General features: G+C 41.3%; 1 non-coding gene across 1 annotated transcript; it reads right to left on the bottom strand.

Annotated features, from left to right (window-relative positions):
* Window positions 1-114,397: 114,397 nt before the first annotated feature.
* Trnas-gga (transfer RNA serine (anticodon GGA)) lies at window positions 114,398-114,470 on the bottom strand. Its single transcript has one exon. It is a non-coding gene; the product is annotated as a tRNA-Ser (tRNA).
* Between the last annotated feature and the right edge of the window lie 29,709 nt (window positions 114,471-144,179).

The raw sequence follows: 144,179 nt of genomic DNA, 5'->3' as shown, positions 1-144,179 counted from the left end.
TAGTTCTGTGGCCCATTGGAAGACTGACCTGCAGCTACTTAATATTGTATTAGTATTTTCTTTATCCGATCTGTTATGAGGAATACTACTTTATCCAGTTAATAAGGTCGATATCCCTGGCCATCTGAAATCAGCACATATCTTACACGGCCTGTGGAGCGATTTCTCTGTCCTAGAAAACCCACAAGGTACACGCCGTACGTACTTCACTGGTATAGTAGTAGCAACTTCCTGAGTGTAGACCGCTTTTCCATCTCCAAACCTTCCCTCACACCTCTCCCCCCTTAGTCCTAAGCTTTTCCACCCGATAGCTGAGTAAGAGAAATCTGCATCTGATATCGTCACATAATCGCCTGAGTCTCTGTTTAAGCCCTCCGCTTGGCTCCGACCATAGGATCACGATCGGTTGTGGTTTCATACCCCCAAATGCAAATTGCCGTCATCTGTTCAGGCGGCAGCCTGTGTGAACCGAGCACAATATATTAAACGGGGAGCACTTGGTCTTATTACAGAAATCAGATTAGCTGAAAGCTTTTAATTGTATCAAAAAGACTTTATAATTGCTTAAGATTGTTGTGATGTGTTGGGAATGACTAGGAATTATTTCTGATAATCTGGAAATGACATGTTTGATTTCTATTGTTTCAACAGACACACAGAAAACAGTAAGTAGCAGTTCTTCGTGTTGCAGAATACATTTTATGTAGCTTGTTTACTCAGTTTAATCAAAGTAAAACTTTCCTCTATGATCCCATAAACTATGTGGGAGGTGAGTTTCATAAATCCCGCAGCCTTGAACTTCGAAAACAGTTGTTCTATACGAAACAGTAACTTGAAAACACACTTTACTCAAAACATGTTATGGTTTCGGCTTTTGACGAAATTATTCATTACTGTACCTTCTAACAACCCTACCACAACAATGGTCAAAAATTAATTGATTGTAGTGTTGCTCACGCTGCTAAATATTGCATTTTCGAGCAACAACAAAGTTATATTATGTGGCAGGTGTCAGAGCACGGTTAATAAAGTCATTTCTTGAAATAATGGATAAACTAGACATTCATCTTTTCGTGTTTCCCACGCTGGTCTCGTTGTGAACTCATGGCTCAATCGTCGAAAATCTAAGTAGTGATGATTCCAAGCTCGGATGCAAAGAGGCCTAGGTGTTATTCTGCGATATTGAAATGTTTTATAGATGTGTTTCATAAACCATTCTTGAAGATTAAACTTTTGCAAGTTAAGACAATGGTGATGTAAAAAAGTAATCAGCACTCCGAATCTAAGTTACACTTCTTTTTTATTACTTTTGTTGCAACATTACTTCATAATATAAAACATACTTGAAAATATCTTCCTCACTGTTAAAGTTCACATTTCATAAACTGACTACTATTTGTGTCTTTTCAACATGACGACCAAGACTTGACTCTCTAATAACCGCTTACGCCCTAAACATCAGAGTTAGAAGTACGTCAAAGATCATAGTGACAAAAGAAAGAATACACATAAGAATAATATCATTGCAATATAAACATATCAACGTATCAAAGTACCTCTACATTAATGAAACCAGATCTGAATGTTGTCACAGAAATATGTTAACTATTTTACAGAAACACAGTAGAATATTACTGGTATCAAGAGGTTGAGGTGAAGTGCCACATGGCCAAGCGGTTCTAGGCGCTACAGTCTGGAACCGCGCGACCGCTACGGTCGCAGGTTCGAATCCTGCCTCGTGATGACTGGGTGTTGTGTGATGTCCTTAGGTTAGTTAGGTTTAAGTAGTTCTAAGTTCTAGGGGACTGATGACCTCAGAAGTTAAGTCCCATAGTGCTCAGAGCCATTTGAGCCATTTTGAACCGGCAGTGGAAGGGGACGTCAGCGGGGTACATTGAAGCGCCGTTTAGAGGGCAGCGCGGTACGCCACGAGATGCGCTGCAGAACGGGCAGCCCAGCGAACGCCTTGCGCTTCAGCGAGCAGTGTGCACGGATCGACCGATTACCTAGTCTGGGTTGATTGTTAATAGGCACACGATAAAGCCGTGGAGTAACTGTCAAAAAAGTATTTCATCTGCAACTTAACTGGTGTCAGTTAATCCCGAACCGTTATGGCAGACAGACCTGACACTATGAGACTCATTTATAGTTTTCAGCTAGTGCCACTCTTGATGTCTTTGAAAACAAATTGTAGGTAGCATTATCAAGCTATCCAAAAGATTTCAATACTGACTGGAGAATTTATCTGGGCAGCTGAGAGAGATGAACTGAGGAAGCTGCTTTAATCTCCTTCTTCTAGTTGCTCCTAACTGGCTTTGAAGCTGGGCGATGGATTAAGCCTGTAAATAGATCTTCTAGAAAGCGTAAAACGTCTTCGGAAGACGACACTCACTAATGAAGTTCGTTTAAGAAATAATTTTAAGTGAGAAGAGACAGGTCTAGATGCCAATGAAATTGGGACAACTTATCAATGGGTTACTAGACGAAGATCTGATGAATCATTATACAGAAGGACCGAAAAATATTCTTTTCGTTTGAACAATTTATGCACTATAATTGGAATCAATGCATGTAAAACTTGAAATTAAAGTTATTGGTTCAAATGGCTCTGAGCACTATGGGATTTAACATCTTAGGTCATCAGTCCCCTAGAACTTAGTACTACTGAAACCTAACTAACCTAAGAACATCACACATATCCAAGCCCGAGGCAGGATTCGAACCTGCAACCGTAGCAGTCGCGCGGTTCCGGACTGACGCGCCTAGAACCGTTCGGCCACCGCGGCCGGAGTTACAGTTATTAATAAATGAACAAACTTCCCATATGGGTCGGCGATCATTATGAATTCAGGCAAATAAAGTCCTCCGAAAAACTACGTGAGGTTGTCCGTGGAAGTTTTCTGAGTATTGTGGTGTTAGCGAGCCATAGTGTCCGGTGGATCGTTACAGAGTGTATTTCGTTTGATTTCTTATTCCCAACAGTGAAAACGTCTGCGGTATGGGATGTGTGCACTGTTTGGAGACAAACATCCTCCATTCACACATGGAACTTGCTGTGTACAACATAAATGACTACTTTACGCTTCATCCTCAATCAGGAATTCAGTACCATTCGGTCCTGCCTCGAGTTTGCTTTCCCAGCAGTGTCAGTTGCACGTTAACAGTGCCACACAACTGTACGGGTAGGTTTACTAATGAAGATGTAGCACCTCCTGCATAGGTTCCCTGAATGTAATGGAAGACTGGTCCCACGAGGCTTAACCGAGCTGTTCTCTCAGCGACGACAACTACATCACCGTAAGTTTCTATCTGAGTATTGGTGCATTATTGTGCGTTCTGTGTTGTACTTTTTATGATTGCATATTGAGAGCTTATTTCCAGCTTGCTTAGCTAGGGTAAATTATACGGTCTGCACAGATTTGTTCTCAAACTGCAACATTTTCTAAACTTTTCACTCTAATTAAATCCACAGAAGTATGGTCTTTTCCGGATGAACTTCTGACCAAAAAGCGATTATGGTAGCTGGAGATGGAGGTCTTTGTTTATATCTTTAGAAGTCAAACTACAATTTTTCATATATTTAAATCTAAAAAAAATATTTTAAAAGAAATATTTTAATAATAATTTTCATCCTATATATACTCCCAATCCCCAAGTGTCAAATCTCCAAAAAATACTGAAACAAATATTTATTTATTTCTAAGCAAGAAGCTAAATACAAATTTTTAGAGATTTAGTTTCAAAAATGTTTTCGTAATGAAGTATTTTCATGAAAACTTTCATCCCCTAAGGGTTGCGGTTGAATTTGCAGAAATACTGAAACCTGTATTCTTTTATTTTGATATGAGAAGTGAAATACCATAGAGAAATTATGAGAAGTGAAATACCACATTTCATAGATTTGGTTTTAAAAATTCTTTAGCAATATTTTGATAATGATTTGTTTTTTAAAAAAGTTGACCCACTTCCTTACCTCCTTAGTGGATGAATTCCCAAAAATTCTGAAGCACTTTTTTTTTATTTCTGACCGAGACATCAAATACCTATTTTCGCAGTTCTAGCTTCAAAATTGTCTTAATAGCAACATATTTTCATGAAATCTTTCATTCCATTCTTCATCCCCTTGGAGTTGAAATTTCCAGCAATACCTTACTAAATATGCCTACGGTATAAAACAAACAACCTTTCAAAATTTCAAGTTTCTATCCTTAGTAGTTTCGGCTGGACGATGATAAGTCAATGAATTAGTCAGGCACTTTTTCATCCGCTTAGGGGTTCGGTTGAATTTTCAAAAATACTGAAACACAAATAGCGAAATAAAAATCTTAGATCTGGCTTTAAAAATGCTTTCATAATGTAATACTTTCAAAACGTCTTTCATCCCTATTTAATTTCAGCCTCAGCGCCCCCACTTCCCCGCCCCTCATCCCTTAGTGGAATTTCGTGAAAACCATTATTTTAGATGCCTGCAGTATAAGATCAAGACCCTCATGTTTCTATCCTTAGCTGTTTGAACTGGATGATATGATGAGGGAGCCAGTTAGTCCTTTCGTTTATACAGACTGTAGGGATTCGGGTAATAAACCAAATTATTGACAATTACATAACTAGGCACTGAAAACTACGCGACTCTCATATCACAATATTCAAAAGATATCGGAATTTTTTCGGTGGCGTAAGTGTTTATCCAATATCCGCTTACTGTGATGTACGGGCCTAAGCGGAATGTATATTTTATTGCGACTGATACACTGACACTTCGTTCTATGACTTTTATACCAAGTACAAGCCGGCCAGTGTGGCCGAGAGGTTCTAGGCGCTTCATTCTGGAACCGCGAGATCGCTACGATCGCAGATTCGAATCCTGCCTCGGGCATGGAAGTGTGTGATGTCCTTAGGTTAGTTAGGTTTAAGTAGTTCTAAGTTCTAGGGGACTGATGACCTCAGATGTTGAGTCCCATAGTGCTCATAGCCATTTGAACCATTTGAACCAAGTGGAAAGAAAGTCATGGAAGTAATAATACGATCTATCTCAAACGCATAAGCATGTGAGATTTTATATACAGTGAACACATACTGGCGTCCTATGGATGTGCATTACGTATAAATATTGCATACATCTAGGCAAAATCAAGTGAACACCAGATTCCGACAGACACCAGCTACCGTTTCAGAAGCTTACTTTCAAAATTAAGAGTACAGGCATTAAGTGAGGTATGTACGAATATAGGCCTACTACACACCGAGACTGACTGCAGCGCGCACGTAGGCGTTTAAGTTGACCTGGACGTCATGAGGGCCAAAAAAGTGGAGTTTTTTTATTCAATAAAATTCTGCGACTCTTCCTGATTCTAAAAATACGTACTGTATACATCATATCCCACCACTTTGGTGTTTAAATGCCTTTCTAAAGCAGCTGCGGTTCGTAAATGCCTAGCCGTGACATTACCGTCAAACACAAAACCTTGCCTACAAATCTCGTTATTTTATTTTGGCTTCTCTGTTTCCGTAGCAACTCGTTTGTGCAACATCCTTGAAGAACATGTCGACTGTACTATGAGCATGTATTTATAAAAATCGATCTTCCTGTCGATTCAAGTAGATTAATTGGGTTCACTTAAGTTTTTTGCATGCGTTCGTGTTGCAGACTTGTTTTTGTGGCTACTTCTTTCAACCATTATACATCGTAAACTGCCAGAAACGAATAGCTTTAATTGCAGACGTCAATTTTACGGTAATCAAGAAAAGTGTGCTACTGAAAATAGCAAAAATATAGAAATTACTGCGCCACAGCGAAGTGAGGTACAGACTAAAAATTCGCCAGGCACTGCTTCAAAACGCATGTTGAACCGCCTTAACGAATATAAAAAAGATGGTGTTGTAGTGAAAATAACGGTTACATTTGAATTAGTAGGTGCAAAGTTTCAGAATTGCTTTTGACTGTTGCTAAATGTAATAGTAAAAGATCCCCTGCGTTTATTGAGGACATTAGTAAGAGAAGAAGCCTATCCAGCACAATTGCAGTGCAATATCAAGTGAATAAAGTAACGAATTTTATGATGAGATTTGGTGTAACACACACATAGTACAGTAAAGTGAATAACCGCCTTGGTCTTGCCGTGAGTTGTATTGGGAAGGAAGAAAAACAGTTCATATGTTCTGTGGTATGATGGATCTCCCACCGCCAATTTTGAGAAGTATTACCATTGTTTGCATAATGGCCCAATACGTGTCAGAGCAGCATCTGCCCACAGGGCAGCGAAATAAACTGTAGATACTTAACAATCAACTTACATTACGGCTGCATTGGACAGTTCATGGCAGAAGAGAGGCCATACATTGCTGAATGGTGTCACAATCACCTTTGTAGATACAGGCAAGCTGCTGCACTATGAATGTTTGGCCAAAGACTACAAAGATTGTGCTAGTAAGGCAAATGAACATAAGTGATATACGTCAACTGCTAGATGTGATACACATTACCTCGATGGTCGCGACTTTAAGGGCTTCAAGAGTGTCGTCGCTATCAAACCATACGGTGGAACTATTGTAAAAAGTGGAAAGAGCACGTCATGTGCAGATGAGAATGGGGACGAGACTTAGGAAACCCAGCAAGGGCATGGCAGGGAAAAACTCTCAGTTGCAAAGCAACTGGTGCACATGGCAGACTCACCAATTTAACAACATAAAACCTCATAGAATATTATGGTCTAGCCGTTAGGACAAACAGCGAAGCTGTTAGTGAAATGACAAATGCATTTTGGGCAACTCTGATTCACAGAAAATCCACTGATGAACATTCACAGTATGGCCTCTGTCGTAAAGGAAACACTTCATGGTGGAAGCATAACAGGTGTAAAGGAAATGGACAAAACACACACATACACATCTCATGCTAGAAACTGTCATGACAGAACTGAAGTCAGTGTATAGAGATGTTTCAGATTCCAAACACCTGGTCAAACTCTTATATGGAAAAACACAGAACCCAAATTAAAGATTCAATAGATGCATTTGGGAACGCTTGCCAAAAATTAATTTCGTTAACATGTCAGCTTTCTACATTGGAGTGATGGAGGCAGTAACATGCTTTAAAGATAAAATAAGAAGCAATTTAAAAACCGTGAGAAAACTAGACATCACAGCTGAGGGCAGCATGAAAAATGGGCTGCTACATCTGGACAGGTAACATGTCGCTGAAGCTGTAAAGCTGCTGAAATCAAGACGGAGGAGGCCAGAATAACAAAGAAAAGAAATAAAACTAAAGCAGTTGGAAAGGACGGTGAGAATCTATAAGATTATACAGCTAGGATATTTTCACATGTTATCAGTGAGAAAAGAATGACGTGCAAGTTTTTTGTTTCAGTTTCCCGTATTCAGCGTTCTGCATACTTATGTATCATTATCTCACCCAGTATTAAAGCTAATAAAACAAAGTTTTGAATGATTAATGGTATAGTGCTTGCCTACACAGTGAAAACATAGTGTAACATATAATTTTTTTTAACTAGAGCGAGTCACATGTTCTTAAATTATTAGGAGAAAAAATTGACCTCTAAAAAACAGTGTTATTAAATACACACAACAACAGATTGGTAAATTTTCCTAGTCTACTGTTACAACAAGTTAGTAATTAAAAGAATAAAATCTGTTTCTACCTTCTATTTTGAATAGTGTGGATGTACAGTGTACCTAAAATAAAAATTACATGTAATTCCGTACATAAAATGAAAATCAGAATCCACTCCACCATGTGCTCCACAGTTTTCAAATTTTTGTCAAATAGGGGTCACAACACACTATTTGGTTGAAGTTTCATTCAAAAACGTATTAAAGTTTTTGGGGTATTAAATTTCAAAACATTAGTATAATCTGGTCGCCATAACGACAAGGTCCCCTTAAGCAAACACCCTTCTTGCGCATCGATACACCTATGAAACGTGAAGAAGCCCTTATACCTCGTAAGTAGTACATTGGGAAGTTCCATCTGCCATGCAAGTGGTTTACAGAGTAAACATCTAAATGCAGAAGCAGACATTTCAACTTTCCTTGCTGAATCTACGGGAGTCAAGGTTCATTATAAGTTAACTAATCTTAAACATTCTATTGTCAAGTACATACGAGAGCTGTTTTTGTATCGTCCTCATTTGTGGAAGGCAAATCTTTCAGATTTTTTAAAAATATTTGTTTCAGTTATAGTATTACATTTCTGATATATCTACGAACTTTCTAAGGTATGAAACTAGTTAACGTTGGCTGGCACTACATGAGAGAGTCAAATAATGAGTCCACAAAACACAGTGACGTGATTTTGCATGAGAGTGTTAGCTAAACCAACATGGATTCACAAGTAACTTCGTTTGTGTAATATCCGTTACTGTTAGAGATTTTAAGTCCTGAGCTACCGATCCTAAATGAAAGGAACTGTTAACAAAGGTCCAAGCAAACGGATTAGGATCCCAGTTATGTATATAGCTAGAAGATGTATTACGTAACAGAATACAGTCGTCGGTGGATGATGCTCAGACAAATGGGAATCATCAGGAGTGCTGCTGGGAAGCGTGATAGGACCGCTCTTATTCTTTATACAGGGTGATTCACGAAGATATGCAAGTATTTTAATATGTTATTCTACAAATAAAATTAAAGAAAGAAGTTCATATAAACATAGGTCCGCAAATGTTCACTTACGGAGTTACGGCTAATAAAAGATTTTGCCTGAAATTTAGCAACTTCACTAATATGAAGCAGAACTGTACGAGGTTAAAGTAAAGTACGATTTTTATTTATTTTGTTGTTATTGATCTGGTAAATCTAATAAAACATGTCGCAGACTTGTATCTGTAGTAGTTTTCCAGAACATACAGAGAAACAAAGAAGTAATTTCGTAAAATTTTCAATTATTAATTACTTCGATCAATTTGTTTTTCAAATTACAGACAACTGCACAAAGTTTTCAACAGAAGGTGTAGATAATTTAATTTTGGAAAAATGGTGGTAATAATTTTAACTGAAAATGTATGAATGTGTCAGATAAACTGCTTTTATTAATACCATAGCACACGTGGGTTCATGTTAAACCGGAAAAAGCAAAATTCGGTGTTAAGGAAGTTGTACAGTGCACATACAGTTTCACAATAGAATCACAATAAATTTTCAAAAATGTCTCCACCGATTTCACAACTGACTAACGGTTACCAACACTGACATAAACGTTTCTACATTCTTAATGTAATGTAAGGAAATTTACTTGTGTAATAATCTTTGATTCTCTGGATGTTCTGCAAAACTAAGGCAGATACACGTCTGGGACGCGTTTTGTTAGATTCACCAGACCAATAACAACAAAATAAAGAGAAAACGTGCTTTAGTTTAACCTCGCATTGTTTTAAAATGGCTTCATATCAGCGAAGTTACTAAATTTCAGGCAAAATCTTTTATTAGCCGTAACTCCGTACCTAAAAATTTACGGACCTAAGTTTATATCAACTTTCGTCCTTACTTTTACGTGTAGACTAACATGTTAAAATATCTGCATATCTCCGTGAATTACCCTGTATACATACGTGATTTGATGGACCGTGTGCGCAGCAAACCGCGACTGTTTGCTGATGATACTGTGCTGTGAGAAAAAGGTGTCATCGTTGAGTTTCTGTAGGAGGATACAAGATAACCTAGACAAAATTTATAGTTGGTGTGATGAATAGCAGCCAGCACAGATGATGCAGATGAGTAGGTAATCTGCCGCTAGACATAGTCATGTAATACAATGGAAAGCAATTTGAAATGGAAGAGCACGTAAGGGTGGTTGTAGGGAAGGCGAAAGTTCGACTCCAGTTTATTTGGTGAATTTTAAGAACGTGTAGCTCATCTGTGAAGTAGACCGCTTACAGAACACTACTGAGCAGTGCTCGAGCGTTTGGCAATACCACCACGTCGGGTTAAGGGAAGACATTCGAGGAATTCAGAGGCGAGCCGCTAGTTTTGATATCGGAAGGTTCGATCACCACCCTAGTATTACGGAGGTGCTTCGTGAAATCGAATGGGAATCCCTCGAGAAAAGATGACTTTGTTTCCGTGAAACACTTTTTAGAACATTTAGAGAACCGCCCATTTGTTTGCAGAAAGATTCTACTGCTGCCGAAGTAAGGGACACGAAGGTAAGCTAAAGAGAAATTAGAGCTCCTACGGAGGCATATAGACAGTTGTTTTGTTTCTCCCTCGCTCTGTTGCGACTAGAGCTGGAAAAGAAATGATTAGTAATGGTACAAGGTGTCCTCCGACATTCAACGTACAGTGGCTTCCGGAGTATCTATGTACCTGTAAACGTACCTTTAGATGTGGACGTATACCACTGATTTCCCACGTCATCTGTTGAGCTATCAGTGAGTCTGACTGCGATTCCTGGAGCTGCTAAGGATTTTTCCTTAGAATCCTTACCGGGCTCGACGCGCTCTTGTGAAGTTAACGAAGAAGCTACTTGAAGATCAGTTTCCTCTTCAGTTGATAAGTTTATCTTAACGATTAGAAGAGGGGTCAGATTTCCATGCGTCTGCAGTACCTACTACCAGCTAGGCCCCATGTAACTGCTAGAGTACCTTGCACAGAAACGATACTGCCACTGAATTTCAGATTTTATAGAGAAGGATGACATGGGTCGGCAAAGATGAGTAATTATACATCAATGAGTATTCTATTGCATATATTTATTGCGAACTTTTTTGATGATTTTTAGAAAACGGAAACAAAAACGACACTGACATTCGATTTAACAGCTGCAATATTGTAATTCTTCGTATGAAGGCGTACTGAAATGTAATGCTTTGGGATTTTCTATGTGAAAACTATTAAAGCTTTGAAATCAAACAAACGCTATTAACATTCTTCATATTTGTACTTAATGTGTACTTATTTATTTCTCAACATATTCACCCTGGCAACGAACACATTTATTCCAACTAGAGATCAGTTTGTTTATACCGTCAGTGTATAATGTTTGGCTGTTGATGGAGCCACAACCACACCTCTGCCGGCACCGCTTCGTCACTATCAAAGTAAAGTACTCGAAGGACTTCTCGAAACAGAAGAAAATCGGATGAGGCAAAGTAAGGACAGTATGGAGTTGATGGACGACAGTGAACCGAAGGCATCATTGTCATGCCGAACAAGACTGTGCTCCATATGTGGACGAACTCTACGAATTCGAAACTCGAATACAGCACGCTGTTTCTTACGTACCGACATAGTTACGTAATACAACGCCATGTTACACGCTACAACTCTGAGACCTCTAGTGGCAAAGGGTTGGAAATGCGTAGACGCGAAGAATAAATTTGTACAGTGTTAATAACTGTTTGTTTTATTTCCTAAAAAAGATCTTTAATAGTTTTCACTTAAAAAATTCGGAGGCATAGCTTTTCAGCAGATCCTCGCATATTACTCTGTTCTAGCCTCTACAAATTGGTCAGTGCCATACAGCTCCCAAATCTGGGACTTATTTTGCGTTTCGGTAGAACAATGGAATAGTACCTCCTTCCTCACTTGCTTTAATCTACCATTTTGACCTCTTTTTGCGGGTTTATCATCTTGTTTCCATTTTTGTGATTTTCATTTTGCTTATGACAAGTTTCATGTACATGAGCTGTGTGGAATTTCGGTCTAGACGGATGGATAAATGCAGCTGTAGCGGCGATACGCAATACCGAATCAATTCAATGAAAAGCGAAATGAAGCATCCAACCGTGATCAGTTCGTAAAGCCGCCAATTAATGTGTAATTTTGAATAACGGAGCTCAGCTTAGCAAAAATGTTGAAACTAAAATCCTCTGCTTCATTTTTTGTGACGCAATGATGCACTGTACCATGGGGTGAGGGAGTACACAACTTGTAGTTTTCGATACATGAAAGTCCTGGCGGGACATAAGACTGAGTATACTGTTACTGCAGATAGTTCTAATAATATTTGAACAAGTCTGTACAGAAGTAGAATAGGCATACTATATGACGTATATGGAAATATATTTTTAAAATGCTTTCACAGTAAAACAGTTTTCTGATATGTAACGCGGAAATCTTTTTCCCAGTGATTATTTGCTCTGAGCTTTCAACTAAGTTGTACAGACAAAAAGTCTTCATTTTTCAAAGGCCGTAGCCGTCCGTAAGCTGAAGCATGAAATCCTTGTGAAGGAAACATCCTCGTCTACTAATGTTCTTCGTTACAAATCTATATGCATATGCAGCGTCAGTTTTGAAGTGTTTTCATCAGACTGTGCACACAAAACTTGCATTGCGTTTTATACTGCGTCACTAGTTCCAATATGAATACACCACGGTTTCAGTCATGCCACTTCTCGGACGTACGCTTCTGCTGAGGTTTCAGCGTGTTCACGAAGTTTACCATGAATAAAGATGTAAGCTACGAAAGATGCGATACGACTATTTCGACTACAACATATAAACTCCACGTGAACGCTATTCATATTTCGCCTCAAATCTCATTGTGCAGTTAATACTTGAAACTGATAAACAACGTCTTCAGCGGTGACACTGATTTTCTTTTTCTAGCTAGACTGTCTTTTTATGTCTTCACACCTGCATGAAACATAGATTTTAAAGTTTATGAACCAATTTTTATAGATCCACAGCCACAATGAATGACAGAAAAAAGCGATTTCCCTTGTGAGACTTTCTTATTTGAATAAACACGTTTTTATTTCATTGATAATCAGATAATTTCTCCCTTAGGCATTTAAAAACAATTGTTACATTCTCATTAGAAACGTCATTACAAGTATAACTTCTGCACTAACGCGTGGATCATGATATGATCACAAATGGAAGCCTACAACGAAATTTTGGTAATTTAAGTAGATATGGCACTTATTTTATAAGTAGCTCCTTGGTTGGAGTTGAGAATAACTTTAATTCTTATTTAAAACCAGATTGCTTGATGTAACAAAGTAGTTGAAATTAGTAAATCTGTAGTGAAAAAAATGTTAATTTCAACAGAAAACAATTGCATAGATGAAAATAGCTTATTTTAAGAAAACCCCCCGTGGGTTTTATAATTTTACAATCCAACAGTATTTTAGTTGCGGTTTGATTAGTTTAGTTATTATAGGTTACCTTAGGAAATTCTTCCGTAATAGTTTTTTTAATAGTCAAATTCGATGCCTTGACAAATAGCTGTGTGACCTGCAAGGCGCCCCAAATAGAAAGTTAATGATCGGAATAATTTGTCGAAACTAGTACTATAAGCAATCGTCATCGAAGTTAGATTCTGGAGCCTCACATAAAGTGCTGGTATACCGTGCCAAAACTTGTTAACAGAAGTTGAAACCCAGATTATTCTCAGCTATAAATTAGAACACGTAAATGTCAACTTTAAGTTTCACCATGCATGTCAAGTGAGACATTTATTCCTCTCTAATCATTAAAACTGACAAGATGGCATAGTGAAGTCAATCGTTTTCACGCCTGTATGCTACGATGATTTATTCAAATCTCGCAATCAATCTCCTCACTCTACATGATTAGCTTTACGCCCGTAGTTCACAGCAGATGTTAAAGAATGACCTTGGCATACCATCTCCTTCCGTACATCCTAGCCAGTTAAATTCAGTGTTAGTTTGTATTCGGAAAGAATGCGGCGTTTAATCCTGTCACAGACGTAAACTCCAGAAAAACACCTGTCACTGAAGTAGAAAGTTAACAGTTGGTTGTTTGGTAAACTATGAAACTGACAGCTCCTTCTGATGGTTTTTCGGTATACTACTCGGCGATGATCGTGTCACAAAGGTAGACATCCGAACTACCACGCAGAGCAGACTCCAAAACGATATATTGCGATATATTTTCCGTGCCCCGATTTTGATTAAATGAGTCCCAAGCCACGCTCACGTTACCAGTGAAAATCTAATGAAAATTCGTCTATTCGTTTTTCAGATTAGCTTGTTCAAACATACAAATAGACAAACATGACGAATTTAGATAAAACTTTGTCACGATTTTTTTCTTATTTTTCGTGGTCCTACTTTGATTCAATAAGCCCTATGCCTTCTATCAAGCAACGCTCAAGTTGCCTAGGAAAATCTCATGAATGTTCGTCTGGTGGTTTCGGAAATCAGAGTGTTCAAACAAACTGAACGGCTTTACCTTTTTTTTATAACTAGTAGAGATAAAGCAGTACGAATCAAAGATGGTAGCCCCATCAGCTCTTCCACAGAGCCCTAAAGAAAACACGATGTACTACAACCGCATATTGAAAGATGGGACAGAGTAAATCGGTATCAGTCTGCTTTGAGTAATTTAGTAAGTAGTTACAGTTAGGACTCTCACTTTGTTGTCTTTGAATAGTTTTATACACTCTGATTGCTGGAGAACCAATTGCTTTTCGAATACAGTACAAGGTCATACTTACTATGGAAAATGTCACAGTAGAAGGTGGTGATTTCGATTGTTCTTACTTTAAAATGCTGTTATAAGATTATAGTTAAAGAGAGAAAATGCTGTACGCAGCCTTAAGCTTTACTCTGAGTAGATGACAACAGGGACCAGTGATATACTAGCTGCATGCTCTATATACGCAAAGAGACCTGTGATTGAAATCGCTTCTTTCTTTGCTTCCTCTTACAGTTAGTTTGTATAGAAACTACTCACTTCCCTGCTACTACCGCGAAAACAGCCACGGTACTAGATAGCCGATAGAGACCTCTGTGATATGTATGCCACAAGACTTTAGACTAGCCATCAGTTTTTGCCATAACAACCCATAAAGTGATCTTAATTGTGTACCTAGCACACCTATGTTTGCCGAATTTTTCCATGCGATTACAGAGTCTTTCAATGTGGTTCGAATCGTTGTACCTTGTGGGACGTTCAAGATAGGGACTGCTCTCAGACGTTTCTTCAGGTCATTCTGTCACTTCTGTAGCTAAGGAAACATGATACTGTCATTCTGATTGACACATAAAGATAGACTCATAAAACATACCACTCCGTCATTTCAGTAGAAAGATGGTACAGTTATAGCACACTTTCTAGAGGAAATGGATCTCAATCGTTTCTCTGTGATCCAGACTTAGCTTTATCATTTTCTCCGCAAATCAAATTAGTTCCTTTCACAAGATGCGAACGATTCCCTTGCATACCCTCGTAGCCGATATTTTGCTTCGTCGCTCATGCCCATCTCCTCGAGGGGACTGGCCGGAGTGGCCGAGAGGTTCTAGGCGCTTCAGTCTGGAACCGCGAGACCGCTACGGTCGCAGGTCCGAATCCTGGATAGGGCATCGATGTGTGTGATGTCCTTAGGTTAGTTAGGTTTAAGTGGTTCTACGTTCCAGGGGACTGATGGCCTCAGAAGTTAAGTCCCATAGTGCTCAGAGCCATCTGAACCATCCTCGAAGGGTTATGCAATGCTTAATTTTCGCCCTTTGCTTCTGTCTTTCAGTGCGGCCCTTCTAAGACGCTTTCCGAAGTTCGAGATGAGTATGACGACACACAACATTCTTTAAAGTATTAGCAGACCTCTGATTCACCTGACCATATAACTCGATTCCTGTCCTGCACGGCCCACTGACGACATCTGTTCCTCCACTGCAGTTGCACAGCTCTGTAGCCAGGATTGAGAAACGGTTCCTTGCGTACAGTTTTGCTCCAAATGTATACTGAAACGGTTCCGTCCACGTTGTTTATAGAGTAGAGTCTCAGGAAAGATCAGTGCCAACACCTTGCAGCAATTTTTCGTCGCAATTAAAGATTTATTGGCCATCACATCACCGGCCCCGGACCGTCACGACCGCTTGTCGGTTCTGTTTCTGACTGGGACTGCGTGTATATTCGGATGATCAACATAGTTTACAAATCCGAAGGATATTACTGCGAGTACACCTGCAAATTGTGACGCATACTTGACCAGATTATCTCTGATACAATTTCAGTCTACTTAAGTAGCTTTGTCAGACCTGCATTTCGTCCCGCCTCACGCCCTCCCAAAAAGATAAACATTGCGATGAACTATCCTTGTTATCATTCTGGACACTAATCCACACAGTACGAGCAGCTACCACCCACTGCCACCCACTCTCACGTCGTTTACAGGTACTGGAATTTCCTATTGTCTTAGTTCTTTTGCAAAGTATTCGCACCAAGTAGCTATTTTTGTACCTTTTTGTGAAATGGGGATGATATGAATTACAAATACCGCAAAATTTTCTTTATTGCTTAACATAAGAGATTAGAACACGCAGTACGCATATGTGAAGTTATGCAGTGTTTTAGTCACGCAGTAAACTAAAGACCACATGTTGCGCTCTCACTTTGGTTAATATTGTTGTCAGATGAAGTGAAACCTGGCACAGCCCAGTAAACACTATTGAAGAGCCTTTTATTTGGCTGGTACTGGAACATATTAATATTCTAAATACAGGAAAAGAGTGGAAGGGAGCTCAGACTTCGTTACAACGGTGTGAGTTGCCTCATTGGTTAATATAGTCATGTGTGTTCTCGGTGGCTCAGATCGGTTGAGCGTCTGCCATGTAAGGAGGAGATCCCGGGTTCGAGTCCCAGTCGGGTCACATTTTCAGCTGCCCCCATCGAGGTATATCAACAACACCTATCGGTAGCTGAGGGTTTCAATTAATTATCATTTAATACATTTTTCTCTAGTTATCTCGGAGAGCGTTTGCGTCCATGATCATAATGTATTTCTGGCTCAAATCAGTTGAACTGCGTTGAATCTAAAGAATACCCTCATCCCATGAGTGACGTATGCGTAAATAGGTTCGAAGGGCTGAAACTTGTCAATTCAATGCGTGAGATTATGGTTCTCAAGAAGTTTGCTTTCCGCCACTTTTTACGAATATGTGTCAGTGTAGTAAGCAATCTTTCTAACGGTCTGAAAATTTCAAACCGAGATATTCTTGGGCAGAGTACAAAAGTAATGATTTATTAATGTTTTTGTCAAGACTGAGCTACAGACAGGGTAATTTGTCTCCAAATTTTCCGTTAATTCTGTATTCAAGAGTCACAGTGTCTTACTATAAGAGTCTTCAAAAACAAAAGGAACTCAGATTATGTTTGACAATTGTTCAGTCGCACATCTTTCATTCGTAAATAAATTAGCTTCAATACATTTTGAGCCTGAAATAATTTTTGTATGTGTATTGATTGAGGGTGTTGGTGGACGTGCTGGAAAGCAGGATGCCGATAACTTAATTGCTATTACTATTCTTGCGCCTCCAAGGCAGTCAGTATTTACTCTATTAAAATCTGTGGTTGAAAATATGTCATATCAGAATTTTTTAATCGCAGATAGCCTTTACTTTGGCATGTGTGTATGTTTTTGCAATGTGGGTCGTTATATTTCATAGGATTGTTTAACCTCACATTTACTTGTATAACACGAGTACACATAAAACATGCTACGCTTACAGAGAAAGCAAATATTTGGCAGGAGGATAATTAATTGGAATGGTTGCAAATATGTTTTGCCGCTAGTGTTAACATCCACATTAAATTTTTTTCGTTCCTGTTTGAAATTATCCCAGCTGGTTGTACTGCGTCAGTCCTCTAACATTTCCCGTTAGAACACATGGGATTCCGCAGATTTATGAAATACTGGAGATACCGGAGAAGTCGGCTGAGTTTCAGGGAACGAAAGACAGTCGCTTTGATTGGCTGTGGTTAAAGACCGCTGAATAATCTGAGCACATAGCTAATTTTTAACAGAAATTCACTCCTGTTTACACTATAATTGCATGATACGCTCATAGTTACAGCTTGCTAGACACCATTGCAAATTTATAGATCACACCAAAGTCTGCAAATATGAGCCTCCTACTGCTTTGCTACTGGGCAGAGAGCTGCTCTGTATATATGGCTATTTGCTCCAGACTATTTCCGATACATCGAGCTATATTATCGTGCAAAGTCTTTCACTTTTTCTTGATATTCAGCATCACAATCAGTAAGCATAAGAAAGTGTGTAATTATTATGCAACCCCCTTGGAGTCCAACTTACAGTTAAGTTTTGTAATCAGAAAGTACATATGCGCACGCACTGGCAAAGTGATGCAACATACGGATTTTGTAGAAGTGCTGTGCATTACAGTTTTTGGTACACGGTATACCCACTTACAGTAAAAATCATCGTTCTGAGCCAGAATAAATACGACGATACCAGAAGCGTAAGGAAAAAAATATGTTTTACATTTACTACGAGTTTTCATTTGATAATTGTTAACAGTCAGTTGAGAAAAGCTAAGAGAAAGTAGCTGTGCTTTCTGAATACAACGGATATCCTTGTGAACGAACCTTATTGTCAACAATAGTGGACTGCATGGCCAGAGAAAATGTTAACGTAATGGTTCTGATCTAATTCATTTTCAGTATAATCTTTGCAAATTTCTGAGAAGACGAGTTTTCGATGTAACTATCAACAAAGTTTGTTAGTGATAAACAAAATTACATGCGAGAGAAGAAAGAGAAGAATAAACTAATTCTTAAAACAGGGAATAGAATGTATTGAAAGAGGTTCCCTGATAGTTTACAGTGCTGTAGACAGAAAGAGAGAGAATGATGGCTTGGGGGGGGGGGGGGGGGAGGACGTTGTCTCACTAGCGCCTGCTTTCCAAAATGAGCCGCGCTATCACGTCAGGCAACTTATCATGAATACGTTAAAGGGGTATCCAGGAAATTGCTACCCTCGTTTCACGGCTGTGCTGAATGCGAATTTCTCATTGAATGAGTGACACACCGTTAAGGACACATACGACTGAAATGAACTTAATACAACACATTACATAAGAAGACACACGTAATTACGATAACACAGCTTAACATGATCTTTGACTTTCAGGGTAATGTTTGGTGTGAACTTCTCGCAAAGGAATTAAAGGGGGTCTGAATTTGTTACCTCCACGTGCTTTGTAAACGAGTACACAGAGCTTCATACGGGTTTGCTTGGACATCGTGACGAATAATTTTCCGATCAGCTGTCATGCTTGTCAGACGGATGATCTTCCAGAGAATTATTGACAGCCATTGACTTTCTCCCACGCCTCGTGCATAGCTCGCCAGCTGTGGCCGGAATATGGCATACGGAGTTGTGTAGTGAACCATCAGTACTTTGACTTGTATGATTACTTCGTGTAACGATGTTCACTAGGACTTAATATCTAGAAATTCAGACTACATATTGCACGAAATGGCATCCAAACCCATGACAGTTTGTATCTGCCTGGGATGCCACTGAACAATACAGGCTGCCTGTCTGAAATCATCACATTTAGAGTCTTAAATGGGTACACCCAGTGTTGTAGGGCAGGTTGAAGTATCAGTTGTGGCAAAGCATCATATTTTGGCATATTTTGCCATTAGGACGCCAGCGACGTAGTTCACGTGTCCATTGTTGAGTGAACGTTAATGGAGTGGAGAATGAAATAAGATAGAATAACGTGCGCCCAACACACCATCTTGTGGCAGACGCGTCGAACTGTCAACACAGACAGGTGCACGATCGTTACAGTATTCAGCATCGAACTAACAATATAAAAGAATGGACAGATTAGGAGTTAGTGTCCCTCAGACGACGATTCAGATGGAGTACAAGCTTCAGTTGGGAAAGGATGGGGAAGGAATCGGTCATATCCTTTTCGAAGAACGATCCCGACATCTGCCTACAGTGATTCCAGAAACGACAGAAAAAGTAACCATGGGTGGCCGAAGAGGGATTTGGAGTCCAGTGTATTTCCACTGGGCCACCTCACTCATGCGAACGGATCAGAGTGATCCATTATAGTCATGCGCACGATAGAACAGTTATCCCCACAACTGACACACTGCGTAGTCGATTAGCCACTCGCCGCCGCTTATAGACTTGGTTTCAGATGTCGCCGACGCAGCAGCGTTCCCTCTACGAGACAAGTTGTTCTACTGGATCAGGTTGAATTCACGGCAAGCGATCTTTTCGCCACATTCCAACCCACATAGTCATGGCTTCCTGCAATGGCTCGTCGCAATTTTTCTCAAGGTTACACTATGGCGACTCTTAACTGTGCACTGTTGCTAAACAGACATTTCTGGATACACAAAAGGCGGCAAAGTTGAGCCTATGTGTCGGCTTTCCGTAAAGCTAGCCTTTAGTTGCTGGTTGCTTTCCGGGTAAGCCAGGTTTCTCGTGCAGGCATTACATTCCGCATCTCTTATTTTCAAGATATTCTGTGTGAATTAAGTAAGATACGCTTCACAAGAATGGTTTCTCATGAATCACTTCAGATTACGTAAGAAAAGATTTTTCCTCGCATTAACATCATAATGTTTGATCTTAGAATGTGGTCTAGGATCCTGCAGCAAACGGGCGTTTGCGGTACTAGTCTGAAATTTGTTTTTACCCTTCTCGGAAACAGGCCTAACCAGGGGTTCATTAATGACGCAGGACATTTCAGTGGAATGGCAATTCAGCTTTGAAAGGGTCTAATAACGCAGTGTAAAATCTAACACTAGCTCTGTCAGGGCCCAGCTCCTTGTACGCAATCAGCAGTCTTAACTGTATTTTAACAGCGCGGGGGGTACTTAGTTCAATATCGGTAAACACGCAACCGCATGCTTAGCAATATGTTCCAAACCGCCAAGCATAAAAATGGGATTTTTCCGGAGTGCATACTTCGTGCTCTGTTGGTGATAGAAAGATAAGGTCAAGTGTTTATGATATCCCTTGAGCTATGGGCCATTTGTATAGCCAACAGAAGGTTCGTCTCAGTGTACAAATACAAAGAATGAAAATTACCCATTTCCTCCAGCTTAGGTCAACGGAGCAAATCGTAAGGCTCTTTTTGTATTTGATGCGGTCTACAGTGGTCCTTAGGGGGTCTATAGCGGCACTTATAGTTCATGGACGATTACTTGCAAAACCTGAAAACAGGGTTGTTTTACCAGTTATTTGGATTCGAAGATGTCTGTGCACAAGTAAGTAGCTGATTTTTTTACTATACATTTATAAGATCCCGATCTCGAACAACCTCAAAAATTTTCATGATATCTTTATCCATTTCCGAGATACAGAGGTTCAAAACTGCCTTACTTGTACACGTAAAAAACGCACGTAAAATCCGGTATGAGGGGAAATCTAAATAATAAATAACCGCAGCAGATTGAAACAAAATTTTAACGGTACGTTCTCTAGACATTTATCTAGGAGCGGCATCTTCCCATTTCCAAAAATCTGTATCCGTTATAGAGACACACCCGAAAAACTTGATTTTTGGTTACCAAAACTGAGCTTCTGATCCCAAAACTGCTATGCAAAACAGAGGACTGTAATTTCTAGCCGGCCGGCATGACTGAGCGGTTCTAGGCGCTTCAGTCTGGAACCGCGCGACCGCTAGGGTGGCAGGTTCGAATCCTGCCTTTGGCATGGATGTGTGTGTGATGTCCTTAGGTCAGTTAGGTTTAAGTAGTTCTAAGTTCTAGGGGACTGATGACCTCAGAAGGTAAGTCCCATAGTGCTCATACCCATTTGAACAATTTCTTTCTTTCCTTTTTTTGTAATTTCTACTATGTACTCCAAAATCCCGATATGGTGCAATAGCAAAAATTTGCCTGGTAGCTTTATCCGTTCCCAAGATAAAGACGTTGAATATTACCCTACTTACACAGGGAAAATACGGAAGTAAAATCCCGTGTATGGCGAAAACATACTTTATAAAGTAACGTAACAGGGAGAAATACGGTGTAAAGTGTCAAAATGTCTCCGTTGTCATTACAAAGCTTCCGGGAACCCCATGTCGTAGTACTGAGACTCTCGCAATTTTTTTTTTTTTTTTTTTTTTTGCATGCACATCTGGCCTGAGCTGTAAAATTAGTTTTACGTTTTTTAATTTCACAAAAGTAAACTATCACAATATTATTGATCAATTTTTTAACCTCAGAGGGAAGGAGACAATGGCAATTAGAAAAAGACGGAAATGAAATAAATACAGGAAAATATTAGTCGGCCGTTTTGGGATAGAAAGACCGAAGGAGACAATGATAATGTTAGATAAAGAGAGGGGCACAAAGGCAGTGGAACATAGCTGACACTGAAAGAATAATGCTAGGAAAAGAGTAAAGGAGACAGTGGCATTGGGAGAGGAATAAAGAGAAGGAGAAATTGGATTTGTTTTAGATCCGGTAGTAATGAGAGACAGAGTTTATGACAATGACAACGAGGAAGAGAGGGACAGTGACAGTGAGAAGAGACATCAGCAGCAAAGGGAACAAATGAATGAGATAGTTGAAGTAAGAGAAAACAGGGAGACAGCGACTGGGAGGAGACAGTAATCGTAGAACAGAACGAGACTGTGGCTATGACACAGGATACAGTGACAGTTAAAGAGACAGAAAGAGATAATGTCAATGAGCTGGGCTTAATGAGTGAGTGAGAATGGACATGCGGGAGCGGATGTGTATGAGCGACTTACAGAGATGAAAAGGAATCTTGTGGAAATTAGAGGTGAGTTGCATGTTAGGAAAAGAGCGAATATCTTCGCATCACAAAGTTTTTACGAAAATTTTACAGGTGCTGAAGAATGTAGAATGAAGCAACAGGTACCCCACTTTTCAGTCAGCCCTTTAAATAAAGAGGAACATATTGGAATTTTTTTGTGGTTGTAGAAGCATTTTTCCGATCGTCTCCTATTTGTAAGTGCGGCTGTAGGTATTATAATGTCCTCTTCGTGGAAAGCACGCATTCGTTCCTTGATCTCGCATACGACCCGAAACTGCATTCTTGTTTTCGATTGTTACTCAACTGTTACGTAGTATCGTTTGGTTGATTGACGATGTCTGTGTTTTAACTGCAGTTATTGTATATTTGTCGGATTTCCATGTTCTCAATTTCTCTTTCAGGTACGTTGTTGGTGACTGTTTGTCAGCTCGACCAAACAGAAGTAGTGGTCTAGCGTTTTTGATGACCTTGCCTTTGGTGAGCGTCGTCCGGGTGATGGCATCATGATCACTCTCGAAATGATCGAGTCTATTTGCAGGTAGGTGCTCTAAAATATTTCTTTCGCGTTTTGGTTGTCTGACTAGTCATTCCATATGGCTGTCTGACAATGTTTACAGCTTCATTTCACAAGATTGCGTAAGCCCCCTCCCCTCCACCCCCACCCCTTTTCCCCGGATAACACCTGAACACGTGTGTGCTTTTGCCCCTCGATAGGCAAATAAAAGTCCCCATCTACAGTTACGATATTCTGGGGACACATGTGTGCTATCAAGATCAGGTTATCTCGAATTGGCTCTGCGACCGCTATGTCTTGAGTCTGGCTGCCTGTCTGCACTTCGACTAACATCAGTCCTGGCCCCAGGCATTATGGCTCACTGTTGGATTCAGAAGTAGTGATCTAGCTTCTTTGATGACCTCCATGCCTTTTGTAAGCGTCGTCCGTGTGACAGCGTCATGATCACTCTCTTGCTGATATAAACATTCCACCACCTTCGGAGTGATATCTACCTTGTTGATCTACCTTTCATCTACTGTTGAAAGTGCAAGAAATGTATTCGCAGTTACGAAAATGGATAAGCATCAGCTGTCTAATGGAATGACGACAATGAGAATTTGTGCCTCACCGGGACTCGAACCAGCATTTGCCCCTTATCGCGAGCGGCCACCTTAATTTTAGGTAATGCGAACACGACTCATGGCCACACCCAAACTACCAGATGTCGTCAATAACGTGTCCACAATTTGCACCCGTGTATCCATTATATATGTTCCTGTACAGGGGAGACATTTTACTTGAAGGTGGCTTGCCCGATGTTGACGGATAAACACGATATACGATGTATTTCACTGCAATGTAGTATTTATGATGGCTGTCCATATTCGAAAATGCGGATAAATTTCTTGTATTTCATGATGTAGGTAGTCACCGCAGTGCTTTTTACTTCGTACATGCATGCACGTGAAATTTAATATTTTGGATTTATTCCTATTTAAAACCAGATTGATCCACTTAGTAATTGAATGGAAAATACCGAGTCGTTCATTGCCTTCACATACGAGCATCCGCTAACGAATGTTGCATCATAGTTCGGAATAACACATGCACTGCAGTATCGTATGTCGAAAGTTTCCTTACTCTCGGGTTAGGGCTTAACACACAGTTGCCAGTATGACGTAGAAATGACTGATTTCTTTGATAGTCGATAGTTCTCGGACATTTCTACGAATTATACAGTGCTTAAACACAAATATTTTAAAATTCTCACCCTCCTCATTTACTATCTGGTATGTTCTAGTAATTGCCTTTTTTATTTTAAAAAATGTCGTACCCGAAGTCTGCTTCCTTAGCAGCGGAAGGCAATGCGACAAACCTATACTTTAGAAGCGTGGAGCAGACATTTGAGCTATTTGACACAAAAAATCTTCAGCGATGTCCGACCGGGCTTTTCCGCTACCATGCTAAAGGATGTGGGAATGTAGTCCTACGTGAAAGTTGCTTGTTATGACACACTCCAACACTAATTTTTTACATTAGTTTTAGAAACACCCTGTATACTATAGCCACAAGGTAAGTAACATATACTATGGAACCCCAACTAAGGGCATGTACGCTACAGGCTACACAAACTGGTTTAATTGATACCATGTGTAGGTATATGTATAGATACATGCCTATCTGTGAATACGATTCTATGTCTGCTAACGTAATCGTAAAATTTGCAACGAAGGATGATTTGAATCATCTTATCAACAGTTAATTGTGTGCAATATTTCCTTGAATTATTAACGTTTTTCCGCAGATGACGAGTTTCTCGTTATGACCCTGGCAGACGATTCATGACAGACCGATTGCCGTGCCATCCTCTGGCACTGGCGCATTTAGAAACGGTATGGAGAGATCAGTAATCAGCACACTGCTTTCCTTGCTCTTGTCAGACTCCCCAAAGATTGGACTCGCTACTTCTCACACAAGTAGCTCCATAATTGGCATCACGAGGCTGACTGCAGCCCATCCTAGTGCTGACAACGTTAAAACAGCCCTTTTAGATTTGGGAATTGAGCCCACGTCCTCCATATGGAGATAAGACATGTTTACACCTCAGCTGCAGAAGCACAATCGAATTATTAAATCTGTATACTAAAAATGGTTGAACGTACAGATGTATCTGTGTTCCACACTTCCTCTTAAAACACTGGATCCATTTCTGGAAAAATGGATATACGTACCACTTATTGCCAGAAAAGTTGTACGGTGAGAATAAGTACCACCAAGCCCCCTTGGAGGAAGGGGGTGGTGGAAGCGATTGTAGCCCCTGACATGTAGGCTGATCTCCAATGACTGGCCTGTTGTGTGAGCAGTGTCAGAATACAATCCAAGGCACATACACTATGTGATCAAAGGTATCTGGACACGTGGCTGAAAATTACTTACAAATTCGTGGAACCACACATCAGTAATGCTGGAATTCAATATTGTGTTGGCCCACCCATATCCTTGGAGACAGCTTCCATTTTCGCAGGCATGCAGGCATGCGTTCAAACATGTTCTGGAAGGTTTCTTCGGGAATGGCAGCCAATTCTTCACGGAGTGATGAATTGAGAACAGGTATCGATGTCGGTCGGTAAGGCCTAGCGCGATTTCGGCTAGAGGTTTTCTATAGGTTTCAGGTCACGACTCTGTGCAGGCCAGTTCAGTACAGGGATGTTATTGCCGTGTAACCACTCTGCCACAGGCCGTGCATTATGAACAGTTGCTGGATCGTGTTGAAAGATGCAGTCGCCAACCCCGAATTGCTCTTCAACAGTGGGAAGCAAGGAGGTCTATAAAACATCAATGTAGGGCTGTGCTGTGATAGTGCCACGCAAAACAATAAGGGGTGGAAGCCCCCTCTATGAAAATCACGACCACACTATAACACCACCGCCTCCGAATTTTACTGTTGGCACTACACAAGCTGGCAGATGACGTTCACCATGCATTCGCCATATCCACACCCTGCCATCGGATCGCCACATTGTGTACAGTGATTCATCACTCCACACAACGTTTTTCCACTGTTCAATCGTCCAATGTTTACGCTCCTTACACCAAGCAAGGCGTCGTTTGTCATTTACCGACGTGATGTGTGGCTTAAGAGCAGCCGCTCGACAATGAAATCCAAGTTTTCTCACAACTCGCCTAACTGTCATAGTACTTACAGTGGATCCTGATTCAGTCTGGAATTCCTATGTCATGGTCTGGATAGATGTCTGCCTACTACCCATTACGACCCTCTTCAAATGTCGGCGGTCTCTGCCAGTCAACAGATGAGGTAAGCCTGTACGCTTTTGTGCTATGTGTGTCCCTTCACGTTTGTACTTCACTATCACATCGAAAACAGTGGACCTTGGGATGCCTAGGAATATGGAAGTCTCGCGTACAGACCTATGACACAAGTGACACCCAACACCTGACCACGTTCGCAGTTCCTGAGCTCCGCGGAGCGCCCCATTCTTCTCTCTGACGATGATTACTGATGTCGCTGATATGGAGTTCCTGGCAGTAGGTGGCAGCACAATGCATCTACTATGATACACGTATGTTTTTGGGGATGTCCGGATACTTTTGATCACACAGTGTAAGTGCAGATGGTGTGACTGAGCAGGGACGGGCGGAGGAGTAAAATAATAGAGACATGAGCGTGGTGGGATGAAGAAGGGAGGAGGAGATGAACATAGAGAGGGAGGAGGAGGTAGACAAGGAGAGGATAGTGGAGGATTTGGACACAGAGAGGGAGGAGGAGACAAAACTACAGGTAAAAAGCCATATTCGTTGTAAAAGTGTATATCAGAATGTTCTTGTGAATCAATAAATATTGTCAAATCCAGTATGAGGAGGTACGTACTTTGCATTGAACAGGCCCCATTGCAAGGATACCTGAAATTTATCAGTGCACATGGGAATCCTAGAGCGAACTGTGCAGCGGCCCACGCCGTGGAGAAGCTACAGTGTTCTACATTCCATGAACATATCCCCTAGGAACAAACCGAATATAAATGCTTAATGTAAGATGAGTTACCGGCGTCCTCACTTAGTTAAGAACATGAACATCATAATACTCCTTATTTACTTAGCAACTGCACAGATTTTTATCAGCTGGAAAGAAGAAGTCAGATATCAGTAGTAATTGAATCAAGACAATACTTCATCACAACCTCTGTTTGAGCAAGATCATGGACTTCATATCGGGAATGAACAAGAGCTGCAGTGAAACTTCCTGGCGCATTAAAACTGAGAGCCGGACCGAGACTCGAACTCGGGACCTTTGCCTTTTGCGGGCAAGTGCTCTACCAACTAAGCTACCCAAGCACGACTCACGCCCCGTCATGACAGCTTTACTTCCGCCAGTACCTCGTCTCCTACCTTCCAAATTTTACAGAAGCTTTCCTGCGAAGCTGTGAGGACAGGATATGAGTCGTGCTTGGAAAGCTCAGTTGGTAGAGCACTTTCCCGCGAAATTCAAAGGTCCCGAGTTCGACTCTCAGCCCGGCACATAGTTTTAATTTGCCAGGAAGTTCCATATCAGCGCACACTCCGCTGCAGAGTGAAAATCTCATTGTAAGAGGTGCAGTTTTGTGAACCCAGTCTTCCGTAAATACACCAAGAGACGTTAGCATTTGCGACATTAGACATGTGATGTATTTCGAGAGTGATGAGAATGAACAGTACGAGGCGACATGAGGAGAAGTTGGACGTCACTTGCCGAACACGCCTGACACTCGGGCGCCGCGCCACCTGGTGGCTACGGCCCGCCCCTGAGCAGCTGGCAGCCCGCGTGTCACTCCCACCGCGGCCGTCACAGCCCCCCGGAGGCGTCGTCTGTCGTCTGGGCCGATCGATTCCCGGCGGGGGCGGCTGGGCCGCAGGTGCGCGTTATTACGGAGGCAGTTCATCCGCCGCCGCCGCCGCCGCCGCCCCGGCGGCTGTGCATACAGTCGGAGTCTGCGGGTGGAGGGGCGGGCAGCTCCGCTCTGGGCCCGCCTCCATCAGGAAACACTGCAATGCCCAACCACGACCTACCCGACCTCTTCTACCGATATTACTTTCTCGCACATCAGAAGCACTCTTTTTGCGTTTATAAATAATATAGGATAAAGGGTTGTTAATTTGAGTGCAGGCTACGGAGCACATAGCAATTGATCCCTTAAGGAATTACAGTGGTCATCCTGAAATTAAGTATCCCTATCTTCCTTATTTAGCTGGAAATAAAGTACTTTCACGACAGAGCTGTGACATAAGTATGTGATGGGCGGACAAGTTTCGATTGTTACAATAGCACTAGGGGTTATTGATAAGTAAGTGTCGATTAATTAACATTTTCTATTTTCTAAATGAATCGATTAATTATGTCAATTAATTGTATCCTAATAACCGAGAATCGGATTAATTATTATATTTGTCAGTATCTTTTAAGTCTACAAAGCATTCCCCTACAGTTAATTTTGTATGATAAACGCTTTGTTCTAAAATGAATAAAGTAATATCGCACTTACATTTCCCATTTTGTAACTAACGAAGTATCTTACTTTCATGAAATATGTAAGTACCAATTATTATTTTTCATATAACTACACATTACTTAACTTTTACTTGTGAAGCTATGCAATATCGTTGTTTTAACACAGATATTATAGTAAATATGCTCACAAGCACTAAAATTTTTCAGGAAATAAATTGAGGAATGGCAAACAGTTAATGTGTTCCCTGCCTTAGTAAACGACCTTTCAAAAGGAACACAGGAAACCATTATTTCCAGATATTTACGAGCCATATTATGCACAACAGGACATAGCGACTCATTGTTATTTATTTCTGAAGTGACACACGCAACAGTACTCTAAGAACCAGAACTGTTAGACCTCTGACGTTGGCAGCAATATTAATTCGTTAATTGTACATAGCCGATACGAGATGTTTCTCGTTGTGTCGACGATATACTATGAGTGCTAGGGGACAATCTGGTTTATTTCCGTAATCAAGCTACAGATAGAAATCAACATCCAGCCGCCTTAAAAAAAGGAAAAATTGAAACAATAATATTAAAGACAATGGATAATGGATAATCTGCAACCATAATAATTACGATTAATCGAATAATTGCAATTAATTGCCTATTCCTAGTAGTGCTGCAACAATGACTGAAAATAACAGCTCTTATTCTTTCTTCTGTCGACTGCAAGGTTCGATCTCTGATATTCTTAATGTAATAAACAGCACCAGAGTTGACTGTCAACTGTACCTGGTGTACGGGTCGGAGGACATTAGCAAACAAATGATGAACCGTTGCAGAAGAAAAATTCCCGAAGGTCGTGCAAATGTCCATATTGAAGTGTGGGCTACCACACCTCACGAATAACGACTGTTTTGTAGCTGGTACAACAGCACTTTAAGCAGATCCGTCACTCCATTGCTATGAATCTCACCTGCTATTTTCAGAAGACATCACGATCCGTGTATCATGAAACACCCCAACCCAAACGACTCTCTTAGGAGGGTTCCCGGGTTCGATTCCCGGCGGGGTCAGGGATTTTCTCTGTCTCGTGATGACTGGGTGTTGTGTGCTGTCCTTAGGTTAGTTAGGTTTAAGTAGTTCTAAGCTCTAGGGGACTGATGACCATAGATGCTCAGAGCCATTGAACCATTTTTTACTCTCTTAGGAATGACATTGGTATTTCGGCAGCGGTACTATTATGACGGCAAAGATTTCTCGACAGGAACGTCACGGGCTATTGAAGTGGCTGTTCTTCGAGAGGGGAGTATACTTATTTATTTGGTGTCTATAACACACGAGAATGTAACCGTGTGCTCCAATATGAAAAATTTTATAACTAATTTTTACTTCCAAGAATATGATGTGAGAATGAAAATATAACAGTATGATAATTAAACTCGGCGTATTCGTACTTTAAAGAGCATGGACTCAAACATTGAAGTTATTGTCGATCCACACAACAAAAAAAGAATACTCCTCTTACCATCATATTCGGACTGTGGTAGTCGAATTGTGGCACTCGGCGTAAGCTGAAAAGTAAAATCTTAAAACCAATGTCGCCCCTCATGTGTCTCATCGCTGTGAAAAAATGTTTGTTAAATGTTAAAGAAGGCGGTTTCTGCGCTACCGCTATGACTTCGCTGTTTAGATCGACGCATAACGGTGTCCGTTACAACAGCGGCCGCTAAAACTGTGGAGCTGTAGATGTCTTAAGAAAATTTAAACCAATGCAAGCAACATGACATAGGGCTCACTGTACATCGAAATGACTCACATATAAACTTTAACGTACTATATTAATAAGATTAACAGCATAAATGCTTACATTACTTTTGGGCTACAAGATGTTAGCTTCTTAACCCCAGAAACAAGCGAAGAAAGAGGAAGAGAAGAGTAATCTAGGAGCGTTTTTCTCCCTTATTAATACTGTAGAAGTTATTACATAAATAGTGTTCTCCTTGATACAACGATTAAATTTAATATTTCCTATAAAACATGGATATTTTACGCCGCCTTGCGATCACTGAAACACGGTTCGTGTACATTTATTCCGTCGTGATACATCTCCCGTTTCTAGTTTTTTTTAATGTCTTCACGAAACAATTGTCGCTGGGACGGCACACGATGAGCATGGTTTTCACCCGAAACCAAATAGCAGTCGATGCGCTGGCGTCAGTGGGGTGTCCTATCAAGACGAAGTTCAGACAGATTGTGTTCAGGCGGAAAGTGATGTGTACGGTGCTCCGGAATAATTAGCGAGGACATTCTGGTCTTCGGCTTCCTGCCCAGAGGTGGAACAGTGAACACTGACCGTTCTGTGATGCACTGGGTGAATTTAGAACAAGAGGCGTAGAACGCTCAGTGCAGGTCTTGCGCTGATCTAAGGCCGTGCTCGCCCACATATGGCTTATCGCACAACAGGTGTTCTAAAGGAGTCCTACGGGGTGCCGTTCCATCGTCGACCAACAGTCCTCATCTGCTCCTGGAGATTTCCATCTTTCCCTGCACATCAAGAAATTCCCTTCCAAGATGCTACTCCAGGCGGATGTAAGATGCGTGTGCGCAACGGAAAATATTGATCGCTAATGATGATTTGACCTTGTCTGACCTCCCCCTGAAGCAGATCTTAGGATCTCTTCATGCTCTTTAACATATAAATTACAACCTCAACATAAATGAATGAACGATTAAGGCAACTAATAATACGAAATGATGAACGTTGTTCCTTGTTATACATTTATTGTAGGTTAAAAACAATCCTTTATATTACAACTGTCTATATTTCCTGACTAAAAAATTGCTGATCAATTGCCCAACTCTGCCCCTATTTATGGCCACGCGATCTAACATAAATAACGCGAAATGACTGACATCATCTACGTACCAAACACTAGAAGACATTACTTTCAAAGATGATGTACGGTGCTGTGGAACCTCAGTGGGAATAAACTAGCGTGATCACAGCTGTTTAGCTTTATAGCCTTAATAAGCCGAAGCAATTAGCGATATCACCGCATTTATTGCGTCCGGTTCGTCTGTGCGATGGTTCTCGTACACGTCTGCAACGATGGAAGAACATCAGCCACTGAAAAAAAAACCTCTTTCAAACAGTAGGACGGCAGGAGGCGGTCCTCTGACTAGTATACTCTAATACTGTCTTCTCCTCCTCTCTGTGTTCTAGAGACGAGAAATGTGTGCTTCCAGCCACAAGGACAGAGTTCAAATAACGTCCCAGCTTAAGAATTGGCAGAATTACTCCCAATCATTGAACGCTGCGTACTCAACGACGACTTCCAGCCTGGAGGCGCAGTCCAGAATCGTTTAGGTTGGCAACAGTACAGTGCCTACCGTTCGTGCTGTAAGCTCCACTGAGTGCAAAGACAGCTAGTCCGCCTGTACTAACAAAGCTGATACTGAGCGACAGTCACACAACGGCGCTCAAAAACGGAAGACCTCTTCCTCTCCACCGCTGGCTTCCCCGCAAGGCTCGGCTCCCCCTGCCTCGTAACTCAGAAAGCTAATTATTTTCTCGAAACCACGGAATATTCCCTCTCTCTACAGATTATTCCGAGCGATGGCCAACGATATTTTAGTCTTTTGTCGTCCGGCGCGGAAACTTTCCGAGGAAATACCTATACTCGTACAGTGGTACACTTCTGAGTAAAAATCCTTGGAAATAACCCAGCATGCGTGATTTCCGAGGTGACGCTTCTTCGTTCCGCTCAGCTGCGTCCAAGATTTGCAGAGTTCCCGGTTATCCTTCCAGTCCCGCTACAATACGGGCCGGCCGTGACTGTTGTACTCCAGAGCTCAGGTGCCCCAACGTCCGTCTTGCTACTTCCTGTGTTTAAGCAAGACCAACATACCTGTGCGGGCCTTCCACCTAGGGTTTCAGTTTCGCCTGCCGTTTCGTATCCACTAGCGTTTCAACCTCTACTAGTGTAGAGTAATTTTATTGAAATGAAATTTAACATCACTATTCAGAGTACATTTGTTTGTAATTAGGTAATATTTTGTTGTAACTATTAAATTTTAGGAGGAAGTTTATGACACAGCATGCAGATGAATAGGTCGTGAAGCAGGCGAAGAAAATGTAGAGAAATAATGTCAAAATTTAAGCGGTTAACTAATCAACGTTGAAACTTTGGAACATCTGTAAAGCATTACGTGCTGCATTAAATCGTTATGGTTGGTGGGAATTAGCGGAAGCATTCGGTCCAGACAGAAGCCGAGCCCTGAAATTTCGTGTTATCCAAAGGTACGCACGAAGATCAGAGTACTGGTAAACGACCGACACCGTAATGTATTTGCAGTGGCGTAGTAGGCAGAATTGTCACATGCTGGTTTAGTAAAGTGACAAAATAAGCTCCTGTAATCAAGCCATCATGCAATACATGCTTTATCAGTTTTGGACCCTATAACGTCGCATCTCATCGGTACAAGAAATACTACGGGTCACCACTGAATATTATCAAGTCTGCTAAAGTGTGGTCATTTGTAGTCCTAAACTGTCACGATTAACTCACAAAGAGCTAAAAACTTTCCCTTTCTCTTTTACTATGGTGCTTGATGAATGTAACATACTACCATCTATTTTTGCTGCAGCACTATGATCTGACCCCGTCTGTTATGCTATCGAGAGTGGCGCTTAACGTAATCGTACTTGTACACCACCGTACAAGCTGATAATTAGTACAAGAGGGGATACAATAAGTAATGCAACAGGTCTTCTTCTTGGCCAATTTCGGTTGAAGACTTGCAGAATTTGTTGTGGGACGTCGTGGAACAATGCTGCTTCAGTCTCTGAAGTTCCGATTGCTGGCGGCGCTAAACGTAGCATTCATAAGGCGTCTGCAACAAAGGTGCGTTCCAAGCAGAGATCTACCATTGAGTTTCTTTTAGTAGAAAACCACAGCATCGCAGATATCCGTGGGTGCGTGCAGAATGTCTATGGAGGCCTGGCTATGAACAAAAGCATTGTTAGTAATTGGACGAGGCTTCTGCCACACGAGTCTACGTACCATAGAGGAGGTCACGATACTTCATTGAACTGTTCTTCCTCATCCACCCTTTATTTGGGATATCGCAGCTTTCGAATTCCATCTGTTTGGCCCAATGAAGGATGCAATCCATGGGTAGCAGCAGGTGGGTGATACAGAGGTTATTGGTGCAACAAGAACCTGGCTCTGAAGTCGACCGGTACAGTGGCACCACTCTGGTACACAGGCCCAAGAAGGTGGATTAAGGTTGACGCACTGAACTAAGATGCTGAAAAATAGAGTTTTGCGGCCAGGAAAATGGGAAATTGTATAGTGTACTGGAATCCGGAATAAAATCAACCTGCTTTCAGAAAAAGATGTGTTCCATTACTTACTGAACGCTTCTCCTATATTATCATCTATTAGTTACTTTTGATTGATTATATATATAGCTACTATAGGCCATGGCTCACATTTATTAGTGGTACCATCCATAACACGTTCAAAATCAGTTTTTAGTAACTTCCTGGCCGATTAAAACTTATTGCCGATCCGACACTTAAGCTATTATGTCAATGACGAACACTGTAAAACACAGACGAGAACAACTTCAACTTTCAATACGCATGTTAATAAAAAATACCTACTGTGTTATTCGGTTCATATACTCATTCTAAAGATCGGAACTGGAGATTGGGACAACAAAGGGAGATATTCTCTTTTCCAATTTGATTCTGACGATGCCGGTATCACTTTTTATGAATCATCCGATGCCACTTTTGGTCGATATTTTCGGAATTCTTGGCTTTCCTGGGGCGTTTTTTTTTTATCTTATGTTTCCAATATTTCCATTTCCTTATCCAGCTGGATGGTTGTGAAAACATTCGATGTGTGAATACAAAAAGTTGTACGCTCCAGACAGAAGTCTAGTCATCCAGATATTTTTATGTTTAAGGTAAAAAGAATCGGAAAATTATTAACGTTAACACAAATTATATTTCACAATAATTCACAAATATACACTCTTCTAATGTGCAAAAACTGTTACAATGCAGATCAATGTACGTTCCTGTGTATTTGGTCTTAGTCGTAAGTTGATGCCATGCGAAGTAGTCTGTATTAAGTTGTTGTTGCGGCTATGATTCCGCTTGCTTAAGTCTTGCTTCGAGTCTGTTCTGTGAAGTTACGAATCATGTATATTGTCTGTTGTAACTGATAAAGCTATGAACCTAATTTGAAGAGCTATGTGAATCAGAGAATTACTATACTACGTGATCAGAAGTATCTGGACATCCCCCAAAACATACGTTTTTCATATTATGTGCATTGTGCTGCCACCTCGTCTGTTGACTGACAGAGACTGCCGACAGTTGAAGAGGGTCGTAATGTGTAATAGGCAGACATCTATCCAGACCATCGTACTGGAATTCCGAAATGCATCAGGATCCACTGAAAGTACTATGACAGTTAGGCGGGAGGTGAGGAAACTTGAATTTCATGGTCGAGCGGTAGCTCATAAGCCACACATCACGCCGGTAAATGTCAAACGACTCCTCGCTTGGTGTGAGGAGCGTAAACATTAGAAGATTGAACAGTGGAAAAACATTGTGTGGAGTGACGAATCACGGTACACAATGTGGCGATCCGATGACAGGATTGCGTGTACGGCGAATGCCCGGCAAACGTCATCTGCCAACGTGTGAAGTGCCAAAAGTAAAATTCGGAGGCGGTGGTGTTATTGTGTGGTCGTGTTTTTCATGAAAGGGGCTTTTACCCCTTGTTGCTTTCGTGCCATTATCACAGCACAGGCCTGCATTGATGTATTAAACAATTTCTTGCTTCTCACTTCAATTCGGATAAGGCGATTGCATCTTTCAAAACGATCGAGCACCTGTTCATAATGCACTTCCTATGGCTGAGTGGTTACACGACAGTAATATCCCTGTAATGGACTGGCCTGCACGGAGTCCTGACCCGAAACCTATAGAACACCTCTGGGATGATTTGGAACGCTAACTTCCTGCCAGGCCTCACAGTCCGACATCGATACCTCTCCTCAGTGCAGCACTCCGTGCAGATTGGGCTGCCATTCCCCAACAAACATTCCAGCACCTGAATGAACGTATGCCTACGAGAGTGGAAGCTTTCATCAATGCTGTGGGTGGGCCAACACCATATTGAATTGCAGCGTTACAGATGGAGGGCGCCACGAGCTTGTAAGTCAGCTTCAGCCAGGTGTCGGGATACTTTTGATCGCACAGTGTATGTGACAGAAATTGTACTTTGGAATACCTCTGTAGTCAACTTAAATGGTGAAATAAATCAATAACAGCAAGCAATAATGTTCAGTCATTTACAAAGAAAAAACAAGGCCCCAATATTGCAAAGTTTTGATAAAATGAATTGCCGTCCTTGTACCACTGAAGCTATCAAAAGATATGTAGATATGTTTTATAGAAGTCCCACTCAACGGACTATTTTTATTTTACAAGAATGTGATGGTTCGCTAAAGCTACTGGTGTTTATTTAGCTACGAATTACATCGTAAATGTGCTGAGCAACAGCAGTCCGAATGTGAAATATCTGGCACAGTACTTCATTTTCGCAAAATAACAAAGTGTTACCACAGATTGCGAAATGAGATTAAAAACTGAAACTTATTACTTCTAATTAAGGTATAAGTTTTCCGAGATATTTAATTTCGTGCCCTGTCACACATTGGCGATATTCATCACAAGTGTGATGGGAAAGCTATAACTGTTTATCGAGAGAGCTGTAAAAAAGAAAAGAGAGAGAGAGAGAGAGAGAGAGAGAGAGAGAGAGAGAGAGAGAAATAGCGTTCACTGCACTCTCGGAAATTCATTATCAAATTGTACGAAAATATGAAAAACCTGAGTAATTATGAGAAGACATGTTCGTCTACAGTTGTGTGAGTGTGAGTGTGTTTGTGTGTGTGTGTGTGTGTGTGTGTGTGTGTGTGTGTGTGTTTTTGGGTGTGTGTATGCGCGTGCGCGAGAGCGCGATTTCAAGTTGCGTTCCTCTAACCAGTTACAAGTTTTTGATATTACTATCGCTGCGCCGGCCGAGGTGGCCGGCTGGTTCTAGGCGCTACAGTCTGGAACCGCGCAACCGCTACGGTCGCAGGTTCGAATCCTGCCTCGGGCATGGATGTGTGTGATGTCCTTAGGTTAGTTAGGTTTAAGTAGTTCTAAGTTCTAGGGGCTGATGACCTTAGAAGTTAAGTCCCATAGTGCACAGAGCCATGTTTGACTATCGTTCCGAAAAGCTGTATGAGTAATTTAGAAACTATGAAGCAACTCTGGCGCTGCTTATCTACCCGCGTTGCCTATGGTCAAACAGCGAGACGAACGCGTGATTGGACGTCTGTAATGCAACCATGACTGCGCCACAACGCCCTGTGTCCGCCCATTTCAGAAGATTAATAGCGGCTGCTGCATTCGTAATCAACTCACGGGCCATTACAACGGCATGGGCCGCGCCTGGCGAGTTGCGATTACGTCACCACCGCGAACGCGCTGCGGAAATACCTCGCCTTGCACCTCAATCAAGTACCCTGCACTCCTTTCCCGTACAGGTAGATTCCGTTCATTAAGGAAAATAAGTTATTGGATTTCTTGTTTCATTAGTTAACGTTACGTACGAAATACGTCGCACTGAAGCCAATCGTGTGAGAATAATGCAACGCACACAGTGTGTGTACAGATCCTGATTAGCAGACGAAGTATTCGCAGCCGAATCAACACCTCATTGGAAACTACGTTTAACAAAGGAACAAAATATTGGATGAAAGTTTTACTAATAGCGGTCAGGAAAACGATAATATTTGTTTTCAACGATTTGCGAGAACTTGTTGATATATTGGGAAATAATGTTGTAGAATGCATTGGTAATGAAATTGTTGAAGCCAAGTATTTCTCAATAATTGCCACCACAATTTCAAATTTTTTTAAACCAATGTAACATTGATGTCAAACACTTGTGAGGCCCAACTTAGGATAATGCATCTTATATGACTGGTTGCTGTAACGGTCTGCTGGCTGTATTAAGAAAAGTAAATCACCTCGCACACTACGTTACATGTGCAGTGCACTCAGTTTGATTGGAGCACTTGCTGCGAAGAGCTGCGATGGAGCAATATCACTCTTCGGACTTGTTCGTGCACTGTACAGCTTGTTTTCGGCGTCAGTTCATGTGCTGAAACATTATGAAAAAGGTAATGAACTTAAGCAATACTCTTCACTACTTGTGAAGAAAGTACCCAACACAAGATTGTAAGCAAGTGGTGCGAGTAAGCCTTTGTGTAAAGGTTACAACAGTTTCCAGAAATCTGTGCCGTCACATTATTTACGATGTGACTCAGACGTCACAATTGTTTCACAAAGGCCGGATGTCTATTACGGGACTTGGAAATAAAGAAAATATCATAATGGCAGTATTCTGGGCTGCCATACTAGATCGAAATAATCTCTAAAAAACACAACTTCTGAACTTCAAACAGCAGTCGATTTTTTAAAATCACTTTTAGATTTTTTACCTTCACAGCGCAAATTATTTTATGATTACGAGATGAAAGCAGATTGATACCCACTGCATTGATGAAAATCAGAATGCGCGAAGAAGGTAAAGGCATCCCGACGACGGATCTGCAGAAGACGCTATACACAGAGGAAAAGAGAAGTTAAAAATTGAAACTTATTGGCCTGTACTAGGCGTGCTGTGTAGAGAACTGTTGCGACGACTAGAAGCTCACCGGTGAGAGAGTTCTCTAATTGGTTTTCTAACAGATTTCTCGACAATGTGCAACGATCAAATTAGAGAGGCTTGTGCAAAGTTTACGGAATATAATTTCGAGGATATTGGGCTTGAGTTTATAGACGAGATGGTGCAGCTCAAGCTCTTCATCTTACAATTAGAGGATGCCGGAAAAGTTAAATTACACCCGATGAGGAATCGTATAAAGTAATTTTTGGTAATATGGCACAACCAACTTTTCTTTTATGTAATGACAGCAGCGCAAAAGGCACTGAAGCGAAAAAGAAACTGGTACAGGCATGCGTATTCAAATACAGAGATACGTTAACAGGCAGAATACGGCGCTGCGAGCGGCAACGCACATTTAAGACATGTATATATGGCGCAGTTGTTAGATCAGTTACAGCTGCTACAGTGGCAGGTTGTCAAGATGTGAGTTAGTTTGTTCGTGGTGTTACAGTCGGCATGCGAGCGATGGGACACAGCATCTCCGAGATAGCGATAAAGTGAGGATTTTCCCGTACGATCATTTCACGAGTGTACCGTGAATATCAGGAATCCGGTAAAACATCAAATCTCCTACATCGCTGCAGCCAGAAAAAATCGTGCAAGAACTGGTCCATCGATGACTGAAGAGAATCGCTCAATGTGACAGATGTGCAACCCTTCCTCAAATTCCTGGAAATTTCAATGTTGTACCATCGACAAGTGTCTGTGTGACAATCATTCAACGAAACATCACCAACATCGGCATTCGTAGCCGAAGGACCGCTAGTATACGCTTGATGACTGCACGACACAAAGCCTTACGCCTCCTCTGGACCCGTCAACACCGACATTTGATGTTGATGACTACAAACATGTTGCCTGATCGGATGAGTCTCGTTTCAAATTATATCGAGCTGATTGATGTGTACGCGTATGGAGACAACCTCATGAATCCATGGACCCTGCATGTCAGCAGGGGACTGTTCAAGATACTGGAGGCTATGTAATGGTGTAGGGCGTGTGCAGTTGGAGTGATATAGGTCCCTTGATACGTCTAGATACGACCCTGACAGGTGACACGTACTTAAGTATCCTATCTGATTACCTACATCCATCCATGTCCATTGTGCATTTCGACTGACGTGGGCAGCTCCAGCAGGTCAATAAGACACCCCACAGGTCCAGAATTGCTGCAGAGTGACATTATTGAGCATATCTGGGATGCCTTGCAACGTGCTATTCAGAAGAGACCTCCGTCCCCTCGTACTCTTACGAAATTATGGACAGCCTTGCAGGATTCATGGTGTCAGTTCCCTCCAGCACTACTTCAGACATTAGTCGAGTCCATTGCTCGCGGTGCCCCTACACAATATCAGGCAGGTGTACCACTTTCGTTGGCTCTTCAGTGTGTACAGATGTCTCATGATTATGAACACCTAAGATGAACTAATGTTTCGAAAATAAAACTAATTAAAAACTGTCTTCGTTCGTCAATGTTGTAGAATCGTTTAAATTCATTGGCGAAAATGGCGATTGAAAAAAGACGTATTGGGAGAGATCGGCTTTCAAAATGTTTTAAATGATTTTGTATATAAAAATTTACAAGAGTTAATATTTAAACATATTTAACTAGAGAATTAATAAAAAATAGGCATATTTTCCTTTCATCTGTTTCAGTTTTTTATTGAATAGGGTGATGGCATATCTTCGCAATTTAATAAAAAAGAAACAGCGTAATTATTAATAAAATTGCGTTGTGGCAGAAAAAAATGTGTTTTAGGAAGTTAGAGAAGGGTAAAGGGACGTCGAATATGTATTGCATAGGGGCCCCGACATGGTTAGTCCGGCCGTAGAGCCGGTCGCTGTGGCCGAGCGGTTCTGGGCTCTTCAGTCTGGAACCGCGCTGCTGCTACGGTCGCAGGTTCGAATCCTGCCACGAGATGCGCTGCAGAACGGGCAGCCCAGCGAAAGCCTTGCGCTTGAGTGAGCAGTGTGCACGGATCGACCGATTACCTAGTCTGGGTTGATTGCTAATACGCACACGATAAAGCCGTGGAGTAACTGTCAAAAAAAGTATTTCTTCTGCAACTTAACTGCTGTCAGTTAATCCCGAAATATCAAAGATAGTGTCCTAATTATTCAGTAGTGTACTTATTAAATGGCGCTCGTTTCTGCTATTGGAGGTAAATGGTTATTGATGGGTGAACGGATTTCTCGAAAGTGATTTGAAAACAGAAATTGGGGGAAATTAGCCTTTGTGGAACTCTGCAGCCTACTGTAGGTTTCGTGTGCCACAAAATTTTTCTGCATCGCTACCCAATTTAATTAAAATTGGGAAAATTTAATATAAGAACAGAACTAATCACTGAATTGGTAAGCATAACTAACGTGTTAATAGCAATAAAAAGATGCAAGTGGATATATTGAATGAGCATATGCTGCCTTTTGCGCTTCAGAAACGCCAGGTGTGATGTATTAAAATTAATCTCACGAAAGGGGCGGCGTTTGTCTGAGAAAGAGTCATCACAGTTTAACATAGTTTATTAAAATAAAACATCACACTAGATATTCACAAAATAATTCTAAACCATGCTCTGTTGTTGCCTGTTATTTCATTAATTAACTCACATTATTATTATTGTACTGTGTGGTGAGGTACATTGCGATGGTAAATGAAAAGAAAATCTTAGGCGCGCATGGGAAAAGTTCACACAAACATACACGATTCATACATACAAGAGCAGAGACAAAAAGAACTTTGCCCAGGATCAGAGGCTCATCCCAGTCGCTATGACTGAATTACTGTCAATACTAATACTATGGAATACTTTCTGACAAAGAAATGCATTTGCATCACCTTACACATGAAACGTAGGTAGCTTGGCGAGAAACACCCGCAAATGTCGTGAATATTAATGAACAAATCAAAATTACGAAGACTCGTGAAAACTTCAAGAACAGAAATGCAAACTAAATAGATACAAATTTTAATAAAATATCATGCGAAACTAAGTATAAAACTTGTTCAAAATGGTACTGAAATTACATATGGTGAAATCACCAGCATTTGGCATGAAAAAAGTTACACGATCTAAAAACGGAAGTGAAATGAAAAGGAGAAAACATGAAACATACACACATAGGAGAAAATATCACACATACATTCCAATTAACAGAAGTCAGGCATCTGAATTTTAAACTGGAGTAACGAATTTCCTACACCATCTGTCAGTTGGAATAGCTACACTACATCACACATCAACACACTCTACAACGCCAAGTCTCTCCTAAGAGTATCGTCTTCACCCAGGCTTAGTCCCTAGTGTAGAGAGGACGTCACGCTCTCCCTGCAGCGAACTTGGCTGGGCAGCCGGAAGAGACCAGAGGGGTCCTTTCCGCCCTCAGCTTAACTATTGTCGAATGAGTACCGAAAGGTTACAAATCTGCCTCGAGTTAGAAAGCCACGTTAGATATACTGTTGCTACCATAGCAGACAGCCAGATGCTGTACTGCTACCATATATAAGACAAATTCAACTCACTCACTTATTTACACTGATGATAAAGAGAGAAAGGAAATGTAGATAACGTACATAGGATTAGGTGCTTACTGCAAAAATTGATACTTTAATGTAATCGTGTACCACTGAACGAGGAAAAACACGAAGTACAAAACCAAATGGAGCTTGACTGTGTGAAATACAACATAAGTAGTATGAAACGAATGTAAAAAGAGACGTTTCAGAGGTTACTCACAAGATTTCTGCAGCTCGCCGAAATGAGTCTTCCGCTTTCCGACTTCTCGTTGCTAAGTTCGTCGTCGTTACAACTCGGGAAGAAATTAGACTTCTCGCAATATACCGTTCTGAAATTGAGGTTTACTGAAGAACAGAACACAGCGCTTCGGCTATGACTAATGACGTCAGAAGTTGCCAGAGATGATGCCTCAGGCAGATTTAACAGCAAAGACGAATGCTGAAAAACAAAGGAATGAAGGTCAGTGAAAACAGATGGTAGACATATCACGGACATTCAGATTTCGAACATAATCTTAAATATATCGCTTCTTTGAGTCGTAGTATCCTATTCTTCTGTTGACCTATGCAATTCAAATGAAAAATCGGATACTGGAAGAAAAAAATTAAAGGAAAAAAGAACAGAAGTAACTTTACGATGCAACACCTCAGCTGACATGTACGCGTATGAGTTGTATCCCTAACTTCAAATGATCTCTATAAGACGATCTGTACAGTTTAACTGCCTTACCGGATACAAATTTACCATATGTTGCCTTTTTTTCTTCGCTAGCACTAGTATCCTATTCCTCAGTTGATCTATGTCGGTCAACTGAGGTGCGGGATACAATTATTACATGTGTTCCTTTGTATGCTTCCGCTACTATTAGTATCCTGTTCCTCAGTTGATACTACTACTACTCAAGGCGAAAAGAACGACGTATGTAAAATTTGTATCCCATATTTATGCTGACTTATATAGGTCCGCTGAAGAATAGGATACTAAGGTCAGTGAAGAAGAAAGAAATCGACGTACCTAAAATTGGCATCCTGTACATAAAAAAGGCGACATAGATAAAATTTCTATCTCATACTTCAGTTATAGGCCAAATGAAGTATGAGATAGATTTTTTTTTCGTCTTGAATATAAACAATATCTGAGCCGGCCCCTGTGACCGAACTGTTCTAGGTGCTTCAGTTCGGAACCGCGCTGCTGCTACGGTCTCAGGTTCGAATCCTGCCACGGGCATGGACGGGTGTGATGTCCTTAGGTTAGGTATCTTTAAGTAGTCCTGAGTTCAAGGGGACTGATGGCCTCAGAAGTCAAGTCCCATAGTGCTCAGAGCCATTTGAACAATACTTCAGTTGACCTATATAGGTGAACTGTAGTACGGGACACAAATTTTTCATACGTCGGTCTTTTCGCCTTCGATAGTGCTATTATCGACTGAAAAAATATCGCAGCAATGCAAGTACTAGCAAAGGTGAGAAACAGCGATAACTGTAAAATTTGTATTCCGTACTTCAGTTGACGATTCTTGCTTCAAGTCTTCCATATTCATAGGAACAGATGAATCCATACCTTCAAACGAAAACCAAAAAGTAAAATTGTGGAGAATGAAAAACAATTCTTCCAAAATATCTGAGACTCACTGAGAGTGAGGGTAAGTATCGAATGAATTGGAATGAACAAATACAGGTGACAAAAAATACAAGCGACGAAAATCGTATACAATGTCTAGCCCCATCTTTTAGAAACATATTCATTTATTTCAATTTACTATGATGACAATTCGCCACAGAAGGTAACCAATTTATTATCTATGGCTCGAAAACGAATATCCATAGGTAATCTATGTCGTCGTTGGTCAAAGACGACTAGTTATGTCCCATTCTTCAATTGACCCGAAAATTGTCCACACAATGACAAGGTTCTAGACTGGATTCTTATCAACATTATTCCTCCTATCAAAATCTTTCAAAACAGGAGGAAAACACTTTGTGGTGAATAAAATTCTCGCAGAAAAGTTCTGACCATGCGCAGTCTCTTGGATTGCTACCAAAGCCCATCCGTCCGATGTTCTAGTCGGATGAGCAACACGTCTTGATTCAAATATTCTATATCACTTAAATTCGTAGTTACCTTTTCGCGTTGAGAAATGTGGTGTTTTCCTATATTGTTCTTATATAACAACTAGTCTCGTTTGTATCTATGTTATTACCACTTTAACTAATCATTAAACTTACTGAATTCTAAAGTTAACAAGATGGCTCACTTTAAACAGTGCATCAAATTAGATTCAGACAAGAAAGCATTACACACCTACCCAAACGGCTAACCAGGACTAGAGTGTCCTTTCATAATTCTTTAATCGGTTATTAGCAAAGTCCAGAGAGAAGTGCTGCGCGCCAAAGAGCGTGTAGATTCTCTCTCGCAGTCATCAGCGATTGTCCCTTATCTAGAAATTTTACTTAACTATAGCATCGTCTCATTGGTATTTCAGTCTTTAATGTAAAAACGCTCGTATTTTAAAAAGGGTAAGGATTTCAACTGGGATGTTACAGAAGCGAAAAAAATGGTTAAAATGGCGCTAAGCACTATGGGACTTCACTTCTGAGGTCATCAGTCCCCTAGAACTTTCAACTACTTAAACCTAACTAACTTAAGGACATCACACACACCCATGCCAGATGCAGGAATCGAACCTGCGACCGTAGCAGTCTCTCGGTTCCAGACTGTAGCGCCTAGAACCAGTCGACCATTCCGGCCGGCTACAGAAGCGATTATATCGCTAAGTTGACATTATTAAGTTAGGGCCGTGGGTATGGGTTATAGTAATTATCTAAGTATTTTTTGTAAGTATCGCAATACACGTCTTTTGATCATAGATATGTAAACACTCGCACTTTATGGTTGTGTGGAAATGGAAATGTTCGTATGGCATTGTTGACCGGGAGGCCCCATACGGGGGAGTTCGGCCGCTGTATTGCATGCCCTTTTTAGGTGACACCACATCGACGACTTGCAAGTCAATGATGATGAAAATGATGATTAAGGACACACAACACCCAGTCCCCTGCCCGAATCAAACCGGGGCCCGCTTCGTGATAGTTGGTAACGCTACCGGTTCGCAACGAAGGCAGACTTTATGGGGATAAATATTAAAGTTGCGATTTTACAGGAGCGATCATATCACCAAGTTGAAATATTATTAAGCTATGAGAGTGGTTAGTGGTTATAGTAATTGGTTAAGTATTTTTGATTTTCTGTAACTATTACAGGATATTTCTCCAACACCTGGCGCAATTTCAGCGACACTTGGCGTATATACAACTTAAGGGCGTGTAACGGATAACGCTTAACCATCACTTACGAACTTATAGGGCAACGACAATCCAAGTTAGTACACACATGGTCCAGCATCTAGAAATACGTACTGGCGGGCTAACTTCTTTGGGTGTGAATGGGCGATTTGTAAGGACTCACAAGTAAATATAATGTTGCTAAGAGTGCTGATGACATTAAACGATAAGGAAGGAATAATGTGTTAAACGTAACTACGGAATTTTTGGGCGCAACGTCAACCAAACTTGGTAATGATGTGGCATACTATCTGCAAAAACTAAATAATAAATAAACAGATAAATAGATAAAAATAAATTGTGTGATAGGTACATATACGCTCAAATATACTGTTTACGAAAATTCCCTCATTACCGCTAGGAGTAGGAAGTGGGAAGCAGGTGACATTTAAAAATGATCTATATCAGTGTAGTATCGTTAGTTTTAAGAGTTGCCTGCTCAATTTTCGACAGTTCCGTTGACGTTTCAGTCTAATAATATAATGCTAGAGTAAAAAAAGTGAGCGAAAGCGTTAGGTAACTTTATAAGTGACTTATTGTTTTTGTGGGCTTCAGTCCCAAATCTAGTTTGATGCAGCTCTCCACACTGATCTATCTGTGCAACAATCTTCATCATACAAGCCAAAGTCTTCCTCAGCAATTGTTAACCCACCCCCTTCCCAATTAGTGATTCCTTAGTACCTCACGGTACAGAATGTCTTGTCAACGTGTAAACCCCCCCCCCCCCCCCCAACACTTATCGACCTTACCGACAGTGAAAAATTAAACCGCTTGTACCTCATGGAAATTTGGGAAAAGCAATCGTCACCGAAGTTAATCTGTCGGTAAAGAGGGAGGAAAGTGTTACATCTAAATGAAAGGAAGAATGCAAATTATACTGGTGGAAATTAATTTTGAAAAGGGGTAAAGTTAATAAAGAAAGTAAATGTGCAGCCGTGACGTTAACAATTAACTAGCGGTAATTAGATGTTTGAGATTTGGGGGAAATTACGGTCGCAAGTCCTATGGACGATTACTATAGTAACAGAAAAAGAAAGGTTATTACACATATAATTAGCACTAGAAGCGTGGCAACTGAAAGTTTGTCAGAAGTAATAAATTTCGCTGCACCCTGACTCAATTTAGAAAAAGAATTAATAATACCGGAAAATTGAAAGTTAATTTAGTGACTGAAATTAATAGTGAGCTTTGTTTCTGAAGCACATCGAAACTCAGTCAAATAAAGCTACTTGAATCTACGCAATTTAGAAATAAGAGATTTAACTTTGAACTTTAATTAAATGATTCTGAACAATTAACAATAGTAAAATTTAGTACGTACCAAGCTGAGCTGCAGTCACAAGTAAGCTAAAATATGGTAACAAAACTCGCACTCTTAATTTGTGCTTGTGTAATCTAAATATTGTAGACAGCTATGAATACTTAAACTGACCTTCGAAATTAACACAGTGAAATGGGATGATATTACTTTAATGCCGGCGTTTGAATTCCAACGACACTCGGGTTCATTCCGGAAAAGGAAGGGACCATGCTTGGTAATGCTATTGGGACAATGAGCAACAAAGGTTCCATCTACGTTGCTGTAATTTTGTGTTTTGAACAGTTTTAAAAGCTGAGGTCTGCCATACAGTTCTAAAACTTTACGTGCTTCCAGGCTTCCTTGTTGGTTGATTGAAGGTTTGAAGCCGTCGATCGAGGAGGTGGTGACAGTCACTCATTGTCGGCCGTCTCTGTTGCAGAAGCTGGATGTCGGCCTGCCTCCTTCTCGACACGGTCACCGGGAGAAACGGGCTCTTGCTGTGCGCGCCAGCTAATGCTTCCCGTCCGCGACACCGTGTCAGAAATTATCATAGCAAGTCGAGCGCAATTACATGCTGCCATACCCCGAAAGCGCGGCAACTCGCGGGAGCGTCACACAACACACCTGCTCCCGTGCACTACTCCAGCCAGACCCCTCTGTCCGCGCTCCACGCGACAGAGTTAACACTACCAAAGATCCTAAACACTGGTTCTCCACACGACCTATCGATGTATTCGTTCGATAGCATAGTTTTCCCTAGCCCAGACCCAACGTATAAATACAAATAATATTCACGAAACAAACCAACATAAATCCATATATATATATATATATATATATATATATATATATATATATATATATATATATATATATATATTACAGCAGATGGAAATAGGAGGATATGCATTTCCGGCGTTACAAACGCATCCCTTCTTGTAGTGAAGTTGTGCCACAAATTACTTTTCTTCCCTTGAGTTAGGAGGTCTTCATTAATTATTCGATCCTCCCATTTAATTTTGAGCATTATTCTGTAGCACATTCAATAATTTTTGCTCTCTTCTAGCACGCTTGTCATCCACGGCTAAATTCCAGTCAAATACTTCCAGAGAAAATTTCTAACATTTAAATTTACATTCGATGATAATAAATTTCTCTTTTTCAGAAATGCATTTCTTGCTATTGCCACTCCACGTTTTAAGCCTTCTGGACTTCAGCTGTCGTCAGTTATTTTACCACACAAATATCAATATTCATTGGCTGTATTTAGTGTCTCAGTTCCCAATCTAATTTCGTCATCATCATTTTATTTAATTTTGCTACATTCCACTTTGTTGATATTCATCATACATCCTTTTATCGAGATACTGTCCATTCCTTTGAACTGCTCTTTCAAATCCACCTCTGACAGAATTACAATGTCATTGGCAAACCGCAAAGCTTTTATTTTCTCCTTTCTGAACCTTAATTCCTAAACAAATTTATCCTTGGTTTCCTTTACTGCTCACTCAATGCAGACGCTGAGCAACATCGTTGAGAGACTACAACCCTTCTCACTTCCTTATCAACTATTGCTTCCCTTTCAAGTAAAAACGTTATAAGTAAAAAGATTATGGGTAAAAATACGTGAACCATTATTTGGAAGGCACTGTGTTTTGATTTGTAATATCTGCATCGTCTGCAATCCACTGTCACCATGCACAGGTAAAAGAAATACCTTCTTCATGATGACAGGGGACTCTGCCAAGCAAACGAGAACATCATAAAATTATTGCAGTTGCATTTGCGAACACAGCCAAGAGAAGTTTAACCTGCTGTCTATCGAAATGGCAAGAGGCGAGCTGTGAGGTGGCTTCCCAGTCTGCGTCGCCGAGCCAGCCGCAATTTGGCTCACGCCGCGTCTACGTGTCGACCGGCAGCCAGGCGCGCAAGTTAGACCGGTGGGGCGAGGGATCTGCTCTGCTGTTCAAAAACGGCAAGATATATGAGCAGCGCCTGGAAATGCCAAGTCTGCGAATTAGACTTGCACTCCCCGCTCGAGAAACCTCTAGAAACAGAACTACTGGCTTAATTACACCACAGGTAACAGGAAAAGCCGACAATTTGTAATTGCTTCTACTCCCGTCTCGCACAGAAGTATTTGCGTGCGTATGTGTGTGTGTGTGTGTGTGTGTGTGTGTGTGTGTGTGAGAGAGAGAGAGAGAGAGAGAGAGAGAGAGAGAGAGAGAATGGTTGACTGGGAGCGTGAGCGTAGAGTTGATGGAAACATCAAAGGTTCATTGAATGGTGTAAAGCAGTACTTAAAAGCTATATAAGACAAGAGAGACAAAAGACTCATTAGTGTACAAACCTGTATTCATCTCTGTTGCGAGAGTTGTACTCGTCCGGTCAATTTGTGGAGGTAAATTGTCAAAACTTTAGCCCGAACCTCCTAATTTAACAAGGGTTACTTTGTTTGTATTATTAACAAAGGAAGGAGGAATGGATACGAATTTTGAAATAATCCTGGGTGGGATAGTAGTAACTACTTGGAAGCACACAACTGCAGTAAATAAAATTACTGTGTGCCTTCACGGAATGTGAAGACATTTGCCGTTAATTCGGACAACGCCTTATACAGTGTGGTCCATTGATCGTGACTAGGACAAATTTCTCACGAAATAAGCGTCAAACGAAAAAACTACAAAGAACTAAACTCGTCTACCTTGAAGGGGGAAACCAGATGGCGCTTTGGCTAGCCCGCTAGATGGGGCTGCCATAGGTCAAACGGATATCAAGTGCGTTTTTTTAAAATAGGAGCTTCCATTGTTATTACATATTCGTTTAGTACTTGAAGAAATATGAATGTTTTAGATGGACCACTTTCTTCGCTTCGTGGTAGATGGCGCTGTAATAGTCAAAAACCATGACTAACAATTTTAGACGAAGAGTTGGTAACAGGTCGGTTTTCTAAATTAAAATACAGAACGCAGGTACGTTTGAACATTTTATTTCGGTTGCTCCAGTGTGATACATGTACCTTTGTGAACTTATCATTACTGACAACGCATGCTGTTACAGCTTGATTACCTGTAAATACCACATTAATGAAACAAATTCTCAAAATGATGTCAGTCAACCTCAATGCATTTGGCAATACGTGTAACGACATTCCTCTCAACAGAGAATAGTTCGCCTTCCGTAATGTTAGCACATGCATTGACAACGCGCTGACGCATGTTGTCAGGCGTCGTCGGTGGATCACGAAAGCAAATATCCTTCTACTTTCTCCACAGAAAGAAATACTGGGACGTCAGATCCGGTGAACATGCGGCCCATGGTATGGTGCTTCCACGACCAGTCCACCTGTCATGAAATATGCTATTCAAATATCGCTTCAACAACACGCGAGCTATGTGCCGGACATCCATCATGTTGAAAGTACACCGCTATTCTGTCATGCAGTGATACATCTTGTAGTAACATAGGTAGAACATTCCGTAGGACATCAGCATACATTGCAGCATTTAGATTGCCATCGATAAAATGGGGGCCATTTATCCTTCCTCCCATAATGCTGCACCATACATTAACCCGCCAAGGTCACTGATGTTCCACTTGTCGCTGCCATCGTGGATTTTCCTTTTCCCTATAGTGCATATTATTCCGATTTACGTTACCTCTGTCGGTCAATGACCTTCGTCGCTAAATAGAACGCGTGCAAAACATCTGTCATCGTCCCGTAATTTCTCTTGTGCCCAGTAGCAGAACTGTACACGACGTTCAAAATCGTCGCCATGCAATTCCTGGTGCATAGAAATATGATACGGGTACAATCGATTTTTATGTAGCATTCTCAACACCAACGTTTTTGAGATTCCCGACTCTCGCGCAATTTGTCTGCTGCTGATGTGCGGATCAGCCGCGACAGCAGCTAAAACACCTACTTGGGCATCATCATTTGTTGCAGGTCGTGGTTGACGTTTCACATGTGGCTGAACACTTCTTGTTTCCTTAAATAACGTAACTGTCCGGCAAACGGTCCGGACACTTGGATGATGTCGTCCAGGATACCGAGCAGCATACATAGCACACGCCCGTTGGGCATTTTGATCACAATAGCCATACATTAACACGATATCGACCTTTTCTGCAATTGGTAAACGGTCCATTTTAACACGGTTAGTGTATCACGAAGCAAATACCGTCCGCACTGGCGCAATGTTACGTGATACCACGTACTTATACGTTTGTGACTGTTACAGCACCATCTATCACAAAGCGAAAAAAGTGGTCCAACTAAAACATTCATATTTCTTTACGTATTGCACGAATATATAATAAAAATGGGGGTTCCTATTGAAAGAAACTCAGTTGACATCCGTTTGACCTATTGTAGCGCCATCTAGCGGGCCAACCATAGCCCCATCTGGTTTCCCCCTTCAAGCTAGACGAGTTTCGTTCTTTGTAGTTTTTTCGTTTGGTGCTTATTTCGTGAAATATTTATCCCCGTCACTATCAATGGACCACCCTGTATAGTAACCGGAGAGAGAGCTATATCCCAACATGTTTTCCTTCTAGCTCTTCTTCTTCGTCCTAGTGTTATCCCGCTTCTCGATTGTTTCTTCCAGATCCATGTAGCAATTCTCTCCGAGTTTGGATATTCTCAGCCAATGAGGTGTTTATGATTTCTTTAACTCAACTGCCATTATTTGAAGAACCTAATAGGAGGTAATGCGATGTATGTCGATGGGTAGCTACTGCTTGCCATTCATCTCGAGGGTGAGTAGCTTTCTGCGTGCTGCGTGTCTGGTTTCGATGTGACTTCTTGGGAGTGCCAGTCTTGCGATCTGGCCACGTAAATGCAATTATAAATTTCATAAATCATACTTTAGATAGCAGTTCGTAATTTTGTCATATTTCATGTAATGATAACAAAAGGTTACGAGAAAGACAACGATTATATTGATGAAATAGTTAGAAAAATGATACCATATGTGTACCACAACATCACTAGTGAGAAAAACGAAACGTTTTCAGACGTTGCAGAATAGTTGTCGCCATTGCAGAACGTTTGTATCTTTAATAAAAGGAATGGATCGCCTTCCGATTCAAAATGCAACCATTGAAAATAAGTGTACAGCGAGTTACGACAGAGTAAAACGAATTGATATAATTTCCAGTGGAAAAAATTCTGCGCTCGTTTTCATCTTTCCAAACCTACCACAGAAATGCATTATCGTCAACTTAAAGAGTAGCTGCTTGCAGAATCTAGAAAATAGGTATACAAATATTTAATACCTTACTGTCTGTGAGTTTTTTAAAAGTGTATTTACACTTTTGACAGCTGTATGTCATTCAAATCGAACAGCTAGACTACCTGCGCCTGACTTAAATCTGATGCGAATGGGTTTGTAAGATGTTAGCCGCATCTTATGTCCGGTGCCTTCAATCACAGATGGTGTTGCATTCAATAAGCTGGATGGCAGTACGACATTGCTCTGATGTGCCTTACATCTTTCCGAACACGCATTTTGTCATCAAAATCTCATACCGACGGGAGTCATGAACGCTATAAGCGAGAATAGCTGTCTCGTAATCTGGCGGCTTTACGACCACACCCTGGAACCTTATACAGAGAACTAGGCCACAGTTGTGGATACGAACTCACGCCATTGCCGTCGCCATCGCTGGCAGAGATCTCATCTTCAATGTCACGTTACAGGTAAACAAGAAACAAGCATTTTATTCGCAATCGAAGTACGTAGAATGACCAGCAAGCAATTTCTGTAGCCATTGTAGAGTTACGTTGTAGCTCGATATCTTTTGAGAAGAATAAGTAAAAGGCCTCAGTTTATATCCAACTCGGATGTAGATAAAAAATTGTGATCACTCGCACATACTGTTACATGGAGACCTGTGGAACAAAATGGCAATTCCGTGTGTTCGGTGACGCCAGAATAAACCTATTGGACGGTCGACCAGGATACAGCATTGGTTACTGTAAAGCATGAAAAATCCGACCACAGAGCAGTTCAAATCGAGAACCGTGAACCAAGTAAGCAAACGTACCCTGACACCTACTACTGAACATGAATATAGTCTTCGTCTATCCTTTTCCTTTATGACGACTTGAACTCTGGTAGGGACATTTTCGACGAGGCGTCTGAATGTCTGGAGGAGTGGCAGCCCTCCTTTGCAAGAACTGAAACCGGGGAAGGCAGTGTTGAACACTGAGTTCTAGAGCGAAGTCGATGTTCTAACTCTTACCTAATGTGTTCTAGTGTGTTCAGGCCAGACTGTGCGCAGATGACGACATATCATAAATGTGATGTCCTCAAACTATCACCTCACAGATGCTGCATTAAGACAGTGGACGTTGTCATAAATGTGATGTCAGCAAACTATCACCTCACAGACGCTGCATTATGACAGTGGGCGTTGTCATACTGGTACAGTCAACGTCTCCGAATTACTCCTCTGCTGTTCTCAGTAGACAATGCTGTAAGATATTTTCATATACTTCTGCCTTTAGCGTTTTCGTCAGTGCAATAAGAGGATCACACCCTAACCACTAGAAACACCCCCATAATGAAAAACCATCTCCTTCGCTGTTAGCACTAGACATGATGGCATGTAACGTTCCCCAGCCATTCTCCAAACCCATAGCCTTCCATTGGGTAGCCGCAGGCTATAGCGTGATTGATCGCTTCAGATCGCTTTTTTGAAATCATCCACTGTTCATTGTGAACGCACTTTAAGCTACCCAAGCGTCACTTAACACTGACAACAGAAATGTACACTGAGGTGACAAAAGGCATTGGATGCGATATGTACATATAGAGATTGCGTTAGTATCTCTTACGCGAAGTAGAAAAGGGCAGTCCATTGGCGGAACTATCATATGTACTCAGGTGATTCATGTGAAGAACTTTCCTAAATGATTATGGCCACACGACGGAAATCAACAGACTTTGAACGCGGAGTGGTAGTTGGAGCTATACGCATGTGACATTCCATTTCGTAATTGTTGGGGAATTAAATATTCGGAGATCCAGTGTCCAGCGTGTGCCGAGAATACCACACTTCAGACATCACCTCTCACCATGGACAACGCCGTGGTCGACGGCCTTAACTTAACGATCGAGGGCAGCGGCGCTTGAGTAGAGTTGTCACTGCTAATAGATATATAACGCTGCCTGAAAAAAACTGAAGAAATCAATATGGGACGTTCGACCAGTGTATCCGTCAGGACAGTGCTGCGAAATCTGGCGTTAATGGGCTATGACAGTAAACGACTGACGCGAGTGCCTTTGCTAACAGCACGACATCACCTGCGGTGCCTCTCCTGGGCTCGTGACCATATCGGTTGGAAATTAGACGACTAGAAACCCGTGGCCGGGTCAAATGAGTCCCGATTCCAGCTCTTAAGAATTGATGGTGGGTTTCGTGTTTATCGTAAACCCCACGAAACCATGCACCTGAGATGTCGACGAGGCGTTGTGCAAGCTGTTGTTTGCTCTATAACGGTGTGGGCTGTGTTTACGTGGAATAGACTGGGTCCTTTGGCCCAACTGGACCGATCATTGACTGAAAATGTTCGGCTACTTGGTGATCATATGCAGCCATTTATGGACATCATGTTCCGCAACAACAATGGAATTTTTATGAATGACAATGTGCAATGTCACCAGGCAACAAGGGTTCGCGATTGGTTTGAAGAACCTCTGGACAGTTCGAGTGAATGATATGGCCACCCAGATCACCCAATATGAATCCCATCGAACTTTAAAGGGACATAATCAAGAGGTCAGTTCTGCACAAAACCTCTCCACTGGCAACACTTTCGCAACTATGGTCGGCTCTAGAAGCAACAGTGCTCACCTGAGTCCATGCCGCGTCGAGATGCTGTACCACGTCGGGTGAAAGGAGGTCCGACACGATATCATGAAGTATCCCACGACTCAGTGCATGAATTATGTCACAAACACAAGGGTTGGGCAGCCTTAGAAATGTTAAAATATCTCTGCTGAATTTGTTAGTCAGATGAGATCCAATGAGTAGCCCAAGTTCGAAGACACTAACTCTCCTGACCGATTCATTCTGCTATTATTGCATCTCTATCGACAACATCACTACTCCTTCCACACTGGCGGGCACGCCGCTCCTGACATCTAGTGGTCAATTTCCCATTACGTAGGGGTGTCCGGAACTGTTGAACAAATATTGTACACTGGCATAGTCGAGCTCAGACAACGGCTTCATAGACTAACCGACAGAGAGGCTGACAACCGGCTGACAGCGATATTTATAGGCGGCATAGAGCCAGTGGCCTCGCAAGTCTCTCCTGCTGGCTGCACGCCTCGACGGGGCCGTTTATCAACTCGATGGCTACATATACCAAGCATTTCTGGCAGCCCGTCTGTACCGACACTCGGGCTGGCCGGGGAATCTGAATCACTGTCATACACAAAAACTAGTATGGAACATTGCTGTGAATATTTCTGAAAACACCGGAATCTTTTCTTGATTTATGAATAAATCCTTCTACTGTGTTTAAAGGTTTGTTTTATCTCCTATCTATTTCGGTGCAACAGTGCACCATCTATATGTCCCTCTCTGGTAAGAAAGGTAATCCTGCGGATAACTCGGTAATCGCTACAATACACCTCGATAGAGGGCGTAATCAAACCTGTTTCTGTGATGATGAATTCCTTCCTTGCTGGCTGTAACATTGACAACACAGTAGTTGATAACAAATAAGACTTTTAAATACAGCTGAATAAGTCATTCATACTCAAAAAGATGTAGTAGCAGCTAGCGTCCTCCGATCAGTCTGAAGATGAATATACGCAGAAATTCGAAATGAAACAAGAAAGGGCACATAACAACAGTTTTTCGCATGGAATTGGTGACCACGCTACAGTCCACTTCTCCATTACGTCCCCAACAGTCGATTTTTAAAATTAATTGTCTTATAAATACTAATAATTTAAAGGCCAAGGGTCCCGTGCTAAACTTCCGCATTTCTATGGTTGTCAATAATGGCAGCTTGTGGAATAAGATCAGTTGCTGGGACAAGGGCAATTGTCGACACTGAGAAATTCGTGTCTTGCTTCGGGAGTACATTCGTTTAGAAAAGTCCACTTGTACGTCAGGAAGAGATAATGGACTACTGCAATGGTCACCAGTATTATGTATGACAATGCTGTATACAGGTTATCAAGTTAATAAATACGTTAAATCTAAGGAAAAAGTATTTACAATCAGAGACTATTAATAAAGTTAATTCCATAAAATGTAGTTATGAAGCTGGGAATCGATGATGCCCTTTCGTCTAAGATAGTTAAAAGTCTCTTATATGTTAAAGTTTTCCAGAAATACAAAGTTTTTGCGCAAAATTGGTATACAGTGTTAGAAGCTAGTTAAAAACCTCATTCATCAGTGTACGATTAGTCAATAGTGGTCTGTTGAGAGAGAGGGATGTTGACTTGAGGAATAATACACGGGATATGATGTAGAAGATGCTGTGGGAGGAAATTTTTATTGAATAGTTTTGCGTATGTAATTGTACAAGCTACCGTGAAATCGAAACGTGTGTATGAACAAAACCACATAGAGCAAAAATAGCCTACTTTTCGACTGTTCTCGATGGAGAAGTGTACATCGCAAGTGATATCTCTGACGTTACAGGTCGGGTTCCATGTCTGGAAGTGTCTAGACCTCTGGTTCATCGACAGTCTTGCTGAATACGTAGTTTACGATGCAGTTTCCCTGCGAAGACGACCCTTAATAAGAATGGGAGCATCCGTTTATCCGAGTGGTGGATAAAGTGTGCAGCATTTCTATATTTAATCTCTTCTGCAAGTGAATAAAAAGAGACATGAGAACGTGTACCAAAGAACTTCATTAAGCATCCTGGATCACTGGTGACAAATATTTACTCAATATAGTAGTTGCTCATCACTTGGTTGTGACTAGAGATCCCCCCAGTCTTTTTCTGAGAAAATGTGACGGGGAATTCGACGGATGTCTTCGAGTCGGAGTCCTCGATACAAAACGAAAAATATTCTGGAGTTGTCCCTACGAGAGCTGCAATGAAGTTGGTGCTCTACTATGATGTATTACGCTTAGGGCCGCTCCAGGACCAGTGAAGAATTCCAGCAACTTCAGTAGCGCCGTTCCTTTGTGTTACAGATGACGGCAAAAATACGCAGCTTGACCCACCTTTCAAGTCAGTTTCAACGCGCTAGACCTTCCTATTTGCATCTTCTTTACGACAGTGCTTGAATGGTTGATCACTGCTGGTTCGCCGTGGACAACGTTCTTTTACAGAGCTCATTGGGTAGGTTTTGCGGGCCATGAATTAATATTTAAGACCTGCGTTGCAGAACCTAGATTAAAATGACCAGTACCTTAATTTGAATAATGTTCTTTGTATTTCTGAGTGTTTTGTATCAGAGCTAGGTACTGCCCATTAAAATTGCTGCAACAAGAAGAAATGCAGATGATAAACGGGTATCATTGGACAAATATATTATACTAGAACTGACATGTGATTACATTTTCACGCAATTTGGGTGCACAGATCCTGAGAAATTAGTACCCAGAACAACTACCTCTGGCCGTAATCACGGCCTTGATACACCTGGGCATTGAGTCAAACAGAGCTTAGATGGCGTGTTCAAGTACAGCTGCCCATGTAGCATCAACACGATATCACAGTTCATCAAGATTAGTGGCTGGCGTATTGTGACGAGTCAGTTGCTCGACCACCATTGACCAGACGTTTTCAGTTCGTAAAAGATCGGGAGAATGTGATGGCCAGGGCAGCAGTCGAACATTTTCTGTATCCAGAAAGGCCCGTACAGGACCTGTAACATGCGATCGTGCATTATCCTGCAGAAATGTATGGTTTCGTAAGGATCGAATGAAGGATAGAGCCACAGGTCGTAACACATCTGAAATGTAACGTCCACTGTTCAAAGTGCCGTCAATGCGAACAATAGGTGACCGAGACGTGTAACCAATGGCACCCCATACCATCACGTCGTGTGATACGCCAGTATGGCGATGACGAATACACGCTTTCAATGTGCGTTCACCGCGATGTCGCCAAACACGGATGCGACCATCATGATGCTGTAAACAGGGCCTGGATTCATCCGAAAAAAATTACGTTTTGCCGTTCGTGCACCCTGGTTCGTCGTTGAGTACACCATCGCAGGCGCTCCTGTCTGTGATGAAGCGTCGAGGGTAGCCGCAGACATGGTCTCCGAAATGATAGTCCATGCTGCTGCAAACGACGTCGAACTGTTCGTGCAGATGGTTGTTGTCTTGCAATCTTCCCAATCTGTTGACTCAAGGATCGAGACGTGAATGAACGATCCGTTACAGCCACGCGGATAAGATGCCTGTCATCTCGACTGCTAGTGATACGAGGCCGTTGGGTTCCAGCACGGCGTTCCGTATTACCCTCCTGAACTCACCGATTCCATATTCTGCTAACAGTCATTGGATCTCGACCAACGCGAGCAGCAATGTCGCGGTACGATAAACTGCAATCGCGATAGGCTACAATCCGACCTTTATCAAACTCGTAAACGTGATGGTACGCATTTCTCCTCCTTACACGAGGCATCATAACAACGTTTCACCAACAACGCCGGTCAACTGCCGTTTGTGTATGAGAAATCGGTTGGAGTCTTTCCTCATGTCAGCACGTTATAGGCGTCGCTACCGGCGCCAACCTTGTGTGAATGCTCTGAAAAGCTAATCATTTGCATATCACAGCATCGTCTTCCTGTCGGTTAAATTTCGCTTCTGTAGCACGTCATCTTCGTTGTGTAGCAATTTTAATGGCCAGTAGTGTAAATGAATTCTAACGTGGGGAAATTATTGGTGCTCGTATGGTGGATGCCTTCAGAACCAAGGTGATCGACGTGTTTCGTGTTCCAATATCGACGATTTACACCACAAACAGGAAAAGTGGAAAAACGTCGTCCGCTAAGTCACAACACGAACGAAAGTTTCTGTTGTGTGATCGGGACAAAAGGTCATTGAAGAAGAATGCGACAAAACATAAGACGACGTCAGCTGGAAAAATCATTTGCAGGACCGAATGCCGCAGTCCCAAACACTGTCAGCATCAAAACAACACAAAGCAATGTAACGTTCCAAGACGATATGGCCCCTGTACACGCACCTAACATCGTCCAGGACTGGTTTTGTGAGCACAAGGATGAATTATTGCATCTCCTCTCGCCACCACAGCCACAAGATGTCAATACTGTTGAGCCTTTGTGGTCATCATTGGATAGAAGGGTGCGTGATCGATGTCCACCTCCTTTGTCGTTACCTGAACTTGTCATTATTTTCCAGTAAGAATGGTATATAATTCCAGTAAGAGCCATATGCGACCTGTATTTATCCTTTCCGAGACGAGTGCCAACGATTTTGCTACACTGTAATAGACACGGAAATGTGTCATGTTTGTGACGCTTCCATATGTTTCTCCACACCTTGTACATTTTCGGCAGTATTCGAGTCTGTTTGGTCCTTTGCTTTGGTATCAGTTATAGATTTGACTGAGGAAGTATTTTAGAAAACCGCTTGTAACTAAAGTGTGTTTTATTTTAAACAATGAATTTATTCTGATTGTCCCGCCCATAAAAATCATTTCGTAATGAAAACATTCGTTTTCCCTAATTCGCATTAGTAACAGAGAGCCCATCGCGTACAAGCGTGGCAGGTGTGGTTGAATTCCAGCCCTCAAACCAGCGGGCTGCTTCGCAATAACCAGGTGAGTGAGTTTAAGAGGGGTGTTCCATTTGCACACTATCTGCGCTCCAGCAAAAAGGTGTAGGTACTTACTCTCTCGGTCTACTACACTGGAGGGTGCGCGCTACGTGTGAGCTCAGCTGATTAACTGCCAGCCTCTGTCCTAAACGAATTTCGAATATGTGAAGGTACAAATTAAGCGTGGACACGAATGTCAGCTGGACGAGTTCAGGCTATAATTGCAACTGAAGGTTATGAAACGAACAAAGGAATGAGAACACAAAATATCGTGAGATCTGCAGCACGAATGCAACCAGTTAATCCTACAAGAGAGAACAAAAAGGCGAGCCAGGAAGAATCGTCGAAACGAAGATTGCCACGGCAGATACCAGTGGAAGGCGCCGCTGGCTGCCTGGTCTCGAGGTCAGAGCCGGCCATGTCAGTGTAACGAGATCGAGCCAGCATCTCTGGCTGGCGGCCAGCGCACAGGGGGACCCGTCCGCGAGCAGCGACAACGGCTTCTGCGTGCCGAATCGGACTCCCGGAGATTGTAGCTGCCGCTCCGCACGAACGAGCCTACAGTTGGGCCCAATTACTGAGAGGGCAGAAGCAGCTCCGCGGAACGGACTGCTTTGTCGTGTGGCTGGTTACAACATCAACGTTAGTAGAGGATAGGCTCTACAACAAGGTACCGTTTTCACCTTCTCCATGATGAGCAGGGAAACTGATGCGACCATACAGGAATTAGGCATCAGTTTTTAGAAAGCTTATGTCCAGTCACTCCTTGGTTGATCTTCGTCCCTCCTGTTCAGGATGCAGTTCTGGATATTTTAGGTATTTTGCGTGTCGTATTTTATTCGCATATTGTTTCCACTTTTCTCTGTATCCACTTATTTCCTCTGGGGTATCATGTAGTATCACCTTATTTCTACCACCTTCTTTCTTTATTACTCTTATTATGAATGCTGTGTAAATTGTTTGTATTTTATATCATTCTCAACGAGCCCATTTCAGTATATTGACATCATCAAGTGTCTGTATATACATAAGTAAGCGATGGTCTTAATACGATGGTGTGTAGCTATTATCTGAAAAGATATAATACATCATTAGGTGAAACTTCCTGGCCGATTAAAACTGTGTGCCCGACCGAGACTCGAACTCGGGACCTTTGCCTTTCACGGGCAAGTCCTCTACCAACTGAGCTACCAAAGCACGACTCACGCACGGTACTCACAGCTTTACTTCTGCCAGTACCTCGTCTCCTACCTTCCAAACTTTACAGAAGCTCTCCTGCAAACCTTGCAGAACTAGCACTCCTGAAAGAAAGGATATTGCGGAGACATGGCTTAGCCACAGCCTAGGGGATTTTTCAAGAATGAGATTTTCACTCTGCAGCAGAGTGTGCGCTGATATGAAACTTCCTGGCAGATTAAAACTGCGTGCCCGACCGAGACTCGATCTCGGCCCGCGAAAGGCAAACGTCCCGAGTTCGAGTCTCGGTCGGGCGCACAGTTTTAATCTGCCAGGAAGTTTCATATCAGCGCACACTCCGCTGCAGAGTGAAAATCTCATTCTGGAAACATCATTAGGTGTTTTTACTTTACATGTAACATCGTTGCTGCTATGTCCTGTCTTTTTTAGAATTATTACTTTCTCCTTAGGTTTCTACAGAGCACTTGACGATGGAAATATGCTGAAATGGTATAATCGTGAATAATATGAAACATAAAAGATTTACACAGCAGTGTAGCTGGCGATTTTTCGTAATATGTCATTAAAAGACATATTTTGCACTGCACGCCCCAAAGAACAAAAGTTAAATTTTATTAATCTGTTGCAGCCCTTCATACTCCTCAGGAATTGCAACCCTGATGCTTGCATTTGTCTGTAATTTTTATTGCTATTTGTGGAACTTTCGCTTCAGTACGGGAATTCCGGTATTGCAATAGTCTTATCAAATTAACTTTTGTGTTTTTTTCTGATTATGTAGTTAATTGTAATTTTTGTTCTTTCACATATTGTTAGAGATTTGTGCTTCTCTTTATCAACTTCATTATGATAATAAAACTGGTGTCACAGCTCAAGCATTTAAAACGTGACACTTCGTCAGCACTTCGGTCTTCATTACTATTTTTGATCTAGTGGGGTATTTACGTTGAAACTTTTCATGTCAAGAACTTTCAAGACTGCATTCAGTACACAGGCCTGTGTGGTTTAGTCGATGCACTGCTCACTGCAGGCCATCTTCGCTTTCTTGTATTTATCTGCAAATAGTAATGTACTTTGGTGTCTTTATCTAGTTTAGTTTTTGAATAATAAATATATCTACAATTTTTAATAACAGCATCAATATGAATGTAAGAACATGCACTCGATGACCGTAATTTAAAGTGAATGCAAATGCTCACTCTATGCCAGTCAGCCTTTTGTCTCAATGACATTCGGCGTTTCTAGATGAGACCACCATTACGTGTCTTTACGTTACAACTACATTAAACTATATCAAGACTGTTGTGAATAGATGGCGTTCTATTTTGTTGGCGACTTATATTTCGATGCTGATAAACACGGAACAATTTTCAGTGATCGTAAACTTCTACATTGACTCAAAAAACGTAATTACAAGCATTTCCAAGTAAACCTGCTTACTAATTAGCCCACAGGTTATATCAGATGCTGCAACTAATAATTAACTTTGCATGACATCTTTCAGTATTACCGTTATGTAATTAGTGAAGAACCTGCAAACGACTGCATAGCAATTTGCAGATACAGAAAGAAAATAAATATTTGATTCATCAAGAAAATGCTAATTACCCAGACTAGAATCGAATCTAATGATAGTACTCGTTTACTGGAGACGTAAGCTCTGACCTAACCTGTGTCAGCAATTCATCTCTGAAAACAGATTTCTCTTACATTGTCACTGCCAGGCAAGCAATTACTGCCAAATTATTTTTGATTCCAAGTGTTCCAAAGAAATAGTAGAGAAAAAACACTAGATGCCATCACTGAGACTGAACTTCATGCTGTCTTCAATGCTCATAAAGGCTGCCTTTCTTTTACACTTATCCAATAATTTTAGTGGACCGGCATTTACTTTACTGTTTGCTAAAATGACTCGAGTTGGTTAGTGAGTGACGTAGACCCGGTCGCCTGATGCTCATAAGGGGACTACCAAAGCCATTAATCACAGATTTTGATGAGGAGGTGGTGTGTTACAGAGGGACATGTCCTAAGTACCTGGCTAGCCGTTTTTCATACGAGAAGCCTGGTTTCCAGGAAAATCTATGACGAAGATTTATGTGTATCTTCAATATCCGTAACGTTAATCATTTTCCGAGTAAGCGGGCGTATCGTAGTTTGGCGTTTCCACGGCGACGGCACTGTTTGCAATCCACACCGTGTACTTCTTCTTTCCTTTTTTTAAAAATTTTATTGTACAGAACATCATTAAATGAATAACCTTCTCAAAAGCAGTCATTTTCAGCTTGATAATTTCATTAATAAATCAATCATTACAACTGACTTTCTTCAAATGACAGTATCTTATTGTTCGGTACTGCTTGCATCACCTGCCGTGGTGGAACACAATTCCGGATGGTGTTTGTATAGAAGCAACCGAAACAAAAATTCATAGAGCAACTCGCACATGTAATGAAAGATAGTGCATTGCAGGCACACGTATTTTTCAGAAGCGATAACGGAAAACACACTTCGTTTAAAATCGAAAATATCGTTGTTTCTTCAATCAGCTTCGATGCGAACCATGCACGTTTGATTATTCCTATGAAATCAGGTGCACAATATTCATGCAGAATTAAAGAATGTATTTGTATGGAATATGCTCTGGAAGCTATTTCTGTGCTAACCTCTCATATTCTGAATTTTTTCGTGATTCTTTTAACCTGCCCGTAAAAATAAACTTTACAGGAATGGTAAATTGGAGTACTTTTTCTATTTTCTTCCATTTACAAAGATTTTATCGTAAAGTGTCTGATTAACTGCCCTCTCCATATACGTAAAATACAAATTAATAGTTCTTGTCCCACGTACGGACGAAGACATAGTTTAAATCACGTCTAAGAACACTTTCGTGAACCTCCCTGATTTCATGCAGGCTATAATTACGTTTTTTTTTATTTATGCATCAACTAGACAACTCATTTTTGAACAAACGGACCAAATTTCTAAGATGATTCTTGCACACATAAGAAAACATATGGGAATGTCATTTCTGATGCAGTAATGGTTTTCTTCGCTTCGAAGCGATGAGCAATCTTGTTAAAAACTCTTTCTGTGTAGAGACGGTTTTCGCTCTTGTTCCACAAATGATCTACTGTACGTCGGTTGTTGCTGGCAGACAGATTGGTCGGTATTAAAAGCATAATCGAGGTCAAAATTATGGACGGGTGCTTTCGACTGGGTCTGGAATCCTCCCGCAGCTACATATACTATTTAGTGATTTTCCGTACCATGAAACTGAAAAAAGCAGTACAGAGGCATGTTTGTTCGAACCAGCATTATCGTTACAAATAAGGAGGTACTCATACAACCTCAACACCCATTTTCTCCCAAAGTAGGGGCCGCCGCATTAAAAGCCGACGGACAGGCACTCAGCACAGGTCAGTCTACAACGCACCTAAGACACAGGTCTGATGGTCGCCTTGTAACTCAATTACGACTAAGGACGTGCAAATCGTCCTACTCGTAATCTAGATTCTGTGTATATGTAGGCGATGTGTCAGCGAAATAGTAAGGTAAATTTATGGTGAAGCGGAAAGCCGCAACTGGAAACATATCGGCATACAGAGTAAAAAACTTTTGCCGGTGCCACAACAAATATGAAAAATGTTCTAAAAAATACAAACACAACAGTATATTGCTTGTTGCAGACAGCCTGAATTTTAGGCTGCTAACTCGCTTCGAATACGTTGATTCTTTGAACTGGAATTTTAAGTTATTTTTTCACTTTTATTATTATAGTCATTATTTTTATTATTCACGTTATTCATGCCTTCCTAATAAAGTGTAATATTTCAGTTCTCTCTTTTATCGTTTATTTATAGAACAGTAGACTCTCTTTCATAACGGTACTCATAGATTTTAATGGGACACTCGTTTGTGTCGTTGTGCATAACCATAACCTCAGTCACAAAAGTTATTAAAATACCGGTAACTCAAATTGTTCAATGACGAATGCACATACCCTTTACTCATGTGTCGAACTCATGCTATAGCGTAAATAAAATCGGAGAGCTGATTGTGTTTTCAGGTCTGGAACATTTTTGTCATTTACAACATTGACGTGTCACTGCAGTATAATGCAGTAAATGTCAAACCAGTGTGCCTGACGATCCTGTGAATACACTCTTTATAATATCACCTCAAAGACTTTCATCGGCTTCTGGTTGAAATATCGAACTGATCGCTTCATGTACTGTAATGTTTGAAGATATGAACCTGACTTTAGCCGGAGTCACAAACGACAGCGGTAGAGTTTAGGCTCGTTCTCCGCACCTGACTTCAAGCATTCTCCAACAGCCAATGAATATTTTGTAGTGTCTTGAGCGCTTTGCTGTAAATGCTGTAGCCAGTGCAAACATTAAATGTGCTCGTAGCGAGTTACTTAGTGAGTTTTTATTCGATTTGTAGTCAGTTGTCATAGCTGATGACAAATTCTACACAAGCGAGAGGTGGTATCAGAGTATACTGGACTATACCATTCGGATATATTTGCAGTTGAATACCACAGTAATCACAGAGCTATACTTCCTGAAGATGAAGTCGTAGTTGCTTCGACTTCTATAGCAATTAAATAAAAATGACAGTAGTATAGCAGACTGGATACTAGTCAGTACGAGAACAGTCTATTATTTATAACAAACCGACACTCATTTCTCGTTATATGAACCAGCAGGTAAAACATCAGCCCGAATCACAGCAGAGAATTATAATCGTTCTCTACAAAAAAGGGACATTGCATACTTCTGTAGCGTCATCTTAGAATGTGCTGGTATAGCCCTTACCTTGCATGAGAACAGGAAAGAAAAAGACAAGCAAGGAAACTAGGTGTATCTTAATGCACGAGTTTACGAGGGCGTCCTGAAAAGTAATGCCTCGGAATGTTTTATGTGAAAACCCTTAAATCATGTTAAATAAAACAAACTTTTGTAACATTCTACATGTTTATTCTTCATGTCGGCATGCCTATTTCTCAACAGTCATCCTGGTGACGAACATATCTCTCCCAACAAGAGACCAATTTGTTGATACCGTCACAGAAGATAATCTCACATCTGCTCCCGCTGCTTCATCAGTAACAAAGCGAAGTCCTCCAGGGCGTTATTTAAGTTTTTCAAAAAAGATGGAAATTGGAAGAGCCGGCCGTTGTGACCGAGCGGTTTTAGGCGCTGCTGCTACGATCGCAGGTTCGAATCCTGTCTCAGGCATGGATGTGTGTGATGTCCTTATGTTAGTTAGGTTTACGTAGTTCTAAGTCTAGGGGATTGATGACCTCAGATGTTAAGCCCCATAGTGCTTAGAGCCATTTGAACCATTTGATTTTTGAAATCGAAAGAGACCAAGTCAAAACTGCATCGGAGGTGATCGATGAAAGTGAACTGAAGGCGTCGAACTGTTGCAGATGTCACAGCGCTCGACTGTTGTCTGCCACTGCCATGCCGAATGACAGGGTGCTCCATGTGTGGACTAACTCTTACGCGGCTACGTTACACACTGCAATGTTACACGCTACAATTTGAGGACGTGTAGCGGCAACTGGTTGCATCTTGCGTCAGCGAAGTGGGAAAGTTGCTTCGAGTAATGCACATGACACGTAAAATCTCAACCAGTCCGCCCGGTTAGCCCTTCGGTCTAAAGCACGGCTTGCCATAAGGGAAGGTTTGCCGGTCCCCTGCACGAATCCGCCCTGCGGATTAGTATCGAGGGCCGGTGTGCCGGTCAGCCTGTGGATGGTTTTTAAGACGGTTTTCCATCTGCTTCGGCGAATGCGGGCTGGTTCCCCTTATTGCACTATGTCGGCGATTGCTGCGCAAACACTGTCCCTACGTACGCGTACGACACACTTACTCTACCACGGAAACATTTATGGTTGCACTCGTCTGGTGTGTGACGTTCCGGGGGTCCCGGGTGGTCCACTGGGGGCCGAACCGCACAATAACCCTGAGTTCGGTGTGGGGAGGCAGTGGTGATGGTGGACTGCTGCGGCCTGCTGTGGGGTTGTGAACCACTGAGGGCTACTTCGGGGACGAAGCCTGACCGTCGTTTCTAGATCCCCAGTTCAATACAATACCTCAACTGATCACACAACAGACTGTAAGGGGGCGATCAAAAAGGGTTCGCTTGAGAGCGTTGCCACATCGCGTATGTAACGTAGGGGTACTTCGGTGCGGGTATACTGCGTCACCATCGACAGGTAGGTAAGATATTTGTAAGATATTTGTGTGGTATCGTCTCTTTACGATGTGCGTACGGTAAATGTGTAAACGTAAACTACGGCGACGTTATTATCAAATGCGGCCAAACACAATCAACGTATTGTTATTCTTTTCTTGACTGCCAGTGGATGAACAGAGTCAAGCACCTATCGGAGAGTGAAGAATGTGTTGTGGCAGCATGTTTGTCAAAACCTAACTTTGTGCGGTCCGGCGCAGACCTCATCTATGAGCGACAAATGGGAGACTCTCGAACACTCGTCCTATAGTCCTGATTACTCGCAATGCAAATATGACGCCTTCATCAATTAAAAAAGACCTTGAAGGATCGACTATTTCTGTCGGACGACGATATGCTTCAGCTAGTTACGGACTCCGCGAAGCAGCAGGACACAGTGTTTTACCGCGTGGTGTTTGCCTCCTGGTGCGTCGGTGGGGAAATTACTTCAATGTCCTGGCGATTTTTCCTATTTAGCATACCGTTTACGGATAGTACCGCCTTCGAACGGAAACTTCTTCATCGCTCGTTATAAAAAATTCAGAGGCATTATTTTTCAACTCACCCTCGTAATAGCAACAAAAATTAAAGAGAAAATTTAATTATTAAATGAAATTTTACGTGAAACTGCTCTCTCGTAAAGTTTCGACAACTACTGTTTTATTCATAATTGTCTCGATCGTAGCTTTGTCGCTTCTCGATTTTAAGTTCAGATGATGGTATAATCCACCTAATGTGAACCAGATGATTTTGGAGAAAGTAATACATGTGATTTTCTGACAGAAAATAATTGTACCTTACAAGAATAGAATGATCCCTGGAAAACAGGAAGCAGTCATGTGGAGACATTTAGTAGTTCAAAAAGTAAGTTACAATAGGAAAAGGAGTTTTTATTTAGTGCTGCTGCACTACGCTGCAGAGTGGCACACATACATGATGCCATTTCCCAACACAGTCATCAAGTGTCTGTAAACAACGGTCGGATAGTTCTGCTAGTTGTTCAGCTCTTCGACGATAGAAAAAAATGTTCAAATATGTGTGAAATCTTATGGGACGTAGCTGCTAAAGTCATCAGTCCCTAACCTTACACACTACTTAACCTAAATTATCCTAAGGACAAACACACACACCCATGCCCATGGGAGGACTCGAACTTCCTCCGGGACCAGCCGCACAGTCCATGACTGCCGCGCCTGAGACCGCTCGGCTACTCCCACGCATCTTCGATGATAGAAATACCCTCCTTGATCACTGAGCCATTCTAGAGCCGCCGAGGTAACTTCGTCATCGGAAAATCTCTTTCTCCATAGACGTTCTTTTAACCTGCCCAAAAGACGGATATCGGATGATGCAAGAGCTGGGCTTCCCGATCAACACCGTCACCTCTGTCCGGTCTTGCCTAGATCGTTGGCACCATTTCACTGCCACCGTATGCCACATTTCATTTGGTGCATACACCGCTATAATTTCACGGTGAATCTGTGTGCAATTAAGAAGTTTCGCCCATAATAATCATAAGGTCTCCTGTACTTCATCTTTTGGGAACGTTTCCATTTTCCGCGCCTTTTCGGTCACATACTGTGATGCATTTTTTATTCGTGCCGCAGCAGAACGGGGCCCGCCCGAATCCTGGAACATGTACTCTGTTCTGATAATGAGCCACTCTTGTTGCACATTACTCCTAGTGTGGGTGGACACGCGTAGCTTACTTTCTGAAGGCCCCTGTGTAATGACGAGAAGCTAGTTCACAGGAAACCTTTGCGTGCGAGATCGCAAAAGGCTACTGATGTTTACAGCGTTCAACGCCCCACGTATTTTCTAGCACGCAACCACGATATTGGCCGCTAATGGCAACAGTGGGGGTCACTGGAGATATCCAATTGTGAGCTCAACTGGAGACTACGGAGTTTAGTCGACGAGTAACTCTTAACAGTACTGCAGTGCTAATGGTATTGATACAAAGCAGATCAATGCCAACGACAAACAAAGCAATCATTCCATTATATGTACAACACCAGATGCAGACGTTGACATTTCGTCAGAAAGAAACTCAAGGAACTTCGCGGAATGAAAAAGAAGTGGTAGATGAAATATTAACGTTCTGCAAGATGATTCAGTGGAATGTGTGGCGTCGCATAAGCTTGATTGTACGGACAACGTACTTGAGGATTACAGTGATGACTATAAGTGCTTAACAAGTGAAAGTAACATTGAATCAGATATCGAGTGATTTAGTTAATCATCCTTGTTGGACAGGAGGCCACAAGTTCCGGCTCCAGCGAAACGTAGTAAATTACAATCGTTGTCCAAAGAGCAGGTACTAAACATGGTTAGGTACATGGAAGATCGTCAACAGCATTGTCCATTGTCAAAACAATTATGGACAGATTTCGAGGCCGGCCAGAGTGGCAGAGCCGTTCTAGGCGTGCCTCGGGCATGGATGTGTGTGATGTCCTTAGGTTAGTTAAGTTTAAGTAGATCTCAGTTCTAGGGGACTGATGACTTCAGAAGTTAAGTCCCATAGTGCTCAGAGCCATTTCTGAACAGATTTCGAACAAGTTCGCAACAATATGACCGTGTTGTGCATAAGAAAAACTACGGACGTTCAAGGTAGGATAAGGTGCATTTGTTACAGAAACTGCACATCAAATTGTGCAACATAGATTACAGGGATTTTGGGGAACCAGTGAAGAGTTGCATAACTTCAAACAGTGCTAGAGAATTGGAGGACGTAAGATAAATAAATTCAGAAAAAAGCGTCAACAGGACGATGCTCAGCAATCTGTAGAATCGGCCCGAAAATTTGTAGATGAGATAAACAAACTTATCCCAGCGCTCAATTTGTTTTCAATTCCGACCAATCTGGATTTGAAAAGGAAAGGCGTGTGAAAGGAACCCTAACAATTAGTGGTACCAAGTGAGTTTTATTAACTAACATCAATGGCTTAACGCATTCGTACACAATTATTCTGACAGTTAATCTGGATGGCGAACTGGCTGAAAAGATCTCTATCGTGTTGCGAGAAGTTGTAGCTGCTTTGGCCTCCCGTGCGTGATCTTGCGAGGGTAGTGGGGAAAATTTACGTCACAGCAGACAAGAATGGGAAAACTGGTGTAAGAGAACTACAACTACAGTATGAGCACTGCTTTTGGCCAATAGCTAGTCGAAATATCTTACTTTTGCTGATTCCTGGTCTGCGTATAAAAACCATACTCCGCTATACCGAGCTATCTCTCCTGAAAGTATGTGACATTGTAATTCACACCGCCTGGAACCACTGGACAAATTCCTCCTCTGGATGTTTGCTTTTCTCCGTGCCTATAAATCATATTATCGCACTACTAAAACTACGCCATAAAGGATAGCCAGTTTCACGAAAATCTCTACAACAGATCGATATCTCATTCCGTTGCGTGCCATCACACGCTACAAGTGACGCACCTGTTTCGCATTCGAATTCGGCGGCGTGCCATCACATTTTATCAGTTATCACCCCGATACACCAATATGACGATATATGCATTGTTTAAGAGTGAACGTCTTGCATTGTTTGTAACTACCAAGCGTTTCGCCTTCGATCTTGATGGTGCGAGTCTTCGTGATCACTGTGGCACGCCATTTTTCATTCGATGTTCATGGTGCAAGTTAATAGTTTGTTTTGAACATTTCTTGATTGTCGAGGATGTCTATTTCCTGAAATATAATACATGACCCTCTAGAAGGTTGATCTACACCTCCAGAATTTAACGTAGCATATTAATGCGAGTTGCCACCTTGCATTGAAAACGTAGCTTGCCGTGGGGCCGGGAGGAGATGTCGGTCCTCCGCTCGCACAGCCGACACTGGCTACTGGACTGGGCGAGCGGTGTACTTGATTAATGCTACCTTCAATACGTTACATGTACTCTCTATAAATCTGAAGAAGTGCTATTAAATATTAATAGATATTTTTCATACTTAGTGTACAAAATTCTATGGATAACACAAACATATTGCTAATATCTTAAACCAATAACATCAATACTTTCGGAGATATAAATTTTTACCCAAATCACACAATAACCGTGCTGATATTGGAGAACTGAGTTAGGGACTGTACTGTATTCATTTATAGTCTCAAATGAAACTGCAACCAAGAGAATAGGTTCATATAATCTAACTTTCTGGAATATTCTTTAGTTTCATTGCCACAGATTTCTGACGTATTAACAATACATTTCAATATTATTATTTCATTGTGTTTTGGTTGTGTGAGTGTTTTGGAGAGATTGTGAAAGTGAATGGAGGACACATGTGAAGTAATAACGTGATATTTTATTAAAACTATGTAAACGTAAGTAGAGCGGATATAAAATGTAGACTGGCAATGGCAAGGAAAGTGTATGGGGTGTAGCCTTGTATGGAAGTGAAACATGTACGATAAATAGTTTGGACAAGAAGAGAATAGAAGCTTTCGAAATGTGGTGCTGCAGAACAATGCTGAAGATTAGATGGGTAGATCACATAATTAATGAGGAGGTATTGAAAACAATTGGGGAGAAGAGGAGCTAGTGGTACAACTTGACTAGAAGAAGGGATCGGTTGGTAGGACATGTTGTGAGACATCGAGGGATCACCAATTTAGTATTGGAGGGCAACGTGGAGGGTACAAAACGAAGAGGGAGACCAAGAGATGAATACACTAAGAAGATTCAGAAGGATGAAGGCTGCCGTAAGTGGGCATGGGTGTGTGTGATGTCCTTAGGATAGTTAGGTTTAAGTAGTTCTAAGTTCTAGGTGACTGATGACCTAAGATGTTAAGTTCCATACTGCTCAGTGCCATTTGAACCATTTTTCAGTGACTGTTCAGGATGTTTAAATTATCGGGTGGAACTAAACAACTTCTGGCTGCTTTTGGATGTGAACTTGGAACAGAGACAATCAATAACATTTCATAATTGACATCGGGATATAAAACATAGACATGATAGGCGTTTTCCTTATTTTAAAGACAGTAAAGTAACTAAAAGGAAATTTTTGACAGTTTTTTTCAAACGGCGGATCGTAAACGCTCGATAGTTAAACTAATTTTCAGCTGCTGTCCATAGACAGGAGTTATGTGGCCTTTGCGTGGTAGGTACTCAGTCGAATTTTCATCAACGCTTCTTTTGTCGGCTAAACCGGTATCTACTATCGCAGAGTGAAGGGCATACAACCTGAAGCCTGTCCAGATAGGTGGACTGATTGTTTAATGGATAGTGAGAGACAAACCCACCCCTGCCGCAGGGACGCTCATTTTCCTAATGCACATGGTGAGTCATTAGCAGTTAATATTTTTCTCGTCATAATTGTTAAGACAATAATTCCAAATGAGCTCAAATGAGTGCCTCCGCACTGAAGGGGTTCCTGGGACGCCGAATCCAGAGGCGCGCGTGTGCCGGCAGATTGGCTGTTTGCGGCAGCCCGAGCTGGCGCTAACAGGCGGCCAGCAACAAGTGGCACGACGCCCGCCACAGCAAACAAGGCCGCGCAGCCCACACAGGTAGCCGGCGAGTTCCACCCTCAGCCTCTCTCTACACAGTGGCCTCGCTGCGAAACGTGTAGCGCACATTCCGCAAACAACTTCACAAAGGTACACTACACAGATTCCATCATTCTTCGGGAGTGCACCAGGAGTATCATTAACTTATGCAATCATTCGCCAGGTGAATCGCTTGTAAGATTTTTTTAACACGCTTTACGCTGTGGAGTCAGCACGCATGCGTCAAAGATCTTTGTAACAAGAGCGTCAGTCATAGAAAAACTTTATATCTCAGTGCTTACAAAGTAAAAAAAAATGGCTCTGAGCACTTTGGGACTTAACATCCGTGGTCATCAGTCACTTAGAACTACTTAAACCTAACTAACCTAAGGACAACACACACATCCATACCCGAGGCAGGATTCGAACCTGCGACCGCAGCGATCACGCGGTTCCAGACTGAAGCGCCTAGAACCGCACGGCCACACCGGCCGGCCTTTACAAAGTGTTTGGTCCAATATTATGGACAGCATATGTAGTAATGCCAGGCAGTAAAGTCCTTCTACAGCGAACCGTCTGTCCTGCGTACTTTTTACCACACTCATGCAGAATTTCGCACACACACCCCTTTCGTAAAAGCAAATCATCCATCACTGATCCCAGAAGAGCTGCCGTCTTGGCCAGCGGTAGGAAAATTACGTCCACTTTATTCTCACTCATTGTAAACTAGTATTCTATTCATGGTCTCCTTTACAGCTTTACAGATGAACCACACTTTCCTAAAACTCTCACAATAAACCGAAGTCGACTATTCACCTTCTCTGCTACAGTCCTAACTTACCGTTCCAGTTCATATCGCCTTACAAGTTTACACCTACACATTTAACTGACGTGACTGTGTCAAGCGGGACACTAATAATGTGGTATTCGAACATTGTGGGATTGTTTTTCCTATGCCTCTGCATTAACGTACATTTTTCTTCATTTAGAGACAGCTGCCAGCCATCACAGCAACTCGAAATGTTGTCTAACTCATCTTGTACCCCGCTACAATCACTCAGCGATAACACCTTCCCGTACTCCACGGCATCACCAGCAAACAGCCACAGACTGCTGCTTAACCTGTCTGTCAGATCATATAGAGAATAATAGCTGTCACACCACACTCCTGACGATACCCTCGCCTCTCACGAACATTGGCCGTGGAGAACAACGTACTGTCTCCTACTACCTTCTTCGAGGAATGTAGCCTTTTGACTATTTTCCGGAAAAGATGCAAGAAAATGCGGACATTATAGTGAAATCGTTGCACTCTACGAGATGCAGCTCATGTTGAATAGAATAGGAAACGGGTGTAAATTTTTGTGCGGATGTAGCAAATCATCTCAAGTTTGTGGAAGAGAATATATACGTACCAATTTCTGACTGTCATCAAGCAATCCAATTAGATTATTTATTTCAGCAAACTTCAGCAAGAAGGCAAATATACCTGAATATCTTATGTACATCCATCGTTCGTAGAGCATTACTGAGATTAAGGGATTTTTCTTTTAACACAATGCACAACTACTGATATGGAAGAACTTATTTTGATTATTAATTTCCACACTAAATTTGCTAATGACTACCCAACATGTTTTCTGATTCAACACCGCTAGGGGGAAACAACATGCAATGCTGTGCCCTATACAAAAGCAAATTTACGGTCGAACCTACTGAAAGAAACTGAACTTTGAGTTATATAAATACAATGGATATTTGCACAAGTGTTGCTCAAGCATCATTTCGCCTTAATCAATTACACGAAGTGTGTTTACGTTGATGGCTACATCCAACAAGTAAAGTAAATGTGGGATTCTAAACTAACTGATTTGCCTATTTTTATGTTCCAATAAATCTAGTAATATGTGATTTATAATATACTTTTTAGTCCTCTATTGGCAATTCATTTTCTCTATTTTAGTGGAATGGTAAGGAAACGTTTCGGAATATTATTGTAATTATTTAAATAATGAAAACTGCACCAGTTACGTATGCGTTGGTACTTAGTACAACGGGTTTCGAGGAATTATTCTCACGTTCAAGTGCACGTGTCCACTTATTTACAGGAATATATTCGGCGATGTCTGCATACGTTGATGATTACTTAGCACAACATGTATCGAGAATTTATCCTCATTTTCAAGTGCAGTTCTCGAAATGTGTTGTGCTAATCATCAAAACATAAAATACTGTTGAAGTTTCCATTGTTTGAATGATGAATGACACAGTTGCAGACTTTCCGGAAGCATCTGACACGGAGAACCAAATGAAGAAAGTATTGTAAGATCTAATTCAGCATCGACACTAATGTGCTTTATCACTGCGAACCACTATCTTTAAGTTTAGCTCTATAATATCAGTCTTTTCAAAAGTAGTGCAAAAACTAAAATTAAAACGTTTTCTGAGTAGGGCAAGACTGTCAATCATTTAAAGTGTGTACTAGACCAGCAACACTACCTGTTTCCTGCATTTTACTCTCAGTCTTTAAAGGCACTTTTTAATGGCACCAATGTGTTCATCACTGGATGTCTTCGATGTCTACGGAAATTCGAACTACGTTCAGATAATGCTCAAAATAACGAAAACGTTAGTTTCCATTTTCATGGAAGCCAGTATCTACGGAGATAGAGCAACTTTTTTGTAACTCATAAATGACAAACCACAAAAAATAACTCTGATTTTTATTTAAAATGATTAGGTTTTGACGATTTCATGAAGCTGTTCATCTACGTAAAGTTCATTGATATCAGTCTATCCCTATCAGTGGCTCAATACAGAAAAATCCAATTACATCTCCTGAATCCCACGCAGTGAGCCAATCCTGCGTACAGGACCGCCTATGCATGGGACACTTGTGTCTGGGCATGCACATTCAGCCAGCCAATCGGAATAACCCGGAGAGGTCGTTGTGTGCCACAGAGGCTATCAGCTGTTCTATGTTGAGGCCTGTCATGTTCATTTGCTCTAGCACCGCAACTATATAAGGCCACAACGACAGTCATAGTCGGCGCCTCTGTCCTAGCCTCTGCCTCCGGCGCACAGACTGGACACCAGGATCACTTCCAGCCAAGTATTTCGTCCTCTCCTGCACTGTAGTATGACCTCATTCCTGCGCCGCAACTAACACACAGGCGAGTGAAGGGATCACGGTTTGCGAATCTAAGAAGACAGAATCAATCCCTCCATCCTATTCATAGATAAACACAGTGGTACCAGTAGAGCCCCCTTCTGCAGGCATGCAGTCCATGGCTTGGCTTCCTGAGGAGGTCGGCCCCCGAGCCAATGGCCCTTGATCCACGGGCAGAAAATTCTACCTCTCCACACACCCCGCTCCCTGCCCCCAACCCCTTCCCCCCTCTTCATCGTTCCCCGCCGTCACTGGCGTCACCCATAGCAGCAAAACAGAGGACGGCTGAGTGAGTGATTGCGGGTTAGTCTTGTTTAGTACACCACAAAGCTCTCTTAAATCTCGCCTAGCTCCTATTCAGATATGGACCCTTTTTTTTTTTGGGTACCGACTTTCTGTTTTAGGTTCGTGGGGTTTATACCATGCTCCTCCCACAACAGTTATAGCTTTCTTCCTGGATTACTTGTTTGTCCCAGGCATCGACACTTAAGTTGTAGTTATCTTTAGTCACAAACTGTTCCCAGTCCAGTAGCCGTTTCATAGTATCACAATAGTCACTCAAACCAGTGGGAAAAGCCCTTCCAAAATATGGGTTACCACTCAAACTCGTGGAAAAATTCTTTCCAAAATGTGGCGTGCTGATGTTCATACTCGCAATCAATAAGTTCCAACTCAATTTATGTATGAGAATAGTTACTGTTTAGAGAAACCAGCAATAATTATGCTGACTGGCAAGCTAGGAGGAGCCATCAGAAGGACAGGCTGTGAAGCTTCTGGAATATGGCTACACAGCAACACGCCAGCAGAAAAGAATTCCTAATGGCGGATAAAAAGGCGAATATGAGGTATGTTCAAAAAATACCGGCACTTCGTCCTCAAAATTTTTCTAGGCTGACCTTTTACTTATTGTGGATGTTCTCCTACGAAATACTTTCCTCCACAATTGATACACCGCTTCCAACATAGTTTCATTTTTCAGAAGCAGTCTCGGTACGATTCTTGCTGGATCGCGCGAACGCTCTCTGCGAATTTTATTTTATAGCATCTATCGTTGTAAACATTCGTCCTTGCAATGCGTTTTCAATTTTAGAAATAAAAAATAGTCCGCAGGGGCTAAGTTGGGAGAGTACAGAGGATAAAGCAGCTCATTGATTTCGGTTTTTACGGAACAGTCTTGCAGGAATGGAGATGATCGTACGGATGCGTTATTGTGATGCAATAACCATGAATGGTCTCGTCACATTTCAGGCCGTTTCTTTCTCACATTTTCTCGCAGGCATTGTAGCACGCCCCGATAGTATCAACGATTAACAGTTTGTCCATGTGACACAAATTCATGATGAGTTAATCCTTCATTAAAGAAGAAAACAATTACCGTGGCTTCGACATTTGACCTGACCTGACGAGCATTATTTGTTCTTGGAGACCCTTTCCCGGCCCATTGTGAAGAATGAACCTTGGTGTCAACGTCTTAACCGTAGACGCACGTTTCATCACCAGTTATGATTCTCTCAAGGAACATCTTGTCCTCATTTGCGCAATACAAAAGCTCTTCCCAGATTTCGAGGCGAAGGACTTTCTGGTCTTGACTCGAACTTGGAGGTAACACGATGCATTCCAGGTTGCTGTGTCAGGATTTCATGACATGATCCAACTGATATGTTACATTCTTCTTCAATCTTTAGGACAGTCAGTCTTCGATTGGCACGCATAGTTTCGTTGATGCTCCTCACATCAGCGTCGTCTATAGACGTCCTGAACGAGGATCGTCCTGCCATTGTTAAACCATATGAATCATTCGTAACATCGAGTACGGCTTAAGCTCTCATTACCGTAGGCCTTCTACATCATTTACTGTGTGTCTGTAAACGTTTTCTTGTGTTTGACGCAAAATTTAATGCAGAAAGTTTGCTCCTCTGACTCTGCCATCTCGAAATTCCCAAACTGCGCGACACAAGTTTCTACTCAGTACAGCACTGAACACTAACTAACAGACATACAACAATGAACCTTCCTAAAGTTACACATTAACCATAGGCGTGTGCAGGGATGCAAACCACATTTCGCTTCAACACACCATTAGCGATAAATTATTAATGTTCCGAAAGTTTTTGAACAGCCCTTGTGTGTACCTGTTTGAAAGAGGGCCTGGAAAGTGGGGTATCTGCTGCCTTATTGGCACTGCGAACACATTTGAGTTCTATATGACATGTATCACGTCTTTCACACGCTCAAGCTCCCCTAACTCGGTCGCACCTATTAGTCCATAGCTATACGTCGCTCATAGGCGTTCGCTCTACCTTTTTGTGTCTCTCTAACTGTCACTGTCTCCTGTCTCACAGCCACGGTCTCCTTCGTTCTGTACTACTAGTACCGCTTCCCTCACTATCACTGTCTCCATCTTGCTCTCTCTTACTCTTACTACCTCACTCTTCCTTCCCTCTGTTGCTGTCTCATCTCGCCGCCACTGTCTCTCTCTCTTCCTCATTGTTACTGTCATAGATTATGTCTCTCTTTATCGCTGGCTCGCACCTACTTCCGCTTTCTTCTCTCTCTCTCTCTCTCTCTCTCTCTCTCTCTCTTCCCACTTGCACTGTCTCCTTCACTCTTTTCCTAACACTTTTCTGTCACTGACAACTACGTTCCAATGCCATTGTGTCCCTCTCTTTCTCTAACACCGCCATTATCTCCTTCGCTCTTTCTGTACTACAACCATTCTCTACTGTCTTCTAATAATTATTTTTTTTTCCATCTCTTTCCCACTGCCATTGTCTCTTTCTCTGTCAGTATAAAGAAGAGCGAGAATGTTCGCAAGTCAAAGTTTTTGGGAAACGTTTTAAAGGAACTGATCAAAGTAGAATGAGGTTACTTGCATCCCACTTTTCAATCAGTCTCTTAAACAGGAGCATATCTGCTTCTTTTGTGTTCCCATAGGAACATTTTTCTGCAGGTTACCTTCTTTTCCATGCCATAGCACGCCATGTTACACATATGAAGAGAACTTCATGGGTCAGTAAAATATTGACAACTTACGTGAAATTGAAATAACACAAAACTAATTTTACCTCTGAGACCGGATTTTATGGACACACAAAGTTTGCATATCCGTAATTACTACAATCCCAGAACCCTTCTGATGATAACGGAGACTCTTTACAGCATAATTGTATTTGCTGTGGTCTCACATTCAAGTAAAATTTTTTGAAAGACTTCATCTTCCCATTGGCTGGACATTTATGTAAAAAAAAAAAAAAAAAAAAAAAAAAAAAAACACCGTTGCATTCTTCACATCGTGGTCATTTTCAAGTGGGTAACACGTCCTGAAAGCACAGCAGTAGTCATCTGTAAAGGCAATAAAATGACGTAAATTGACTCGAGCACTAGAGGTTCACGTCATTTTGTTGATTTTTTTTATGAGTACTACAGTTCTTGCAGACGTGTTACCCACTTGAAGATGACCGACCGCAATGTTGGAACTGCAATAGCAGACTTTTAATAAATCTACATTCAATGGCAAAAATGAAGGCTGTCAAACAACTTCTCATTATATTCCTTCGTGTTACGGTACTTTATAAACTGTTTTCGCCTCACCCAGGACTTAGTGTGCGTATGGTATCGTTGAAGCTGTGTATCTCGGAAACAGATAAAATTGTCAAGGTTATTCGTGAATGGGATGTAAGGAATAACTCGTAAAAATTTAAGCAATTTGCTGCGCATAGCCTTCTTGGAATCCGCGACTCGGTTTTAGTACGAAAAAACGATAAAACAAAAGCGCCCACGTACTTCTATTGCCTTCATTAGCCCCCCAAGGCTCACCGTAGATCACATACAAAACAAAAAGAACTAAACCATATGCTCCATTTGCCTAAGCAGGAAGAAGTGTGTGACAGTCATACTTGCACCGTGTACCGCAGGATAGTTACAGTTAGAAAATCTTTCTGTTGGCTACACAAATTGTCCCTAGACCAAGAGTTATTCAAAACACTTAACCCTACCTTCCCACCACCGACGCAATCCGAGGTAAGAGCCCCGGAAGAATTCAGTTTTTATGCGCGGCCTTTTGAGACAAACTGTGTATCTTGAAGCGGATGCTGTAACATGCGTACCGATAAAAAAAGGACAGAAAATCAGAATGCTGACCGATTTTCGTAGAATCCATTCAAAGAACATTAAAACACGGGTGATACATCAGTCGCCTTGGCACTTACGAACGTTGCAGATGAATAAATTGAAAATCGAAAACTGATGTATATATAAATGCCTAACAGAAGCAGTAGTTTCAAAGGAGATTTCAGGTAAATACCGGCAACATTATAGGAATGGACTTACCGCGCTACGGAACAGCAACAGTTACTAGTCATCGGAACTCATTTATGGCCAGTTATGCTGAAGATTTTTGACAATACACCAACGTCTTGTCGTTTGAGATTGGGAAATACTCTTGACAAAATCTGAATCATATACCGTTCTCTGGATTGCTGCTGCTCTGTCACACAGTGTGTAGCTCACTGTGAGGAAGTCTAAGACGGGTGAAGGTGCCTCGGTTACCCCTACGGTATCTGGAACCACTCCCTGTTGCATATTTTCTATTTTAGCAGTTTACACTAGACATCCTTGGGAGCTCTCCCTAGCCGACAATGGGAATAAGCGCGACAGTACTGCACAGTGACTACATAAGCCTCTACGCTTTCACCAATGCTTTATCAAATTGTAAAACTCAGCAGATCACCAGGTCTCTTGAAGACTACATCATTTGTAAGCCTGGATCACCACAAGTGGTCATCTCCCTTTGTGTAAACAGTGTACAGTTAAGATTGTGTCAGAAGTAATTTTACAATGACACATCGACAACAAGATGACAACTCCCCATCACTTGCAGAAAAATGGCCTCGCGGAACATAGAGATGTTTGCAAATATGCTCTTGATCTCGAAGTCTCACAGAGAGACAGGGATATTGTACTGTCTTCCGTGACATTTACATGTGATACACCAAACCAAGGCACCACAAATTCCACATTGTTTTTCTAATCAACGTTTCAGAGGCAGAAAGGCAGTGAATACTTCGTTACTGTATTCAAACTGACAATGATTTGCAACAGACAGCTCATCACCAAAACTGAAGATGTAAGACAATTGGTAGGAATATATGGACTATGGACGTCGAGGATGACTGTAAAAGTCAAAGAGCTGGATACAGACCAGTCAACCACACATCAGGTATGAACCTTATGTTCTCACGGCATATTACCTGAGTCATACAACTGCGGGCTCGGCAAGATAGATTTCTTTTTCTATTAAGATATTGGCTGTAAACAGTCGAGTCACTTTTGGAACAGTTCGGAAAGACTGACTGTAAAGCGCTCTAGTCAGCCTATATGGTTCGTTTTGAAGATGGCTAAACGGCTTGTAGCTAACATATTAGAAGCAGACAAAATTTGATTACGGCTGAATTTCCGCAATAGCAGCTGACTTACACAACTTTTCTTAATTTTGAAATAAGTAGATCTCTTAGCAAGGAATAGATACAACCTGTGATTACGTAAGCCACGTGCCATAAAAACAGGAATTCATTTAGGGATTTCTTTCTTCTGTCTCTCTCTTTCCGAATACGGAGGTAATGAACGAAGATAGTTCTAATAGACGATTCAAACAGATAATACGCATTCACTAACTCGTCCATCATTTACAATAATTCAATGACTGAGGACTATAATCTGGCACTATGTGCAAGCTTACGTACATGGTGGCATATGTAATATAAATATTCAGTGGAAGTTGCCACTTTCCAGTCACATAACTGAGATGAAAGACATATAATAAACAAAAGATAATCATTAAAATCTACTTAGTGTCTTCTGTACTTTTACAATCCATATTAAGAATTTTGTTTCTGAGCTACTTTCCTTGACGATGTAAATTTTTTCGTAATACTAATAGTTTAAAGTCAGAGAAAGGAAGTCTACATGACATAAATAATAGTGGTTTAAGGGAGAGGATTCAAATAATCATACAATAACAATATGAAAAGTAAAATGGAATATTATACCTAGTACCGATTTCTACACCAGGACGGATATCAGAACAATTATTAAAGTGTTACTTTGCCCCTTATTGATTCCTACGTCACGTATCAGAAGTTTCGGATTAAGTTGAAGATGGCATTGCATGATTTTATTGCGACTCAGTTGCTGTGAATGATGCAGTAACGTCTCCCATTCCTGTACAAGTGTTCTCTCGACCTGTGTGGTAGTAACGGAGCTCTAAAATTTCGGTCTTGGATGTCCAACTCATTTTCAGTAAGATTTAGATTTGCGAAGCGATATGAAATGGAACGAGCATTTGAGGATTGTCGTAGGCAAGGCGAATGGTCGACCGTTTTATTGGGAGAATTTTAGGGAAGTGTGGCTCTTCTGTAATGGAGACCGCATGTAGGACGCTAGCGCGACGTATTCTTGAGTACTACTCGAGTGATTGGTCTCCGCATCAAGTCGGATTGAAAGAATACATCGAAGCAGTTCAGAGGAGAGATGCTAGATTTGTTACTGGTAGCAAGCAACTGTTATGGATATGCTTCGGGAAGTCAGGTGGGAATCCCTAGAGGGAAGAAGACATTCATTTCGTAGAACATTATTGAGAAAGTTTAGAGAACCGGCATTTGAAACTGACTACGGAATGATCCTACTGCGCGTATAGAAAACGAAGATAAGGTATGGAAAGTTAGGGGTCATACGGAGGCGTATAGATTCTAGTTTTTGCCCCGTTTGATTTAGGAGTAGAACAGGAAAGGAAGTGACTAGTTGAGGTGCAGAGTGCCCCCCGCCACGCACCTTGTGGTGGCTCGCTGAGTATGTATGTAGACGTAGATGTAGAGGAACAAAGTTGTTACTTTGTATACGTATACCCTCATGACGCAGTTACTAGTCCACCAGACTTTATCAACTGCGGAATCAAACCTAGGGTAACATGAAACGGGCGTATATACCGTCTATGACTGTTGATAATACAATACATCTAGAAAATATTTGCTGAAGTAGTGCTCGTAACATCATACCTCCTCAGACTGGAACACTGGCGCCACCCTACTGATTGTTTCTTACAATTTTGGCAGCGTTGTTTTGCGTATGAAGAACGCTGGATTGCAAGACGGTGAAAGTCGACGCATCCGTGAACAGGAAACTCCCGCACTGTTCCAGGATCTACTAACGATGGACAAGACAGAAAATTCGCGGCACTGCGCCGTCTCTCTTCACGAAATGAACGCATTAGCTGATCACCGAGAATACAGAGCGGAATCTCGAAGCCTAGTCTGTAGAATCTGACAGGAGAAGCTGTAGCATCGCTCGTAACCAGAGCATCAGCTCTGTTCGTTGGGCATGACATACCATTTGTTTAAGATTCTGATCCCAGATTGAAGTACGTCGGTACCCTTGGCCATACTTCGTTTGAAGGTGTCACCATCATCTCGCTCTCTCTCTCTCTCTCTCTCTCTCTCTCTCTCTCTCTCTCTCTCTCTCTCTCACACACACACACACACACACACACACACACACACACACACACACACAAATTCACACAGTTCCGACTTTTCTCCATTGTGTTATGTAATGCTACGTGGAGCTCTAATCTCCAAATCAACATCCATTTCACTGAGGACTGCCTCTAACCTCTAACTATTCCACGCTTCTCGTTCTAACAATGTCCTGTCACGTAAGTTACATGTAGTTTCGGCATAGTCTACTCCACACGGTGTCCGAATGACGCTCGCGTTTACATGGATCTCGAAAATACCTTAAGACTCGGACGTGAGAGTATCTCCTAATCATATCCGGTTGTCTTCAACTACACGGCCCAGTAAGAAGTCCACATTAAAGCGTGACAACGACACCGTTAATGTTCAGTGAAATCGTTTACAGTTTTAGCTTCAATGTTTCTCGGCAAAGTGGAATTAGTGTTTAAGTGTCGAGACGTGCATCAATATTTAATGGTACATCAATATTAAAAGGTTCATTAGGCGTGGGCGAAGCTCTCCAACAGTGGTGGTCGGGCGGCCTCTATGAATAGCAAGCACAGCACGTAATAAGGCGAAGCGCCTTCCGTCTGCCTGTGGAGCAGGCGGCCTCCTAATTGCGCGCGGTGCATGCTGGAAGCAATCTGGACCACGACGCGACGACGGGAATCCGACTGAGCTGCCGGCTCACGGACACGTCCGCGCCGCGCTGACGCACGTGACGGTTTTACCAACACACACCCACACAGACAGAGAGAGAGAGAGAGAGAGAGAGAGAGAGGCTATTACCCCTTACTCCGAGTCTTCTGAACATTGTGCAGCGTATCTTCATGAGCACGTCTCAATGAAGCTCATAGAATCGAATTCCGGACATCATTCTATAGACATAAGTTAATTATGTTTGACTGAGTAATTGCATTAATGTAGTAGCTGTTTGGTGGATCACTTCCTGTGTAAAATAAGTTACACTGCCGAGACCCAACCAAGGAATCCAAGAGTACATCCAGCTTAGAAAACCAAATCCTCTTGATTTAAACATCATGAGTTGAGAAGCCGAACGACGTAAAAAGGAGTCAGAAACTGAGAAGGGAGAAAGGGTTGTTGCCGGTACTCCACATTCTCCATATTGTTCAATCCATACATGGTGCAAGTACAAAAGGAAACCAGAGGAAATTTGAAATTAACGAACAGAGAGGAGACGTAAAAACTTTAATGCTTGAAGATGTCTATGTAATTCAGTTAGAGACGGCAAAATATTTGGAAGATTAGTTCAGTGCCGCTCGGCGCCATGTCACGGATTGCGGGGCCCCTCTCGCCGGAGGTTCGAGTCCTCCCTCGGGCATGGGTGTGTGTGTTGTTCTTAGCATAAGTCACGTCAAGTTAGTTTAAGGAGTGTGTAAGTCTAGGGACCGATGACTTCAGCAGTTTGGTCCCTTAGGAATTCACACACATTTGTACAGTTCAGCGGAATGGATAAGCTGTATAAAAATTGTTATAACGTGAAAATACATAGATCTGAAACAATTTTAATTGAGCTTAATCGAATTAAATCAAGTGGTGCTAAGGGAAATAGTTTACAAAATGACGTGCTAAAAATCGTTGACAGACTTTTCTTTTTGGCTAGTAAAGAACAGACGAGGCTGAAGTAACCAGGACATACAAAATTTGGAGTATCATTAACACAAAAAAATTTCATGAAAAATAAAAATTTGTTGACATCAAGTATAAATCTGTTAACACCATAAAGTACTCACAAGAAGAGAATTGATACTTTTCGAATGAATGCTACAATAACCTGTTGAATATTGTTTTGGTAAATCAGATAACAATTGAACTAGCTTTGAATCTACAAAGGAGTAAAGCGTTTTGTGCAATAAACAGGTTAAAATGCGGGGTAGGTTTAACGGACACGCTCTGAGGCAATGGAGGTAATTGCGGAGTATAAAAATTGTAAAAGGGAACCAAGACTTGACTACAGTATATACGTTTACGTGTATAATTCAGTTTGGAGAACAATTAAATGAGGTAAAAGTACTGAATATTTTTTTTTTTTTTGTTCTGGTAAATAGTGAGGAACCTGTGGCGTAGCTCATTAGTTTGCACTCGATGCGTAGGTTTATGATTTCCCCCCTCTCGCCCCCCCCTCCCCCTTCACAGATACCTACTCCACAAAAACATCAGAGATTATCTTTTTTTGTGGGGGAGGGAAACTTTTTATGCAAATGGATAAGTAAGCAATGTGTAATGTTACACTCGCACAAGTAAAATTATGTTTGGAAAGAAGTAAGTAAATCGCATTTTTATAAATAATATAGTTTAATTGGTTATTAGTGGATCAGAACAAGTAAACATATATCTTTTTAGATGTAGCTTGGAATCTCTTCCTACTAACTTTTCCTGCTGAACTGTTTCATCAAAATCGATACCTTTAAACCGTCTATTTTCAAGCGACAAAATTGCCAAAGTAGACAGTCGCGTTTGACTCACATATCACATAAAAAAATTCTTTGTTAGTTTAAATTTTGAGAAACTTCTTTAACAGGACACTACCGAAACAGGCAAAGTTAAGAAATATCTCACTGCAAAAATGAAGTTTGGGAACAGATCTGAAAAATTCATATGCATCCGCAAACCGTAAGAATCTTAAAAATGTCCAACCAAGAGACTAATCTTCTGGAACTCTGGCAGCTTCCAGAACCTTCATAACCGTGAAATTTCTCGGAGGATACTGTCTTCAGAAATCTTGTCATAATTGTCAACTTCAATTTTTACAGTTGTTGGAAATTCCGTTTCTGAGATTTTAATCGGACTGCTGGGATCTAAAATAGCAAAACTATCTGATATGCTTCCCACGGTTTTACAAAGCGTATCGATTTCTTGTAGAAACCTGTCGATGCACTCTGACACTGACCTTCTCAGTTCTTGCAGTCAAGTGAGTGTCTCGTCCGCAACCTTGTCGCCATGAATCCTTTACTTTCTCTTGATATTTCTACTGTTGATAACAGATACGGACATCTGTTCACATGTTTCCTTTGAAAATCGAAGTGCTTCGCCAAGAAGATAATTTCTGTTGCCTTTGAAAAAGAGCTTTATGCTTATCATCTCCGTAATAGCCATTCGTAATACGCATTCCAAAGCTGACTTCTAAGACAGTAATCGAAAAACACAAACAACACAAAAAGGGAGAATCACACAATGAGGGTAACAGAGTTCTAAGAGCTTCTCTGGTTTCTTTGGTTTCCAAAGGAATCAGAAAGTTCCTCAGTTTAAACCGATAGTCTTGGTGAAGCACTGTTAAACCAGCTCAGTAGCTCCGTGTGAACACTCCATGGTGTGCCCGGAAGTCTCTTAACTGTAACTGCAAAGTCTTTCAGAAGAGTCGTCCATCTGTGGGTAGAAACTTAGTAAAACACTTAGTACAAACTTTCTAAGATCCCAAAAAAGTCATACACAATGGATTGTTGCAAAAGTGTTTAATCTGCACAGACTGAGAGAGAGGTCTCCATAGGGTACAAACAGTGCCTTGGGATTAAGTTCACAAATTCTTGCTTTAAATACTGAATGCTCTCCAGCCATTAAACAAACACTGTCGTATCCTTGTCCTCGGCATGCTGTCCATCCTGCTTAATAAACTGTAAAATATCTTCCGTTATGTTGAAAACTTGTTTCCCGGTTACCTGAAGAAAACCTAGAAATTGCTCCTTTACTTCTACTTCTCTGTTTTCTGTATACACATAACGAATGATTACACTCACATGATCTGTAAGCGAGATGCAGAAAGTTAGGGAACAGGCATAAGAAAATGCTCCCAGATCACTTTGATCCAATGCGAGCATTACCTGTTTCTATTTCACAATAAAAAAATTTAAAGCAGTTCTGGAAAGAGCGCTGCATTCAAGAACATGCTATCGCAGTTACATGATTTAATAAACGCAACAGGCGTGGGTTCTGCTAATACATGCGATTGGCTAGAGAACCTGATCTTGAAGGAAACTATAATTTAATATACTTACATCGGTACATCTATTCAGCTACACGTTTTGTGGAAAAACACGTTTCGAATCCAGGAAACCGTAAACTCGATGTCACCTCTGTGCAGAAACTTACGATTTTACGGCAACAGTGCCTTCATTAACAAAGGTTTGGTTTTACATATTTTTCAATCTAAAATCTCTATTTAGTACAAAATAATAACAGCACGAAAACCTTCACTGCATATACAAATCACAAAAAATGACTGAGAAGCTTTGCTAATAATGCTCTCTATAAAAGAAAATGTACAGGATGATTCTTATTAACGTTTAGAAACGTTCGAAGCGACGTAGATGATGCTGTGACAAGTAATTTAATGTAAGTCACTTGGCGTCGCAAATATTGAGAAATACCCCAAAGTTGAAGAGAAATGTTGAACATGTTACGTCGGCAGACGACGTAATTAGCCTCAAGTGCAGCGGTTGGTCCTAGAACTTAAGGGATGACTGAGCGATGCAGTACTTGCATTCAGACAAATGGTGCAAATTTCTAAACACCTTTTGTAAATGTCTGTAAACAGAAAAGAAGGAAAGGAAAGAAAACAAACACAAAATAAAGACAACTTTTTCTTGGTTAAACCGAGTAGATAAAGAAGTTACAAAACTACTATCCTCGGTTTAACCAAGGCAAAGTTGTCTTTATTTTGTGTTTATTTCGTTCTGTTTTTTGTACAGACATTATTTAGTTAAGAAAACCTAGATAATTTACTGGTAATTAGACATTTCTGAAATTTACACTCACTTACTTGTAATAAACTATAGTAGGTTTTTGTTTTAGTATACTTTGCAATAAACCAGCGAGTACCACGAGACTGTTAAATAAAATATTAAATATTACCTCAATATAAACACATAATAGTCTAACTCACTCAAAAAAATGCAGACTGCCAGACGCAAAAATCGCACCCTGAGCCCTACGCGATAAAGTCACGCGCGCGGGCCCGGAGCCAGACAGACGTGAATATTTGACTAGTGTCGGGATGGTCGGCTGTAGCAGGCCGATAGGTTCAATCAGTGCACATGTGGCGAGGAACAACATGTGCTGATGTCACATGTTCAACATTTCTCATCCATTTTTGGGCCAAACTTTCAGGTAAACATCTCTCACACACAAAGAAAGAAAATATGTTATGCGGACATATGTTCGGAAACGCTTACTTTCCATGCTAGATCTCATTTTATTACTTCTTTTCAAATCACGTTAATCATGGAATGGAAACACACAGCAACAGAACGAACCAGCGTGACTTCAAACACTTTGTAACAGAAAATGTTTAAAATGTCCTCCGTTAGCGAGGATACATGCATCCACCCTCCGTCGCATGGAATCCCTGATGCGCTGATACATCCCTGGAGAATGGCGTATTGTATCACAGCCGTCCTCAATTCAAGCACGAAGAGTTTCTACATTTGGTACCGGGATTGCGTAGACAAGAGCTTTCAAATGCCCCATAAATGAAAGTCAAGAGGGTTGAGGTCAGGAGAGCGTGGAAACCATGGAGTTGGTCTGCCTGTACCAATCCATCGGTCACCGAATCTGTTGTTGGGAAGTGTACGAACACTTCGGCTGAAATGTGCAGGAGCTCCATCGTACATGAACCACATGTTGTGTCATACTTGTAAAGGCACATGTTCTAGTAGCACAGGGAGAGTATCCCGTATGAAATCATGATAATGTGCTCCATTGAGCGTAGGTGGAAGAACATGGGGCTCAATCAAGACATCACCAACGAATCCTGCCCAAATGTTCACAGAAAATCTGTGTTGATGACGTGACTGCACAATTGCGTGCTGATTCTCGTCAGCCCACACATGTTGATTGTGAAAATTTACAGTTTAATCACGTTGAAATGAAGCCTCATCCGTAAAGAGAACATTTGCACTGAAATGAGGATTGACACATTGTTGGATGAACCATTCGCGTAAGTGTACCCGTGGAGGCCAATCAGCTGCTGATAGTGCCTGCACACGCTGTACATGGTACGGAAACAACTGGTTCTCCTGTAGCACTCTCCATACAGTGACGTGGTCAACGTTAACTTGTACAGCAGCAACTTCTCTGACGCTGACATTAGGGTCATCTTCAACTGCACGAAGAATTTCCTCGTCCATTGCAGGTGTCCTCGTCGTTCTAGGTCTTCCTCAGTCGCGAGTCATAGGCTGGAATGTTCCGTGCTCCCTAAGACGCCGATCCATTGCTTCGAACGTCTTCCTGTCCTGACACCTCCGTTCTGGAAATCAGTCTCGATACAAACGTACCGCTCCACGGCTATTGCCCCGTGCTAATCCATACATCAAATAGTCTTCTGCCAACTCCGCTTTTGTAAACATTGCACTGACTGCAAAACCACGTTCGTGATAAACACTAACCTGTTGATGCTCCGTACTGATGCGCTTGATGCTAGTACTGTAGATCAATGAGTCGCATGTCAACACAAGCACCGAAGTCAACATTACCTTCCTTCAATGGGGCCAACTGGCGGTGAATCGAGGAAGTACAGTACCTACTGACGAAACTAAAATGAGCTCTAACATGGAAATTAAGCGTCTCCGGACACATGTCCACATAACACCTTTCCTTTATTTGTGACCGAGCGAGGTGACGCAGTGGTTAGCACACTGGACTCGCATTCGGGAGGACGACGGTTCAGTCCCGTCTCCGGCCATCCTGATTTAGGTTTTCCGTGATTTCCCTAAATCGTTTCAGGCAAATGCCGGAATGGTTTCTTTGAAAGGGCACAGTCGATTTCCTTCCCAATCCTTCCCTAACCCGACCTTGCGCTCCGTCTCTAATGACCTCGTTGTCGACGGGACGTTAAACACTAACCACCACCACCTTTATTTGTGTGTGAGGAATGTTTCCTGAAAGTTTGGCCGTACCTTTTTGTAAAACACTGTATGCGTCATCTACGTCGCTTATGAAGTTTCTAAACGTTAATAAGAATCACCCTGTATGTCACACTAAGATCAGTGACATCACTGTCTCGAGTACTGCTTCAGAGTAACTTTTGTTTACACGCTATTTTAGCAGTGCAATACGCGTATGCATACACTATGGGCAGGCCCTGTCCATAAGATCCATGGTCTCCCGCCCGTTCCAAAACGTGTTAGGAACGGAAAAATAAGTTTACTGCCCATTCCACATTACCTGGCAACTTTTCTTACCCCAACGAATCTGTTACCCAGTGTGGACTGTGGATCACATCCGTCCAACGCTCTCCCTCCACCGCCACAACCCCCGTTTCTACACCACTTTGAGGAACATCATTAATTCAAATATATTCCGCATAACCAAGTTTATCACTATTAAGAATCTGGGCGAGTGATCAGGAAAGTACCTTTTAATAATGATGCTACTGTTGCAACCCGTATCTGTGCTATCGTTGCGGTCGGGAGGTCTAGCAAAGAGTGAGGGTGAGTGGTCCATTGCACACCCAGAGGCATCAGTGGGACAGCATTTTGTTTAACAACATTTACTGGCCTGCCAGAGTATGAATGTCGTCAGAGCAGCAGCTGGTAGCCAAGTGCGGAGGCACGCGCTGCGATGGAACGTTGACGACTCATCAGAGAGTCTTGACGCCGCTGCCACAGACCAGTGTCACGGTTCCATAACTTTGCTGGCGATGCTAGCTGGGCACGGAAGGCGTGACCTGCTGATGAATACTGTGACGCCACCTCAGCGCTTTCAAAGACAGCCAGTCGTGCGCTCAGGTGGAAACCGCCGACTCTGGTCCAGGACGCCAATTGTCGTGACGACTAGGCCCCATTCACACACCAGGAATCGACCACGAACGCAGCAGATGTTAACTACCCGGCCAGGGAGCGGCGCTGACGCCCTTCGCCTGGTCTGTGCGAAGATGGCAGCTTCAGATCATCCATGATTACCCAGTGGTGGAGGAGGGCTGGCTACTCACCAGTTTTCTCATCCACGATGACCCAGTTGGCAGCAGTGGCAGACCACAGCTGTGGTATTCATCAGACTGGCTGTCTGTCGGTGTTGGAGTCAGGAAGCAAGTAACAGGCTGGCCGTCAGCGATTGTTTTTGTTTTGTTGTGTTTTCTTTAAAATTCAATTCACTGTCATTTCCTTTGGTTCTAGCGACATAGAGAGACCGGTAGCACGACAGAATGCATTCTTCAGCTCCGAAAGCCTCTGCATTTAACAGTTCGAGCCTGCATCTAGGACATAGTGGCCCTGGTTGTATAAACGCGTTTGTTGTCATTTATCAGACCCGTCGACTCTCCGTACCTCACTGTAGTAATTTCAATAAGTTTCTTGGTCACAAAACGTCCGTTTCTTCCATCTACATCTGACTTTGTAGCGACGCTCAGTCGGCGAAGTTACACCGTGTTTCCTTATATTGCCTCCTTAAGTACCACAGTGGTGCCTGCGTTTATGTCTGCCCTTTTCCGAGGTCTGTTATGCCATCAGTACGCCATGTTGCTATAACGATTGGCACACCAGCTCAGCACTATCTTACTTTATTCCGACATCGCCTATTAGAACTTTAACAAAATTTTAAACCTGCTCAATAAAATTATTGTGCTGTGCAACACTACATTAAGTATTCCAACAAGAGCGTGGAGAACAAGTAATTCAAAAACCGAGTTCTCTAGATTTGCTCTGTATCTGCAGTATAACCATTCAAAACTCTTTGTGGGTCGCTGTATTTCCCTAAGGACAAAATTTCAATAATGTGACAAAGACACTATATTTGCATTATTAAACGCGATATCAGCTGACTGTTATGAATGGATTCTGCAGTAACTAAACGAAAATTAGACTGAAATGGAAGTAGTAGCAAAAGAGAAAAATCGTGTTGCTGACAAACATTCACTGGCAATGGGAAAATTTCGGAGTTTGAAGAAGGAATTACTAGACTCTGAGCCTATTTAGCACACTTGGCAATATTTGGAGTCAACTTCTTACTGTATTCGAGCGAACTGGTATCTGAAAAATCTGTTGAGTCACAGTAAGTAATTATGACGGCTGTAGATGAGTTGTTGACACGTGCCATAGTCTCACTCGTAAAAAATTTACTGGCTACAGAAAACTTATCAAAAAGTTAAGTGAATACCCTCCATAAACGATAGTCTTCCATTGCCAGCTCCCGAACTTTTATCTCATCCTCGTAACACTTGAAGAGCGCCAGTCAACTGCGGCCGCTATAAACGCCCCTGCTTATCTTCACTTTATAATGGCCAAATCCCTTGTGAAAGTCCGGCCGTACAACGCTACGGAACTCGTAAAGCACTGCTGGCCTCATTTCAGCAAAGAAAACGGCGAAACGTAAGAGGTAAGGGGCGTTCACTGAATGAGATTTAGAAAAGACTCGGTAGTACTACTGGGAATTTCTTCAACAGGTTTCAGTAGCAGTCGTCATTTTCAAATGGTTCAAATGGCTCTGAGCACTATGGGACTTAACATCTAAGGTCACCAGTCCCCTAGAACTTAGAACTACTTAAACCTAGCTAACCTACGGATATCACACAACACCCAGTCATCACGCGCCATTTTCAGTCAAAACGGATGGAATAACTACAGCGGTTAAGTCACTGTATACGCATACGTCCACTTCCAAATAATCCACAATTCGGTTTACCATGACTGCCTTAAAACGTTTAACACCAATCCGGAATTGTTCCGTTTAACAGGACACGGTGGTCAATCTACGTTCATTTTTCAGTCTGAACTCCAACGAATTCGTCGGCAAAGGACCGTCAAACAGTTGCTCTCTTCAGATAAAAGAGTTACGTGTGTCAGTCGTGTAAGACGTAATTGCACACCCAGTAGGTGTGACGATTGAAGGACGGTGCAGCCACATAAAGACACATACTAATGACATCTGTTACTCGCAAATAAAGGTTTTGTTACATATTCCATAACATAATATAATTATTTGGTAGTAATCTTCATTTGATGTCTGCAGAAACAAAATGAAGGACATGGAAATAAATAAAAATATCTAATTTTACACTGAGTTAAAGGGGTTAAAGACTCAGAATCGACTCTGTCAATCAATATGAAGGAAAGCGTATACAAACAAAAAAAGGGGACAAATGCTAATTGCACTCATGCTCTGATGGTTTGCTACAGACTTACTTATATATGCATATAGTTCATCTATGGGCTTTGATGAGTGAGTTTGCGAGTGTATAAATATGTAACATGAATAAATGACCGTGTCTTTTGATTGCATTTGCTTGTAAGCTTGGCCGGTCGCTGGTGGCCGAGCGCTTCTAGGCGCTTCAGTCTGGAACCGCGTGACTGCTACGGTCGCAGGTTCGAATCCTGCCTCGGACATGGCTGTGTGTGATGTCCTTAGGTTAGTTAGGTTTAAGTAGTTCTAAGTTCTAGGCGACTGATGACTTCAGAAGTTAAGTCCCATAGTGCTCAGAGCCATTTGAACCATTTTGAACTTGTAAGCTTGAAATTTTTCCACCGCCAAGGGATCATATACCTGAGTATTTGACATAAACTTCAACTTTATGTCTCTGCCTGTTCCTCACTAAAAGGTGTCTTAGCAGTCGGACAGATAGACGAACAGTGAGTGATCCTCTAAGGGTTCCATTTTCACCGATTGATATACGAAATCCAAAAAATGAGGCCGAGAGATAAAAATAGAGATTTAGATTTTTGGACCTATTTCTGGGAAAATGCTTTGCCGCAGCAAAGCACATTTTCCCGATCTGTTACTAAATACTGCTGGAGTGCTCTGATTTTTGGGTTGTATAGATGAGGGGAATATGTCGAAGAATTTAAAATGCGTGATCGGCCTGTTTACACTATATGAGTCTGAAGACGATTATCAGTGATCTTATGTGAGAGAATTTGTTGAAAGGCGTGTGTTGTTGTGGAGAACTTGTTCAAGGAGGAATTATACAATTAAGTCTATAAAATTATTCTGCTACCTGCAGCATATGCAGGGTATTTCACTAAATGTGTTTGCCTCTGTAAGTTACGAAGTAATAGGCGATCGAAATATTTATTGCGGTAGGTCACCATAAGAAACGTTACACTGTCTGCGGAGCTATGAACATAGTTTATTGTGTTATTATCCAAAGAGTTACAGCAAAAAGATTCATTTTTTTTTAAATGGAACAATAGATGTTTCTATCATGCATTGGAATCAGTAACATCAGCCGTATATCCATCAATTTAAATTACATTCCCATCACTTTTAGTTTGGGAGCTACAACCATTCAATGTTTCAGGGGCAGATACTACACACGCTACGCATAACGCAATGCGCCTTCTAAATGTAGTGAAGCCGAGTTGTAAAGTCGCCGGTGTCACGGAGCGGGAAGTTCCTCGATGCGCTGCTAGACTGCAGACTGTCGCCGCACACGGCCGTGTACCCGGCAGCTCGAGCCACAAAAACAAACGGGGCTCAATATACTACAGTTACTGTAGTTACTGAAGACGGCATACACGAACGACGAGTATGTTGACATGTTGCTGATGCTCTGCGATTGCCGACACGATGTCACTGAAGCAGCCATGGCGTACGCCGTGAGATATCCTAGGCGAAGAGCTCCGGTAGCCATTACGTTCTTACGTACCGAACAACGACTTTGGGAAACAGGCAGCTTGGTAATGCGCCGCAGCAACAGACGAAGAACTGCAAGCAGTGAGGAGACGGAGGTGTTTTAGCTTCGGTACACCACGATCCTCATGTCAGCTTACGAGCAGCTGCTGCAGTCGCTGGTGCCAGTCTCACATCTGTGTGGCGTATAGTACACGGCCACAGGTTTCACCCGTACCGCCTATCAGTGACCCAGGAGCTGCAAGGGAACGATTTCCGTACGAGAGTTACATTCTGCGAATGGACCATGCGTAATTTCAAGCTGGAGACTTCACAAGGTATTATGTTCTCCGATGAGTTCACATTCACAAATTATGGTTCAGTGAATCGCTATAACATGCACTATCGGGCGGCAGACACTTCCTCGGTGGGTACGAACTGTCGACAGTCAACGTAGGTGGTCTATTTCTGTATGGTGTGGAATCCTTGGGGATGATTCATCGGTCCATACAACTTCCCAGGTACAATGACAGGTGAGATATATCTCGCGTTCGTAGTCGGCAGTTTGGGTTGTCTCTTGAACATGTGTGCCTACACACGAGACTCAATATGTGGATGCAGCACGATGGTCATCCAGCCGATTCTGTTCGTGCTCTTGTGGAATAACTAAACAACAGGTTTGCAGGAACGTGGTTGGGGGGCAATGGTCCTCATTCATGGTCCGCAAGGTCGAACGATTTAAAACGATTAGATATCTGTTTGTGGGGACATCTAAAGGAACAATGGACCATATCTAAAGGAACCATGGATCTTGCCGTTTGTGGGGAGGCTTGCGTGCCTCAACGATACAGATAGCTGTACCGTAGGTGCAACCATAACGGAGGGTTATCTGTTGAGAGGCCAGAAAAACGTGCGGTTCCTGAAGAGGGGCAGCAGCCTTTCCAGTAGTTGCAGGCGCAACCGTCTGGATGATTGACTGACCTGGCCTTGTACACTAACCAAAAGGGCTTGCTGGGCTGGTACTGCGAACGGCTGAAAGCAAGAGGAAACTACAGCCGTAATCTTTCCCGAGGGCATGCAGCCTTACTGTATGATTAAATGATGATGGCGGTCCTTTTGGGTAAAATATTCCGGAGGTAAAATAGTCCCCCATTCGGATCTCCGGGCGGGGACTACTCAAGAGGACGTCGTTATCAGGAAGAAAAGAAAACTGGCGTTCTACGGATCTGAGCGTGGAATGTCAGATCCCTTAATCGAGCAGGTAGGTTAGAAAATTTAAAAAGGAAATGGAAGGTTAAAGTTAGATATAGTGGGAATCAGTGAAGTTCGGTGGAAGGAGGAACTAGACTTTTGGTCAGGTGAATACAGGGTTATAAATACAAAATCAAATAGGGGAAATGCAGGAGTAGGTTTAATAACGAATAAAAAATAGGAGTGCGGGTAAACTCCTACAAACAGCATAGTGAACGCATTATTGTGGCCAAGATAGACATGAATCCCACGCCTACTACAGTAGTACAAGTTTATATGCCAACTAGCTCTGCAGATGATGAAGAAATTGATGAAATGTACGATGAGATAAAAAAAAATTATTCAGGTAGTGAAGGGGGACGAAAATTTAATAGTCATGGGTGACTGGAATTCGTCAGTAGGAAAAGGGAGAGAAAGAAACGTAGTAGGTGAATATGGATTGGGGCTAAGAAATGAGAAAGGAAGCCGCATGGTAGAATTTTGCACAGAGCACAACTTAATCATAGCTAACACTTGGTTCTAGAATCATAAAAGAAGGTTGTATACGTGGAAGAGGCCTGGAGATACTGACATGTTTCAGATAGATTATATAATGGTAAGACAGAGGTTAAGGAACCAGGTTTTAAATTGTAAGACATTTCCAGGTGCAGATGTGGACTCTGACCACAATCTATTGGTGGGAATTTAAGGAGATGGGACCTGGATAAACTGAAAGAACCAGAGGTTGTACAGAGTTTCAGGCAGAACATAAGGGAACAATTGACAGGAATGGGGGAAAGAAATACTGTAGAAGAAGAATGGGTAGCTTTGAGAAATGAAACAGTGAAGGCAGCATAGGATCAAGTAGGTAAAAAGACGACAGCTAGTAGAAATCCTTGGGTACCAGTAGAGATACTGAATTTAACTGATGATAGGAAAAAAAATACAAAAATACAGTAAGGGAAGCAGGCATAACGGAATACAAACGTCTCAAAAATGAGATCGACATTAAGTGCAAAATGGCTAAGCAGGGATGGCTAGAGGACAGCTGTAAGGATGTAGAGGCTTATCTCACGAGGGAAAAGATAGATACTGCCTACAGGAAAATTGAAGAGACTGTGGAGAAAAAAAGACCACTTGCATGAATATCAAGAGCTAAGATGGAAACCCAGTTCTAAGCAAAGAAGGGAAAGCAGAAAGGTGGAAGGAGTATATAGAGGGTCTATACAAGGACGATGTTCTTAAGGACAATATTATGGAAATGGAAGAGGATGTAGATGAAGATGAAATGGGAGATACGATACTGCGTGAAGAGTTTGACAGAGCACTGAAAGACCTGAGTCGAAACCAGGCCCCGGGAGTGGACAACATCCCATTAGAACTACTGACAGGCTTGGGAGAGCCAGCCCTGACAAAACTTCACCATCTGGTGAGCAAGATGTATGAGACAGGTGAAATTTCATCAGACTTCAAGAAGAATATAATAGTTCCAATCCCAAGGAAAGAAGGTGTTGACATAGGAAAATTACCGAACTTTCAGTTTTATAAGTCACAGCTGCAAAATGTTAAATCGATTTCTTTACAGCCGAATGGAAAAACTGGTAGAAGCCGATCTCGGGAAAGATCAGTTTGAATTCCGTAGAAATGTTGGAACGCGTGACGCAATACTGACCCTACGACGTATCTTAGATGAAAGAAACCTACGTTTCTAGCATTTGTAAACTAAGAGAAAGATTTTGACAATGTTGACCGGAATACTCTCCTTCAAATTCTGAAGGTGGCAGGGGTAAAATACAGGGACCGAAAGGCTATTTACAATTTGTACAGAAAGCAGATGGCAGTTATAAGAGTCGAGGGTCATGAAAGGGAAGCATAGGTTGGGAAGGGAGTGAGACAGGGTTGTAACCTGTCCCCGATGTGCTATTCAATCTGTATATTGAGCAAGCAGTAACGGAAACAAAGGAAAAGTTCAGAGTTGTTATTAAAATCCATGGAGAAGAAATAAAAACTTTGAATTTCGCCGATAACATTGCAATCTGTCAGAGACATCAAAAGACTTGGAAGAGCAGTTGAACGGAACGGACAGTGCCTTGAAAGGAGGGTATAAGATGAACGTCAACAAAAGTAAAAGAAGGATAATGGAATGTAGTCGGGTGGTGCTGGGGGAATTAGATTAGGAAATGAGACACTTAAAGTAGTGAAGGAGTTTTGCTATCTGGGGAGCAAAATAACTGATGATGGTCGAAGTAGAGAGGATATAAAATGTAGACTGGCAATGGCAAGGAAAGCGTTTCTGAAGAAGAGAAAGTTGTTAACATCGAATATAGATTTAAGTGTCAGGAAGTCTTTTCTGAAAGTATTTGTATGGAGTGTAGCCATGTATGGAAATGAAACATGGACGATAAATAGTTTGGACAAAAAGAGAATAGAAGCTTTCGAAATGTGGTGCTACAGAAGAATGCTGAAGCTTAGATGGATAGATCACATAACTAATGAGGAAGTATTGAATAGCATTGGGGAGAAGAGAAGTTTGTGGCACAACTTGACAAGAAGAAGGGATCGGGTGGTAGGATATGTTCTGAGGCATCAAGGGATCACCAATTTAGTACTGGAGGGCAGCGTGGAGGGTAAAAATCGTAGAGGGAGACCAAGTGATGAATACACTAAGCAGATTCAGAAGGATGTAGGATGCAGTAGGTACTGGGAGATGGAGAAGCTTGCACAGGATAGAGTAGCATGGAGAGCTGCATCAAACCAGTCTCAGGACTGAAGACCACAACTATAACATCTAAAGGATCGTCTTTATGTCACTGAGCCTACATCCTCAGATGATCTAAAACGGCGCATCGAGGACGCATGTTGCTCTGTGACACAAGCGATGTCACATCTCGTCTGCAGATTCTTTAGAAGGTGCATTGCACTGTGCATTCAGGTACATGGACACACACATTTGAACATCTCTTTTAAATCAACTTCCCACTGCCAAAATATCCATCACCCTCCACACAGACATGTACCATGTACAGCGTGTGGTATCTGCCCCTGAAACTTTGAACGGTTGTAGCTGCCAAACTAAAATTGATAGGAATGTAATTTATATTGATGTATAGACAACCTTAGTCACTGATTCCAGTTCACGATAGAAACAACTATTGTTCCATTAAAAAATTGTGTCTTTTTGCTGTAACTCTTTGGATAATAACACAATAAACTATGTTCATCGTTTCTTATGGTGACCTACCGCAATAAATATTTCTGTTGTCTATTACTTCGTAACTTACAGAGGCAAACCTATTTAGTGAAACACCCTGTATATCATGGAGGGATGTGTACTAACAATATTTTCCGTGCATCTTATAAATTTGAAATTTGTGGTAAAGTGCGTTCGTGGTTCGTTGGATGGCTAGCAGCATTGAGTTAGTGGCTGCTGAACTGTGAGTCAGACGTCAATAAGTATATTAAATGAAAGTTAACTAAACTGGAAGAGATAAATATCGAAAAGTATGAAGATTTTCCAACCAATCTTCAGTGGATTGCGGAGTATTTGAGCAGCTGTAAGTGTGCGTTTAGATTGGGATAGGAAAGACTGAGTATCTCTGTTTGTGTCCTGCAGCGACTGGGAAAGCACGATGGGCGGCAGCAGCAAGTGACGAGAGTTAACAGCAAATGACCAACATTGACTTATCAGTGCACTCATTCTTGCTACCAAAATAGTTTCACCTTAGTTGATATGGTGTGAGTGAAAAAAGGAAAGTCGCAAATTTGTTGCAGAAAGGTGTTTATCTTCAAATGTGGTCACCTTGAGCTTTCCTGTGTGAGTTGCACCAGTCTCGTCTGAAAGTACGGTGCATTTCAGAGACTTACTTCTGCGCTGCATGCGTATGATAATATTTTTGGTTGCGGGAAGAGAGCAGTACGAGAGAGGCTGCTGATTATCTTCCAGTTCATTATGCCTGCTACGCTTTACTTGGAACTATTTTCCTAACTTGATAGACAATAAATCTTTGAGTAGACTTCCGCGGCCAGAGTCAGTCGACATAAAAGTTTTCTGGGTTTGGTACCGCGTCATAATGTAAAAACTACTGCTGCTATAGAAAATGGCTGAGCACTATGCGACTTTTTTCTGAGGTCATCAGTCGCCTAGAACTTAGAACTAATTAAGCATAACTAACCTAAGGACATCACACAAATCCCTGCCCGAGGCAGGATTCGAACCTGCGACTGTAGCGTTCGCTCGGCTCCAGACTGTAGCGCCTAGAACCGCACGGTGCTATAGAAAAGCCAACTTTTCAGCCACGATTGCAGGCTGCCTTCTACAGTGGTCGTAGGATCCAGGACGTGCTGGGCTCCACCAAGGAAAAGGTGGATGCATTACACACTGCAGGCGTTTGCAAGGTAGAAAGAGGATGTGGAGAGGCATACATCGGCGAGACTGGTAGGCCAATAGCAACGGGCAGTCGGCAGCACGAGCGTTATATTCGTCTAGGGCAACACAACAAATCCGCAGTGGGAGAACATCACCATGACTGCAGAAAAGAAATAAAATTCAGCGAAGCCTGTGTGTTGGCCAAACAGCCAATTATGACGAAACGCAAAATCAGAAAGGCCATCGAAATACTTAAACACCCTAACAACATGAACAGGGAGGATGGACTCAGGCTTGCCCCATCTTCGTTGCCAGCAATCAGAGCCCAACAGACCGCACTTTCAACACGAGGCACGAGCGCTACCGGTGAGTAACTGCCGCCACGCGGCCGACGTCCAGCAGTTGGTAAACAGCAGCAAACTTCTCATTCGACGGTGGCTACCAATCATGGTACATAGCACAAGAGTCAATGGACAACAGAGGTCACGTTCTACCTCCACCGCAATAACGTATTAAAATAATGTTCCCTCTCCTTGTTCCTTAAGTGACCAATAAACTAACTACCTTTTTTAAAATTATGACGTAATGGCATGCGCAGTGAACACTAACAACAAAATATAAAGGACACTGTATAACTATAATGCACCATTACACCCAGAAGAAGGCCGCTGCAATCGTGGCCGAAACATTGGCTTTTCTATAGCAGCAGTAGTTTTTACATTATGACGCGATACCAAACCCAGAAAACTTTTATGTCTAATAAATCTTTACTTTGCTTCACTCATTTAAAAACGTATCTCAGAACGTTTCCTTTACAGCTGGCACACGATTCTGCAACGTGGCAGCGACATTTTTGTGTCTGAAGTCTTGTAGCTGCTCGAGAGCACTCGCTACCGACTGGCTCAGATAAAAAGCTTATTTCGCGCTCGCCTATGTTCTCGCTCACGGATATTGCCCTCTTACGGCCCTGGCACGCCAATTGCCGCCCACATGGGAACCTGGCGCCATTTCCGGCGTACTTGGCGCTGCACGGCCGTCTGCTGCCTGTTGGCGCCGATGGCTGGTGGCGGCTGCAGCCAACTGCCTACGCGCTGCGTCTCCGGTTGCCTACCGTACCTTTGTGTTAGGCGTAAGGCCAGCAAACCCGATCTACATGCTGCACAGCGCTGGCAGACCACTGGGCCATACTCGTAACGGTATTGTGCTCAGGCATTATGGTACATTTAAAATTGCATGGTATTTGCTGTGATCCGTCCAAAGTATTTGATAGTGTGGTGATGATACATTTACATCAACGTATTTAGTATTCCAAAAGTAGGGGGAGTTCAGTATCAGTCGCCACATAGTGATGCGGTGAGAGGTAGAGGAAACTACAGTTCCGTGTGGTCGATAGCAGCTAAGTTTACATAGTGAATGGCTAACTATAGACAGCATCCTAAACAGAGCTTGGTCGTCGTATGCGTACAAGATCAGTACTGTGTACATACCAAGAGCCAGAAAAAACTTAAGGGGAGTATCAATGCCTTATCGTGATGGTGTTAAATTTAAGGTATTTACAGATATGTCCCGTTTTCGAAGGAACTATCCCAGTTAATAAAACAGAACTTTTCCAGAATATAGGTCCTATTTTATACTTTCACTGATCTATTATCAAGAATCAAACTTTGATAGAAATCAAGACACAAATTTTTAATGAAAGTGTTAAAATTTGTAATTTATTCAAAAATACTTTTTTTATTGTCAAACTATGAGTGCTATCTGTTAGTGCCATTGTAGATCCACATAAACATAATACTGTTGTCAGTAAGAGGTTAAACTTTCGGACATTTAGCTTTAGCAGTTTCATGGATATTGGGAAACATTTTCAAAAAAAGTAGTTTTTTTTAAACTACACTTTACAAGTGAAGTAAAGGAAAACTAACTATTTAATGAAGAGACACCTCAAACTTTCCAGCTGTGTAGTCTTTATCTTTTTGAGGCTCAACCAGATGCAGTGTGTTTCTCCATCTAAAGAGTGTTGCTGCTTGTGTTGCATTTTTGTCCATAATTTCGCCTTGTAGAACCGCTGTCTATCCAGTTCTTGTAGGATTGCTTCTGTAATATGGCTAGGCTTAATTTTAAATTGTTTCAGAACCTTTATTCTGCCTGAATTTCCATAACTGAAGATAATTACAGCAGCATTGACCCCAATCTTCAGTGTTTTCAAGTCCACAAATACTTTTATGGGCAACATGGTCCATACAACATTGTTGAAAGGCTCATTTGCGTTTTCAGTTTCTCCTGTGACGCGTTTCTTGAGAAGAGGAGGATGTGCTAGATGTCTACATACTGACTTTATTACTGCTCCAATACCTTCAGAGATGGTGTTTGTATAGGTATATTCGGTTCTTGCTGCTTCAGCTTTGCGGTATTTATACCAGTTAATTGAACATAAGTGGTGTAGCGGCATCACTTGACGCCTTGTGAATAAAACTTGCCCATACTGCTTTTCTCATTCCTTCCAGGTTGTCTGTATTCTGTCTAATGGCTTGGCCATAGTATTCACTTAGCTGACTGATTGTTTAGTCAGTCGAAAGTCCTGTAGTGGTCTTGCCATTTCCGACTTCTGCTAGAAAAGTTCTACCTGATTTCACGCAGTCAGGTACCCATTCGTTTCTACACGTGACAAACGCATTCTAACTTTTATGAAGTCAGGTCATCATAGGGACTGCTGTCATTTCTTGATCTCGATGAACTGGAATCACTATCATTAAGGAATTTATCATACCATAGCGGTATTCTAGAGAGTGCTGAAATATATTCACAGTTGAGGCATTTTTCGTACCTCCACTGGAACCCTCATATGTTTTATCACAATTGTATTCATGTAGTTAATTCTTTTCATTATTGGTAACCAGTTCCGTGCATCAATGGCAATGTTTTGACAATACTTGAACATCAAGCGATCTTCCAGTATCAGTACTTATGGCAGCTGCACAAAGCTTTTAAGATTGATGGCCCCTTTTCAGCCATGATCCGTCAAATGTTATGCGGATGTCGTAAGCATCAGTAGCCGCTCTATCTGAGATGTCTTGCAACGATACACGGGGCTACCCCCTTCGGTTCGAGTCCTCCCTCGGGCTTTGGTGTGTGTGTTGTCCTTAGCATAAGTTAGTTTAAGTCAGATTTTGTAATGTGTAACACTTGGGAGTTACAACCTCAGCAGTGTGGTGCCATAGGAACCTACCACCACCGCCATCATTTCCCTCAACTGCTTCCAGTGTTACAGACTTCACTGATTCTTCTGCAGTTATTTTTGTTGTCTCCCCTTAAAAATCTGTGTATCTTGAAATATTAACAGGATGGAAGGAGGGATTCATAAGAACACACAAAGTTTTTTCAGTCCTAGGTCCTTTAACAGTGAATCTCAGGCCTTAGAAATATGTAATGTTCGTCTCAACAAGGTTATTGTTTTCACATTTGTCAAATGTCCAAAATTCTTTCTTAGTCTCACTACTCGAACAAGAGACTTCCAAACTAAGACCTAAACGTATCTTTTGAAGACTTTTCCGAAATTATTATCTCTCCACCACACAAATTACAGCATGCACTTTGATTAAACATTGTTTTAGTACACTTAAACTTAATATCAAGCTAACCGGAGCTGGTTTCACTGTACACTTCATTACTATTCGCAAGCGTCTTCTTGGAAACCCTTGGTGATGCAGAACTTTGTTCGGTGCCGTTTACCCTAGCTTCATTCTCTGGGTGTAAGCTGCCTACAGGATATCTTCTGTGGAATCTGTTTCCTTTACTACTTCTTTTCCTAAATATTCTCTTTGGTGGCGTTATATTAGAGAGGGAGACACAGCTCAATAACCAACAAGTCCAAATATATACAACGAAAGATGTAATACGCCTTACAAAACGTAGATGCTACCATACATTATAGCACAAACAGGGAGTTATATCACAGCAACAAATGTAGCTAAACACTGCTGCAGGATGCTTACTATAAATCAACATAAATCACTGCCTTCTAGAGCACTCAGTTCCTGAAATACCTTGTCGTAACTGAACAAGTGCCCATGGAACCTGTAGACATTAGTTGTGGAGTAAATTATTTCAAAATAAATAAAAAGTACTTACAGTAATCCAAATTCAACAAAACGTATATCAAATTTAAGTGAAAACTCCAAAAAAAGTTTCCATGAAAAATAAAAATCGACATTTTATGCCCACAGTCGGGAAAAATGAACATTTAGGTCTTTACGTGTAAGTTTTGATTTCTCTTCTTTTATTACGATGATGACTCCTCCCTTTATACTTGTGTGACAATAAAACATTTTCGCATTCTGAGGAAAAAGTGACAAAGTGGGTGGTTGTAATTTCATGAGAAGATACTGCTGCAAACGAAAATCGCCACCATAGTTCGCGTATCACATCTGGGTTCTCCCCCTATTTCACGATAATCCAAAAATGGTTGCCCTTCTTTGAACTTTTTCAATGTTCTCCCTCACTCTTATTTCATGAGATCCCACACTGGAAGCAATACTCCAGGATACGGCCCACAAGCATAGTGTAAGCAGTCACTTTAGTAGATCTGTTGCATTTTACAAGTGCTCTGTCAATAAATCCCATTTTTTGGTAAAACAGGAGTGACAGAAGGAATTACAGTAGAAGTATGAAAAAAACATGCCAAATTTTAGCAGACGAAAAGTCTCCAAGATTGGCGACTTTTACACAAGCTAGAAACTTAGCACGGATTTCTATGCGAGATGCTTATAATAGTTCCCACAACGAAACCTGGCAGAAAATACGAAGAGATTCTGGTCGTATGTACAGTATGCTGGCGGCAAAACACAATCAATGCCTTCTCTGTACGATAGCAATGGAGATACTATCGAGGACAGTGCTGCTAAAGCAGAGTTACTAAACACATCCTTCCGAAATTCCTTCACCAAAGAAGACGAAGTAAATATTCCAGAATTCGAATCAAGTGCAGCTGCCAACATGACTAACGTGGAAGCAACTTAAATCACTTAGCAAAAGCAAGTCTTCCTGTCCAGATGCTATAAAAGTTAGGTTCCTTTCAGAGTATGCTGATACAAGAGCTCCGTACTTAACAACCATATACAAAAGCGTTCGTTCGACTAAAGATCCGTACCCAAAGACTGGAAAGTTGCATACCAATATTCAAGAAAGGTCGTAGGAGTAATCCACTAAATTATAGGCCCGTATCATTAACGTCGATATGCTGCAGGATTCTGGAACATATATTGTTTTCGAACATTATGAATTAACTGGAAGAAATTGGTCTACTGACACAACATGGATTTAGGAAATATCGTTCTTGTGTAACACAGATAGCTCTTTATTCGCACGATGTGTTGGGTGACACTGACAAAGTATTTCAAATTGATTCAGTATTTCTGGATTTCCGGAAGGCTTTTGCTACTGTGCCACGCAGGAGGCTCCTAGTGAAATTGCATTTTAATGGAATATCGTCTCAGTTATGTGGCTGGATCCGTGATTTCCTGACAGAGAGGTCACAGTTCGTAATAACTGAAGGGAAGTCATCGAGTAAAACAGAAGTGACTTCTGTCGTTCCAAAGGTACTGTTAGAGGCCGTTTGCTGTGCCTGGGCTATATAAACGATTTGGGAGACAATCCGAGCAGCCATCTTAGGTTGTTTGCAGATGACGCTGTGTTTTATCGACTAGTAAAGTCATCAGAAGATCAAAATAAATTGCAAAATTATTTAAAGAAAGATATCCGTACGGTGCGAAAATTGGCTATTGACCTTAAATAACGAAAAGTCATCCACACGAGTGCTAAAACTAATCCGTTAAATTTTGCTTACACGATAAGTCAGCTAAATGCAAAGGCCGTAAATCCAAATAAATACCTAGGAATTACAATTACGAGCAACTTAAATTGAAAAGAACACACATAAAATGTTGTGAGGAAGGCTAACTAAAGACTGCGTCTTGTTGCAGAACACTTAGAAAATGTAACAGATCTACTAGAGAAACTATAGAATGAAGGCTTTCACGACCGGGTGACATGGCTGTTGATATACTTTCCGGGATGTGAGGTCGTGGTCCAAGAACTTTTTCTGCTCCTTACGTTTCGTCCAGGACTGCGTTGGACTTCCTCAGAGCCGCCAGTCGGCAAGACTCAGCGGAGCAGCGCCTCTGAGGAAGTCCAACGCAGTCCTGGACGAAACGTAAGGAGCAGAAAAAGTTCTTGGGCTACTAGAGAAACTGCCTACACAACCTTGTCCGTAGTCTTTTTGAACTAGTCTCAGCTTTCCTGTTAGTGTTGTATTGCGAAACCGCCGAGTGGTGATGCACCGTATTCGGCGAATACTTACTATTTGCTCGATATTCGAGAGAGAATTGTCAGAGAATTTGCTTGTATAAGTGCCGATGTCATGAGGAATATCACTCAGCGCACGATAAGAAGATTGCAGCACTGCATTGATACCAATGGTTATCACTTCAACACCTTCTGTTAATGGACGTTCATTCCACTTTTGTGACCTCCGTTGACCTTCAATGACCTTACTGTTACACATTATTGGATTCGTCACGATAGCCGCTATCAGAAAATAAGTACCAAATTAAAGCATATCATTAAAAAAAACATAGTTGACCTTCATATCTATGACACAGCCCCACCTAGCAACAAAACACCAACGTCATATTATGGCCCCCGTTGTCCCATGCAACATTTGTTCCACAAACGTTTCAGCTACTATCATACTTTCGGAGTTATTCTAGGTGGCAATAGTTCGTGACCCATCCTGTATAATGAAGTGGTAGTTCAAATCCCTACTCACAAGGCTTGCAGATTCTGTTTCACACGTTGCCTTGTTTTGGTTTTAGAGCTTCTATTCTGTGGACTTTCGTTAGCACAGCACAGACAATATGAACACTCGTTTACTTTATATTACGATTTGAATATTGTTGCCAACTGTCGAATCTGTGTTTGTGATGTTATTGATCTCTCTCTCTCTCTCTCTCTCTCTCTCTCTCTCTCTCTCTCTCTCTCTCTCTCTGTGTGTGTGTGTGTGTGTGTGTGTGTGTGTGTGTGTGTGGTTTGTGTGTGACTTGGTACATGTTTCTAAATTTTTTAACATTTGATTTTTTTTTTCAGGTTTAAGACAACATTTGTGTTTACATTCGAATCACTTATTCGTTCTCTGGAATAGCTTACTGGCTATGATAATTTTGGTGCATTGGGAGGAGGCATTTGTTGGAGTAATTTATCCTGATGATTATCATGTCTTGCTTAATGCTGGTGAGATGGTGGTTATGATGGTCTCTACGCATGTACAATGGTTTGTTTCATACTTTCAATATCTAATGTGTTTTTGTGACGTGTTTGAAAATTCCTGCAGGTCTTTCCCAAGAATAAGGCATTACAACATCGAGATTCAAGCATATATGTTGCTGCTCTCTGAAATTTTTCCCTCTTGATTGAAGGTTAGCTTTGGTTTCTTTGGGTGATTTGGATAGTCTTAAATTGCAAATGGATGCCCTGTTGCTTTACTTTGTTCGCCACTCTGTGTGTTAGTTTTGTGTGTTAGTTTTGTGGGTAAGTCATAGTATCCGAGTAAGTCATAGTATCTCATGTCATTTGTTTCTGTGTGGTGTTGTCGTTGTGTACGGATGTTGTGCTTATTTATGGGCTAGAGACTTGTGAAATTTTCTGCTTCATGGATTTGCTGTGTTTGTTTTTCATCTGTGTTGTAGTCTTCTTATTGAGTCTATGTACTACATGTGTGTCACATCCATTGTCCCTCGCTCTTTGTGTATTGTCGCATTACTTGTTCATAATTTATCTTCTTGAGTGGAATCCTGTTTATCATATCTAACATGAGCCTTACTGTTGCTGGCCTCTGGTCGTGGGAATGGTTTGATGCGTAATGTGTTATTGTCTCTATTTCTGTGGGTTTTCTCTATATGTTGAAAGCACGTAGTATATAAAACTGCGCAAACGCTCGAAATTGTACACACATAAATACGTATATATTTCAGGCCGCTGATGATACTTTTCAAAGATAGAGGAGTTAGAGGATATCCAACGAAGAGTGGCGAATTTCGACACGTGATCGTTTCGTCCGAACGAGAGCGTTACCGAGGTGCTCAGCAAACTCCATTGGCAGATGTTACAAGAGAGGCTTTGGGCATCACGAAGAGGTTTACTATTGAAATTTCGAGAGATGTTTTTCCAGGAAGAGTCACACAACATATTACTTCCTCCTACATACAGTACATCTCGCATAATGACCAGAACGAGAATATGCGAGAAATTAGAGCCAATACAGAGGCTTATCGCAAATTATTCTCCCTACGCGCGTTTGCGAGTGGAACAGGGTAGCTGGTATTAGCTAGTGATACCGGAAGAAACTGCCACCATACGCTGTTAGGTAGATTGTCGAGTATGATGTAGATTTACATGAAAGATAATAAAGGAAAAAGGCGTATGGCACGATAAAATTCGTTTTATACATTTGCGTATAGACAGGTCTAATGTGAAAATTGTCAGAGAGAGCATTAGGGAAAGATTGACAAGAACAGGAGAAGGAAATACAGTAGAAGAAGAATGGGTAGCTTCGAGAGATGAAATAGTGTACTTCAGGGCAATATTATGGAAATGGAGGTCGACGTTGATGAAGATGAAATGTGAGATATGATACTGCGTGAAGTATTTGACAGAGAATTGGAATACCTACGTCCAAACGAGGCCATGGGAGCACACAACATTCCATTAGAACTACTGATAGTCTCGGGAGAGCCAGCCCTGACAAAACTCTTCCATCTGGTGAGCAAGATATGTGAGACAGAAGAAATACCCTCAGACTTTAAGAAGAATATAATAATTCCAATCCCAAACAAAGCAGATGTTGACAGGTGTGAAAATTACCGAAATATCGGTTTAAGAAGTCACGGGTGCAAAATTACGAACATGAATTCCTTACAGATGAATGGAAAAACTGGTAGAAGCCAGCCTCGGGGAATATCAGTTTCGATTCCGTAGAAATGTTGGAACACGCGAGGCAATACTGACCCTACGACTTGTGTTAGAAGAAAGATCAAAGAAAGGCAAACCTACGTTTCTAGCATTTGTAGGCAGGGGTCAAATACAGGGAGCGAAAGGCTATTTATAATTTGTACAGAAACCGGATGTCAGTTATAAGAGTCGAGGGGCATGAAAGGGATTCAGGGAGGGAATGAGACAGGGTTGTAGTCTATCCCCGATGTTATTCAATCTTTACCTCGAGCTAGCAGTAAAGGAAACAAAAGAAAAATTTGGTGTAGGAACTGAAATACATGGAGGAGACGAAATAAAAACTATGAGGTTTGACGATGACATTGCAATTCTATCAGAGACAGCAAAGGACCTGGAAAGGCTGCTAAACGGTATGGACAGTATCTTGAAAGAGGGATATAAGATGAACATCAACAAAAGTAAAACGAGGATAATGGAATGTAGTCGAATTAAATAAGGTGATACTGAGAGTATTTGGCTAGGAAATGAGACACGTAAAGTAGTAAATGAGTTTTGCTATTTGGGGAGAAAAATAACTGATGAGGTCAAAGTAGAGAGGATATAAAATGTAGAATAGCTGTGGCAAGGAAAGCGTTTCTGAAGCGTAGAAATTTATTAACATTGAGTGTAGATTTCAGTGTCAGGAAGTCTCTTCTGAAGGTATTTGCATGGTGTGTTGCCATGTATGGTTGTGAAACATGGACTATACATAGTTTACACAAGAAGAGAGTAGAAGCTTTCGAAATGTGGTGCTACAGAAGAATAATAAACATTAGATGGCTAGATCAGGTAACTAATGAGGAGGTACTGAACAGAATTGGGGCGAAGAGCAATTTGTGGCACAAATTGACTAGGAGAATGGAGCGGTTGGTAGAACAAGCTCTGAGGCGTCAATGGAGCACCAATTTAGCTCTGGAAGGAAGCGTGGAAGGTAAAATTATAGAGGGAATCAAGAGATGAATACGCTAAGCAGATTCAGAAGGATGAAGGTTGCAGTAGGTATCCAGAGATGAAGCAGCTTGCACAGGATAGAGTAGCATGGAGAGCTGCACCAAACCAGCCTCTGGATTGAAGACAACGACAACAACAATAATATCACATGGAGCTGAGGACGACAGAAAAACGGAAGTTTAAGGTAGAAGGAAATATAACTGTAGAGCTCACTGATTTTTAAAAATTGACACAAGTCTCTTTCAGAACGAAATAGTTCAAAAACAGTCAAGTTAACTGAGGTAAACTGTTGCAAGCTATATTTACTGCTACATTTTATATATTTATTGGTTGCCTGTTATACCAAACCTGGTCATTATTTGAATTTCCTACATTGTATCATTTACGTTATACTAACATACTTATAACATAATAAGCTGTCATAGACCATGATTATTTTGCTACGGTTGTATGATAATAGAATGTAATCTGCATCTGCATCCAACAAAGCAAGTGACTGGTCTCGGAGGTGAAGGCTGTAAGACGAAATGGAAGTAGAATTCCAGTCTACTGAAACGTGCACAACAGAGGCTGAAATGAGACGCGTCTCCCCTGGATAATGGCGGCAAACTGGCGCCGGATGAGAGGAGGCTAAGCCCAGATTAGCGACAGGTGGGGCACGGTGGGAGCAGGCGAGGCTGTGCCGGGGGCCGTCCCCTCTGGCCGTTAGCGTTAACTGAGTGGGGGTGAGGCAGGACGTTGGCGAAGGGGGGGGGGGGGGGGGGCGCAGCGCAAATACTCAATACTCACTCCATTACTGCCTGCAGTGAGTGTGATCACCAGGTAGCCCATTCACGGAATAATGACATTGACGCTCTTTTCTTCTAAGTAATACTGTATCTAAATAATGACTGTTACTATTGTCGTTCACTTTTTGTCAATCACTTTCAACTTTTTATGTCTTATTGTTCATGTCTGGTAGTACGAGGTGCGCTCAGTAAGTAACCCGACACTTCTTTTCCTGAAGGCACGTTGGATCTATTCAGGGTTATAATCTAACATGTTTTTCCCCTTCAGAATCCCAGAAGACGGTCACTATGGCTTTATCGGCTGAGGGTACGGCTTTGAACTTTCGGGGGGTAGTGGTGTGGCGCCACCCCATGGACTGCCTTTTTGTTTCCGGTTTGAAGTTATGAACCCATGTGTCATCGTCTGTGACGATGTTCCCCCAAAAGTTGTCACGACCAGCCTCGTAACGTGCAAGCAATTCCATGCAGATAACTTTTCGGTGCTCCTTACAGTTTTCTGTTAAGTGCCGAGGAAGTTGCTTTATTTATTCAACGACTGTCTTATGCACGAACAAATGTAAATTTGAATACAGTGACGAAGTAATATTCTATATATCGCGGAATAAGGATGAACAAGAACGTTAAAATACCGTTAAGTATCTCAGTGTATAAAGTTCTTGAACTAGTGTGGTATGTAGCTGCGAGGAGTGTGGTTTGGTTGGTTGTTAGTGACTTTATTTTCACTGTGATATCTCCGTGGATTTGCGGGTTTGAGATATTTGACCCTAAAGAGCAGCGAGTTTGTATAAATTTTTGTTTCAGACTTGGGAAAACGACTGCAGAAATGCGCCAAGTTCGAAACTACCTTTTGGAAACAACGCTTTAGGTGAGACTCAGATTTATGACCGGTGCAAACGTTTCAGAAACTGGCGAAATTATGATACTACGATTGTCCGTGTTAGCTCCCGGCTGACATCTCATCAGAAGACTATCAGAAAGTTTGTTCTGATTCTGTAAGATCGTAGACAGAGCATCAAAGACGTCTGTAGCACCTTGGAAATAAAGTGTGGCATATGTGAACACCTTCTTCTCTCAGAAGAACTGAATAGGAGTCGGACTACACCGAAGTGTGTGTCACAGTTGCCTCAAAACGGTGGGACGATAGGTCCTTTGAAAAACTGTAGAGAACTTGAACAATTGCTTCAAGTTTTATCCAAATGTTCTTTCAAAGCTTGTCACACGTGACGAAATTTGAGTTTACGGCTGTGATTTTAAAGCAAATTAATCAGAATGTGGGATTCCTTTTTGACCTCGGCCAGAAAATATCGGCAAGAATAATATTACGTCATTCTTGGTATTTTTTTTCTATATACTGACTGGGTTATTCATAAAGAGTGTTTCACTCAGGGACAAAAGGACAGAGAGTTCTGTCGAGATGTTGATTAAAAACGAGCTAAAAGTTGTTCCTCAACTGTTGTACTCACCAGACATGCTCCTTGTGACAGCCTCCTCTTTCCCAAAATGAAAATTAAGTTGAAGAGATGCAGATTTGACGCAGCAGAGGAAACTGAAGCAAAATCCCGGAGTGCTAAACACTCTAACAAAGAAAGACTGTCAGGACGAATTTCAAACGTAGCAGAAACGATATGCTCGGTGTATTCGCCATAACTTTTTTGAAGATGGGACGCCGGCCGCGATGGCCGTGCGGTTCTGGCGCTGCAGTCAGGAACCGGGGGGCTGCTACGGTCGCAGGTTCGAATCCTGCCTCAGGCATGGGTGTGTGTGATGTCCTTAGGTTAGTTAGGTTTAAGTAGTTCTAAGTTCTAGGGGACTTATGACCTAAGATGTTGAGTCCCACAGTGCTCAGAGCCATTTGAACCGTTTTTTGAAGATGGGACGCAAAATAAGATCTCAACGAGATGCAGTAATTTCAATTTCCATATTTTTTAAAGTTTGGGATATTTAATTACTGTTACAGAATCACTAGTGTGTGTCTTTCTGTTTACTTACGTTCGCAGCACATTCGGCTGCTTTCACACCTGCCCTATTGTTTCTGTATTTTCAATTTGTTTAATATTAGTTGAAGAAATTTTTGAGATCCGGCCGTGTTGTTTCACTGACATTTAGCAACCGAGGGACTCTTGCAATGAAGGGACTGGTGGATCTTGCAGTATAAGGGATATATTTATGCCAGTCGATTCATTTCTAGACTTATCAAAAACTGGTATAAGATGAAACGAGAAACAGTGGACCGAGAGCTTTCAAAATAATTCAGTCCAAATACACAGCGTGAACACGAACTGCACTGACAAAATTGTTGAGGGATTTTTCTGAGTAGTTCGGTGCAAGAAATCCGAGATCTACGATGACTCATTCTGGAGTGATTCAATTACGATTTGTTCGGATTGTTATTTCGTTACCTGAATTACTGGAATACTCCTTCACAACCGTGAAAAATGCTCAGTATGAAATCATCAAAACATGAGACATAAAACAGGAGGTAAGGTAAAAACACTCAGATGCAAAAGTACTGTGATGATGTTTCCACTGCTGTAAAAGCAGCTCTGCATAATGTGGTCGTACCACACAAACTGCACATTGGCCTATTATTCTTATGAAATCTATCCACAGTTCTGCGTATCACCGTTAACGTAAAATTAACACTGCCGAAAACACAAAACCAAGGCAGAAGTGAGCAATACTGGGCATTATTGTTGTCAACGGCAAGTACCGTCATGGAACAAGCTTTCCCCACACAACAAGCCCAGCACTTGTCGTCGACGTTTTCACCGTTCATATACTTTCAGCGCGTTACAGATACAAACATAAAATGCTGTAAGAAATGAAACGAAAGCCAATTACACTGCAACGAGACAGCATAGAACAAGAGTCCCTCATACCAAATACTTCAGAATATACGCCTGAATTATCAAACTTATTTCACCGATACGGTTCGGGTTCACTCTGCAGAGTCACTTATATCTTTGAAACATTCGAAGGTCAGTTCGAGATTGTGTTAAATACGGAGTCACCGAACCAGCGTCGTGATTGGTAATGTTTCACTCATAAGACTCGCTTATAGTTAATAAGCTAGAGTTTCGAAATGATAACACAACCCTGTCACCCTTATGTATTCTTTGGTTATCTAACGCATGTGGAGTTACTTGACATGCCTCTCTCGTATCAATGTCTGCCTTTTGCCTGTAGTTCTGATCGGCTGTCACTGCACTCCCAGCAGCACCTGCCCCCCAGTTGAATAAATATTGTTTTCCACTTAGTGTGACACCACTTAAGGAATATGAACGGTTCTACCTTCCAAAACAATGTACTTATTGAAACTTCCTGGCAGATTAAAACTGTGTGCCGGGCCGAGACTCGAACTCGAGACCTCTGCCTTTCGCTGGCAACTGCTCTACCAACTGAGCTACCCAAGCATGACTCACGGCCCGTCCTCACAGCTTTAATTCCGCCAGTATCTCGTCTCCTACTTTCGAAACTTCGCAGAAACTGTCCTGCATACCTTGCAGAACTAGCACTCCTGAAACAAAGGATATTGCGGAGACATGGCTTAGCCACAGCCTATGGGATGTTCCAGAATGAAATCCTTACTCTGCAGCGTATTGTGCGCTGATATGAAACTTCCTGGCAGATTAAAACTATATGCTGGGCCGAGACTCGAACTCGAGACTTTTGCCTTTCCAGGGCAAGTGCTCTACCGACTGAGCTATCCCAGCAGGACTCAGGCCCGGTCCTCACAGCTTTAAGCCATGTCTACTCAATATTCTTTCTTCCAGGAGTGCTTGTTCTGCAACGTATGCAGGAGAGCTTCTGTGAAGTTTGGAAAGTAAGATACGAGGTACTGGTGGAATTAAAGCTGTGAGGATGGGGCGTGAGTCGTGCTTGGGTAGCTCAGTTGGTAGAGCACTTGCCCGCGGAAGGCGACGGTCCCGAGTTCAAGTCTCGGCCTGGCACATAGTTTTAATCTGCCAGGAAGTTTCATATCAGCGCACATTCCGCTGCAGAGTGAGGATTTCATAATGCACTTATTAGTTTCCCGTTATTGGAATCAATATGGTATCTTCCAGCGGAATAAAAACGATTAGCAATAGCCATTCGCTGGATTTCGTACTGAGATGTCATAATATAGGACATAGTTGTTTTCAGTTGAACGTTTCACAAAAATGGACGTTTATCTTGCTATGCTAAATACAAGTCCAAGAAAACTTTCGTCTTCTTTGGGGCTTTTCCTCACGTTCATGTGGAAATATACAAATCTAATAGGATCAATGTACCATCAACGTTTCATACGTCTGGGCACGCTTGAAAAACGTTCCACTGTAGCTCAGAGAGAGATTTTTCAAGAGTACTCTGCGTTATCAGATAAACGGCAAACAGTGGATGTATATACATACCGAATGAGTCACATAGGTCGTAACACCTTTTTTATTTCGTGAACGGCAACACATATCGAAACGCTGTTTTCGGAAATGTTGGAGCGTCGAGAGGCACATATAGTTTTGTTTGGTTAATGTTTCTTGCGCTGGTATCATGTGAGGAGTTGAAGAAAGTACGTTTTTCATAAAAGAAATGATGTACTTTTTATAACAGCATTCGATAGCTCTTGAAAAGACAATTTCACGTTTGTTAATGTTGACGTTGAAACCTGTCGTAAAATATTCGAAAAGTGACAGAGAATGTGAGAACGCGGTGACCGGAAACGATATATGCGATTCAAACACTGCCAAGCAGGCTGCGTAGTTATATACCGTAAGGTAGAATAAAGCTTTATTGCTCCTCGAACCAGCTGACGACCTAGATGGAGACTCACCTTTCGAATGCTGTATACGGAAATACGACATATGCTAGAATAAGGTGTATCACAAAGGGCTCAGGAAAATTATTTCTCGTTTGCGTACCCATAAACATTTACATCAGCCGAAACAGAGAAATCAGCTGTTTATTCTTCAAATATATGTAGGTCTTAAGCGCTGCAAAAACCAACTACTGTTTTAAATGTGTAAATGTTAAAATTAAGGTCCGACCTATCTTTTACTGTGTGTGGCTGTGTGCTTCCTAAAGGTAAAATACGTGCTGTCGGACAACTGTCTGTATGTACACTGCTCTCAATTATATGATATCGGATACCTTCATTGAACGAAACATTTCATTAAACATGCTTAGGTGACCACCTATACACCGAAAAATAAATATTGTTCTTAACGAAATGTCTTTTCATGCTCAACGTAAGCGTGTAATGACAGTGTTACCAGCTAAGTGAAGTACACACTGTGATTTATTTGACATTGAAATGCAATTTGGTACACACGAAAATAAAATGAAACAATTTACTAACGATGATTCGGTAACCACCCATATAACATAAAATGCTGTAAATTTTGTCTTCCAAAAAATATCTTTAATGTTTACTTAAGGATGAGTTCAAACTGGACTGAAAGGCATATTTGCAGTCGCTGTTTGAAAGAACGATGAGGAGATGTAATTGCAGCGGATGATACCAGAGAGCATGCACTGGTGGTTCGCTGACACATATCGTCTGGCGTCGTTGGGGCTTCGTCGTAGATAGCATCTTTGCGTACTTTCCAAAGGAAAGGAATGAAGAAGAGTCAAATCGGGGTATCTCGTATGCCATTTGACAACAGAATTGGTCCTATCCAACATCTAGGAATGTTCTCATTTAGTTCAAAAATGGTTCAAATGGCTGAGCACTATGGGACTTAACATCTTTGGTCATCAGTCCCCTAGAACTTAGTACTACTTAAACCTAACTAACCTAAGGACGTCACACACATCCATGCCCGAGGCAGGATTCGAACCTGCGACCGTAGCAGTCGCGCAGTTCCAGACTCTCATTTAGTATTTGTGACACAATACGGGACAAGTGAGCTGGACAGCCGTCGTGTTGCTGCCTCATACGCTGTCGAATATCCAGTGGTACCTCTTGTAAAAGAACCGGCAGAATGTTCGTCAGAAAGTGTGCGTAATAATGTCCATTTAGACGCCTGAGATGAAGTAAGGTCCTACAATGGAATTTCCTATGATGCTGCACCATACCTTTACGCTCCACGGCCGTTGGTGTTGCACTTGACGAAGTCAGTGTGGATTTTCGGCTGCCCGGTAGTGCGTATTAAGCAAATTTACATTATCGTGGTTAATAATGGTTGCTTCATTGATAAAGATCACACGTTGGAGAAACATAGGGTCGTCTCTCAGTTGGTGAACGGCAAAATTCTGTACGACTTTCAAATCACGGTCGTCGGGCGCCTGATGTGACAGATGATAGGGAGTGGAAATTCTGTCTATGCAGGATGCGAATGACAGTCGTCTCACTGATTACACTCCCCTTGGCAATATGTCTCGAACTACTGTGCGGCTTCATTAGCGACGTAGTCAGAACAGCTTCTTCGTGTTCTCTGTCAGTTCCAGTCTTCTTTTTTGTCCTCTTTCGGACGTTCGAGCAGCCTGTCCGCAATAGCACCTTAATAGTTCGTGCAACTGCCTTGCGCGTCGGATATAGGCGATGCGGATAAGTAGCTCTATGCCTGAGTATGTTTTTAAGGCATTTATTTTACATTCACCATATAACAGTCGTATATTAAACTTTTCATCACTCCTGTGTATGTCTGTACGCAGTGAATGTTGAAGCAGAAATGAGCGGCCTGCATTGCAGACAAGTAAACAGGCAAATGTGTTGACATTTTGACTCAGCCTTGCGCGGGAGCTCTGGTTCACGGTGATTGCACCAATAATGCCGATTTCGACCACCGTACTCTCAAATTCTACGGAATTTCTAGAATTCTTTTAAGTCAGGTTTCAATGTCAACATTAACAAACGCTGTATCACTGTAACTGTTTTCTGAAGAACTGTCGAATACAGTTATAAAAAGTATAGGTTCCATTTCTTGCTTCAGTATCTCCGTTGATACTAGCGCTAAAACCATTAACCAAACAAAAAATTATGTGCCCTTCGACGTTCTAACGTTTGCCGAAAACCGCGTTTCGATATGTGTAACCCTTCGCGGAATAAAAGGTGTGTTACTTCTTACGTGACTTACTGTGATTAGTTAAAGAGCATTGCTTTCAATTAGAAAAAAAAGAGTGTCAGTTTTGCTGGTGTGGATAAAAAGTTGTAAAAGTTAATGTTCCTTAATACTCCTGCCAGACTACAGTGGCTTCCCTTACGTACGTATCTTGTAACCTCCCCCTTCTAGATGGCTAGATTGGGATATAACTGACCGTGGTCGCATATGGCTACTGTAATTTTACAGTGAATAAGGCTAACGTTACCGAAGGAAAATAACTTCGTTTAGTTGGAGGAAAGTGTACCACAGACTGTTCTGCAGGAAGAATCTATTCTAAATTTAAACTAAATTTAGATGACACTTTGGAAACGGGTGGAGTATAGTACAATCGCTCACGAACCGCACAGGGGTAGCGGAAGGGGGTAGGAGAGAAAGGGTACAATGTAATATTCATTACGAAAATCACTGATAACACAAAGAAATCACTGATTAGCTAACAAAGGGGTAATTAAACGCCAGCCCGCTAGGGCAATGAATCTCCAGAATCTTGAGAAAGGTAATGGCAAAGCACTACAGTTCACGAGAAAATAAATAAATCAGAAAGCAATGAGTTTGCAGTTACTTATTCTGAAATACTAAATTTTAAAAGTAACGTTCAATGCAATTACTGGTTAAATAAATGACTGGTTTCACTTCAACTTTCTTATGTAAAAAATAACTTTAAGTAACCTCAGTGTAACGTACTGCAAAATTTAGAAAATGGTAATCAATTTACGAGGTGCATTCAAGTTCTAAGGCCTCCAATTTTTTTTTCTAATTAACTACTCAACCGAAATCGATGAAACTGGCGTTACTTCTCGACGTAAGCGCCCTGCAGACGTACACATTTTTCACAACGCTGACGTACACATTTTTCACAACGCTGACGCCATGATTCCATGGCAGCGGCGAAGACTTCTTTACGAGTCTGTTTTGACCACTGGAAAATTGCTGAGGCAATAGCAGCACGGCTGGTGAATGTGCTGCCACGGAGAGTGTCTTTCAATGTTGGAAACAGCCAGAAGTCACTAGGAGACAGGTCAGGTGAGTAGGGAGCATGAGGAAACACTTCAAAGTTGTTATCACGAAGAAACTGTTGCGTAACGTTAGCTCGATGTGCGGGTGCGTTGTCTTGGTGAAACAGCACACGCGCAGCCCTTCCCGGACATTTTTGTTGCAGTGCAGGAAGGAATTTGTTCTTCAAAACATTTTCGTAGGATGCACCTGTTACCTGTTACCGTAGTGCCCTTTGGAACGCAATGGCTAAGGATTACGCCCTCGCTGTCCCAGAACATGGACACCATCATTTTTTCAGCACTGGCGGTTACCAGAAATATTTTTGGTGGCGGTGAATCTGTGTGCTTCCATTGAGCTGACTGGCGCTTTGTTTCTGGATTGAAAAATGGCATCCACGTCTCATCCATTGTCACAACCGACGAAAAGAAAGTCCCATTCATGCTGTCGTTGCGCGTCAACATTGCTTGGCAACATACCACATGGGCAGATATGTGGTCGTCCGTCAGCATTCGTGGCACCCACCTGGATGACACTTTCCGCATTTTCAGGTGTCATGCAGGATTGTGTGCACAGAACCCACAGAAATGCCAACTCTGGAAGCGATCTGTTCAACAGTCCTTCGGCGATCCCCCAAAACAATTCTCTCCATTTTCTCGATCAATGTCGTCAGACCGGCTTGTGCGAGCCCGAGGTTGTTTCGTTTTGTTGTCACACGATGTTCTGCCTTCATTAAACTGTCGCACCCACGAACGCACTTTCGACACGTCCATAACTCCATCACCACATGTCTCCTTCAACTGTCGCTGAATTTCAACTGGTTTCACACCACGCAAATTCAGAAAACGAATGACTGCAAGCTGTTCAAGTAAGGAAAACGTCGCCATTTTAAGTATTTAAAACAGTTCTTATTCTCGCCGCTGGCTGTAAAATTCCATCTGCTGTACGGTGCTTCCATCTCTGGGACGTATTGACAATGGACGCGGCCTAATTTTAAAACAATGCGCATGTTTCTATCTCTTTCCAGTCCGGAGAAAAAAAATCGGAGGCCTTGGAACTTGAATGCACATCGTACTTTTGGTTACTCAAAGACTGAACTGAATTTACTTTAAGCAAATGAGTAATTGGTTTTACTTTTAAAATAACAACAATAAAATACATACCAAGCCAGCAGAAGTCACTCGGCAGGCTAGATACATAATAAATAAAATTGCGCACTCTTAATTTGAGCTATATCTTTAGATATTAGGTTTGCCAGTGAAATTTTACTTTACTGTAAGTAGCCTCTGTTATGCAATACAACACTGAGCAGTTACTGTGACAGAAAATATACACACTAACTGGCAGTAAGTAGTTGATCACTCTTATATTCTTACGATACATAGTGATTGCATGGAAAGGTTCAGAATGGCTCTGAGTACTATGGGGCTCAACATCTGAGGTCATCAGTCCCCTAGAACTTAGAAATACTTCAACCTAACTAACCTACGGACATCACAAACATCCATGCCCGAGGCAGGATTCGAACCTGCGACCGTAGTGGTCCCACGGTTCCAGACTGAAGCGGCTCGAACCGCTCGGCCACACCAGCCGGACACATTGAAAGGAAAGGGATCCTGCTTGGTAATAACGTCTCAGGACAATGACAACGCAGGTGTCATACTTTGTGGAAGAAATGTTGCTGGGTAAAACCTCTACATTGGTTTTTTTGGCAGTTAACAGTCTTACGATGATGCATCTGTGTGGCCGACGAAGGATGTAGCCGACGACAATGCTGAGCTGCCGATGTTGCTGCTGCTGTTCGACGAGAAACACCCCGAGTCGTCTCCGGAGCCAAAGATACTTATGGGGTAGGCAACTGTTGGAATTGCAGCATCCTCCGGCTGTCCACTCCTACCGTGCTCTCAATACTTGGGGTTAAGCAGTGAGGTGCGCCCACATTGGAGTGAGCATAACTGCACACCGCACAGGCGGAGTGCCCAACAAACACTTCCGCACTCTTTCATCATTCAAGCTGCCTCCTCTCTACTCGCAACGCGGCAGAGACTCTTCATACGGAAAGATAAACAACGGCATAGTTACTACTGATTTGTTGTTACTATCGATTCAAAAAAGTTGGTTCAAATGTCTCTGAGCACTATGGGACTTAACTTCTGAGGTCATCAGTCCCCTAAAACTTAGAACTACTTAAACCCAACTAACCTAAGGATATCACACACATCCATGCCTAAGGCAGGATTCGAACCTGCGACTGTATTGGTCGTGTGGTTCCAGACTGTAGCGCCTAGAACCGCTCGACCACCCCGGCCGGCTCAAAAAAGTTTCCTTGTCTATTACCCAGCAACTTACAATATTTTAATTATAATTACAATCAGTTATATACAACCAGAATTAAATACACTAGTACATCGATTACGTATTAAATATAGTTTCTGTAATACAGCTTACAGCTTCAGAATCAAAAGTAAAGTGCAGGTTATCAGCGAATATTAAACAGAGAAAATTCTTGATCGTGCAAAGGTGTTTTATCTGCATTTTCGGTGTTACAAACTTCAGAATTAATAATCTCTTAACATCAAACATAGTTTACTGAGCCTAATTATCATAGTAAAGTTGTCAATGCCTTAGCTACAAGTTAAAATGCTGTTGTTGCAGTCTTCAGACCGAAGATTGGCTTGATGCAGATCTCCACGCTAGTCTGTCTCAGTTTCCTATCGTTTACTGGTGCATGTATTCGGGATATGAAACGGCCGTAATTTCCCATTGCTTAAAACTATGCCACAGTATCAACATAGCAAGTCCATGTTGGATTATGTTCTAAGGACTCATCTAGTGTGTGGATGTATGTAACGTTGAGGGACGCTAGCCTCCTCACAGCGGCGAGTTCTAATCTCTTGACGTTATAACATAATAAATCATTATGGCTTTTGACATACCGTTCTCCAAAGATATGATTCTCATGAGATGGCAAGTTAAGTCACTCGATGGGCACTAAGAAATGGTATGTGTGTGTGTATGGGGGGGGAGGGGGGGAGGGTGCTTCTCGGAGCACTCACAAGCTGAGGGAGGCGCCGGGGCTGTTTATGTGTTTGCACTAACAATGTATAGTTATTTCTTGGCATTCGTAGAACTTGTAGGAGAGAATAAACAGCCGCAAAGTGAGTGTACGCTTAGATTTGATGTCCTACAAATTACAGAGTTGTAAAAATTTTTTTGAGTTTGTTTCGAGAATATATCTTTCATTAGTTTCATAACACAAGTACTGCTCGAATTTTTTAGCGAATATTTTCCAAATCATATATTTCTTTGAACTGCTAATTTTAGGAAATCGATGTTACAAGCAGTAATATAAACAGTTTATTATTATTATTAGTATTACTATTATTATATTAAGATATTTCATATGTTTTATTATTATTTTTAATAGCCTAGGGGTCTGTAGCACATTAAATTTGATGGTGATGAAAAGTTATACAAGGCGGGTGAGGTAGAGTGTAAAAAAGGAACGAACAATAGCGCTTAACGTCCACTACACATCGAGTTCGTTAGAGACGTGGAAGAAAATTGGCCGTGCCCTTTGAAAGGATCCATCTGAAACGTCCCTTTAGAAAAATTATACAAGACTGTGCTTAAACTGAAACACAATATTTTTGGCGCAACGCAATCTGACTTCCAAAAATCCCTACCAAAGAATGGCCCTGACTAACATTAACCTATACGTTTCACAAATCACTTACCTCACAAAAATTTTCGTTACTCAAGCTACTGCGATACAGCAAGCGCCACTACTGCCAGCTAAATAAAAGATTCAAACTACTGAAGGCACTAACTACTGATAGGCATGGTTAGCAAATGAAAGATTTTAATACAGAACAAACAATGTATTTACCTTAATAGTCATAATATATATATCAGTTCGTGACACCAATTCTTACAAATTTCAAAACTCCGCCATCTCTCTCCCCACGTCCACCAACACTGGTGGCTCACCTCCAACTGCGCAACGCTACGCACTGTTAGCATCCAGCTGCCGCTGCCCAACACTACAATGGCAGACAACAATGCAAACCAGCCACAGACTGCACACGGCACAGCCAGTGATTTTTCATACAGAGCGCTATGTGGCGTTACCAATAAGAAAACGTAAACAGCCTACTTACATAGCCCCCATGCTCCCCACAAAAAAAATTTACAAATTGTTTTGGGCAGAGGCCAATACAGATTTGAAAATTTTTTTTTTCATAATTATGATTACAATAGCAAAGAAATCAAATGCACACATTTATTGATACAATGTTGGTCAAAAGCTAAAATTTTCTCACAGTCCATATAGACAGTCCTGATCATTAATCAAAGTAAAATTGCAGTGTTTTTCTCAAAGTCTGAGTAGAAAAAGAAAGTGCACACGGAAGTAGTGGATTTCCATGCAGTCTTGAAGAAGTAGTGTTGTCCTTCCAACGGAAAGACAGTGCTGACTCTTGAAATGCAGACAGGTAATGGGCCACAACAGAGCAAACCCACAGCAGAGTCAGTCGAAGTTTTAAAGAATATTGGCAGGTAGGTCGTCACAGAGTAGACCCATTGTAGTCCTGGTAGAGATTACGGTATTGGTGGGCCACCAGAGGTGCAGACCCACTGCAGTCCTTGTAGAAATAATGGTATTGGTGGGTCATCAAAGGTGTAGACCCACTTCAGTCCTTGTAGAGATAGTCAGCAGCCATCTGTTTGACTGTGCAGGCGCACAATCACCATTGAAGAGTCTTGCGGATAATATAGCAAGTCCATAACCCACCACTTGTCCACTCACAAAGTTTTTGGAATTGTCCTTAGAACCAGCAATGCTGTTAACCAGTCCCTTGCTGAATTATCAATACACTTGCAAACACTATCAGTCCCTACTTCTCACATATTGTCCATATACAATGACCAACAGAAACGTGTGCAGTGAAATGTAATTTACAAGTTACTTAATTTGATGAACTGGTGTCAATTACAATTTTATAACATGAGAATACAATAACACAGGTACAAAATGTATCATTAAAGAACATAACAATACAGATAACATTTGTAGTAGTACAGGCTTTACAAAAGAATCGAAATAGCAAATACATCAGTGTTACAAAAATTACGACATAAGTACATACATAAAAGATCAGAATAACTTTTGAAACATCAATTTCACACATGAGCATTAGAACAAAAAGAATAAATAATGTGTAAACATCTTTACAAAGTAAATAACATGTTATTAATGCAAATTATATTTGAGGATAACAGTATTCCTCATCATAGTGAATGTAGCTTAGTATTAGAAAAATTCTGCAACATAAGTCTTATCAGATAAACATATAAAGACAGGAAGAACATAAATACACAAGGGTACACAAACACATAGTGGGATAACACAAGGAAAGGGCAGGATTTGTTTTACTGCAGTATTTTGCAAACAAAACTTTCTTTACTTCTCGAAGATCTCCCTTCGTTCTTCATTATTTCCAAAAAGACCTATCTATACCTGCTTTCTGTACTTTTCTCATATAACCTCTCAGTGCATTTCTTCAAATTCATCGCAACTCATTCTCTTATATAGGTTACCCCCTCTTAAGCTAACTTAAATCTACTAAGCTCAGATGCTTAACTAAGGGACGAGGCAACGCAGCAGCACAAAACAATTAATACAAACAGCAATGAAAAAAAGGTGCAGGTAAGCAAAGCAAGCAGCAATAAATGTAATAACTTATATTTAAACATGACAAACCCACAAGCAGAAAAAATAGTACACTGAAGACAACAACGCAGATAAGGGAAATGTATATTCACGTCTTAATGTCTATGTGATTAAAGTGGTGGACCACAACTTATTCTATGAAATAAATTACCAAGTACTTGAAAAGAAAATTATGTATGCAGTTTCTGTTAATAGTCCCTTCTTATTCTTCTTCCCTTTCCAAGTGCTCCTATTTTTTGGAAGAATGTGGATCATAAAATTATTATTTAACAGATCTGTTGTCAGAAAGTTTTCACATTAGCAAATGCATTTACTTTTATTTTATAAAACCAATGCTGTAACACAGCTGGAAAACAGATATCAAATGAAATAAGCATTTATGTAAAAAGCATAAAAATATCATTCAATAGTGATGTGGCATTTCATAAGTTAGTAGAAATTCTCTCAATTCTCGTAGAAAGACGCATGTCATTATCAGGTGTGCAGATGTAAGAAAGTATCTTTCCAAGTAATGAGCGTGTCGTTTTTGCGATGCTTTCTACAAAGGAATGTCAATAGCGAGGATAACGGCCTCTTTTTTTTTTTTTTTTTTCTCCACCTGTGCCTCTGACAGGCACACACTAATGGCTTTCTTTTGTCAGGTGGTTGTCGCGCAGCTGGGTGCCCACGACGCATTACGTGCAGGTGGACACTTAACTGTCTTGTCGAAATATTTACGACACCAGTTTCCGCTACAGTGGCAGTCTCATACAAAAAAATATTTCATAGGTCAAGAATTTACGTTACACATCTGTAGAAACAAAATCCTATTGATATAACAGTGTCCAAAACATTTTCGGCGGCATTGTAATACATTCACGCATTTACATACATTTCATAACTCTTAAAGTACGATTCTCGGTTTCCGACATCCTTTTTCACAAACCAGAGTCCCTAACCACTACTCTTTATTCCTTACCTTATTCGTCGACACTTCTTCAATATTTCATCATAACAGATACATAGCATAATCAAATAACTCACATAGCATCAGCTTATTGACCATAAACATACCACAACAGCATAATACACATAGTTATCGTAATAATAACATCATAACACCTCAGTCAAATCTCAAAATCGTTGTAGCTTCCTCCAATAATTTCAAAACCTAAAAAAAATTCTCTGCTCATGTCAAAAGTGTCACCTGCCTCAAACGTACATTAAAAATCATGATCCCATACCAAATACATCATTCAAAGCTCTCATAGCATCACAATGGTTCCGAAAAAAAATGAAGGGTTCACACAGTACAGACAAAATACAATTTCATAAGTGTGAAGTTATCCAACTGTGTAATTACGTAAACATCTGTCACTGATGTAGTAAAAAAAAGTTTGTCTTTTAGTTAAATTATCAGATAGCTGTGTAATTTATGTGTTAGAGAAATATGGTACCGATTTGTAAAGTTGTATAAGTAAATACCATATTACCTAGGGCTCCTTGTGCTTGCCAAACACATGGTACACAAAGCAAGCGTGTACCCCCCTGAGGATTAATGTAATTATACCCTCAGGTGTTACAGATTACAGCAATGGAATGAAATGTATCACAAAAAACTTTCTTTTTAATTCAACAATATTGATAAATAAATGGTTTAAGTATCAAATGAATCACTCAAATGCGTGCCCTGTAGTGCTAAATGTGCGTTTTGCTGTAAGATAATTCTGTAGAACTGTCGTAGTTATCGTCCTCTGTAAGCAAAGTTCTGCTGAAGTCAATGTACTTACCTCATCATAAACGAAGGTGAAATGCTTTCCGTATAGATATCGTAGTTATTACGTACCTTACCGTGATCAAGAAAGTACTATAATGTAACGTATTGTTGAGCTACGATAAAGGATGTCTCATTGTAGCTATACGACAACAGTTACTACCAAAACATGTTTTACTTTCCAGAATAATACAGAAAAACTGTACAGATATAAAACAGATACACCACAAAAGCAACAATGTAAATCGTGTCACATATTAGTAGCGTCGTGATATAATCGTGTAGCTATTAGAGAAACCAAATGCTAAGTCATCTTTAATCTCACCGAATGAACTTCAAATAAAGAATGTGTTTTCAAGTAAACCAAAATGTTGCATTAAAATCTCATTAGCAGTACTGGTAAATGTTCTAAGTATGTAAGCCTTATAGTCGTTACGTAATCGTGCAACTAACAAGCAAGAATGTACACACACAGTAACACTGTGACGTCTGTTCACTATAACAATGCACTCGTAAATACTGTCTAAATAAGTTCTCTACGTTCTAGACTGGATAGTTAACTTCAAAACATTGTTGCATGTTAACAGATTCTTAGTGTGACAAAGTATACTAGTGACGTGATGTGAACAGCTTTATGGCAAAGACAAAGTTAAAAAGCAGATTATCTTTCAATAAATGGTTTTACATGTGAAATGTGGTGTAAACCTTTACTCTTCCTAGTACGAAGAGTTTCAACTTCAACGCAATTATCATGTGGTATACGTCGGATTCTGTAAGGTCCATTGTAAACTAAAAAGAATTTGTGACTCAAGTGTTTCTTCTTATGTGACAATGAATGAGCTTTAATGAGAACTTTCTGACCAATATATAATTTCTTTGCATTTGTTTTACCCTGTAATTTTCTCCTTTTGTCTGCAGCAGAATTTATATTTTTAATAGCCAAATCAATTATGTCTTTGTGTCGAAGTTTACGTGTATTCAGAAAAGGTACAAGCTCTCTGATTCTGTTGGGTGGTTCTTTATTCTTCAGTACAAGAACAGGTGGTAAAGCAGTGGAGTCATGAGGCATCTCATTCAGCATGTTTTGAAATAAGTGTAAATATCTGTCCCAATGCTGATGCTTTTTGTGACAATAAAGTCTGCAAAGCTTATTGATTTCTTTCATAATCCGTTCAGACGGGTTACAATGTGGTGAGTACAATGAAATAAAAACAAATTTGATTTTATGGTTACGAAGCATGCGTGACCAAACGGCAGATCTGAATTGCGGTCCGTTATCTGAAATGACTTTACTAACGTGTCCAACTTCACGTAAGAAATTTTTAACAAAGGCGTTGGATACAGACCGTCCAGTGGCTTTACGTAACGGAGTAAAAGAAACAAATTTTGAAGTAAGCTCAACAGCGACTAGAACGTACGAAAATCCATTACATGTTCTGACAAGCGGTGCCAAGAGATCAACAGCAGCAAATTCTTTTAATTTAGAAGGAATGATAGAAAACAATGGAGCACGATGCGAGACAGTAGATGGTTTCGCCTTTTGACAAAGTTTACAAATAGACAAGACTCTTCGAATTCTCTTTTCCATATTGTTAAAATAACAAGTCGTTCGAAGAATATGATAACATTTTCGTGGACCAAAATGTGCATAGCTGATATGAATGTACCAAATGAGCTTATTAACGAAATCGTCTGGAATGCAAAGTACCGATAGCTTGTCATCAACAGTGCAGCGTTTGAACAGTATGTTGTTTCTAACCAGATAATAATGCCGAATCTGTGTGTGTGTCTTTTCATGCTATTTACTTTTGATGTCTTTCCAAATCGGATCTTTATCTTGTTCATGAGCAATGTCCTTTAAAGATGTGGTGATGACGTTTTCAAAGGCGACTTTCTGAATGTAAAGAATACTGAAATTTTTATCGAGGTTGCTTTCTGTGTTACTTTTCTCAAGCCCAGCCTGTGCGCGTGACAGTGCGTCCGCAACAATGTTCTCCTTGCCGGGAATGTAGGCTATTGTGAAGTGGAATTCTTGCAGAAACAATGCCCAACGTTTTAACCTGTCATGATTTAATTTTGAAGACATAAGAAATTGTAATGCACGATGATCACTGTATACTTTTACGTGCTTACCATAAAGAAAGAAATGGAATTTGTTAAATGCCCAAACGATAGCTAAAGCTTCTAATTCAGTAACGGAATAATTTTTTTCAGATTTTGTTAGCACTCGGCTAGCAAAAGCAACGGTTTTCTGAACGGTAGTGTCATTTTCTATGGCCTCTTGAAATAAATGGGCACCAAGACCGACTTTAGAAGAATCCGTGCTAAGGCAGAAATCTTGTGACAGGTCTGGATGAGCTAGTATTGGCGCGTAAAGTAGCGATTCTTTCAAAGAATTGAATTCCAACTGTGCTTGTTCGTCCCAGTTCCAAATAGTATTTTTTCCAGTGGGAGAACAAAGTTTTGGTGTGACTAGAATTTGCATATTCAGAAAACGACGGTAAAAGTTTACGAGACCTAGAAAACTGCGGACTTGTTTTTTTTGTGGATGGAACTGGAATGGCTCTGATCGCTTCTAACTTTTCAGGATCCGGCTGAATGCCTTCAGAAGAAATAATATGTTCCAAAAACTTCACCTTTGTCCTACCGAATTCAGACTTTTCCAAGTTAACTGTAATTCCAGATTCTGCAAAAATACGTAACACGCTGTTGAGGATGCGATTATGTTGTTCCCATGAGGCTTCTGCTATCAGAATATCGTCCACATATAAGGTGATGTGACGTTTTAAGAACTCAGGTAATATGGAATTTAGCCCGCGAATGAATGCCGCCGAAGAAATGTTCAAGCCAAAAGGAAGTTTCCGAAACTAAGAACAAACGCCGAAACAAAGGAAAGCTGTGTATTTTCTACATTCTGGATGAAGTTCGATCTGATAAAAGCTGGATCTGAGATCAATGGAAGACAACACTTTTACACCATTAAAATTTTGAAGAAGTTCTTCCAACGTTTGCGGCCTGTCTGTTTCAGGAATAATGATAGTATTGATTTGTCTCGAATGTAAGACAAGCCTGATCGACCCATTTTTCTTCTCAACAACATGTAATGGATTGTTGTATGAGCTTACTGCAGGCTCAATAATGCCTTTGTCAAGCATAGATTGTATTTCTGTTCTAACGCGGTCCCTTAATGTGCTGGAATTACGTATGGTCTAACACAAAATTTAGTATGCTCACGAACATGAAATTGGTATTGAAATCCCTTGATTGTTCCTGTTTTGTGAGTAAAAACTGTGGAATATGCTTGTAAAATCTCAAAAAGGTCCTGCCTATCAGTGTCATTACAATTCTCAATTTTTTTAATTTTATTCTGAATTAACTCATTAGTTTCAAATATGCCGTCGATATCATCCCTGTCAGTACTTGCAGAGTGATTGTAGTGTCTAGTTCCGTAGAAAATTCCGAACTGTTGTCTAACAGAAGGTAAAGCCGATTAATTTCCTCATCATGGTTTGATAGCCAATCTTCAAATTTCAAAGCTATTGACTTACCTTCTTTCTCTAAACTTATTTCAGCATCGTGAAAGTTTAAGATTGCTTTGTTTTCATTCAAAAAGTCTACTCCCAGTATAATTTCCGTCGACAATAATGGAACAATAAGAAAATTCATAGAGAAGCTGTGGCATTGACAAAAGAATTCTAAGTTGGTTTGTTGGCGTACATCTACACTTTTTTCCAATGACTGCACCTTGTAATTTAATCTTGCGTAACGGAAGTGTGGGGCAATCTTTCGATTTGCTGCATTTACTAAAAGCTGTTTCACTAATTACTGAAATGTGACTGCCTGAGTCAAGTACTGTAATGTGAATCACAGGATATGCAATGTTGTTATGTTTTATGTCCTGCTCCTGGAGTAAGATGTCCCTAATGTCTTCCATTTTTACGTAATTACTAGCTACGGCACCTGCGTCGTCAGTTTCATGCGTACGTTTTGTGGCTGCCAGCGGTATGAGTCATTGCCTATTGTGTCTTTGTTAGCGCGTGTCGTTAATGGACACCTAACTTCTACAAATTCACCTTGTCGAGAGGGCCCAGCTCTGTTTAAATCCCGCCTGCTGCAGTTGAGGTCTGTCGTTACGATCATATCGTGTGTCGTCATGTCGGTAGATTCCATAGTTTCTTTCTTGTCGGTCACGTGGTGGAGAATTTCTCCCTGAATCGTAACTGCGCGCTGGACCGTTGCGTCTTAAGTTATTCCGTCTCCCTTGATAATAATTATTTTGGTTTCCATATTGTCTGTTTCTCTGATTGTCTCTGTGATAGTCATTACCGCGGAGAGGTGATCTTTCCCTGTAATAATTACTACTCTGCCAACGGTTGTCATACGGGTGGTGTCTGTTTTGGTCACGATTTACGTTGTACGAATAGCCTTGTCGTGTATTATTTCTATCATCGCGGAATTGTGACAGGTGTGACCTGTAATTGTTGTGCTCCTGTTTTCGCGTTCCGCGATTGTCAGTGTCAATTTCCAGTTCTTGTAACAGTCCCTGAAAAGCTTCAATGTCGTCTTTGCATCGTCCTGCTAAAATAATCTGTCGTAAATGTTCAGGTAATTTGATTAAGCAAATGCGGATGAGTTCTGAGGGGCTGTATGGGTTTGAAAGTTACTGATTCTTATGTAACATGTCTTCAAAATATTTGACAAGACTGGAAAATTCAGATTGTTCGAAATGTTTCATCATTATGATGCTATGTTTTACTCGGTCTTGTGTAGCTTGAGACCAATATGCTGAGAGGAAGACACGATAAAATTCTCCTTCACTATGACAATCGTGAATGACCGATCGCATTCTTACAGCTGGTTCATTCTCCAAGTAGCCACACATAAATTCTAATCTGTGCTCTAATGACCAGTTGGGAGGAAAACAATGAGAGAATTGATGGAGCCACGCTTGTGGATGAATGTCGTTGCCAGAATTCTTAAATGTTTTGAATTTACGTGCAGTAATGGACAGCTTATAGTCAAAATCATCGTGTCGGCGGGTAGCATATCGTTCATTGTTATGTCGTGTCGGCAGTTCCATCTCAAAATTCGGTGCACCTCGCCAATTTCTTTCACAATTTCCGAAATGCCCTGTGTTATTATTTTGTGGCTTTTCCGTATTTATAAGTCCCTCTTCCCGTGTTGGAGCGCGACTGTCCTCTGAAATACGTAATTCTTGTATTACCTGTGTCAGCTGATCTTGCACTTCCCGGATTTCTCTTTGGTGTTGTGTATTAATTTGATTCTGATTTTGTTTGAATTTCCTAATTTGTTCGCACTCTTCTGTATCATTCAGATCATCATCTACCTTTGTAGATAACTTAGTGAACTGATCTGAAAGTTCGGCTACTTTCTCCGATAGTGAACACATTTCCTCAGTGTGTTTTTCTGAACCAAGTTTCAGAGTGTCCATTTGTGTTGAAATCGAATCTACTGTGACCTTTAAGTTTTCCTGAGTTCTTGCAAGTTGCGTAACCGAATCGGTGGATGCAACTGAGTCCATTTTAGCTTGCAAGGTATCGTGATTTTCACGAACAATAGTTTGCAGTTCTTTTATGGCTGCTTCATGATTCTCTAATGCATTTTCATGCCGCGAAAAAATGGGTTGAAAATGCTCACAAATTTGTGTTTTTACGTCATTACAGATTTTTTGGCATTTCGATTCAATGTTATGTAACTCAGTAGTTAAATCGTCACGTGTTTGTTCAAGTGTGCTGTCTAACTTTCGAAGATTTTGTTCCATTGTGTCTAACTGTTGCTGTGTTTGTCTCTGGTGTTGTTCCATTGTGTCTAACTGTTACTGTGTTTGTCTCTGGTGTTGTTCCATTGTGTCCAACTTTTGAAGATTTTGTCCCATTTGTTTCTGATTTTGTTCAAGCGTTGTGTCTAACTTTTGTAGCCTTTGTTCCATTTGTTGCATTAACTGTAATAACAGTGCACTGGTGTCTGAAACATGTTCCTCAGTGCTTTTTGGCAGTGCATTTGAACCGGCAATATTCGCATTTTGAAAAGCAGAAAATGTGTCTTGATTTATTTGAGAAAACGGTGAGGACGCAAAATCTGAATCTACAGTATTTGCAAGATTGTGTCCTGTCATTTCGGAATCCTGAGGCGAGTTGTTGCCGACCGATCGATCGATAATGCTTCCCTGTTCACTAATTGTTTCACTGCCGACACCATTATTTGCAGCCCGCTCCATTTCCCTATGCGCTATTACCAAATTACTACTTTGAACGTTAGTGAATTCATTACATGGTGACGCTAACACACTGCTTTCTTCTTCACTGTCATTTCTCAGTTTACTTTGGAGCCTAGTGTTACGTTTTTCACACGCCATTATTGTCACAATTTTTCACACGACAACACAGAAAAACACAATTTGAAGAACAAAAATAAGAGAACACATTAACATAGCACTGAAAATAATATGCAATTAATTGCAAGCGGAGCTGCGAAATACTTCGTGCAAAACTACATGCATGCCACAACTATTTTACTATACAACAATGAAAGACTGCAACTACAAAGGAAATTCTCTCTATGATTACGCGCTAGCAATAAACAAAAGCTACACTAATTAATCAAACTACAAGGAAAAAATCTGAAGATTCCAGTGAGGTATCCTTGGCTAAGGGTCGACATATGAAACGTCCCCTTAGAAAAATTATACAAGACTGTGCTTAAACTGAAACACAATATTTTTGGCGCAACGCAATCTGACTTCCAAAAATCCCTACCAAAGAATGGCCCTGACTAACATTAACCTATACGTTTCACAAATCACTTACCTCACAAAAATTTTCGTTACTCAAGCTACTGCGATACAGCAAGCGCCACTACTGCCAGCTAAATAAAAGATTCAAACTACTGAAGGCACTAACTACTGATAGGCATAGTTAGCAAATGAAATACTTTAATACAGAACAAACAATGTATTTACCTTAATAGTCATAATATATATATTAGTTCGTGACACCAATTCTTACAAATTTCAAAACTCCGCCATCTCTCTCCCCACGTCCACCACCACTGGTGGCTCACCTCCAACTGCGCAACGCTACGCGCTGTTAGCATCCAGCTGCCGCTGCCCAACGCTACAATGGCAGACAACAATGCAAACCAGCCACAGACTGCACACGGCACAGCCAGTGATCTTTCATACAGAGCGCTATGTGGCGTTACCAATAAGAAAACGTAAACAGCCTACTTACAAATCCTGGCATGGGCCTGAAGCGATTTAGCAAAATGATGGAAAACCTAAGTCTGGATGGCCGGTCGCCGCTTTTGAACCGTCATCCTTACGAATGGGAGTGCATTGTGCTGAATGAGGGACACGGGAGACAGTAACCAAGTGTAAGTCTGCAGTTATTGTCACATTCAAAATAAAACTTCTGTATACCCATGAAAGTCACCTCCTGCGTGGTTCTATAGGATCTTACTTTGCAACATCAGATAAATTACCAATTAAGATTAGCGCACCAACGAGGCTGTAGGGACTCCAGCAACATGGTCTGCTCACAGGCACCACCTTTCACAATACTGCCCAAATCAATGGGATACTACCACTATTTGTAAACTTTTATCCATTGGCGACATAAGATCCGTCAATTTTCATAATATTTGTAATTAAAATAGTTTTATTAGCTCCAATGTTGGGTAACGCTTCTAATTACTCGAAGCATCTTTTACAAGAGTTTAGGATGTATTATTCTTATCCAAATAGTATTTTTGCTGACGGACTGTTTCACGTCCCTTCCCCTTCAGGGGTCTCTCCCCTCAAACTACGTCTTACTTCTTACTTTTGTCATAATTTTGTAGAACACGGGAGACGCCTCTTAGCCCCTCTCCAGGACAAAGCTTCTGTCAACTTTTGGTCGTCTCACTTCTCCTGTTGCCGTGCCTCATCACCATGGTAACAATGGCCAAACACGGCTGCCTCACAGCCTCCTGAATTTCGCTGCTGTAATAGATTAAAAATTACATAACAATGAAAAAACCTGATATAGAAACGAATTGCATCAATAAATTGCAAAATTCCAGCTGCATGTTTTACAGCATATTATATAACAAGTTATGATTTGCCCCACTTTAAGGGATTACTTAATATTAGGTAAAGAACTGAGAGTGAACTGGGAAATAATACGCCACTGCTACGTTTCACGCAGTTTATTTTGTAACGCAATCAAAAATACGCAAATTATTATGAAGTATTAGCAGCTCTCTAACAGTGTTTGTAGATGATGCTATGATTTACAGTCTTGAAAATCCATCAGATGGTAAAAACAAATTTCATAACGATTTAGACAAGATATCTGTGAGGTTCGAAAAGTGCAATCGACTTTTAATAATGAAAAAGTTCGGCTGCCAAATGCAAGTCTTATTTCAGTCAACACCACATTGCGCGACTTGTGCCCGGTGATGAGCATGGAAAGATAACGAGGACGACACAACATCCAGTCCCTGAGCGCAGAAAATCTCCAACCCGGCAGGGACTCGAACCCTTACCTCTCAGCTAAGCAAGCTGAGGGTTACACCCTAAATCACATAAACCAAATGGCTGTAAATTCAACTAAATATTTAGGGACTACCATAACGAATGAGTTAATCTGGAACGATCATATAGGTAACGTTATGGGGAAAGAAAACCAAAGACTGCAATTTATTGCCAAAACACTTACAAAATGCAACAGATCTTTGAAAGAGACTGCTTAGACAATGTCTTTCCGTTCTCTTCTGTAGCACTGCTGTGCAGAGTGGGATCTGCTTCAGGTGGGATTGACGACGGACATCGCCAAAGTTCAAAAAAGGGCAGCTCGTTCAGTACTTTCAGGGAATAGAGGAGAGTTCCACGAATAGAATACGCGAACTGGGTGGCAATCATTAAAACAAAAGCTTTTGTGTTTGTGCCAGGACCTTGTCATGAAATTTCAATCAGTAAGTTTCTCTTCAGAGTGTGAAAATATTTTGTCGGCGCACACCTACGTATGGAGAATTTATCATAAAATAAGAGAAATCAGAACTCGCACGGAAAGATTTCAATGCTCATTTACCCCATGCGATAAAGATATTGCTTAAAGCACTGAATTGTGAATTGCGAAGTAATCATGTAGATGTAGATGAATATAAATAAGATATTGAACTGCTCGAATAGATAAAGTTCTGTTCATCACGTTTTAAGCAAATTTCGTATCCCTAGATTACTAAAGCCTAATAAAATTTAACGTTGCAGTAGGGTATCAAACAGAACACTTTGTACTTAATTTGGTATGTGACATACTACTGGAGATTTAACAATTGTAATTAACTAATCCATAATCTGTAAATTATAAGTTCCTTTATATAAAATGTGGAATAGCAAACTTGACGATGGTTTAGAAGCAATGTCATATCCCCCCTTCCTCTTCCCCCTTTTACTGTTTAGGATTATAGCTACTTTAGTACCACGCTTATCACGTCATTTTGTTACGAAGTCTTCTTCTGTTTACTTAACACCTTCACAAAAAGGCTACGGTTTGTAGAAGGAGAAAGTAATCTCATCCCCAGCACTTTCCTTTTCACAGTTCTAAAACTAATGTGATAAGAGTAGAAAAGCTATGTGCAGCCTCCACATTGCAAAAATACTTTACTTTTCCACAGGGAAAGTGAAGAATGCGAATAGTTAGGGCACTTCCGTTTGTTGTTTTTCTATTGTCTCCGACAGTGAAAGTGCCCGCATGTACAGAAACCTCAGAAGCCATTAATTGTGCGTTCTTTCGAGCGTTTCCGTCAGCATTTATTCTCAATTAATAAACTAGTCCTTCGAAAAGAGGGTGGCCCGACATGATTGATGGGCTGAGGATGGGACGTGAAAAATCACTGTGCAACCGACTCCCGCACCCATCGAGCTGTCGGCCCGCCGGTGAAAAATTGCCGCAGCGATCCCGCAGTAATGCCGCCCCGCTGCCGGCAGGCTTTTGTTTTAATTACGCATGCGTTATCACTTCTGCAGGTAGACGCACCGCTTCCATCGGAACTGGTGCCCAGTACGGCGTTTGAAAATGTCTATAATTTGCGATGGCCTTTTAAGAGTACCCTAAAAGAAGGGTGAAATCACATTTCACATGACATTACTCCATCGAAACAAACGCTGTTGCTAAAATCCGACTTCCCTCATACTTAGAATCACGTTTCAAATGTTTATAATATCAACAATGTAGCGTTTAATGAATATTACACGTATTTTCATGGTACCTGGCTGAAGCTAGGTTACTGTTCTTGTTCGTGAACCGTTTAAGCAGAAACTTAAAAATGAACGGCTCAAACCTACGGTTTATTCTATACACATCAACATATGTTATTTTTGCTTTGATTTAATAATCAATGCGTCACATGATCTGACCATTCTATTTCGAAGAAGAAAGAAGAGAAGGAAAGGAAAAAAACGCAGTGACATATATTAATCGAAGTCCAACGAAAAACTATAAACTAAAATGATGGAAAAAGGATGTGTGGGAAGAGACGATACATTATGTGGTCATGACAAAGCTACTGACACGTTTCACAGAATGAAGGTCATTCTTTTTATTTATGTAATTTTCTTTTCTTTGATGATTTTGTTAACATTACGGGCGGCAGATAATGTAGAGAATAACAGTAATTTGGTGGATTCAAAAAAACTTTGAGGAATGGAAGAAGCAAAAGTGTGTGTAGTGGTAAAAAGTATTTTATTCATATTTCACAACTGTGACTAACAATTAAAAATGCTGCATATTATGCTTATACAACAGGTAGCATGATGAATAATGCAATGCATTGCCCCACCCACTCCTCCCTCTCCCTTTTGAATCCACTAATATTTTTCTACTGTCAACGACAGTGTGGAGACCTCCACGAAGCATTGATTTCAGAAAACGAAAAATATATGAAAGAAATAATATTATTAAAGCTCACAAATTATAATGTTGCCTAAGACTGAGAATAAAGATTTCTGTTGTAATTCACTTTTTAGATCTTGCTTTTGTGACTATCGCAAAATTTTCCAGTAAACTAAATTTGTTTACAATCAGTTAAAGCATTACTTTTACATGCGATTTTTTTATCAGTTATTATTTTCCTGAGACCTAGTTTTCAGATTATTGGCTTGTTCTGTGGTGTAAAATGGGAAACTAAGGTATGCTTGAAAGTAGGATATATGAGTGATGAGAAACAAATTACTATCTCCATTATGTACTTATATCTAACTTCAAAACAACTGTCGTTGACGTTGAAGCCACTTTTAGTCGTATCTCCCTTTGCTGCCAATTTTGTATAAAGCATGTTCTTGTGTGCAACTTTCGTTCATAGGCAAATGTTTGTATTACAATCAAACTTGTTTTTCTCCGATTGATTTTGTACTGTTGGAGTTGACTGATTTTTCACCATAAATATGGAGGTTCTAGTGCTGCACAGTTTTTCGAAACTAGAAAGAACGTGACATGTGAAATAATCGGGTCTACTGCCGGATCTTTGTGTCGCTCTGGCACAATATTTCGGCCACGTAACTCGTTGCTTTCTTCAGGTGCTACCTGAGACTGCCGTGTTGGAGGATCTTGTCCAGTATTTACGCCCAGAGGGCGCTGGGTGGTCTCTTTGCCGTCAGCGCCCGCCTGGCGCTGCTTGTAATGTGTTGTCTTTCCCTGTTGTTCCCTCGGACGTCCGCGCCCGACTTGGGCGCCATCTGTGGCAGCTCTCTGGGGGCTGTCCTGTGTCGGGCGTTCTGTTCGCGGCCTGCGCCCGCCAGGTGCTGCTCCTGAGGTATTTACCCCTCCCTGGTGCTCCCACGGACGTCCGCGCGCGGCTCGTCCACCATCTGTGGTCTTGGCAGTTGTCTGGGACTGGACCTGCATGTGGCAGTCTGAGTGCTAGACACAGTGGAAGTATACTTGAGGTTATGATCTTGAGTGTATTTCGTATGATAGCAGGAGTACTCTCTTGGTTATACCATGTATTCTGACTGGTAATTCGATCTCTTATCCCGCCATTCATGAAGAGCACTCGAGTGGGTGTTTTCCAATAGGATAACCCTCGACCACATACCGCTGTCGTAACCCAACATTCTCTACAGGGCGTCAACATGTTGTCTTGTGCTGATCGTTCACCAGATCCGTCTCCAATCGAGCACATTTGGCACATCATCGGACGACAACTCCAGCGTCATCCATAAACGTTGCCGATGGGTTTCGAGGGATTTACATCAGGTGAATTTGGATACAGAGATATCAACCTGAATTCAATATAATGTTCCTCAAACGACTACAGCAAGCTCTTACTCCGAGAAACGGATAAATATACCGCTGAAAGACGCCATCTGCAAGGACATCGAGCATGGACATCAAGCATGAAGGGATGCAGGTAGTTCGCAGCCGTAAGCGTGTCTTCGATTTCTACCGCGGGTCCCATGCAAGCGCAGCACAGTGCCTTCCATAGCATAATACTGCTCCCACCAGTCTGCGTCAATGGCGCGCTGTACGTTTCGAGCCGCCGTCCACCTCGATGACGGCGGTTATGTAGAAGATCGTCAAGCTAGTGTAGCAAAAATGTGACTCACCCGAAGAGCCAATACGTTTCCATTGAACGACGGTCAAATCCTGACAGTCTCGTATCCACTGCAGTCGCAGTTGACGATGTCGTTGGGTCAAAATGTGAACAAGTAGGTGTGGTCTGTGCGGAGCTCCGGTTCAACAATATACGGTGAACTGTGTGCTCAGAAACACTATTACGTGCACCAGCATTGTGTTCTTTAGACAGAGATTCCGCACATCACCATATACCTTACTTTTCAGAGCAGACAAGCCTCCAAACCCCACGTTCTGTGAAGATTCGTGAAGGTCCAATCATTTAGCGCCTGTTGTTGTTGTGGTCTTCAGTCCTGAGACTGGTTTGATGCAGCTCCCCATGCTACTCTATCCTGTGCAAGCTTCTTCATCTCCCAGTACCTACTGCAACCTGCATCCTTCTGAATCTGCTTAGTGTATTCATCTCTTGGTCTCCCTCTTCGATTTTTACCCTCCACGCTGCCCTCCAGTACTAAATTGGTGATCCCTTGATGCCTCAGAACATGTCCTACAAACCGATCCCTTATTCTAGTCGAGTTGTGCCACAAACACCTCTTCTCCCTAATTCTACTCAATATGTCCTCATTAATTATGTGATCTACCCATCTAATCTTCAACATTCTTCTGTAGCATCACATTTTGAAAGTTTCTATTCCTTTCTTGTCTAAACTATTTATCGTCCATGTTTCACAAATCCTTACACTCCATACAAATACTTTCAGAAACGGCTTCCTGACACTCAAATCAATACTCGATGTTAACAAATTTCTCTTCTTCAGAAACGCTTTCCTTGCCATTGCCAGTCTACATTTTATATCCTCTCTACTTCGACCATCATCAGTTATTTTACTCCCCAAATAGCAAAAGTCCTTTACTACTTTAAGTGTCTCATTTCCTAATCTAATTCCCTCAGCATCACCCGACTTAATTCGACTACATTCTATTATCCTCGTTTTGCTTTTGTTGATGTTCATCTTATATCTGCCTTTCAAGACAATGTCCATTCCGTTCCACTGCTCTTCCAAGTCCTTTTCTGTCTCTGACAGAATTACAATGTCATCGGCGAACCTCAAAGTTTTTATTTCTTCTCCAAGGATTTTCACACCTACTCCGAAATTTTCTTTTGTTTCCTTTACTGCTTGCTCAATATACAGATTGAATAACATCGGGGAGAGGCTACAACTCTGTCTCACTCCCTTCCCAACCACTGCTTCTCTTTGATGTCCCTCGACTCTTACAACTGCCATCTGGTTTCTATACAAATTGTAAATAGCCTTTCGCTCCCTGTATATTACCCCTGTCACTTTCAGAATAGTGTTAGTTTTACTGTCCTTCTACCTCTTTTTGTAGATGCTAAAGACAGTAGCAAGTGAACATTCGCCCAGCTTCGTCGTTTTCGAGATACACGTCCACATGCTCTTTGTAATAATCTACCCTCTGTCATAGTAGCTTATCTCGTCCACATGCTCTTTGTAATAATCTACCCTCTGTCATAGTAGCTTATCTCAATGGATTTCCTCATTTGCAGCCCATATCTTCGCTAGGCTGAATCCCCAACCGTTTCTGTTCCATTACATACTTTTGTTATCGTGTCAGGTGCCCGCAACGCAGGTTACATCCAAAGTCGCGGTCGGCAGTGGTCATTATGTTTTGGCTTGTCGGTATATGCGTACGTAGACGAACGTATGCTAAAAATTTCATTTCTCTACATTAACTATTTTCCTGGTGTCGCGATTTTTTCCTTCAGTATATTTAACCATAAAACCTGGATTCGTCCGCAATGACTCCTCTACCCACGATATTATATAGGACGACACGACAGAACTGACGGGTCATCATTACACAGAAGGCCACATTTTGAAGAGGGGAGCAGGGGGACAAATGCTATTAAAGAGATAGTTTTGCGAGAAAACACAATTTGTGAACTAAAAGCAGTTACATTACGTGATAAAGGGCAGTGCAGTATACATTTGTAAAGACTTCTAAACCAATGGTAAAAGACTTTTAATGTATTTACGAGAACAAAATATGGCACCATTAATCCTAAGTATACACTTTTTGAGTAATAATTACGCATGTTAGCCTTTATGATTTGAGATTCAAAGTTTTGTTCTGTAACGTTCTGTTCTAACAAAATATAACATATTTATTTGTTTATTTATTTATTTATTATAGACTACCTTTGTATCTTTCGTCTGAGGCTTCCCGTAGTGTTAATATTACGAAATACGATAGTTTTGGCAGTAAGAAAGCAAGAACTGATGAGAATGTTTGCAAGGACGTAACTGTACCTGTTTTTCCGAATGTTCTGAGGCAGCGGAATAAATTCTAGCTGAAAGTCCTGCAAACGTGACAGAGTCGACCCTCGCAAGTGGCTGTTTCCACTAGACGGCCACTTCAGTTTCCAATTAGTGGCAAGGCCCCAGGCCTGGGCAGCGCATGGCGATACACTTTTGGTGGCGCTGAGTGGAATTCAGGTACAGAACCGAATTTTGCGTCTCTTGAGGCAATCCGTAGCACTGAAACTGCTGGTCCGTAAACATCCTGAGAACGCAAATAAATGAGATGGACCCAGCGAGTGGCCACGTCCTTCACTGAACTTCCTCCAGCGTAAACGTCACATTTCTCAGATCTGCATTTGCTCGCAAACTCCATAGTTCATACGCATAAAAATCCTCACATTTCTTTAAACTGGCAAGCCTTTATAAATGTAAACCTACGTGAGCAGGTGGAAACGCTCTTGGTGTGGCAGGAAAAGAGTGCACTATTACGCCAAACATGCATTCCTTCTAATTCAGAGTAATTGGTGCGAGCTTCATTTGAATGGTCTATAAAATATCAATCTCCGGCTGCCATGACTACAGTAAACGCAAACATCCATCAAACTGCACGCTATGACTGTGGGTTATTCGTTATTTCAACATCAGTTTCCTCTTTACAGGAGAAATGTGATGTAAATATAATAAATTTCACTATTCAGAATGGTCAAGTGAAATTAGTATAGCAACGGCATAATCGAGTGATGTCAACTTGTGCAAATTATATTGCTCTTGAAGTGGCTGGGATGAAATACTTACAGAACGTACTAAAGTACCAAATATCTCATGGGGCTTGCGTTCTTCTAGCAAGAGCCGTTTTATTTTGTTTTTCGGGATGAATTATTTGCTATTTTAGAAGCCTTACTATATGCAATGGACCTTAAAGCTGGTAGAGTCGTTGTACATATCGTTTTCGTGAGTTTTCAGCTGCCTCATACGAAGACAGCTTTGGGAAAAACTGTATATATTCAAGTATAGGATATTCTAAAGAACTTCAGTGACTGACTTGGGTGAGCACTCCATTCCCTATGGATACCGGGACGTATCGACATAGTGATCAATGAACGTATAAAACAATAAAATATTATAAAAAATCTCACTCCGGATGATTTTCCTCACGCAATGAGACTGTTATTAGGTACTTGCTCTTACGGCAAAGAAAGAATGGAAAATCCTGTCTAATGGTGACCATTACGTCAAACGAAGTTAGTACGGTAGTATAAAACCCCGCTGGTAACGTCATCCATTATTCCTTACTTCCGGGTACAAGTGAAAGAATATTTGCTGTCGCTAAAATTTAACAATGGGATATGCAGTTACAAAAAAAAAAAAAAAAAACTATGCAACCGCTAAACTTTGAGCCTTTTCGAAAATGTATTACATTTCAGTTGAGGACATATTGCATTTTAGGCGAAAAATGAAGAGTAAAAAGACTGCACAAAGTTCAGACACAAATTGACAATTTCTCACTGCAGCCCGTCGATGATTATAACCTGAAGATGCATTTCCAAATTAATTAAAACCCATTAATACCAACATTTTAGTGCAAGTTGCAAAATACTTTTGAGCAGTTTTATTATTTATTTATCCTCACTGACGGTAAAACATCAGAAAGAATTAACGTGACGAAATTTCGGGAATAAATTTGTTTAGACAGCGTATTTAAGTGATTAATACTTCAAGATCACTGGTTAACGCAAGCACGAGATAAGTCATTAAAAAAACCGCTGTACCTGCCAGCTTGTTGAATGCAAGCATGCAGAGGTGCGTGTATTGTGTTGTACAGATGCCGGATGTCACTCCGTGGGATGGAGATCCACGCCTGTTGCACTTTTTCGGTCAGTACAGGGATGGTTAATACCAGTTGTGGATGAGACAGGATTTGCCGTCCACTGATGTCCCATACGTAATCGATTAAATACAGATCTGGTCATCTAATAGGCCAAGACAACAAGCAGACACTGTACAGCATGTTGGGTTACATCAGTGGTATGTAGGTGGGTGGAGAACACCCCCTGCAATACTGTTCACGAATTGCAGCACGAAAGGTCGAATCGCCATACTGACAAACAGAGTTGCAGTCAGGATGTGTGGGATAACTGTGAGAGTGCTCCTGCTGTCATAAGAAATCGCTCTTCAGACCATAACTGGTGGCGTAGGTCCAGTGTGCCTAACATGCAGACAACTGGCCTCCTTCTAACGATCATCACTGGCACTGAGGTAGAACCATCTTTCATCAGGAGACACAACAGGCGACCATCCTGCCCTCCAATTAGATGTTGCTTGACAAGATCGAAGACGCAAATGACGGTGGTGTGGGGTAAGCGGAATGCCCGCCACAGGGCCGTCTGACTCGGAGCTGCCCTTGAAGTAACACATTTGTAACAGTTCGTTGTGTGACTTTGATGTGAACTGTAATCCAGCTTGCCGGCCGGAGTGGCCGTGCGGTTCTAGGCGCTACAGTCTGGTGCCGAGTGACCGCTACGGTCGCAGGTTCGAATCCTGCCTCGGGCATGGATGTGTGTGATGTCCTTTGAATTTGTTCTAAGTTCTAGGCAACTGATGACATCAGAAGTTAAGTCGCATAGTGCTCAGAGCCATTTGAACTTTTTTTTGTAAGTAATCCGGATTGCTGCTGCAGACGCACTTTATGTGCCAGAGCCATACGCCGAACACGATGGCCTTCCCTCTCGGTAGTACCATTTGGCCGTCCGGATCCCAGTCATATTGCGACCGTGCATTCTCCTTATCACCACTGTCATCAATCATGTGCAGTGGCTCTATTCCTCCCAAGTCTCTTTGCAATATCGTAGGAGGAAAATCCAGCTTGAGATCATCCTATTACACGACCTCGTTCAAATTCAGTGACGTGTTGATAATTGCGTCTTTGTTGCCATGAAAAGATTCTTGTTTGACATCAACTCACCACGATCAATT

Source organism: Schistocerca gregaria, chromosome 1 (assembly GCF_023897955.1).
Source record: "Schistocerca gregaria isolate iqSchGreg1 chromosome 1, iqSchGreg1.2, whole genome shotgun sequence".
In the NCBI taxonomy this organism is placed as follows: Eukaryota; Metazoa; Arthropoda; class Insecta; order Orthoptera; family Acrididae; genus Schistocerca; species Schistocerca gregaria.
Note: the sequence above shows the minus strand (reverse complement) of the source record. Positions and strands in the feature narration are given on the sequence as shown.